Raw genomic sequence first — 144,179 nt, forward strand, 5'->3', positions numbered from 1 at the left:
ACATGTAATGTGAACAGGGGAGATGTTAGAATTGTCTTCAGCTCCATCTTGTGTTGCTAAAGCAGTACTGCAGCACAGAGAACTGACAAAGCCAGTGGCAGTTGGTTTTCAGTGACAGGTGATCAGACAACCTGTCACTGAATACCAACTCATCAATTTGATGAGTTTCACGGAAGCCAGACTGTGCAGCTGTAGTGGCCACCCATCATCTATCTTCCAAAATAGAAACCTAATCAGTCTCAGCTCGGCAGTCCATCTATAGAAATGTTTAATATTTAAAACGTCTTCATCAGCATTAGACTGGCTTGCTATTCAAGATGACTAATAACCCAAGTAAGAGTTGTGATTCTGTCATATGTATTTGATCAATTTGATTTTTTAACTCAATCTTTTATAATTTTTCTTTTTTGTATTCCAGTTCCTTTATTGTTATGACCCTTTTTTAAAAAGTTTGTTTGAATTCCATCACTTCCTTTTTCAGGGGCTCTTCAAGTGGCCTGTATGAGGGATTATTACAGCAAGCAAAAACAGTCTGCAAGACAACATAACTGAAACAAAAAACAAAGCTGTCTTTTTAAACAAATCATTTTCACTAGAGTCTCAAGAACAAATCATCATAAAAGTAAAAATGAATTAAATAGAAGCATAAGATTCAAGTCTTGGTAGTAAATTGAAGAACTGAAAAAATACAATACAAATACAACATAATAAAGTATTTTAGAATTTTATTTGAAAACATATCCATCTACTTGATTTGTATATAATAACAGCAATGGATAGCGTCTTGATAAAAAAGTTGTATTACGTAAAATACATCAAGTGTTATGGAGAAAAGGAGATATACATACAGGATATGATAAAACAATTTACTGAAAGAAAAAAAAAAGAAAAACAATTTATACCACAAAAAACAATATCAATAAGAACACTCTGATATGTAAAACCTATGATCTTGTATGTCTATATTCTGAGAATCCCAAGAGTCATGGGTAATGTAATAAACAGGGTACGCTAACTGATTACATATCTACAAAGTAATAATTACTAGTGTGACAACTAATGAATTAGGGCTCAGTTTGTGATGGGCTGACATGAAGCATTCATGTATGATAAGGTGGAAATATACAACTACAGGAATCTTTAAAATAAATTCAATAAAACTCCTAAATGGACCAATAAATGCATAATTTAACTACTGAATAACTGAACTCATTGTGCAGTTATTTTATTATTCTTATTTTCAGAATCCTATTAAAGCAAAATTGGAATATCCATTTCATATATAGCCATTATAATTTCAGACTAAGCTTCTTAAAATGTCTGTTTTTTTTTTTCAAAATAGCCTTTGTCACTGACACCTAATGGCTAAAAGGTGGTGGTGGGGGGGGGGTTACTGGGGAAGAACAAATGGAAGCAGATGTGATGAAATATAAGGAGAATGTATTCTTTATATAATCGACACTACTACAACATTAAAACACAAGATAACATTTAAAAATAAGAAATGAGAAGGTTACATTTAAAACTATGATGCAGATTTTTTTATTTTTGGTTTAAATATATGTGGGTAATGTAACGACAGCTGACTGTTTAAAAGGAAAATAGAAAAGACAACACACAGATTTCTGTTTGATCCAGATGGAAAAAAAAACTGGATGAAGGGAAAATTCTGGAGTGTGTCTTTGCTTAGTGAAAAGAAGGTGTTAAAAAAACTGGTGCTCCAAAAAAATAATGATAAAAGCCAATAAGAGGCATTAATACACTGTCTGGTCTTTGTGCCAGCCAGGTGCTTTTTATTATTTTCTTGTATTAGTCTCAGATTTTTTTTTTGTTTTACTTTTGGATGCTGACCATGCCATGCCATTTAACTTTGTTCCACGTATGCATGTATGTCTTAGCATCTATTAATGAAAGATTTTTTTCTTCTATGGGGGCCTGGTGGAGCTGTGGTAGAGCATTGGGTTGGGATGCAGAAGGCAGCGGTTTAGAATTACCAACCCACCAGGTGCTGGTCCCAAGCCTGGATAAAATGGCAGGGTTGTGGCAGGATGGGAATCTGACGTAAAAAAATTATGCCAAACCAATGTGCTGAACACATTCTGCTGTGGTGACCCCTGAAGGGACAAGCTGAAATGACTTTTGAATTAAAGATTTCTTTCTTCCTCTCTAAAGTCTTTCTGTAAATGTAACAGACTTAAACTACTAAGGGAGTTTTGCAGATCCAAATCAGCACTTCCAAGAGTTATATACACTACGGTATCACAGTGTTGGTGTTTAAACACTGATAAATCTCTGCAGGAGACCAGCAGCAACATTCTTCCTCCAGTTAAACATTAATCAAATTTTTGGTATTAAAAAGCAGAATATCAGAATATATTGCACTGAATGCGCAGAAGCTGGATGCTGCATCAACATTAAAACAAACAGCTTCTGACTTCATATTCACATGTTAACAAGCACAGTAAGTAAAGTGGTTAATAGCACAGAGAGCGGAGACACAGATTCCAGTCTAGAGTGAAACTCACAGAAATAATCCACCATTATTTCAAACTGAATTCAAGAAGAACAAGAAGTCCATTAGAGGATCACACATGCACAGTATGTGCATACACACTGCAAAGAAAGAGAAACAACCAGTTATAAACAAGATCCAAAAATGCTGGTACTGACTGAGGTGAAGTGCAAAACTGTCCTGTGGTCACTCTGCAGATATTACAACAGCATGGCTCAGTAGTAAAAGAGTCCGGGTGCTGAAGTGACCTGTCTGCAGTGCAGATCGTTCACTTTCTAAAAACATTTGGAGTGAAAGTAGCCGAAGTGAGCAGCTAAAATGAGCAGAATCCTAAATTAAAGAAGAATGGTACAATTTGAAAAACACATTGTTTTTAATGGTAAACCTGAGGCTGTCCCAACTTTATAAAATATTTTGTTGGCATTAAATTCAAAATACACATATTTAAAAAAAAAATGAATTCCCTAGTTGAACACAGTTGAGATGTTTTTTTGTATTGCTTACAATCAAAGATAAGTTTTTGATCATTTGATAATCCTTGCAGCCTCTTTTTATTCACATTTTAAGATATTTATCAGTAAGCGCTGCATATCCAATATTGTCAGAAAGTCAAATTGTCTTTATGGATCACCTCCAGATGTGTTTAAAGACATTAAATACTCTGCATTAAAAAATAATTCCTGCCTTATACGCGTTTGCCACTAATAGCACAAATAGTTCAACTAAAAGGTTTAAATAACTTTTCTTCTTTCTCAAAGTCATCTTATGTCAAGGTGAACACAGACACTTTTTGTCCTCCGGCAGATAGAAGTTACAAAAGTCTTCCACATTGGTAACTCAAGAGCAGTGACACTACGGTAATACAAACATCCCACCTCTGCTTTGGAGTATCAGACTGCTTCATCCTCTTGGGGGCGCTGCCTTACCGCTCCACTGAAGGCTTTGGAATATGCACACTTGTCTCACCAGTCAGCTGAGGAGAGGGGCAGAGACACTTTTTACTGTGATGGCAAATTAGCTAGAAGCTTGCTTCTCGGATGAATATTACAGTGGTGGTTTCAAAGATTAGACATTTCATGTTTGAAGGTTCAAATTCTGGTTTGCATATTATGGACTGATTTTTCCATATACTAAATTTTGCATTATAAAAATTCTTCCAGTAGCTTTTTATGAATTTGTCAAGTATTGCATTTTATTAAAATTAGCACTGGTGTAAAAAATTATAACAAGAACAAGGTTGCTTTTCCTATAGTGCGCGGGGGTCTTAGAGAGCAAACTACATATTTGTGTGCGAGTGTGTAACTCACCATGTTCCTCTTTCTATCAGGGTTACTGCAGCTGCTCGGTGTGTTGTGACTGTCAGCAGCTGCGCGTGGAGGTCTCCGGCACAACTCAGGTCTTTGATGGACTACTGTCTGTGTAGACTGCAGATTTCTGTAAAGCCAAACATATTAAGTTACTGCCTAATGGTTTTCATCTCTACTACATTTCGACAGCCATTTAACCATACCTGTAGAAATTTGTTTTGGCATTATTAAACTGCATTGTTTTTACAGTGACCAAGAATACTCACAGTGCTAAATATGCTGAAGGGCCAAAGTTACTTTTACTGTTTTGTGTAACAGAAACTGTGTTTAATTAAAGGAAATTCTGCAGAAATTTCAACAATCATAAAGTGAAAAACTGAATTAATTGCATTGACCATAATTAAGTTAAAATGATTATACCATGCACAAAGACAAGCCTATATTAAATATGAATTTTTTACAAATTTCAATGAAATATCAGGCAACCCTTTATAGATTCACAGTATCAAATAAACTTGTCACCGCAGACTGTTGTGAATTACTTAAAAATTCCGTGTCTGTGGCATCTATGAGTGTTTATAGTTAGAGTAATAAGGTGTGTCCAAGAATTCTGCACAGAAACACCTACAAAGTAAAAACATTTGGTCACACACAAAAGATGTGTGTAGTGATGTGTAATAAAACACACATGAAAAATATTAAAACATATTGAAATAATATCTACCAAGCTAATCTGACCCAAGCACAGAAAACAATACATGTTTGAGAATTAGTGAAAGCACCCTCCGACTGATGTCAGTGCAGGTAGTGTGCAGTCTTTCTTGAATCAATAATTCATCTATGGGGAGACACACAACTCTCTGCCCCGTATTCCTCTCCAATGGCGTGAGTGCAGCTGACCCTGGGTCCTCTCAGCCTGTCTTCTTCCCAATTCTCCATCACTGCTAATTACACTCCCTTGAGATTTGACCCGTCAGCCTGCAGCCACAGCCCCCATCTGCTAGGTGGTCCAAGCTCTTTGACAGCCTCCTCTCTCCTCTCTGACAAAGTGATAAACTAATATGCATGGCCAGGGATGCCAGGTTTGGGGCCCTCGGCATAGCCTGCCTCTCTATAGCTGGGCTGACTCAAACCCTCCTCCAGGGAGCTGGGGCCAGGGTGGATAGAAGTGGAATTACTGAGGTCTGGCTGATCAATGAGAGAAACAGGCCTGAAGTACAGTATCAGCCTCAGTGAAAGCTTAACTAACACAGGACAATCAAAACACTCCACACACTGCATAATGCTCCCAGACATTACTTTAACAGTATTTCTGAATTAAATGCTTTCAATGAGAAACACAAGGACAGTATATCCAGTATTCAAATATCTGCATACTGCAGGTACATGTATCACACACTGATACCACTGGAAATAAATGTAGAAGCAACTAAAGTGAAATCATATAAAATACATGCTGTTGTATGTACTGTATTTCCTAAAACGCAGTTTTTTAAAATCCAAATTAATCAAAAAACAAATGTTCAAAGGACATTCAAAATCATATTAAATATGAAATACTAATAGTAATTATATTGTGATCATTTACATTCTCATTTGATGGAAAATGGTAGATTAAAATACATGCCATTTAGAGCTAGTGGATTTAGAATTTAGCCTGAAATATAGACGGAATTATAAATACTACACTCTTCACAACAGTAATATAGAATAAAGTAAGTACTATATTCACAAATATAGACTTTATAAAGTATTTTACAACATACACTATGTGTGCTTCTGTGTGAAGCAGGTACATACCTGGTGGCTGAGCTCAGGCTTTGATACCATTCATTCAGATCCTCCTGGTTGCTGGACATCAGCAGGAGTTTGGCTTTGGGGAAGGTTAACTGGAAAGGCAGAGGACAGGAGTTAGGATGTTTTTTGGTGGTGTGAGTGTCTGACATGTTTTCTGATGTGTGTGATGTTTTTTTTGATGACTATTATGGGCCTACTAAATTGTTTAGTGTAGTCAGTGAGTGGTACAGTCACTTCCAACAGAAATATTTACATAGTTTTTAAAGAGAATTAGGTTTTGTAGTTCAATATTAATTCACAGAAAAGCCCTTTTACTCAGGTTCGCTCTCCTTCTACCTGTACATTATAGGAACATTAGTCAAAAGACCCCTATTTTACAGCTTGCTTAAATCTGTGGTAATATTAGAAAACAATAGAAGGGAAGCAGAATTAATGAAAAACCTACTCTCTTGTGCAGGAAATTTACTGCTGCTCCTCGCTCCAAAACCATTAACAGTTTGACGGAAATCTGAAGCTAAAGAAGATGAAGAAGGCCATATTGACTGCAAATTATATTCTGTTCTACAGGCAGTTTATGTCTACCGGGGTCTCTTGTGGGTGATCCTTTTAGGCGAACAGAGTGACTCGGCCCTCATCTTTAGAGTCAGCAGTAATTGCAACCATCTTATTCACACCACTAAAAGCAGCCTGTAATTGTACTTGCAAAATAAACCAATGGAAAACAAACAATAGAGGCCTTTAGAGAAGTATAATTACACTAGAGAAGCAATATCAGAAGATTAAATTATCCTTTACATTTACACACACACATGCACACACAAAAAAATAGCTTGTTGAGCAATGACATATCAATCATGTCTTTGTGTATCCAGATAGAACTTTAGGTGGGTATAAAAGAAGCATATAGCTCATTAAACTTGATGATGTTTTTAAAGAGAAGGGAGTATCTCTCATTACAAAGTAGATAGATTAAGATTTCAGATGTACTATCATCAAAAGTATTATCTAATTACAGAGTTCAGTGACTGGGGCCAAATTGAGTGGCACATGATATTAAGCACTTGCCACTGTGATTTATGCACAAATAGATTCCACTTCTATAGCAATGTGGTAATTAGGGATTTGTCAGAAAATCTGACCCTCTTAGGTAGAAATTACTTTGTATAATAAGAACGGCAGAGCATGAAGCCTCATCACTGCACATAATTTAGCCTGATTATTTATACATCAAAGAATATCTGTCATGGATGAGGGAAAATCTTCTAGTAGTGAGGGGATACGAGAGGAAGACTGCAGACAGCAAGATAGGAGAGAATAAAAAAAGTCAAGACAGACAGAAAGAGTAGAAAATAGAAGATAAAGATAAAAGTGGGCAGAGCCGCAAATAAAAGCCCCATTTCTACAAACATCAGTGACCATAGAAAACATAAGAAAAAAAACCCCAAAAACCCCAAGAATTTTAATAAAAGTGATTTTCCCCCCAAACTTTGCATATAGATTGCCATGGCATTTACAGCTGTCAAATTTAATTTGGCTTTAATTCTTCACGGCTCTGGATGAGAAGGGCCCTGGAGTGCTGACAGCCCTTTTCATTGAGCTCAGGTAGAGCCCGGGATCAATAATGTGTCCTTATGAGAAATTACGTTTAATGCTATTGAGTATGCATTTGGGCCTTGGTAGGATAAGAGGCTAATGAAATGCCATTTCTGCCATTAGATAATTTGGAGCAGGCTGGTGGAGAGCAGCGACAGGCTTGAGGAAGATGTATTTACTGAAGGGCCGGAAGAGATGGATCTGCAGCCTAATCTGATCCAGCAACTGAGAGATTCAGTTGCAGCAGGCAAGCATCACTACACTCCTCAGTTCCCTACACCTTCTTTACCTCACTTTCATCAGTCACTTGAAGGATGTTTTCAATTCAACCCGCCTTTAACAAATGAAGCCACACAGGCCAAGTCACTAGACCTGCTCAGACGATTATACAGCACCACATATGCTGGAGACTCTGACACAATTTTGATCTACTATTATCTAAATTTACCCTTTTAACTGTTTATATACAGTAAATGAAAAATATAAATTCTGTACTTTTTTGTCACTACTGAATGGTAATGCAGTACAATGTCTAAGAAGGCGTCTAAATTGGCTAATTTGCACTAACAAGCTACCAAAGATCAATCAATTCATTAATTTAATTGTAAAAAAAACGGACACATAAAAAGTAAAAATAATTATGTTTAGTATACTATTAGTAGAATGTGAGTCAGGATATAAAAACACCAAATGCTACCAATATAGATAAAAGTGTGTGCAGACTGTTATATCACAGGGAAGTGGTTCAGCAACACAGAATAAAGAGCTCTTGGAGGGAGTGTGACTCAGCTGAAATACATACTGATACTATGCAGCAATGGCTCTAAACACTTGCTGCATAAACGCTTTGGTTAATTGCTCAGTGACCTGCAACATGGTCTTTTGAATGTTTCATGACAGCATCTACATCATTTACATCAAAACAAAAATGTCAGCAGCTGCACTGAGATCTGGCAGACATATTAGAATGAGAGTAGAGAGACAATAAAAGTTCAACTTTTGGGCTACTTCCACAAGGTTTGAAGTGTTTAGGATGAAAAAGAGGCAAGTGAACACAGGTGTCCTATGTCAAGCAAAACTAAGTGACATTTCATTCAATGAAGCTGGAAAAACTGAAGGAAAGCTGATAAGCAGATTATGCAACACAAATAAGAAAAAAAGGCAACATACATCATGGAAATTAAATGCCTTCACTCTTGTGAATAGACAAAGCAGTGAACATATGTCTCCCCACCTGCTGCCAAGCAAATACTGAGAAGGTACTTTTTAAACATTCAACTTTTCCCATTTTTTTTCAAATTAGCTAAATAAGAAAATGTAGAAAATGTAGAATCTGTGTCAAAATCACTTTTATGTTGTGAACAAGTGAAGAGCTTTGTTCCACAATATTCCAATATTTGAATTTTAATAAAGTTATGAAAAGTTCTGATTAAAATGTTTTGTACAGAGAGTTTGATGTTTTAAAGAAAGGCTTTAATAGGAGTAAATCTCAAAATATACATTGTAGACAGTAAATGATGAAAATAAATTATTTTGGCTCATTCATAAATTAGGTTGAAATTCTAACTTCTATTAAGTTTAAAAGGTTTTTTTATTAACGTGTGAAACCTAAATTCAGACTCAGTCCTTGCTGCTCTGACACTACTTTATTTCACTCTTTAAACTCATCTCTACACTCTGCACAGCCCTTTATATAGTCATAGTTAGCACATCACAATAAGGATATTACATAACTTAAAAAAAAATCGTTGCTGTCCTATGATTGGTTAGAGTAGTGAGCCTAGCTCTAAACATTGCTAGTATTGTTTAGTAATTCTGTATTATGGGAGGCTTCCATCACACTCTTCACATTAACGTAAGTCTTGGAGCATATGTCTATTAACAAATATTAAAATATATTGTACATTATCATTTTAAGTCTTAAAAAAGTATTTTGCAATATTGTATACTGTCAATGATCTGTTGCTCTGGACTCAATTATGTACATTGTATTGCTCACTGGTCGTGCCGTTGATTACAAACTGCATGGACATTTTTGGAGCTGCATGTCAAATACAAAGTCTAAAAATTTGTCAATTTGAAAAGTTGATTTGATTAATATGGTGATGAGATGAAAAGGTGCAACTCATTTAAAAGAATGCTTAATAATACCTTGATATACAAGCACAACATTGCTGAGAATGGGATTTGTAATCACTACACATTACATTACTTTTTTACATTGGGTGGTGTTATTTTCAGTGATTGTGAATGACACTGTGATGTACTGTTTTGTTTTTTTTTGTTTTGTTTTTTTTTAGGTACGGAAGTTTAAGCTATAGCTTCTTCCTACAACGTTTTGACATTACTGTACCGTGCAAATATATGTGGATGAGGTGTAGATATGTAGGTGTGTGTATACATATGTGCAGTCCCCTCACAAATTATTGCAACAGCAAAGTGGTTTTTGCTGTACACTAAAGAGATTTGGGTTTAAAATCCAAAGACAGATTTGATAGATTTGTATTTAAAGCTATATGTGTTAAACATAGAACACAGCACCTGTGGTAGCAGATGACCCAAATATTACCTAATGGGCAGAACCTAAAATAGGGAAAATCTCTGTTCCTGAAATGTGTTTTGGGGTTATGTGAAAGAATGGACAAGGGGGGACAACAAATGAAGGATAGTGCTAATGGTTTGGTGGTAAGAAAAACTTTAGATGCCACAATCATGTGATTTTTCTTTTTTACCTTTTAGACTGTTGTTTTAAGCTACAGTGTAAAGTCCTCAGCATCACGGCTTTTAAATCTAGATGTAAATGTAGAACGACTGAATACTGTGCAGATCTCCTTAAACCTGCACTAATCTGTTAGGCTGATTAAAGCAGAAGAAACATCCACTTGTCAAAGATATCTTATATTATCTCACACTAGAGAATGTGAAGTTGACATCATAGTGGGGTAACATATTTTGTCTTTTTGTTTATGCACCATATTGCGTGAAGGGTGCACCTTACCAAAGTCACACATTATGCATTATACATTATTTTTCATGGTAATGCTGTGATATAATGTGTTACCTCATTAGTTTAGTAATATCATTACTAGTTACTTTATGTATTATCATGGTACTACTTTTCAGAAACCATAGTGTAGCTGTTTTTTTATGGTTGTTGGACAAACTGAAATTCTTTAAAGGTCTCATCCATTTTCTGCTCCACTCACACATAACATTTACTGAGACTCTGATGACAGACAACTAGCAACGTCTTTGTGTAAGAGAAACATTTAAAACATAAACAGTTGGATGTGAATCCCTGTCTTTAGTAAAAACTGTGCTACAACCAGCTACAACCTAAAAACTGAGATAAGATGGAATTGATATTCTGATAGGGCAGGACAAATCTTTACATCACTGTATACTTATATACAGTATAGTCTTGCGTTGTATAGTATAGTGTAGTATAGTATAATGTTGTGAGATAGCTTTGTTATAAATGGTGCTACATAAATAAAGTTGAGTTGGTAATAGCAATGATTAGTGAATGCTACAAATGAGAAGCTGCTACCTGAAAGCTGCAGCCTACCCTAAGCTTTCACATTTGCTAAATTGTATCATTTTCACACACTGAAATGGGTGTGGAAAGAGATTATGCAGACTACGCAGGAGCGGAGCTATGGTCAGAGAGCCCAGTGTAAGGTTTGCTCGCACTGCACTATATTAACAGAGGTGTAGCTTATGTCCTTTGCTACTGACGCTGACACACACACACTAAAAAATATGTAGGGCAGCTAATACAGGCAGAAAGAAAACATATTCCAAATTGGGCCCCTCATCCACACCCACTCCAGCACCAATCAGCATGAACCCACCCTGAACTCCATTACCACCAACATATTGACATACAGACTACAGCAGCCTAAAAGTGTTGCCTTATCCACAGGAGAACCTTGACCTAGGCTTATCTGCCAAAGTAATCATTAAGATAATTATATGTTAGGGTAAGATTTGTATCATATTGAAAACTAAACATCTCATCACTAAAAGGTTTTTCTCAGCAGCTCTAAATTTCTCATATTGCAAGGCCTAATGTCAGTGATTTGCATTGTGAACATTAACACAACATGAATCCAGGTTCACGTCTGTGTGTCTGTTTGACTGCAGGCAACACTAACAGAGCAGAGAGGCCACGATGTAGCACTGTTTATTCATGCTGTAGATATAGTGAAACCATCAGAAAATAATTTTTGATTTCTGAAATTTACTACTTTGTTCTCATTATTGTCCCTCTCTCTCTTCATTCATTCTCTAGCTTGCTTGACTACTCTCTTTTTCTTTTTTGCCAGCTGAGCCACGTTGAAGGGGACAAATGTGAATGCACCACTGGGCTGACAGTGCTGTCCTAAGTAAAGATTAGTGTCTAATAATTTTACGTGGTTTAGAATATAACTAAGTGAAATGGCCATACAACATAATTAAACTGTGAAATTTCATGGACAGTGAGGTGTTAATTAACTGCAGAGGCAGCTAACAGTGGAGTGACAGCACCAGTTTCATTATTTTGGATGTCTCTGTTAAACATGAATTTCAGGAACTACGATCTTGGGTAACACAGAGCACCTGCATTTATAACATCATGGGTTTAAACCTGCCCAGTCTCCTATCACAATGTAAATATATACTGTATGTATTTTTATTTTATTACTCTAAACAGATGTGCTCAAACTGGCTTTGAGAAATTAAGAAAAATGTGGGTAATTAATGTGATATCAAATGACACCATCACTCATCATTTACAGCAGTTGGATGTGATATAATGGGGAGTTGTTAAAGTACAAAGTGCACATCATTTGCTTTTAATAGACCACCAGTATTTGATTGTTTTCTTTTTATTCAAACAAACAAACAAACAAACAAATAAATAAAAGCTAAAAGGTGTAAGAAAATTAAGTAATGAATAGCCTAAAAAGTGTTGGTGAGTGTATTTTAATGATGGTAATGATGTTCAAATACAGCTTGTAGGAGAGCCTGGTACTATAAGAGAAACATTACTTTTTTAAAGAACCATTTGGTTTTCTCATCAGGGTTTTAATAATGCCTAAATTTTCTAAATAACCTTAGAAATTAAGTAATAGGTAGTTTGTGTTAAGCACCCAAGTTAACTTATTATTGACCAGACAGTATCAACTCAAACTCTGCTGTGTGATTGCTCGGACAGCAAAATAAAAATAGCAAAACTTTTTGTAAAGCATTATGAATAGTAATACTTCTGCAGCTCAGACTTGTAACATGTAAATGTTTTTTAGGTTAATGTTGGTTGGTGGATGTTGGTTTAATGTTAGTAGGATTGCTGATTTATATAGAAAAGGGATGAAGCCAACACGTTCAGATGCCATTTATGAAAAGCAGTGATGTCTGAAAGAGGTTTACTTTAATGCAACATGTCAAATATAAATAATTAAAATAATCAACCTTACCTTACCATAATCAGTATATTGGAATTGGTGCTGGCCTCACAACCAAATTTCACTACTCAAAACTCTTTAGAATAGCTTTTACTTTGTTCCCTGTTTTGTCTTTGTTTTTTGTGCTGCTTAAAAATAGATATTCAATGTTTACAAAAAACATCACATGTTCAGTTGTTCAATTCAAGTAAAAAAGACTTGCAGACTGGTAACAGAGTGGGGAGAGGTAGGGCCGAGCAATGAGTGGATTTATTTTAAATCTGATACTATATTTAAATTGCATAAGTAAGTTTGTGGTCCGCACATTATGTTTGTGCCAATTGGTTTGTATGTGCGTTTCTGTGTGTGTTCTCCATTATCGCAGAGTCTCTCTGATTATTAGAATGTTTAGAAAGTAACATGAACTGCACTTTAAGTAGGATGACACTTACACTGAGCAAGCCTCCCTGGCTTTTAGTGTGGCCAAACACCTTCTCCACAGTGCAGTCCTGCAGGGGGTAGGCATGTTGGCCTGTGAACTTGTATCCATTGGTGGGATGCAGTGGGCTGCAGCGTTTGGCCTGCAGCAGCATGTCAGAGAACAGGAAGAACATCTTGGGCTTAGCCTCTGCACCTTTAGGAGGAACCACCTTCAGCCAGCCTTCACGGATGTACCACCTCTCTGTGAGAGCAGGTAAAAAACACACAGAATAATAAGAAGTCATCGTCTTTCACAGGTCAGTCCTTCTTTGAGCTGTAGGAAGCTGATGGGTTTCCCTGCAGGCACTCAGATATGGGGGACACATCTCACATGTACATAAACAAAGACACTGATGCTGCTAATGCTGATTTGTGTCTTTGCTATTTAAAATTCCTTTAATAACATTTTACGGAATCTGAAAGAAGTATAGATCCCCGGTTTTAGAAATGCAGCAGCAATGAAGAAATACATATCAGCATTTGATCAACATTATGTCAGTCAAAACCAATCCTTTAAAGTTCCAAAGGTGCTGTTCAGTTGCAACTGGACTTAAGTTCTCTAAATTGCAATGTAAATATGAGTGCAAATGGTAGTCTTTCTGTGTGTGTCTCTCTGTGTTTGACTGGAGACCTGTCCAAGGTGGACCCTGCCTCTCGCCCTATGAAAGCTGGGAGAGGCTCCAGCTACCCTCATGACCCTAAACAACAGCAGTTACAGGTAATGGATGTATGGATAATACCGATCTTCAGGATCAGCTTAGAACACCTCTTATCTCAAATAGAAAGTTTGGTTGTGCTGATCTATTCTACACCTTTAAAAGTACTTTACCAAAAATTCAAGTCAGATAATGCCTGGGTTTGTTTTAGAGGCAGCTTAAATCTAGATTTAGATTACATTTAACAACAAAGCTAATTAATGAGTGTTAAGACTGTTTTTACTGCACTTAAGAGTCCCATCGATATACAGTCTGGTCAGTTACTTAAATGAAGCAAATCTTTAGAGGATGATGCAGCACATAAAAATTATGTGTGGGTGCCATTAAATTACTTGAGGTCCTGTTTTTTTGGGAAAAAGAAATTGTAAGAGTTTGGAGGCCACAATATTCCTAACTTGGCATTCCACGTTTTCTGCTGCTCAGATCACCATTTTAGCAACAGGTTGACAATGTTAGTCTGACATTCAAAACTCTTTTGGCCTTCTAAGCCCGCCGAAAGTTAAATAAAAATGTTTAAAATGTAGATATATTTTTAGGTTCTTGAAACTGTTTTAAAATATTCATGATTCAAAAAATATAAATTCAGTAAGCAGATTTAAAATTAAGATTCATTCTGAATTCATAATTCCAGCATTCCAAAATTATTTTTAAAGAATGCTACTGAATTGCAAAGCACCACCAATGTAGTTTTAACTCATGTCAGTGGAAAAACTTCTAATAACTGTCTTGTCAGTGTCAAATTGCAAAACTGCAGATATAAAAGCTAATGACACAAAGCCATGGTGAACTGAAAAAAGAAATAAAGCCAGTGTGAAGGGAACAAAGAAAACAAGAGAAATTTTAAGAAAGACTCAGTGGGAGGTAGGTATGCTGGGTGTGGCTGCTGAGGAAAACTCTCATCTCTTTGACTATGATTGGCAGCAGCATGATTATAGCTAATAAGCAAGAGCCTGACATTTAGATAGATAAAATGAAAATTCTGCCTGGACCCAGGGTGTTTTGGTAATTGGCCCAACTAGTAGCCTGTGATAGCAGTTAGCCTGAGTGGCCAGAGCTGTGCCTCTAGGGCTTAAAGAGGACATTTTCAACTTTAGACAAGCCCGCAGAGATTAAGTGCTGGGGACGGACAGGGGTCAAATTGCTTTTAATATGCCAGGGGTCTAAAACTGACAGTCAAGACACGCACCATGACACACTCAGGTGTGGAGATTGCAGCAATAGTTGCTTCTATTAAAAATAATAAATAATAAAATAAATAATAAACCCAACCCTTTGAAGACACATTAAAATTACTTCGTACTCTTTAGCAATCACCTAGTCAGGTCTCTGTACACTCAGTTAAGAACATTTTCAACTTCCTAACTGAAGGAAATTGTCTTCAACTCTTTAGCAATAGCTTCTTTGCTTTCACATGGCTATTATGGGTGTGCATAATTTCATAGGGACAGGAAGTGAAAAATAGAATAGTTGAGATAGAGGAAAGCCTGTCCTGTTCTAGTTTAAACAATATTACTAAAAATTTTTTTAACGATTACAATAATCAATGTAAATATGGATTCAGCCCAACTTTAACACTGATCCCATTGCACCACATTGATGTAAACGTCTTGTCATTTGAACCGCGACCTGGCGTCCAAATATTCACCTGAAGATCCTGCTTGTATTTTCTGTGATAAGGTAGGAATAAAAAATGGAATATGCCCATTTTAACAGTAAGAGGGTAATATTACATTTACATGCTATGATTAAACCACTGAGTGGTTTTAATGTCATGGTTGACTGGTGTACAGACTGTGGCGAAGAACTTTACTGGAGTACAGACAACAATGTCTGCATCTTCAAGCCATTTATAGCTCCATATTCTTTATTTTAGCCTTTTCTTGCTCTCCTTTTTTGAAAAATCAGAAAAGCTATTTTTACACAGCTATATTAAAAAAAAAAACTGTATGGAAATTATTGTTTCACAAATGCAACCGGAAGCTCCAGATGTTCAGTGTAAGTTCTTCATTATACATAAACATGTGACAGGAGTCGAAAACAGAACCTACAATATTTGGATTGATGGGCGACTGCTCTACTTCCTAAGCCGCAGTTGTGATAAACTGGCATGCCTTCACTCCAGAGTTTTTACATTTGCTAAATTATAAAGCACAGAATACAACACATTAGGTCCCACATTAGTTTTGAAAGGGAAAAAATCCCTTTCAAAACTAAATCCATTGGTCAAGCTCCTCAACACTTAGTGATAAAAGAAGAGGGGAAGCAAAACAATTTCTAGAAAATAATAAAATTTCTGTAGTGGATGTGTTTTAATATGTTTTAAGTGAGTTAGATTTTCAGAGACTAGTAGTTGTGATGACATGATGTGGTGCAATGACATGTAGACATAATCAGTTAGGTGCAGCTTATATAAATATTCAGACACTAATATCATTGCTGCTGTTGTGACCGCTGTATGGTATTTTTAACTTTATTTTGTCCTTTTGGCTTATCCCGTGAATTCAGGGTCACCACAAGGGATCATTGTCTGCATGTTGATTTGCCACAGTTTTTTAAGCCGGATGCCCTTCCTGACGCTCTCCCACACTCCCCAATTTCTACTGGGCTTTGACCGGCACTGCACAGCTGGGGATGGGAGTGGGCTGTTAGTGGTTCAGTGTCTTGCCCAGAGACACTTCGACATATAGCAGGGACCGGGGATCGAACCACTGACCAACTGAGCTACAGCTGCCCCGAACCTGTGTATAATAAAATACAATCCAATATTACACATAACATCTGATGAGAGCTGATGAAAATCTATGAACAGATTTATTATTATTTGATTGTGGATCAAAAAGAAAATGTTTGATTAATGTCAGATACCAACACTCAATTTTAAAAGGCAAAAGGAATCATTTAATGTTCACAGATCAGACTGACTCACATTGTATGTGAACACAGACTATTAAAATAAATAAATGCATAACCTAACCTCTAAGATAACAAAAAGATGTTGTTTATTCATGCATGGGCAGTTATGTATTACATATTTCCTCAAGCATCGGAATGCTGACAGTTTCCAGTGGTCTGAAACAAATAAATTTCACTTGACATCAAGTATATTTATTACACAGATGTGCTTGTGTCTGCTTTCGCTCCTTTCACTTTTCAAACTATATCCTGTAAATGTTTGTTATATGGATATTATAATAGGTCCCCTGCTCACATCTGACTATTTTCAGTGCTTTCAGGCAGCAGCAGGTTTAGAAATAAGTACCAACAGCTACAAACATCCCTTCTCAAAAAGCACCTCTTCACTATAGCTTAGTTATTTCATGATTATCTGATGTCGACAAGCCCAGAAGAATAAAGAGGGAGCAGCCAGTGTGACATTTTACTCTTATGAATGCACAATACTGGAGGCAAATTAATATATTTCAGAGACTTATTTGGAAATGTTAAATATTTAAGGTATCATGTGAACTCACAAATGTAGAGTAATCAGAATACAGGTTGCATCAACAGATCATTTTCTTTACCTATTATTCTGTGGATAGTGGAACCAAAAGATTTATTAGAGCACTTATCAAAATGTAATGTAAAAACTAATTTGGTCAGAGATACAGTGACATTACAGACATTACGATACTGGAATACTTTGTGGGTGACCAATTAAAGAAGTTTTTAACTTGTTTTCATGTTTTATCTAATGTATAATCTGGTTTTCGAAAAAAAAAAAAGCATAGCACAACATCCACAGCTCATAAAGTTTCCAATGATTTTATTGAATTTATGGACAATAAGCAGAGTTGTGCAGGCATTTTTATTGACCTTTCTAAAGCAATCAGCCATCTGTTATCACTTTACAGGTAACAAAGGTTGAATGTGTTTCTAACTATAAATAACTTGGAATTTTATTTAATAAAACGCCTTCCTTTTTCTGACATGTTCACTAAACGGTGCCAGTTTCTAATAATTTCATATGGTCACATAAAATGTTACTGGTAAATGGTCTGCACTTATATATTGCTTTACTAACTATTGGCATCCATTCGCTAACACACACACATACACCGATGGGGGAGCTGCTATGCGCTGGCAAACGCTCACCGGGAGCAACTAAGTTGGGGTTCAGTGTCATACTTAAGGAAACTTCGACATGTGACCGGAGGAGCCGGGTATTGAACCAACAACTGTGAGATTTGTGGACAACCACTCTATAGTTAGGAAGGAAGCATCCAACTGTTACTATGAGTAAAGTAACTGTGCAGTAGCCTTATTAAACATAACACAATCTCACAGACAGTGACAGCAGGATGTAGCCAATAGTGTTATAGTTTGAGGTTTCTGTTAAACATGAACTTCATGTGTTGTGATGGTCTGTTGGTTAATATGAAGTGCTAAGATATAGGAGATTATATGTTCAAACCTGCCTAGATCTCTAGCTCTACATTGTTTCCTTAATTCTATACACTACTTATTTGGAAGCCTGGATAATCAATTTTCATTCTACAGGTATGCTATAACACCATAAATTAGAGCTAATTTTCCAACAGATTATCTTTACTTTTCCAGACAACAATTCAAAATACAACATTGGAGCATCTGTCAATGCAATGAAAGAAATCAAATAGGTGATATCTCCAGAGTAACTAGATTTGAACCCTTTCAAGATTGTCTGGATGGGGTCAAAGCCAATTTTTAAAAAAAGAGCTTGTTTGTGCAATAAAGTTCTTTTGGGAGACAAAAGTGACCCAAGTCTTGGGCGACTGTAGCGCAGGAGGTAGAAGGTAGAAGGTAGAAAAGTGCTACTGTATATAAGTGCAGTGCAGACCATTTATCTCCTGCAGTAGACAGTAGACTTAAAATACGTATTTAGACTGGCTGTGAAGAACAATGGGAGGGTATAGTAGAAAATAAATATTGTCCAACATATGCAAGCAAGCACACATATTCTGTCCAGCCAAATGGCGAGACCAGAGACCAGATAGCAGTACAATTTCTAAAGATTTCTGCATCAATTAATGTAATCTTGCACAACCATGATGTAAAAGACTTAATTTGCTCAAGATGTCTTCAGTAAACTTAATGAATTTATTTTATTATGTCCACCTTTTTTAGTGTTTGATTTGTGCCATTGTGATTAGTGCCATTGTTCACCCATTCATCCATTTGTGTACAGCTTGCTGTTGTACAGCAGCGGGCAGCTGTACTTGTGACCAACAGCAACAGAATCCAAAATAACATCCATCCATCATCTGTAACCCCTTATCCAGTTCAGGGTCATGTGGTAATGGAGCCTATTCCAGCTGTCACAGGGCAAGATGCAGGGTCCACCCTGGACAGGTCTCCAGTCTATCTCAGGGCTAACACAGAGAGACATGCATAGACAGACAACCATTCACACTCATATTCACACCTAGGGGCAACACCAATGAACTTTCAGCAGAATAAATCCCAACAATGGTTCCAAAAACTACAACAGCTCAAAACTAGAATAATTATCTGCTGGAAAGTACCAAGATTTAAAAAGTCTTTTCAAAGGCAGACATCAGGTGTCCTCCCCTCTCTGAAATATGTGAAGAGCTGAAGAAAGAGCACTCAAAAAGGAGAAATTCTAAAAATACATGGTTATCACTTTTCATTATGTGAACAAAATTTGAAACCATAATTTCATATGCCAGCTGTTAAGATCTAGCTATTTGCTCTCAGGAAATAAAGAATGCAAGAATGCCAACTACTTTTAATGTTTTTCAGGATGCATGGGAACCATGGGTTATTTTAGCTTGCTGAATGAATTATATTGTTTATTTAACTTACAATGTCAAATTTAATAGGGGAAGACTGAAGACAACATAGACAAATACAAACACGCCTATTAAACACAGACACAACCACATGCAGACACACACATATACACAATTTTGCGCAACAGTTATAAGTAGAAATTGACTAAATGAAATTGCTATCAATGGCAATTATGATAGAAAATGTGAAATATTCATTTTAAATTAAAGGAACAGGCTGGCAGACACAAATCTGCAGTTTACTGGGGAAACAGGCTGTCTGCCGTATTGATGTCCGATTGATTCAGCCTTTGTGTCTAACAATTACCCCTCTCATCTCCAACAGAGCTACTTAATATGTTTGAGGGGCTCCAATGCTCCTGATTTGTAAAAGGCAGAGCTTTTTTTTATCCACATTAGAGGTAATGTTAGAGGGAAGGAAGGAGAATGGGTCGACGCGAGGTTGCAAGGCAGGGTGATGCTGCTGCTGCTGCTCTGAAGTCTGTCTGGTGGGACTGGAGGTTTATTGGATGGAGAGAAAGCCAACAGAGTTGCAAGGGCCTGAGAACTTAGATCAGAGGAAGCTTTTGAAACTTCCCATATCAGCACTAGAGAGGCAAGCTATTCAGAGCTCCCTCTCAGCCTTCAGCAACACATCCTTAAATATATACACAAAGCAAGGCTGCATGTCCAAGCAAACAAACATACACTAACACCTTTTGACTTTCTTTTTATCTGTTGGTCTGTAAGATGAGCCTCGGCTCTAATTGGTCCTGTGGGAGATTGGCAGGGCAAGCAGATCAACGAGGAGGCCAGATTCTCTCGAGAAAAACAACAGTGGATGGGAGTGGCAGGAAGATAAGAGCCACTTCTTCACAAGTAGAAATAGAATCACAACAGAAGATGGGGAAAATGAGCAAGATCGAAAAGAGGATGAAGGTGAAATATAGTTAGTAGTAAGACATCATTAAAACAGATTCTCTAGGTGTGAAAAAATGCAGACCTTCCCATTCATTTTAAAGAGGGGTTGTGTTCACTGTAGCTGGCACCGGCTCCACAGGATGAGCCAGCAAAGCAACAGAATCCCCTGAAATAAAAAAGTGGGTTTCTGGTTCAACTTCTTTTTGCAGAAATTAGAATTTTGTGATATAATTCGACAAGATGGCGCACTGACCAAACACATAATGAGACAGTGGGAATGAGGACAATAATAGGGAAAAAGTTTTGTGGGATGTAAATTTCTGCTGCTCATCTAAAATTTGGGAAATGTGGTAGACAAAAACATAAATCACCTTGCAGTTACCTGACATAGAATCTATGGTGATTGCTTTTTACATCAGTGTACACTGAAAGCATGGCTAAAGAGAAAGCACAAGGGACTGAAAGGTCTTGCTTTGAAGTAATTCATGCTTTATGGGTATTCAATTCCAAATCTGGCTTTGGACTGCACTTACAAATGCATAGTGACGTCTGTCTGACGGTCTGTCAGACAGACAGACTACAGGAAGTAAAACGTTTTTTTAACTATAGACTGGCACTAAGTGAGGCCTTCTATACTATCAGCACTGCTAACCAAAACACAATCAAGACTTCTGACTTTCTGGTTTAGATTTAGATTTACATGTTCCCTGGTGCAGTGCATGTCTGTAACATTGCAGCTAAAAAACAAGAAAGAGCTGAGCATAACCTATGAATAAAATGGATTGGCCCATTTTAATTAATTGCTTTCACAGGTATGGACAAGCTGGGACTACAAGCTTCTTATGCCCCACAAGACAGCAGCCTCTCTCTCCACCTCTGCCACTCCTAACCAACCCATTATTCTGTTTCGAAACTGTGAGTTTGTGAGTAGCTTAGCGAAGAAGACACCGAATGTAATTAGTGATTGACAGCAGAGATAATGAAACCTAAAATATTTCTATTGCTAATACTGAGCACCAGGTAAACCACACTAGGAGTGAGAAAGCCCTTTATTTTATGCATTTTCTTTTATAAATTTCTATCATTTGGTTTTTGAACACTTGCTGGTTTTTGTTTGGAATTGAGGAGGAAAGAGGGGGAGATCACGGTATCATGTTATGTCTGGGTTTCACTAGACCAGAGGCATAATAAGCATGGGTGTTGTGGGATTTTAAGAAATTTTGCTACTTAAATTTACTAAAATTTATCTGGGGTTGAAGTAATGTATCTATTGCTGTAACACAGATGCTCAAGGAAATATATAACTACACTGTGAAGACCCTTTTACACATGCACTGGAGTTCTGACATTCTCCTGACATTGTCCAAAGGGGGTGTATGCGAAAACGCAAATGTCAGAGTGAGACAGTCCTGACATTATCGAGATTTTATCATGTGAGCCCCCTGGTACAATGACCATATTATGTGTGTGAGCTCATATATGCAGCACGCTGCTCTATCCCAAATTGTCGGGAGGAGGGATAGAACCTTTTTTTATTTGATGCAAAGCTTCAATGTGCTGTAAACAAAAGTCTTTCTCACAGCGTTTTCTTTCATGTTGTGTCTCCTGTGCACACTGATATCGAGCAGAGTTTCACACGTGAGGACGCAAGTCCAGACAATGTCAGGAGAAATCAGCCTCTGGCACTGTCATATAGCCGTTCATATGTGAAACATGCTTGAGAGTTCCTGCCAAAGAAAACTTGTTCATTGCAGTGATTTGGGCTCATGGTTATTCACTAAACTGAAAATCAATCACTGTGTATGATAACTGTCAAATAATGCAGTGGTAAAAATATGACCAATTATACTGTGATTATACCAGTGCCCACCGGAGCTAAGCTAAAATAATAAGATAACACAACGATTTGCAAATCTCATCAACCCATATTTTATTCATAATAGAACGTAAACAATATATCAGATGTGGAAATTGAGTAAATTTGATGGCAGCAACTCAAAAAAGTTGAATAAGGTGCAACAAAAAGCTGGAAAAGTAATTGCCATAAATAAAAAACAAATTCAGGAGCATTTGACAACTAATTAGGTTAATTGGCAACGGGTGAGTAACAGGACTGGGTATAAGCAGCACTTCAGAGAGGCAGAGCCTTTTGAATGTAAAGATAAGCAGAGGTTCATCAATCTGCTACAACAAATTGTGAACAATTCCAGAAAAATTGCATTGTGAAGACTTTGAAGATCCCACCATCTACAGTATATAATATAAGCAAAAGATTCAGAGAATCAGGAGGAGGGACAAGGCAACAGGTCAAAACTGGATGCATGTCATCTTTGGGCCCTCAGGCAGCACTGCATTAAAAACAGGCACGATTCCCCACTGGACAATACTGCATGGGTTTAGGGACACTCCCAGAAATCACTGTCTGTGAATACAGTTCACCGTGCAAACCACAAATTTAAGTTTATGCAAAAAAGCCAAATGTGAACATGATCCAGAGTGTCAAAGTGGGGAATTTGGGACAATAGAGTACATTTAGTCATATAGTTGGATAAATACGCAAACAGTCAACCAAGATGGGCTTATTGAAGAGGTCACATAGAGGAGAAGAAGTTACAGGGTGGTCAGGTCATGTTTACAGGACTGCTTAATATCACAGTGGGCATTTTGTTGTTACAAGCCCCAAAGCAATATAGTAGATAGTGGGTCCTGGGGTCACAAGATCTACAAGAAATTGCAATAAAAAGGTTTTATTGCTTTACAGCTGACATTAACAAATAACCTAAAACGGAACAAGAATGATGACTGTCAACTGAATGCACCTGGTTTCTTCATTCATGTTTTGTGATGTTGGTTCCTTTCTTGGGTTCGAGTATAAATCTTGTCTAATCAATTTAACAGTCAAGAAAAAAATTAGAAACATTTTGCAGTAAACAAATAACTAGAGCACATAAATAATTTTTAGTGTTCTGAGTTCCTAGGATATCTTTTAGAGCTAAGTGAAATTAGTTTATAGAGCAGCATTTTGTCTCTCCATTAGTGGGGGCAGAGCTCAGCCAAGTGTCTGGCTGCAAGAAGTGAGGGAGCAGACAACTCACGTAAAGTCAAACTTAGTCCTCAACTCGAAAGACAAACAACTCTGTGAGCTAACAACCAATAAAATGTATTTTTCAAAACACTTGTTAAATAATCATTACATTCAGAAAAGCATTGATCTGATAGCAGTCTCCCATCCACCATAACCCCAACAAGCTGTTGTTTGACTGCAAATTGCTACAAACACATTAGCATAAATAGAGCTAAAGATGTAACTTATGTAAACCTGTATGCACTGGACTTAATGCACACTAACCATTCAATCTAATGTGCCACCAGTTCTGATTGACACTGAGACAGCAGCCCCTAGACTTACAAACCAGGTAACAGAGTCCCCGTTAGCAGCAGACAGAGGAAGCCAGGAATCAGTGGGTGACAGATTTCATGTGCTTTCTTCTTAAACTTCACCAAGTGTCCATTTCCAATGGAAATTATACTGATATTATGTGGTGATGTTGCGGATATGGAAAAATGTATTTTTTACTCAGTTTATTAGACTAAAACTAAAACAGTCTAATCCAATAGTCCTGCAGTAAATCATCTTTCATGAAAATGAGAGTATTCAGTTCATCTTCAGACTCAAACAAGATTGTTTATTTTTGAAAGCTTTAATTTGTGCTGCCATAGAGAGGAGATTGTGTTAATTAGCCAATCCTCAATGATTTACTAAATTAGGTGGACAAAAATAATAGAAAAAACTGTTTATTGCAGTCACCAGTTAACTACTTGTTCTTGCTTGTATAAATGGTACATGGTCTACACTTATATAGCGCTTTTCTACCTATTGGCACTGAAAGTGCTTTACACTGCTTCTTATTCACCTATTCACACTCACAAATACTCACACACTGATGAGGTAGCTGCTATGTGGCCTGCCTGGTCTCATTAGGAGCAGGAGCTAGGTTGGAAGCTGGGAATCAAACCAACAACCCTAGCATTTGTGAATGCTGCTCTACCTCCTACTGTTATATTTATCATGTGTTAGTAAACTAAACAGCCAAGAGAGGAGGAGGAGTCCCCACCTACCAACGTCTATGTGCCCTCTCCAAGTTAGATTGACATAAAGACAGATGAAATGGCTTTAAAAATCCAGCTCGTCTCAGTGTCTGAGATATTTATCAAACTACCAATTATAATAACCCACATATGAATGGTAACAATGAAAAGCCTGCTAGGTATTTACCATTAGCAGTTAGAAGTGGCCGATATGGAAAAATCCTACCAGTGACTGGACAAATCTGGATTTAAAGAGAGCACAGAGGCACTAGTCCTGACAGCACAGGAACAGGTCATAAGCACAGGATCAATAGAGGCTGCGGCCTACAATACCAGGCAGGACTCCAGGTGCAGGCTGTGTAAAGATGCGCCTGAGACAATCCATCACATAATAGCAGGGTACAAAATGATAGCAGGCAAGGCATACATGGAATGTCATAGCCAAGTGGCTGGCATAGTGTACAGAAACATCTGTGCAGAGTACAGCATGGAAGTCCCAAAGCCAAAATCGGACACACTTCCAAAGGTGGTGTCTATCTGACAAACTGGCAATGGCCAACCAACTGGAACAACTGGAGAAACAGAAGAACAAGGCCATAGTGATAAATGTAGCAATCCCAAGTGATAGAATGTTTACAGATGATTATAGGAACAACATCGGAAATCTCTGTTCAGACACGTGCAGTCCTAAGAAAGGCTAAGATACTGTGGAGGATCTTCAAGCTCCCAGGCATCTGGTAGAGGAACCAAGCTAGAAGGATGGTATAAAACCCCGTAAACTGGGCGATAGGGAATTTTTGTTTGTGTGTGTGTGTGTAAAAAAATACAGTGTGTGATTAGAGACTAACCTGCAGCCAGCACCTTTGTCTTTTTCCCTTTAAGTAGTTTCTGCACCCGGCAAAGCTGCAGGTGGTTCTCATGGCGCCGGGTATTGTTCTGAACACGCTGGGACACTTCATCCACCATAGTCATCGCCCCTACAGCAAGTACAAACAACAGCTCTACATGTTAAAATGTGTATTCCAGGGAGGACATGTAAGTAAAGTAATGAGACATATTGTTTATGCGTGTACATTCAGAGGCAGAAATGGGTGAAGTGAATGTAGTAGTGGGGGACAGCACAGCAGTAATACTATAATTCAGAAGCTGAAACATTTCTGTATGATAATAGCAGATTCCTTAAACCTGGTATACACTTAACTGGGCACAAATGGAAATATATATTAAAACCTGCATGTGATGGCCCCTGTTCTCTGTATGTAGATTTGTCTGTGTGTGCTCCCTTTTTACAACATTTTGATCACTTTGTTATCATGACAGAGCATGTTCTCTCCTTGCTCTGTAAACTGGGATTCAATTTACAGATTTCATTTCAGAATTATTTGGCATTCGTCATATTTGGCATAGTCCTACAATTTCACCTATAAATTTGAATTGTTGTTTTCCTAAATGAGGGTCCTAGGGACTTAAAAGGATGTTACAATGACAATAGAAGCTTAATTGACTTAATTATAATTTCTTTTAAAAGGCACTCATCCAACCACTTCCCTGAGCTTTTACTGTTTATGTCCTCAAATAATGGGAAATATAACATAAAATTTAAGGCAGTAAAAATAGCTATTTGATACACACTTGTTATTCAACAAAAGACAAGACAACAAAATGTTTAATATTTGTTCACTATATGACCGAAGAGTGGGGAAATCTGAATCTGTGGTGCAGGAGGTAGTGCAGTCTTTCACCAATCCCTCAGTTGTTGGTTCGATGCCCGGCTCCTCTGGTCACATGTCTAAGTGTCTTTAAGTAAGACACTGAACCCCAACTTAGTTGCTTCCTGTGAGTGTTGGCCAGCTGGATAGCAGCTCCCCTATTGTGTGTGTGTGATTGTGAGTGCAAATGGGTGAATGAGAAGCACTGTAAAGTGCTTCAAGTACCAATAGGTAGAAAAGGGGCTATATAAGTGGAGACAATGTACCAATAAACCTAAGAATTTCAGGACTGATTTAATTAAATGTCTATAATTTAGCGAAGTAAAATACAACCAAGTTTCGAGAATGTATTTTTAGTTGTAATGTGAATCCCAAATTATGCAGGACACTAAATAAGACAGATTTTTGTAAATATAATTGTATTGCATATATATAAATTTGAATATTAGTTTAGTATACAATGCAGGACTCACAGCTTTTGTTTCAAATCCACAGTGCTAGGGTAGAGCCAAAATGTGTCACTGTCAAAATATTTATGGACCTGACTGTATCTGTATGTTAGGGGTATCTTACATATATATATATATATATATATATATATATATATATATATATTATATATATATATATATATTAACAAAGCTTTAAATTAACTAAATAGGCAAATCATCAAAGTAGACATAAGCATCCAGTGTTTATATTATTTGTGTGTGTGTATGTGTGTGTTTGTGCGTGTGTGTGTGAACATTAATAATACCTGTAACCATTTAGAAGAAGTACATCATTAACACATCCAAAATAACAAACAGATGGATGGTAATTTCAACTTTTCTGCTTTTGTTCTGAGCACTGAAACTCACCAGATGAACTTGATCCTTAGGGTGGCTTGTCTACACAAAAATAATCATGGCCTAATTGGCTCGCTTAACTTCACAACAATTACAATGTAAACCAAACAAGGCATCCGTGTAGACCTTACTGTTTTATTGTACGTGTGTGCAATATTTTTCATTGTCAGCTTTAGAAAAACAACAACTTCTAATCACTTCTGAGTTCTGGTCGATGCATTAATAATACATCTAGCCCATTATACAGTCTAAAGACAATGTCCACTTCCTACAGCTCCTTACTCCATTTATTTACAATTGAGAAAGTTTTTGTCTACAGGATGAGGACTGTGAACTGAGTTCTAGGCTGGTCAAACTTGGTTAGAATACTACAGTGGGATCAGGCTTGTGTCAGATTAGCGCTATTTAATGAAAACGCCTACAGTAATGTAATTACAACAATTACATCCATCCACAATGTACTGCAAGGAAAGAGGGGAAGCTGGGGGGAAAAAGAAGAAAAAAAAACAAGGTGAAAGACAAACTGACAGAGCAGCACAACAAAAGAAAAACTACCAACAACAACAAGCCTCTTGTGACTTTCTGCTAGTTTGGTTAATCACATACAATGTGATCTTTTCTGGGATTTCTTTTTTTAATAATTCCCTTTACAATACAACTAGGCTGGCTATAGGAAGTTTTTTTACACATACACACCCTCAACTCCCAGTGAAAAAAAGATCATTAATGAGAAGAGGAAGAGGCGATGGTGGAGCACGTTTGGATATGTACCTTCATCTTAGAGTCAGGGGCTGTTTTAATTTGTAAGCAAAGGCAGCACACCAGCAATGAGATTTTAATTGATACACATAAATAATTCCTTGTGTACATTCACACTTGAGTCAGATTCACTGTTTATTTTATGACTAAAATTAGTCATTATCAGGATTCATGTTGATCCTGAAGATTTTATTTATTAATATAGCTCCGCACTTAATATCCTCTGATCCACTCCCAATTAATTATGTCGAAATCCACATCAAACTAGAACTTACACACATCCATAGCTTAGCCTTGCTTTCATTTCTTGACTTGCCAAGCACTGCTGTGACAATAACAACAAATGCGTAATGAGGGGGGGGGGGGGGGGGGCGGGGGGGGGGGGGGGGCACTTCCCTATGTTCCTCAAATAAAGGCCAGAGTCTGACTGTTGTGATGAAGGACTTCACAGCCTATTTTCCTGCTGCTAGAGGAGTAGCCTTACATTCTGTAATTCTACACATTAGTTTAACCCCCTCATTTCTTAAACTGCGTGTCATGCGTAGGAAGACCACTTACAATGACTTCATTAGTTGTAGCTGGCAACCCTAACTATCCTGAAAGAGTTGAAGAGGTGACATCATAAATCTTAGCTTCACACATGTGCGGTTTAGACATAATGCTCCACAGTAAAAACACACAGGGTTGAGCTCCTCAGAATTTCCTTGAAATGCAGAAAATATTTGTTAGGGTAGCAACATGATTGGAAAAGACACTTACTTGAAAGCTGCTGAAACTCTGGATGGTCTGGACTTGTGTTGGCAATCAGATTCTGTAAGAAATGCTCATATCTGTAAGCAAACAGAAGATAAATAAGGTCAATGTGTGCTCCCAGTCAAAAAATATCACTGGAAAAAGCAATAAACTGGAACAACACTTGGAAAAAATGAGAGACAGACTTTATATCTAAGCAACATTACTCATGTAATCAAACCAACCTCAGAGCCAGTTACCATTAAACAGTAAATGTTTTAGTCTGAAACTGCTGACTGGCAACAGGAAAAACAGCAGCAGTGCTTTTAGAGGAATATAAAAAGCCAGAATATATACACATACTGTACATCTTTAAGCTCTTGCCAGAAGCATATCGAGTTATTTTTGCCAGAGAGCAAATTATACACCTCTTCATAAGTTACAAAGAATGAGTGAATCAAGGCTTGGGATAAAAGGCTGAAGCTCATCTAGTTAGGCAGGCACTCTCAGTCCCTCCTGGCTACATGTCACAGTGTCCTAGGGCAAGACACTGATCCCTAGGTTGCTCCCAAGAGGTCAGGTTTGTGTGTGTGTGTATAGATGAAAGTATTATACAAGCAGACCATTTACAATTTACTATAAACAGTTAAAAAACACCTGAGGAAAACAATTACGCATTTCAAAAATACACATATTCCCAAGACCTTGTTCACCAAGAGTGTAAAGATTAAATGAATGGTTTCCTCTTCCCCTTGCATGTACACATCTTCTTTTTATACTAAAATTGGGTATGCCTGCATTAACATGTTGCATAAACATAATGACCTCTGACAGCAAAAACAGCTCTTTGTTACTTGTATTGGGCTGAACAACAAAAAAAGTGAATAGTTAAATAAATAGCAAATAACCATTACCAGAGACTCAAATTATTGGGCTGCACATGATTTCCACCCAGAGCATACAAACAACATAGAAACACTTAAATACACGTGAAAAGCAAGAATGGGCCTTAAGCCCATTTGTTTATTCCATAGAAAACATTTGATATTCAGCATCCGTTGGTGCACTACATGCCCTAATTACTGTCTTTACTGCTCAATTAGTCAAATACACTAATCCAGTAGTCTGGACTGCAAGTTTTACTCTGAAAGCAATGGGTGAGTTGCCCTATTAGCTAAAACAGGGTATTTCCGGATAGCTTCTAGATACGGACCTTATGTAGCACATGGTTAATTTAGACCTTCATCAGATCTTCTTCTTTTCCTTTCGGCTGTTCCCTTTCAGGGGTCGCCACAGCGAATCATGTGCCTCCATCTAACTCTATCCTCTGCATCCTCTTCATTCACACCAACTATCTTCATGTCCTCCCTCACTACATCATTAAATCTCCATTTTGGTCTTCCTCTAGACCTCCTGCCTGGCAGCTCCAACCTCAGCATCCTTCTACCGATATATTCACAGTTTTTCCTCTGAACATGTCCAAACCGACTCAATCTGGCATCTCTGACTTTATCTCCAAAACACCTAACATGAGCTGTCCCTCTGATCCTGTCCATCCTCGTCACTCCCAAAGAGAACCTCAACATCTTAAGCTCTGCTACCTCCAGCTCTGCCTCTTGTCTTTTCTTCAGTGCCACTGTCTCTAAGCCGAACAACATCGCTGGTCTCACCACCGTCTTGAGCACCTTTCCTTTCATTCTTGCTGATACTCTTATCACACAACACACCTGACACTTTTCTCCACCCATTCCAACCTGGTTGCACTCACCCCAAGTACCTAAAGTCCTGCACCTTCTTCACCTCTGCTCCCTGTAACTTTACCATTCCACCTGGGTCCCTCTCATTGACACACATGTATTCCCTCTTTTCATGCCTCTGATTTTCAGAGCAGACCTCCATCTCTGGATTTTCCTCCACCTGCTTCCTGTTCTCACTACAAATCACAATGTGACCTACAGCAGACCTTACCACCGTCTTACAGCTATTATACATGTCCTCTTCTCTCACGCTGACTAACTTCATGTCCTCTCAGTACATTGATAAATCTCCTCTTTGGTCTTCCTCTAGACCTCCTGCCTGGCAGGTCCAACCTCAGCATCCTTCTACCGATATATTCACACAGTCTCTCCTCTGATCATGTCCAAACCACCTCAATCTGGCCTCTCTGACTTTATTTCCAAAACATCTAACATGAGCTGTCCCTCTGATGTCCTCATTCCTGATCTTGTTCATCCTCATCACTCCCAAAGAGAACCTCAACATCTTAAGCTCTGCTACCTCAAGCTCTGCCTCCTGTCTTTTCTTCAGTTCTTCAGCCGAACAACATCGCTGGTCTCACCATCATCTTGAACACCTTTCCTTTCATTCTTGCTGATACTCTTATCACACAACACACCTGACACTTTTCTCCACCCATTCCAACCTGGTTGCACTCACCCCAAGTACCTAAAGTCCTGCACCTTCTTCACCTCTGCTCCCTGTAACCTCACCATTCCACCTGGGTCCCTCTCATTGACACACATGTATTCTGTCTTGCTGCGGCTAAGCTTCATTCCTATGTTTTCCAGAGCAGACCTCCACCTCTCTAGATTTTCATCCACCTGCTCCCTGCTCTCACTACAAATAACAATGTCATCTGCAAACATCATAGTCCAGGGAGATTCTTGTCTAACCTCATCTGTCAGTCTGTCCATCACCAGAGCAAACAAGAAGGGGCTCAAAGCCGATCCTTGATGCAGACCCACCTCCACCTTGAACTCCTCTGTCACACCTACAGCACACCTCACCACTGTCTTACAGCTCTCATACATGTCCTGCAACACTCTAACATACTTCTCTGCCACTCCAGACGTCCTCATACAATACCACAGCTCCTCTCTCGGCACCCTGTCATACGCTTTTTCTAAATCTACAAAGACACAATGCAATTCCCTATGACCCTCTCTGTACTTCTCCATCAGCATCCTCAAAGCAAATACTGCATCTGTTGTACTCTTTCTAGGCATGAAACCATATTGCTGCTCACAAATGCTCACCTCTGCCCTTAGCCGAGCTTCCACTACTCTTTCCCACAACTTCATTGTGTGGCTCATCAGCTTTATTCCTCTGTAGTTGCCACAGCTCTGCACATCTCCCTTGTTCTTAAAAATTGGTACCAGTACACTTCTCCTTCAGTCCTCTGGCATCCTCTCACTCTCCAAGATCTTGTTAAACAAACTAGTCAGAAACTCTACTGCCACCTCTCCTAGACACTTCCATACCTCCAGAGGTATGTCATCAGGACCAACTGCCTTTCCGCTCTTCATCCTCTTCAACGCCCTCCTCACTTCACTCTTACTAATCTTTACTACTTCCTGCTCCGCACCAGTCACCTCTTCTACTCTTCGTTCCCTTTCATTTTCCTCATTCATCAACTCTTCAAAGTTCTCCTTCCATCTTCCCATCACACTCCTGGCACCTGTCAATACATTTCCATCCTTATCTTTAATCACCCTAACCTGCTGCAGATCCTTCCCATCTCTATCTCTTTGTCTGGCCAACCTGTACAAATCCACCTCACCCTCTTTAGTGTCCAACCTAGCATACAAGTCCTCATATGCTCTTTGTTTGGCCTTTGCCACCTCAACCTTCACATTATGCTGTATCTCCCTGTACTCCTGTCTACTCTCTTCAGTCCTCTCAGTGTCCCACTACTTCTTAGCTAACCTCTTTCGCTGTATACACTCCTGAACTTCCTCGTTCCACCACCAAGTCTCCTTGTCCGCTTTCCTCTTTCCAGATGACACACCGAGTACTTTCCTACCTGTCTCCCTGATCAAATTAGCTGTAGTAGTACAGTCATCTGGAAGCACCTCCAAACCACCCAGAGTCTGTCTCAGCTCCTCCCTGAAAACTACACAACATTCTTCCTTTTTCAACTTCCACCACTTCATCCTCTGCTCTGCCTTAGTCCTCTTCATCTTCCTCACCACCAGCATCATTTTACACACCACCATCCTGTGTTGTCTGGCTACACTCTCCCCTACCAATGCTTTACAGTCACTGATCTCTTTCAGATTACAGCGTCTACACAAGATGTAGTCTACCTGAGTGCTTCTACCTCCACTCTTATATGTCACCCTATGTTCCTGCCTCTTCTGAAAGAAAGTGTTTACTACAGCCATTTCCATCCTCTTTGCAAAGTCAACCACCATCTGACCTTCTGCATTCCTGTCCTGAACACCAAACCTGCCCATAACAGTTTCATCACCTCTGTTCCCTTCACCTACATGCCCATTGAAATATGCACCAATGACCACTCTCTCACCTCTGCGGATACTCTGCATCACTTCATCTAACTCACTCCAGAATTTCTCCTTCTCTTCTAACTCACATCCTACCTGTGGGGCATAACCACTCACAACATTGAACATCACCCCTTCGACTTCCAGCTTCAGACTCATCAACCTTTCTGATACTCTTTTCACCTCTAGAACATTCCTCACAAAATCCTCTTTCAGTATAACTCCTACTCCATTTCTCTTCCTATCTGACCCATGGTAGAACAACTTGAACCCTGCTCCTAAGCTTCTAGCCTTGCTACCTTTTCACCTGGTCTCCTGGACACACAGTATGTCCACCTTCCTTCTCTGCATCATGTCGATCAACTCCCTAGCCTTCCCTGTCATAGTACCAACATTCAAAGTCCCCTACATTCTTAGCTTTCCTCTTCTCTCTCTGCCTACCTTCCTCCTCTTCTTCTTCGTCTTAAACCAACAGTAGTCCAATTTCCACCGGTACCCTGTAGGTCAACAGCACCGGTGGCGGTCGTTATTAACCCGGGCCCCGACCGATCCGGTATGGAAGTCTTTGTCACGATTGCATGTTTGATTTGGCATGTGTTTTACGTCGGATGCCCTTCCTACCACAACCCTCTGCATTTATCCAGACTTGGGACTCGCACAAGAAGACACTGGCTTGTGCCCCCTTGCGGTTGCATTAGACCTTCATCAGATGTTGATGCAAAATAAATGCCAGAGGTCAGTGTAACTCAGGGCTAGGTGATATGTCTAAAAAAGTCGATCCAACTGAGCTTTTACATATTGTAAAAACTGCATAGAGTCGCAGTAGTAGGAGCAGCAACAGCAGCAGCTGTGAAAAAAATAAATGAAATGAAATTTGACCATTTGCTGAACACAAGTGATCTATGCTCTGTACAGTTCCTGAATGCATCAACAGCACACCGTCACACAGGAATGGTTGGACTACCATGAGCACTCATGGTAATCTGGACATTCACTTTTGGAACACTACACTCAGACTGTATCCTGTGTTCAACATCGAGCAGCTAATGACTTGCCACCCAATCATGCCAACCTACCCATAGTTATAGTCTGCTAATGTTAGCAGCTAATGCTAGCAGTTAACAATAGCAATAGCAGATTCCAGTCTATGTCAGGAACCCCTCTCATTCATTCTTTTTGATTATGATGTATGTGTCTTCTCAAATTACTTCCTGTCATAGACTGGGGAGTAAATAAAAAAGACACATACATCGTAATCAAAAATAATAAATTGTCAATTTAAAGACCACTAAATCAGTAATTAGTTGCAGTATGAGCCCTTAGCACAGGCAGAATTCAACACCCCCGCTCTAGAATATTACAAGGAATTGAATGAAATAGTGTTATTTGGGTTATCTGGTGAAGATTTCTGTATATTTTCATTTCGCAGTATATATTGGAGGGAAAAATGCACAGTTTTTTCAGGTTCATATCTGCTATAAAATAATGTTGTAATTGCATCATTTAATCAATTCAACCAATCCCCTGTGATTTCTGTGCAACCTTGCAAATTTAAACATCATTAAAGCACTGCAACATGCATCACATTAAAAAAAAAAACTGTCAGAATATCAAGCCTTTTAGGCTGCAACAATCAGAAAAATATGTGCAAATCCTGAGGGACTGACAAATGTAGGATGCCAACAACACTGCGGAAAAAAACTACATTAGGACTACACCCAGTGTGTAACTATAAAGTTTGTTTATCCATCCATTATCTGTACTACTTATCCTGTTTAGAGTTGTGGGATTATGGAGCCTGTACCAGCTCTCATTGGGGAAGAGATGGGGTCCCCCCTGCATAGGTCTCCACTCCAACAAAGAGAGACATATATAGTAAGGGAAAAATTCACTGGCAATTTTGGGTCACCAATTAAACTAACATGCATGTCTTTGGACTGTGGGAGGAAATCTGAGTACCTGGAGGAAACCCAAACAAGCATGGGAAGAACATGGAAACTTCAAACAGAAAGGTTGCAGCTGGTCAGGATTAAAATCAGGGACCTTCTAGCTGAGCTGGTAGTACTAGCTTCACTACCATGCTGCCCAAATATGTTTATTAGTTTGAAATCACTTCAAGTCATTGAGTATTCGTGCTCAACTTAGTGCCATTGCTACATTTGTCATTTTACTATGTTGGCTTGTTTAGTACTGTATTGGTTGTATTGGTGAAATTTTAGTATTGGACAACTGTGCTAAAGGTGCTAGGTGCAGCAGACCTGGGTCAAACATTTGCTTTGTGTTGAGGCATTTTATTATTCACCATGATTTATCTATCTCATCTTGTAAAGCCCTTTTGGTGAAAATTCATTGTTTACATCAACTTATAATAAAAATATTAAAAGAAAAATAGTCTTTAGTGGCAGCCATATATTGGATGGCAACTTAGTTTCCATTGGTGTGTGAATAAATGAGCAACCTAAAAAGGAAACCCAGTACCTTAGTAATTTTCTAGAAACACAAACACTATGGATCTGCATCACCCACATTCATGTATTATAGCAGTGGACTATAATAGTACTATAAAATATGTACTAAATTAGGTACAGTCAGATACTTCTGAAATCTCTCATAAACAAGCACAATATAAACAAGCAGAGTCAGCTCAAGCAATTTTAAGAGCATCAGCTTACTCAGAAATCTTTATCTTTTTTCTAGGATGATGTGACCTTGAAATGCATTGACAACTGACATTGATTTCCACTGTGTCTGTCTCTGCCATTGCAGCGCTCTATCTGTGAAGTCTGGGCTTGTTTTAGAGACATTGCGGTGCCACTGAGAGGCCATTAGTGAAGGCTGCAGACTGTACACCATTGTCACTAGTCCATGTAGTGGTATGAATTGTAGAGAACAACAAAATGGTTGATACTCGGGCTACAACTGGAAACTACAAGATTCCAACTATGATGCTTCTTTTTGTCTCCTGTAATGTGATATCATTGTGGTATCATTTTACACAAAGAGAAATAAAAAATGTGGATCTTAGTTATGGTAGCATTATGAAATAATACAATAGAAGGTCTATCCTGTTGCTAACAGGCTGTCAGCAGAATTGAATGGAGGAGGGGATACACATCCCAAAATGGACCAGTAAAAATTCTACAGTACCCGGAACCAAAATGCATAAATACATTTTCAAATAGAGAGACCCATTATAAGGGTTGCATGAGAACAACTGATGCAGTTTTTAACCCTATTGCTTATTTAATCGGGTCTGAATGAGTGGAACAGTTCGCTCATAAAAACACATTAAAATATTGTGCAGAATTGTAACCCTACCATAAGAATATGATTATCGATGCATTAATGGGTAAATCTTAGTAATGTTACAGGTGGTAAAATTGAACTTAATTCTAAGCATTTTCTGTACTGACGGAGTTTGTATTTTTGTAAATCTGTAATGTAACTGTAGCAGTCAGATAAATGTACTGGGCCTATGTAACAAAAGTGAGAGCAGTCACGTGAATGTTGTTTTAACAATAGAAAATGTGCTTCTTTTTTTTTTCACTGAAAATGTATATTCATATGCATATGATGGACCATAGCATTGTAATTATGAACCTGCCATGCATGAAAGAGCCAAAAACAGACAAGGATTGGGAGAACTGTCAGTCCCAAAAAATTAGAGTCCCGGTTACAAAAGCTGACCGGATGCTGCACCCATATCACATTGTTTAAAGTTTGCTATCACATACCAGAATTTAATAAAACTAATGCTGGTCTTCTAATATTAGTGAGTGTACATGCCCATTAGAGAAACTAATGCACAAGGATCGACTTTTATGCCCTGATACTCGCATTATTGATTATCAGGGTCCCATAGGCTGGAGGAAGAGAGGAGAGGCACAGAATCCCCGTTGCTTGAGGTCCAGTGTTTCCAGAGTCAGTGATGGTTTGGTGCCATGTCATCTGCTGGTGTTGCTCTACTGTGTTTTCTGAGGTCCAAGGTCAACGCAGCTGTATACCAGGACATTTTAGAGCAGTTCATGCTTCCTGTTGCTGACCAACTTTATGGAGATGCAGATTTCATTTTCCAACAGGACTGGCACCTGCACACAGTGCCAAATCTACCAGTACCTGGTTTAAGGACCATGGTATCCCTGTTCTTGATTGGCCAGCAAACTTGCCTAACCTTAACCCCATAGAAAATCTATGGGGCATTGTGAAGAGGAAGATGCGATATGCCAGACCCAACAATGCAGAAGAGCTAAAGGCCACTATCAGAGCAACCTGGGCTTTCATAACACCTGAGCAGTGCCACAGACTGATTGACTCTATGCAACGCCGCATTGCTGCAGTAATTCAGGCAAAAGGATCCCAACTAAGTATTGAGTGCTGTACATGCTCATACTTTTCATGTTCCTACTTTTCAGTTGGCCAAGATTTCTAAAAATCCTTTCTTTGTAATGGTGTTAAGTAATATTCTAATTTCTGAAATACCGAATTTGGGGTTTTCATTAGTTGTCAGTTATAATCATCAAAATTAAAAGAAATAAACACTTGAAATATATCAGTTTGTGTGGAATGAATGTATACATCATACAAGTTTCACTTCTTGAATGGAATTAGACCAGCACCTGTATATGTACAACCCCAATTCAAAAAAAGTCGGGTTGATGTGTAAAACATAAATAAAAACATGCAATAATGCAATAATTAGCAAATCTCATCAACCCCATATTTTAATCACAATAGAACATAAAAAACATATCAGACGTTAAAACTGAAACATTTTACTATTTTTAATGGAAAAAATTAGCTCATTTTAAATTTAGTGGCAGCAACAGATCCCCCCAAAAATGGAACAGGGGCAATAAAAGGCTGGAAAAGTAATTACTGCAAATCAAGAACAAATGGAGGAGCATTTGACATTTAATTAGGTTACTTGGCAACAGGTCAGTAAAACGACACGGTAGAAAAGGAGCATTTCAGAGAGCCAGAGGCTATTAAATGTAAAGATGGGCAGAAGTTCACCAATCTGCAACAAACTGCATCTAAAAATTGTCGAAGAATTTCAGGAAAATGTTCCTCAAGGGACCATCCAGCTTATTATATGTAGACAGATCAAAAGCCTGCATCTCGGATGGTATGGGGGTGCATTAGTGGCTATAGTGTGTGCAGCTTACACATCTGGAAAGGTACCATTAATGCTGAAAAGTACATAGAGGTTTTAGAGCAGCATATGCTCCCATCCAGAGAACGTCTCTTTCAGGGGAGGCCTTGCATATTTTAGCAACATAAACAACATCAACACTTTGCAGGAGAAGAGACCGGGTGCTGAACTGGCCTGCCTGCAGCCCAAACCTTTCACCAATAGAAAACAATTGGCGCACCATAAAACAAAAAAATCTGGCAACAAAGGCCCAGGATTGTAGAGCAGCTAGATTCCTGTATCAGACAAGAATGGGATAATATTTCTCTCCTAAAACTCCAGCAACTGGTCTCCTTCCCAGATGTTTACAGACAGTTGTTAAAGAAGAGGGGATGCAACACAAGGGTCAACATCACCCTGTTCTAACTTTTCTAAGATGTATTGCTGATATGAACCGTCGTGTAAGAAATAAAATAATCTTTAAAAAAAAAAAAAAAAAAAAAACACAAAATGAAATGTGAATTACCATGATATTTTTGAGGATTCAAGATGGCCGCTGAGAGAACAGGTGATTTGGTAGGCTCGACACCTACTCTTCTGTTTTAGTCTTTGCACTTTTTTTTTTTTGCTAATATTGACTTGGTCAATATTATTCAGTTATTCAGTGGTTTTCTGTATTCCACTTGGACACTGCCGGATTTTGCCTGAACATGAAACAAATATTATTGTCCATGCTTCACCCGAGACCATCAAACCAAAACTAAATATTTATGGGCATGGGCCTCATGTTGTTTAGTTAACAGGCTGTCAAAGTGACCAAAAATACTGTTCTGCAAGCAAAGATAAAAAGCAGTCCGATTCCATAGTATTGACAAGGCGAGTGTTAAGAAGATGTATTTATCGCACACATAAATTCCCATTGCATGTCACACTGCAGGCTCAATTAAAGCCCTCTGGGATGGCATCCTCTTCTAGCTGGTTGTTATGCTGATGGCATATTTAACAGAATATTCCACTTAAGATTATATCAGTCATGAAAGACAGTGAATAACTGTGCTATTTTCATAAATAATACTTATCAAAAAACTGAATAAGTTGAACATATTTTTATTTATTTACTTTAGGTTAAAATAAATGGGGCCAACATATTGGGTCTTACCGTGGGTAATCTGTTATATCAGATTCACACTTAAACATCCCATCAACATAATTAATTTCTTATCCGTGGTATTGCCAGACCTAATGTCACTGCCCTCCATTGAAAACATTACACAAATAACACACACACCTGCAGAGCAATGAAGGCACAGGAGAGCAGATAGAAGAAATGTGCACTGTTGAGATGTGCACAGCTTTATTCATACCAAATCCTTACTGCAGGGTTGTGTTGAGGTGTGACAGTGTTTTAGAAAGTAACTGCTTTGTAACAACCAGAAAATAACTATTTATTTCTCCCATTTACCAATTTTATTGCTGATGCTGCTCCCTCTCTTCATTAACTCACAAGCGCCCCATTACATTAGCTATACTTTATCCTTCAAGACGCTTAGTACAATGTCCGTGCTATGTGCACAAGCTGGTGAGTGAAGCATGCTACTCTACGTCAACTGCGCTGTGGTTGAGTGATAGAATCTCTTTATTAGATTCACTGCCTATATCCATGCTGTAAACAAAACAGTATTTCACACAACCTAAGTTTTCTATCATGTTGTGCCTCCTCTGCGTGCTGATCACGCAGTAAAATCGATCAGAGTTTCACAAGTGAGGATGATTTTCATTTGGACGATCTCCTGCTGTATGTTACATATGTGTAACACAACTCCAGAAAATGTCCAAAGCCGATTTCTCTTGCCATTATCCAGAATTTGTTTTGTTACACAGACTTTTTGTGTGCTGTTCAGTCTTTCGCTATTCTTCAGGTGTGTCCACATCCTTGAGTAAATTCACAGCTTTGTTGCTTGCTGGTTCTCTCAGTAAAAAGTTGCTTTTGTGGACACCAGTTTTCACAGGCTGTATCCACGAGTTACTGGCAGAACCTTCTGTGTTCCCCTCATTAGCTCACTCTCTCACTCACTGTCAACTCAAATGATTTCAAAAAGGAAATAAGATAAAACTAATTCAAGTACACAAACATGTAGAAAAGCAAATACAGTGATTTACTGTAATTTAAATGAACTGTTTTACTGACCAATGATCTTAAAACAGCATAGAATCAAATCATCCATGTGTCCTGAAAATATACAGTCAAGTGTAAAAGTTGACATACTCTTATTCTGTAATGTCAAAAAGCTAAAAGATATGTTTCTCATAAAGATAATATTTAATACACATACAGCTAGTACAATTGTTATTTCATCAAAAACTAAAGTTAGTTTTAATTAATGTATCAAGGGGTAGGCAAACTTGCACTAATATAATTTTCTTTTAAGTATACACCTGATCCATTACGATTCAGTAACGCTGCCCTCTGTTGCCATCACTTTTTGTACTTAATATTAGAGTTACTTTCAATGTAATTGGTAGAAAACATTTACAGCCTGCTGTGTGAAAAAAAAAACATCTACACACACCATAACTAATGATGAAGTGTGTATCTGATGCACAACAATCAGTTTACAGGAGCAGATGCTTTGCACAAACGACGTTTTGTTGGTATAAGAAAAAACAAGAAAAGGAAACTCTTGTAGTAACCGATTACTCACTAAAAAATAAAAAACAAACTGGCTCCAATTAAGACACTTAAGAGAGAAAAAAGTGATTTACTTCATCCTATTCATGTTTTATCTAGTAATAACAAATACATTACAGGCATTTTGAGCAGGATGCCCTCATTCTTATTATAAGCAGGGACAAAAACCTAATTAAAGCCACTGTGTAACAAAAATGGAACCCTCTAATAAGCATTATTAAAGCACATTTTAAATAATGTATATAGAACTCTCTCATTTAGCTTTCCTGTCCTGCTTATTAGTAGAAAAGCAAAAAATGATAATGAGAAAATAACATAATGTAAATCATATTTATAATACAAATATTCTAATGAAGAATGGAGCACTAATGAAGAGATCTGCCGCCACTGCTGCAGCAGGAGGTACTAATTCCTTGCTCTCCAACTCCTGAAAGATATGCCAGATCATTTGGGCCTTTGCACGGACGTCAAAAAAAAAAAAGAGAGGATAAACCTTTTTTTAACTCTTCTGCATTTCATTTTTGCATAAAGGATTCAAATGTGAAATTAAGAGACAAGAGGCACTGGCAGGCTTCTGTATGGGTTGGTGAAAATGGCATGAGCTTGTGATTAATTACTCAGTATGATATCTTAAATGGAAAACAATGCATTTCATGGAAAAGACAGAAGAGATGCTTTACTGTCCAAACTTAAGCATTATTATACAATAGATTAATACAAGGAAACGTTTACCTGTAGCAAATCCCTGGGCTTATCCTATAGGACAGCAGAACTTTATTTACATACTATTTTCCATTCTAAACAATGAGTGTGACCATGTAGCTATCCAAAAACCAAAACTATATTAAAGACATTTGCCAGTTTTTGTCAGTTTCCTGACATGACTATAGGAACTCAAGGTGGGCACCACTTAATCAAGTAATTATTACCATTCTGATAAGTGCATGTTGTGTTTCCTATCTAAACACACAACAAGTCTTGCCAGTAAAATATGTGCTCCCTTTTTTAAAATACTGTATAGAATATATGCATAATATTTAATTAAAAGGTGCAAACTGATCATGGTGGAAAGAAGTCAAGTTTCTAACTAAAAGTAAATAACAAAGACACAAGTCCATAACCTGAATGGCCACCTTTTGTCTCACTTCAAAAATGTACTTTAGATAACAGCAAGACTAAATTGGCTGATGAAGCAAGCAAGCAAATTGTCCAAACATCATATTTCAGGGTTCATACACATCTTAAAAAGTCAAATTTAAGCACTTTTCAACCACTTTCAATTTTAGATTTGCACAAATAGATAATACTACAAATGATTATTGTGAGAGAAATTTCAAAATCTAGGTAAGACTGTTTCACTGTTGTCACACTTCTGGCAGACCCAGTATCAAATTTGCTTACACCACTTCTTTCTCACTTTTTGTTCCCCCAGCAGGACATCCTGTCTCTCGGTCGACAAAGAAGTGTGTTAGCTAGATATCAATCATAAAACTACCTACATCTGAACATTTGCTTTCTAATGCAGTTCTGTTCTGCTGCATGATTCTCCATGTTGCTAATTAAATTCACCAGAACCATTCAATTCTGAGTTGCCTTTTACCTCTTAACTTGCCTTACAGTTTTTGACGCAACAATTATCACTTTTAAAATCATATTTTAAAAAGATGACATTATGCTATAAAAAAAACAAAAACTATTTCAGAAAAAATTTAAATTAACACTCACTTAACAAATAAAAATAAATGTGTTACTGAAAATTGAAAAAGTAGGGACATTTATGTTTGTATTGGGAAAGTAAAAGCAAAACTTAATTTTAAACTTAAAAAGCCAATTAGACATAACATTATTAACACCTATGCAATTTAATACAATCCAATATAACAGTTTTGCCTTGCATTCTACTTTTACAAGGTTACAATTTTTTCTTGTGATAATTTTATTTTTGAAAATGGCATAAAGGTGATAATTCTACTATGTGTTTATTAATCAGGTAGGCAGTAGGCTTAATATAATGCACTCATTACTCCAGCTATGGAGTAATGATTGCATTATATTAAGCCTACTCAGTTAACCATAAGTTGGCTGGCTGTAATGTTCGCTGAACTTTTCAGTTGCAGAAAGGTAACATCACGGTTACTGTTAGGCAATGTTGGGTACGTTCACTGAATATTCTATAAATGAGCAGGTCATAATTGGCATGCAATACTAACATTACCATACTAGCACACACAGTGCCTCAATGATTTACCCTGTGAATTTACCAATTAGTGTTAGCATTAACACATTAACGTGCGTTGGTAAAACATTACTTGAAGATTCCACACTACAACACACCTTTCATATGACTTGAAAGGGCAGATTCTCCTATTGTGAAAAGCTGAAGGTCTCTTCTGCAGGATGCCATCCCTGGATTTGGTCCTATTTTTTTCCATGCTTTGAATATTTTTGTTTTCAAACAACCTCCCGGCATGTTGGCGGAGTCATGTGCGGAGGGGCAAGGTCACACATGAAAACAGACTGACCAATCAGTCACAAGCAAACCCAGGTGTAACAATTTTAATTTTAGACTAGTTTATTTCTCCACTTACTAAGCACTCAGTTGCACTGCTCCTTCAAGCAGTTGCACTCTCACTAATGACAGCTATTACACAAATCATCCACACATCTCTCCCAAAAGGCACTTTTCCAAGCTCATGCAAGATCAGTCTTCTGTTCTTAATCCTACTTGACCTATCTGCAGCCTTTGACACTGTGAACCATCAGATCCTCTTGCCCATACTCTCTGACTTGGGCATCTCTGGATCAGCTCTAGTCTGGCTTCAGTCTCATCTATCGGGACAAACCTTCAAAGTATCCTGGCAGGGGCATGTTTCTTATTCTTATCTTTCTACTGATGTGCCAAGGGTTCAGTTCTTGGTCCTCTTTCAGTTTTTCCATCAATAACATCCCTGGGTTCTATGATCAGCACACATGGCCTTTCCTATCGCTGCTATGTTGCTGACACACAGCTCTACCTGTCCTTTCCACCTTCTCCACTGTCTCATTGCGCATTTCTGCCTGTCTCTCCAACAGCTCTGCTTGGATGAGAGAGACATCTTCAGCTCAACCTCTCCAAGACTGAAGTTCTTGTCTTTCCAGCCAGACTTTCGACACAACACAACATTACCATCAACACTGAATCTACAGTTTCCCTACTAAGTTGGCCAGAAATATGGAGGTCATTATTGACAATCAGACACTACCTCACGGAATCTACAACCCATCTCATTGTACAGGCACTGGTCATATCTTGTCTTGATTACTGTAACGCTCTTTAAATGGCATTAACTGTATGCACAATCAAACTCTGCAGATGATCCAAAATGCGGCAGCATGCCTCATTTTTAATCAGCCAAAAAGGACTCATGTCACATCACTATTTAGATATATACACTGGCTTCCTTTAGCTGCTCGCATCATGTTCAAAGCTGTCTCTTGCATTCAGGGTGGTCAACTTAACAGCTTCTGCTTACCTCAACTCCCTCATTCAGGTCTAAAATCCCTCCACTCTGCTGTGGTCTGCCAATGAACAACGTCTGGTGGTCCCAGCACCCCAAAGAAGACATCAAGTAAAACTCTTCAGCTCAATGATGCCACGATGGTGGAACGAGATAAAAAACTCAGACACAACTCAGCAAACTCACTCCCAATATTCAAAAAACTCTTCCGCACCTTCCTTTGCGGAAAGCTATGTAAAAAAAATTATTTGTCTTTGCTCTTTCTCTCTGAGTGAAAATTAATAAAAAGGTGACATGGGGAGACTGGCGCAGGAAGGTAGAGCGGGTGTCCACCAATTTAGCAGTTGTTGGTTCGATCCCCAGCTTCTCTGGTCTGGTCTTTAGCAAGACACCCCAACTTAATTGCTCCCAGTGAGTGTTGGCCAGCTGATGAATAAGAAGCAGTGTAAAGCGCTTTGACTGCCAATAGGTAGAAAAGCGCTATATAAGTGCAGAACATTTACCTTTTACATAATCAAAACAAGGCCTGCTGTGTTTTTTAATAATGTGAACATTTATTAGTTGAAAAAATAACACAAAAGTACTTTTCAATTAATATAAATGTTGTTATTGATTAATTAAGATGTTTTCTCCAGTTCAAAAGCTTAGACATGACCCAAACACAATCTGCATAAAATCTTTTTTTTTAAACAAAAACCCAATACAGGTAATACAGTCCCTTCTTAGCAGCTTCTTTCCCTTTCAGCTGTTCCCTTTCACCACAGCAAACCATCTGCCTCAATCTAACCCTATCCTGTTCTCTCACACCAACTAACTTCATGTCCTCTCTCACTACATCCATAAATCTCCAATCTTCTTCTAGCGATATATTCACAGTCTCTCCTCTGAACATGTCCAAACCACCTCAATCTGGCCTCTCTGACTTTATCTCCAAAACATCTAACATGAGCTATCCCTCTGATGTACTTATTCCTGATTATGTCTATCCTCGTCACTCCCAAAAAGAACCTCAACATCTTAAGCTCTGCTACGTCCAGCTCTGCCTCCTGTCTCAGTGCCACTGTATATTGTATTAAGCTGTACATTGCTGGTCTCAAAACTGCGTTGAACATGTTTCCATTCATTCTCGCTAATACTCTTTTATCACACCTGAAAGAAAGTTGCCATTCAATCAGTGGCTGTCTAGGTGGTGCCCAGCAAACGATGTGGGCTACATAGACTATTGGAAACAATTTCTGGCTGATTAGGATAGATGACATCCATCCTACTTTAGATGGTGCAGCTTTCTTATCAAGAAATATGGCTGGTAATATTAGACAACCAAAAGTATGACAATCTATAGTTGAGCCTAGGATGCAGAGATCCAGTCCTACACGCCTCTCTGCAATGTCCTTACAACCGTCACCCCCCCACAACTCCCGCATACCTATAGAGACTGTGTCTGTTCCCCGACCAACTAAATTACATAAACTAAAAACGACAATAAGAGGAGTTAATCATGATAACTTAATAAAAGTTAAGACTACTCCTCTTACAGAACAAAACCCCAAAACTATTAAATGTGGATTATTAAATATCCGATCTCTCTCTTCTAAATCTCTGTTAGTAAATGACTTAATAAGCGATCATCAATTCGATTTATTTTGTCTTACTAAAACTTGGTTGCAGCAGAAAGAATATGTCAGTCTAAATGAGTCCCCCTCAAGTCATATTAAATATCATGTTCCTAGAAGCACAGGCTGAGGTGGAGGAGTAGCAGCAATTTTTCACTCAAGCTTACTAATAAATCCTAGACCTAAACATAGTTAGAACTCATTTGAGAGCCTTACTCTTAGCCTTTCAAACACACACTGGAAAACTCAAAAAACACTATTATTTGTTATCATGTACCGTCCTCCAGTCCCTTATTCAGAGTTTTTGATTGAATTTTCTGATTTTCTATCTGATTTAGTGCTTAGTACAGATAAAGCCATTGTAGTGGGTGACTTTAACATTCATGTAGATGCTGACAGTAACTGCCTGAGCACTGCGTTTAATTCATTATTAGATTTAAATGTTTTTCCCAAAATGTAAATGAACCCACTCACTGTTTTAGTCACAACCTAGACCTTTTTCTTACGTATGGAATTGAAGCAGATAATTTAACAATATTTCCGCACAACTCTCTTCTGTCTGACTATTTTTTAAATAACATTTGAATTTACAATAACGGACTATACAACAGTTAGGGAAAAATTACACCATAGCAAATTCTTAAGTGAAAAAAGCTGTCAACAAATTTAAAGAAATTATTCTTTCATCATTTGCTTCACCATTTGTCGATACAATGAAAAGTAGCCACCTTAATGTTCTCCTGCATAAGTAGATTGTCTTGTTGACAATTCTGCAGCCTTACTAATCGATAGTGTTGCCCCTCTGAAAAATAAAGCAATAAACCAGAAGAGGCGATTTTCATGGTATAGCTCCCAAAAACGCAACTTAGAAAACAAACAACACAAAAGTTAGAAAGGAAGTGGCTTTCCAGAACTTTAGAAGAATCTCATTTAGCCTGAAAAAAATAGTTTAAAAATGTACAAAAAAGCTCTCTGTGAGGCCAGAACAGCATATTATTCATCATTAATAGAAGAAACAAGAACAACCCCCGGTTTCTGTTCAGCACTGTAGACAGGATGACTAAGAGCCATACTTCTGTTGAGCCTAGTTTTCCCTTAACTCTGAGCAGCAATGACTTCATGACTTTCTTTATAAATAAAATTGTAGGTATTAGAGAAAGAACTCACCAGATCCTCCCACCAAGTACTACAGATAGATCTTCATGTACATCAGTGCTAGAATCATCACTAAGGCCATTAGAATGCCTTTTAACCATAAAGCTCACTGAGCTAACTTTAATTATTACCTCATCTAACCCAACAACCTGTCTGCTAGACCCTATTCCAACTAAACTGCTCAAGGAAGATTTATCCTTAATAGATACGTTCGTATTAGATATCATCAATCTATCTTTAGAAGCAGGCTATGTACCACAGGCCTATAAGGTAGCTGTAATTAAACCACTACTTAAAAAACCCCTTTCTTGATCCAGGTGTTTTAGCCAATTACAGAACAATATCTAATCTCCCCTTTATTTCTAAAATAATTGAAAAAGTACCTGCAAAACAATTATGTGACAACCTTTACAGGAATAATTTGTATGAAGACTTTCAGTCAGGATTTAGAGTTCATCATAATACAGAAACAGCACTGGTAAAAGTCACCAACGATTTTCTCATGGCCTCAGATAATGGACTCATCTCTATACTTGTTCTGTTAGATCTTAGTGCAGCGTTTCATACCATTGATCACAACATTTTATTACAGAGACTGGAACATAAAATTGGGATTAAAGGAACTGAACTAGCTTAGTTTAAATTGTATCTATCTGATAGACTTGAATTTGTTCATGTTAATGATGAATCTGCCATGGACACAAAGGTTAGCTATGGAGTTCCACAAGGCTCTGTGTTAGGACCAATACTTTTTACTTTACATATGTCTCCTTTAGGCAACATTATTAGAAAGCACTCCATAAATTTCCACTGCTATGCTGATGATACCCAGCTATATTTATCCATAGAGCCAGATAAAAATAATCAGTTGACAAAGCTTCGACCATGCCTACAAGACATAATGGCCTGGATACCCCACAATTCTCAGAAAAATCTCAGAAATATAATGTCCAAATCTCAGAAATATGATGTCCAACCGTATTGTTACTCTAGATGGCATAAGTGTGGCCTCCAATACTACTGAGAGGAACCTTGGAGTTATTTTTGACCAGGATTTGTCCTTTACCTCATATATAAAACAAATCTGTAGAGCAGCCTTCTTCCACCTACGGAACATTGCCAAAATTAGGAGCATCCTGTCTCAAAGTGATGCTGAAAAACTAGTCCATGCATTTGTTACCTCTAGGTTGGACTACTGTAATTCCTTACTTTCAGGACGCCCCAGTAACTCACTAAAGAGCCTGCAATTAATCCAAAATGCTGTAGCAAGAGTGCTGACTGGAATTAGCAAGAGAGAGATCATATTTCACCTTCACTAGCCTCTCTCCATTGGCTTCCTATTAAATCTAGAATATAATTTAAAACCCTGCTTCTTACATATAAAGCTCTGAATGGTCAGGCTCCATCATATATAGAAGACCTCATAGTACCATATCATCCCAGTAGACCACTTCGATCTCAGAATGCAGGCCTACTTGTGGTTCCCAGAATTTCCAAAGGTAGAATAGGAGGTAGAGCCTTTAGCTATCAAGCTCCTCTTCTGTGGAACCAGCTCCCAGTTCAGATTCGGGAAGCCGACACCCTCTGTACTTTTAAGTCTAGGGTTAAAAACTTCCTTTTTAATAAAGCATATAGTTAGTTATACTTATAATGCTACCGCAAGGGGGAACAAGCCAGTGTGTTCTTGTTGTGTTAGGAAGGGCATCCGATGTAAAACACATGCCAAATTGTAACAATGACTTCCATAACGGATCGGTCGGGGCCCGGGTTAACAACGACCGCCACCGGTGCTGTTGACCTAAAGGGTACCAGTGGAAACTGGACTACTGTTGGTCGAAGACGAAGAAGGAAAGGAGGAAGGTGTGTTCGTAGGCAGAAGGAGAAGAGAAAAGCTAAGAATGTAGGACTGACAGTAGGGACTTTGAATGTTGGGACTATGACAGGGAAGGCTGGAGAGTTAAATGACATGATGCAGAGAAGGAAAGTGGACATACTGTGTGTCCAGGAGACCAGGTGGAAAGGTAGCAAGGCTAGAAGCTTAGAAGCAGGGTTCAAGTTGTTCTACCATAGGTCAGATAGAAAGAGAAATAGAGCAGGAGTTATTCGGAAATTGGAGTTTGTGAGGAATGTTCAAGAGGTGAAAAGAGTATCAGACAGGGTGATGAGTCTGAAGCTGGAAAATGAAGGTGTGATGTTCAGTGTTGTTAGAGGTTATGCCCCACAGGTAGGATGTGAGTTAGAAGAGAAGGAGAAATTCTGGAGCGAGTTAGATGAAGTGATGCATAGCATCCCCAGATGTGAGAGAGTGGTGATTGGTGCAGATTTCAATAGGCATGTAGGTGAAGGGAACAGAGGTGATGAGAATGTGATGGGCAGGTTTGGTCTTCAGGACAGGAATCTAGAAGGACAGATGGTGGTAGACTTTGCAAAGAAGATGGAAATGGCTGTAGTGAACACTTTCTTCCAGAAGAGGCAGGAACATAGGGTTACATATAAATGGACTACATCTTGTGTAGATGTTGTAATCTGAAAGATATCAGTGACTGCAAAGTATTGGTAGGGGAGAGTGTAGCCAGACAACACAGGATGGTGGTGTGTAAAATGATGCTGGTGGTCAGGAAAATGAAGAAGACAAAGGCAGAGCAGAGGACGAAGTGGTGGAAGTTGAAAAGGGAAGAATGTTCTGTAGTTTTCAGGGAGGAGCTGAGACGGACTCTGGGTGGTCAGGAAGTGCTTTCAGATGACTTGGACCACTACAGCTAATTTGATCAGGGAGACAGGTAGGAGGGTACTCGGTGTGTCATCTGGAAAGACAAGGGGACAAGGACAAGGGGACTTGGTGGTGGAAGGAGTTTATACAGAGAAAGAGGTTAGCTAAGAAGAAGTGGGACACTGAGAGGACTGAAGAGAGTAGACAGGAGTACAGGGAGATACAGCGTAAGGTGAAGATAGAGGTGGCAAAGGCCAAACAAAGAGCATATGAGGACTTGTATGCTAGGCTGGACACTAAAGAGGGAGAGGTGGATTTGTACAGGTTGGCCAGACAAAGAGATAGAGATGGAAAGGATGTGCAGCAGGTTAGGGTGATTAAAGATAAGGATGGAAATGTATTGACAGGTGCCAGGAGTGTGATCGGAACATGGAAGGAGAACTTTGAAGAGTTCATGAATGAGGAAAATGAAAGGGATCGAAGAGTAGAAGAGGTGACTGGTGGGGAGCAGGAAGTAGCAAAGATTAGTAAGAGTGAAGTGAGGAGGACGTTGAAGAAGATGAAGAATGGAAAGGCAGTTGGTCCTGATGACATACCTGTGGAGGTATGGACGTTTCTAGGAGAGGTGGCAGTAGAGTTTCTGACAATTTTGTTTAACAAGATCTTGGAAAGTGAGAGGATGCCCGAGGAATGGAGGAGAAGTATACTGGTGCCAATTTTTAAGAACAAGGGAGATGTGCAGAGCTATGGCAACTACAGAGAAAAAAAAGCTGATGAGCCACACAATGAAGTTGTGGGAAAGAGTAGTGGAAGCTAGGCTGAGGGCAGAGGTGAGCATTTGTGAACAGCAATATGGTTTCATGCCTAGAAAGAGTACAACAGATGCAGTATTTGCTTTGAGGATGCTGATGGAGAAGTACAAAGAAGGTCATAGGGAGTTGCATTGTGTCTTCGTAGATTTAGAGAAAGCGTATGACAGGGTGCCAAGAGAGGAGCTGTGGTATTGTATGAGGACGTCTGGAGTGGCAGAGAAGTATGTTAGAGTGGTCCGGGACATGTATAAAAGCTGTAAGACTGTGGTGTGAGGTGTGCTGTACATGTGACAGAGGAGTTCAAGGTGGAGGTGGGTCTGCATCAAGGATCGGCTCTGAGCCCCTTCTTGTTTGCTCTGGTGATGGACAGGCTGACAGAGGATGTTAGACAGGAATCTCCGTGGACTATGATGTTTGCAGATGACATTGTGATTTGTAGTGAGAGCAGGGAGCAATTGGAAGAAAACCTAGAGAGGTGGAGGTCTGCTCTGGAAAACAGAGGATTGAAGGTAAGCCGGAGCAAGACAGAGTACATGTGTGTGAATGAGAGGGACCCAGGTGGATCGGTGTGGTTTCAGGGAACAGAGGTACAGGACTTTACAGTCTTTACAGTACTTAGGGTCAACAGTTCAGAGCAACGGAGAGTGTGGAAAAGAGGTGAAGAGGCGAGTGCAAGATGTTCAAGATGATGGTGAGACCAGAGATGTTGTTCGGCTTAGAGACAGTAGCACTGAAGAAAAGACAAGAGGCAGACCTGGAGGTAGCAGAGCTTAAGATGTTGAGGTTCTCTTTGGGAGTGACGCGGATGGACAGGATCAGAGGGACAGCTCATGTTAGATGTTTTGGAGATAAAGTCAGAGAGGCCAGATTGAGGTGGTTTGGACATGTCCAGAGGAGAGACTGTGAATATATCAGTAGAAGGATGCTGAGGTTGGAACTGCTAGGCAGGAGGTCTAGAGGAAGACCAAACAGGAGGTTTATGGATGTAGTGAGAGAAGAGATGAAGTTAGTTGGTGTGAGAGAAGAGGATGCAGAGGACAGGATGGAGACACATGATTCACTGTGGTGACCCCAGAAAGGGAACAGCCGAAAGGAAAAGAAGAAGACAACACCAGGATACAAATGTTTTTGAGAGGGTACCCAAGGAATTGTTGGAAATGTAATTTCTTAATTTTCCAATAAAGATAAAATTGAAGCTTATTGACTGTTTTTTTCTTTAATAATTTACCCCCAGCACTAATTCAATACTGGGTTTCAGTAATGGGTTTAGTTGTGGCTACATAGAAGTAATAACGTGTTAAAGTGTATCGGCAAGAAGCACCTGCTATCACAACTACAGATTGACAAGGTACAACACAAATGCTACAGCAAAGGGAGCCAGGAAGACAGGTCAAGGGGGAGAGATTATGTTAACCACTTATGTTGTTCAGTGTTCAGCTGCAGTTTATCCCAGCTGTCACTGGGTGATAGGCAGGGTCAACTAGGTCGCTATGCTATCTCATGGCCAACACAAAGAGAAATACACAGACAAACAACCATTTACACACACAACCACACCTACAGGGAATTTAGAGTCAACAATGAACATGCATGTCTTTGGAATGTGGCTGGAAGCAGAAGTACCCGAGGAGAACGTGCAAACTCCACACTCTTACTACTCCACCACCAAAATGTCATATTCTGTTTATTGTGAAAAATTGTTTTATTTTTGTGATATTATGTTTGGGCCATATTGCCCACCTCAGTTTGTGAACAACATTGTTCAACCCACATGAGTAATGAGTTGGTGTTTCCCACATATACTGGTGGCCCACTCAGGTATATTTGGAGACCCATTTTTTGTATTACTTTTTTTTTTATAATCTGTCTTAAGGAACGACGCAATCCATAATTCAAGTAACACCAACAGTCACCACCATTCAGTGTTTAAACCTACAACCTGTTAGCCCCCTGCAAGCAACAAAGTCTTAATAAAAATTAACCTGGAACCCAGTAGTGCTCTTTGTGTCTGACCGCAAACCCACATTGTGCATCATCTACCTGAAATTCAGTATACATGACTACAGACAGTCACACCTACAAATATTTTACAATAGTGCAGTATTTCACAGTTGATCTAACTCATAACATGCTCAACCTATGTAACCTCTATGCTAAGTTTATGCAGCCTGAGGAAACTGACAATTTAAGGTCACCCCTACTATCATCTAGTTTTTCATTAAAAACAGACAGAAGACAGGCTTACTGATGAATTCGCTGAATAGGAAGTTGAAGTAAGTCCTCAAGCATATTGTTGTTGAACTCCGAACGGGTTTCCTGAAGTTTCTTAAAGCGTCTGAAGGCCTTGTTTTTCTTCAGCTGAATCTAAGACAACACAGAAGACAATGTGAAGTAAATTTTAGAGCCATAAAAACAAATATAAATAACACACTATGGCATTAAGATCAGTGATATTTTCTATGAGGAAATAAGGGTTTTTTTGGGCTGTTCAGTATAATGGAAGTGTATTTAAATGGTAAATGGCCTGTACTGCTTCTCATTCACCCATTCACACTCACACACAGATGAGGGAGCTGCTATGCAGCTGGGCAACACTCAGCTAGAGCAACTAAGTTGGGGTTCAGTGTCTTTCTCAAGAACACTTAGACATGTGACCGGGATTGGAATTTTCCACACGATTGTGTTAATGGTTTACAAGAGTGGTTGAGTTTTAAGATTCCTAACACGTTCATCATATAGATGGCTCATGTCTAGGAGAAGTCTAGCGTTTGATACTATGATTTCTTTCGTCCTTACTTTAATATTTAAATTTTGGTAAAAGGTTCTGGGGCTACTGATAAATGAGAGGCTTGAATTGAGCTGCATACAGTCACAAACTGTTCTCTCTTAGAGCAATAAAAGCGCCATTTTGGTGAGCTCTGGCACGATGACATTGCTGACCCCGTGCCATTTTACAAGGACAAAACCTCAACCCACCCAACTACTTAGTGTGAATATACACATCTTCAACTTGCAAGCCTGCATCTTGGTTCCTGTACGAAAGGTAGAATGCTCTAGTGTCCAACCTCACATCACCCCCTACAGTTTGCCTACCATCCTCAACATAGAGTGCATGATGACATTATCCACCTGATTCAATGCAACCCTTGATACATTTTTTTATTTCTCTGCTGCCTTCAATACCATCAGACCTGCCCTTCTTAGAGAGAGATTAACAAACATGCAAGTGGATCATTCAAAACCTGTGGATGGATTTTAAGAAAACGCCAGATACCCAAGCAATCTCAAAGACTTGGAATGCTTATGCCATAAATAATGGGCTAAAATTATACCTAAAATTATACAAATGCTGTTCAGAGGGTATCCAAGAACAATGTGGCGTAGTTATTCTACTATCTTTAATAATTTTGCCCTAGGCTCATTTAATTCCAGGTTTCATCGCTAGTGATATAGTGTATGTATTTTAGTTGTAACTACATACATGCAGTAAAATGCCTGTCATAAAGTGATTGTAGCGTTGCTGCCGATTCTGCTGTAAATGAATCTGTTTCCATAAACTACAGCTGTGAAATATGACAAAAATCTCAAATCCTGATACAGTTAAATTTCATATTGCACCATCAAGATATTTCAAGATAGAGTAAATATAAAATTAAAACACGAAAAGGAATATTCTTATTGCATTTTGAATTATCCGTTTAACAAATTAAAAGTATATCTATAATTTATTTTTTTATTAATAATTAATCTTGACTTTATTCTGTAAAGTGCCCGTTAGAAGACTTTGTTGTGAATTGGCACTATATAAATAAAGTTGAACTGAATTTAATTGAATGATATACATATCTCATGATTCTCATTAATTTCTAAACTTTGTGCAAGTTTGTAATTAAGCCTGTAAAACATATTTATCTAAATCTTTGGTTTGCTTTGAGCACTCAATTGTGGGTCTCATCCAGAGATTGTCTGTATTACTTGACATAATTGCTACATAGGTTGTAAACAAGATAAGTGGAATTACAACAGAGCCTTTTCTGTTCATATTCTTTACTTACTCGGGTTCTATTGAAAAATATTTTCTAATTTCTAATTTCTCTGTTGTTAGAATTTTTTAATGCGGTCAAAATCATCAATGAAATTCTCCTGAGTAGATTTTAGTAGTAGTAGACTCCTGAGTTAGTGTATACAAAAAAATAATGATAGTTTAGTATTCGTATTGAGCAGTCTGCTTATTCATCTGACAGAACTCAGTGGGGGACCGCCCTTGTCCAAAGTAATATGGTCTGCACTGCACTTGGTAAATGCTCTGTACTTATATAGCGCTTTTCTACCTATTGGCACTCAAAGCACTTTACACTGCTTCTTATTAACCCATTCAAACTCACAGAACGCACACACACTCACAAACCAATGGGGGAGCTGTTATGCAGCTGGAAAACACTAACTGGGAACAACTAAGTTGGGGTTCAGTGTCTTGCTCAAGGACACTGCCGAATTGGTGGACGGCCGCCCTACCTCCTGCACCACAGTTGCAAAAGGAGAGTCTAACACATAGATGCACTAATCATGTAGAAATACTGTATTCTTACCCTGAGCACTTTGCTGGCATTATAGATGTTGTCCACATATGTGTTGTAGAGATGTAAATGTGGACAGAATTGATCAAAGCCTCTACCGATGTAGCCATTCTCCAAATGGACCAGCAAAGATCTAAAAAAAAGAAATAAAAGTTTGACATGATTCATTTAAGAACATACATTACATGAAATTTAAAAAAAAAAATGTGCAAAAAGTGCAATTTTAAACTCTAAAGAGCTGAAGGTTTAACTAAAAAGTTGCACAATACTAAATTGTGTGCTAAGTAGCAGTAGGATATTAAAGGTTTAAGCCAGCTATAATGCCAACTGGGTAATCGGCTATAGTTTAATGCATATTGAATGATTCATATTCAAACATATGTTCTACTTTAGACAAAGAAAGGTGGGTGTTTTTTCAGGTATGATACAAAATCACAAACACATCTTGTCCCCTTAAATAAATTAAGTAATCTAAAAAGTCAGTTTAGGGGTAGATCCTAGTTCACTTTATTTTTGACTCCATCTAATTATTTTTGAAAGAGTATTGGAAGCTAGGCTAAGGGCAGAGGTGAGCATTTGTGAGTAGCAGTATGGTTTCATGCCTAGAAACAGTACAACAGATACAGTAGTTGCTTTGAGGATGCTGATGGAGAGATGCATGAGAGCTGTAAGACTGTGGTGAGGTGTGCTGTAGGTGTGACAGAGGAGTTCAAGGTGGAGGTGGGTCTGAGAACCTGGGCTGCTACTATGATGAATGAAGCCACAGAGGAAAGTAAAGAGGGACAAGAGGAGGAAAGGAGCTCGGTGCATTGGGGGAAGGGTCCCCCAGCAGTCTAAGTCTATAGCAGCATAACTATAACTAACTATAAACTTTATCAAATAGGAAGGTTTTAAGCCTAGATTTAAAAGTAAAGAGGGTGTCTGCTTCCTGAATCTGAACAAGGAGCTGGTTCCACAAGAGAGGAGCTTGATAGCTAAAGGCTCTGCCTCCCATTCTACCCTTGGAAATTCTGGGAACCACAAGTAGGGCTGCATTCTGAGATCGAGGTGGTCTACTGGGATGATGTGGTGCTATGAGGTCTTCTATATAAGATGGAGCCTGACCGTTCAGAGCTTTATATGTAAGAAGCAGGGTTTAAAATTCTATTCTAGATTTTATGGGAAGCCAATGTAGAGAAGCTAGTGAAGGTGAAATATGATCTCTCTTGCTAGTTCCAGTCAGCACTCTTGCTGCAGCATTTTGGATTAATTGCTGGCTCTTTAGGGAGTTACTGTGGCATCCTGAAAGTAGGGAATTACAGTTGTCCAAACTAGAAGTAACAAATGCATGGACTAGTTTTTCGGCATCACTTTGAGACAGGATGTTCCTAATTTTGGCAATGATCAGGTTGTTCTAGAAATTTGTTTTATATGTGAGGTAAAGAACAAATCCTAGTCAAAAATAACTCCAAGGTTCCTGGCAGTAGTATTCGAGGCCAGACAAGGAAATTTAGGTTTTAAATAATAAAAAAAATTATTTGTGTGTTCTAATAATGTTGCCTAAAGGAGACATATATAAAGTAAAAAGTATTGGTCCTAACACAGAGCCTTGTGGCACTCTATAGTAAACGTTTGTGTGCATGGAGGATGGTAAATGGTCTGCACTTATATAGCGCTTTTCTACCAATGGCACTCAAAGCGCTTTGCACTGCTTCTTATTCACCCATTCACGCTCACAATCACATACACTCATTCACCGGTAGGGGAGCTGCTATGCACGTAGTGCAGTTCCTTTAATCCCAATTTCATGTTCCTGTAATAAAATGTTGTGATCAGTGGTATCAAATCCAGCACTATGATGTAACAGAACAAGTACAGAGACAACCCCATTATCTGAGGCCAAAAGAAGATTGTTGGGGAAGGGGAGATTAGATATTGATATGTAAAAGGCTAAAACACCTGGGTCAAGACAGGGTTTTTTTAAATAGTGGTTTAATTACAGCTACCTTATAGGCCTGTGGTACATATTAAAAAATGGTCAGACAGAAGAGAATAATGAGGAAATATTGGTAATTTATCCGCTTCAATTCCGTATGTAAGAACAAGGTCTAAGGAGTGACTAAAACAGTGAGTGGGTTTATTTACATTTTGGGAAAAAACATTTAGGCAGTTACTGTCAGCATCTATATGAATGTTAAAGTCACCCACTACAATGGCTTTATCTGTACTAAGCACTAAATCAGATAGAAAATCAGAAATTCAATCAAAAACTCTGATTAAGGGACTGGAGGATGGTACACGATAACAAATAATAGTGGTTTTTGAGTTTTTTCAGTTTGGATGTGAAAGGCTAAGAGTAAGGCTTTCAAATGAGTTATAACTATGTTTAGGTCTAGGGTTTATTAGTAAGCTTGAATGAAAAATTGCTGCTACTCCTCGACCTCGGCCTGTGCTTCTAGGAACATGATAAATAATATGACTTCGGGGGTTTGACTCATTTAAATTGACATATTCTTCCTGCTGCAACCAAGTTTCAGTGAGACAAAATAAATCGAATTGATGATCGCTTATTAAGTCATTTACTAACAGAGATTTAGAACAGAGAGATCTGATATTTAATAATGTACATTTAATAGTTTGGGGATTTGTTCTGTAAGAGGAGTAGTCTTAACTTTTATTAAGTTATCATGATTAACTCCTCTTGTGGTCATTTTTGGTTTATGTAATTTAGTTGGTCAAGGACAGTCTCTATAGGTATTTAGGATTTGTGGGGGGGGTGACGATTGTAGGGATACCACAGAGAGGCGTTTAGGACTGGATCTCTGCATCCTAGGCTTGACTCTGGATTGTCATACTTTTGGTTGTCTAATAAAACCAGACATATTTCTTGATAAGAAAACTGCACCATCTAAAGTAAGATGGATGTCATCTCTCCTAATCAGCCCAAAATCATTTCCAATAGTCTACTGTAGCCCACATTGTTTGTTTGGGCACCACCTAGACAGCCATCGGTTGAATCGCAACATGCGGCTGTAAATGTTGTCACTGGTCAGTTTTGGCAGGGGTCCAGAGAAAACTATGGAGTCCGACAATGTTTTGGCAAAGTTACACACTGATTCAACGTTCATTTTAGTGACCTCAGGTTTGCGTAATCGGACGTCATTAACTGCACTGTGAGAAATGTCCTTACTGTATTTATATTTATCTTTAGCCAGGAGTTTTAAATATGATTCAATGTCGCCCGCTCTGGCCCCAGGTAGACATTTGACTATGGCCGCTGGAGTTTCTAACTTTACGTTTTCTTACAATAGAGCTGCCAATGACCAGACTTGGTTTCTCAATGGTGTTTTGCTGAGAGGGGAAAAGTGATTAGAAACGTGAACCGACTGGTGGTGAACCTTGGGCGCCTGTTTAGCATTAGAACTCTTACGAATCGTCATCCAGCCTGACTGGCTTCAGGGGACAGCTAACAGGGGCTACGCTAGGTTGGCCCGCACCAGCTACCCGGGCCTGACTAGCTTTATTATTTTCCATGGTGCGGAGCCGCGCTTCCAATTGCGTGAGCCTCGCCTCAAAAGCTGCAAAAAACTTACACTTGTTACATATATCATTATCACTAAAGGAGACAGAGGAAAAACTGAACATGAGACAGACCGAGCAAGTGAGAGAAGGAGAGACAGAGGGAGACAGAGAAGCCATTGCTAACGGATAACTGATAAGCTAACAGAGCTAAAATAGGTAAAGTGTGGAATTAGTAAACGTTAGCTAGTTATGTTTTCAAGAGCAGGTGCTTGTGTAATATCAGGTGCATGTCACAACTCAAGTATTAATTGTTGTGAGAAGAAATCACTTAAAGTAAAATGAGAGCTGCAATTAATCAAAAAACAGTCCTTCAATAGAAACCCAAGAGTGTGCAGAAGTAGGAAGTGACGCAATACGCTTACCGCACAATAATGATCATTCATGTGCAGATTATGCTGGACATAAGCTTATATCAGAGTGAAAGACAGTGAAAACATGTTCTGCTGTCAGATAAGCCCACATTTCAGCTTGTGTTAGGAAAAATGGACATCAAGTCCTCCTTGCAGTATTTGCTTTGAGGATGCTGATGGAGAAGTACAGAGAAGGTCATAGGGAGTTGCATTGTGTCTTAATACATTTAGAGAAAGCGTATGACAGAGTGCTGAGAGAGAAGCTGTGGTATTGTATGAGGAAGTCTGGAGTGGCATCAAGAATCAGCTCTGAGCCCCTTCTTGTTTGCTCTGGTGATGGACAGACTGACAGATTAGGTTAGACAGGAATCTCTGTGGACTAGGATGTTTGCATGACATGATCTTTGATGACATTGTGATATGTAGTGAGAGCAGGGAGCAGGTGGAGGTCTGCTCTGGAAAGCAGAGTAATGAAGGTAAGCCGCAGCAAGACAGAGTACATGTGCGTGAATGACAGGGACCCAGGTGGAAAAGTTACAGAGGTTAAAGTCAGAGAGGCCAGATTGAGGTGGTTTGGATATGATCAGAGGAGACACTGAATATATCGGTAGAAGGATGCTGAGGTTGGAGCTGCCAGGCAGGAGGTCTAGAGCAAGACCAAGGGGAGATTTATGGATGCAGTGAGAGAGGACATGAAGTTAATTGTTGTGAGAGAAGAGGATGCAGAAAATGGACGAAGATAATTTGTTGTGGTGACCCTTGAAAGGGAACAGCTGAAAGGAAAAGTAGAAGTCCTCCTTGCAAAGATAAATACCATTCAGACTATGTATAAAAGGTGCAAAATCTAGCATCTGTGATGGTATGGGGGTGTATTAGTGCCCATGGCATGGATGACTTTTATATGTGTTAGGGTCCCATTAAACTCAGCATAATTTGGGGATTTAACGGAAACACATGCTGCCATCAAGTCCGCATTTTTAGTCTGGGAGTCTGTGGATATATCAGGACAATGCCATGCCTCATTCTGCAGGTTCTAAAACAGAGATGCTTCATACACGTGACCTGCCTGCTAAAACTAATTTAAAGGGTCTAACGTTTAGAGAACAATAATTTCCTATTTTCTATTGTTATTCTGTTGAGGTACCCCCTGCAACCTGACCAAAAGTGGCAGTAGTAAGGAAATCTGCACCAGAACAAGCAGAAGAAAATGCTGCAGTTGAAAACACAGTTTGACAGGTTTCACAAAAGGTGAGATTTGCATTACTGGATGTGTATTTAAACATTGTGGTCTACCCCCATACACCGGCGCTGGATAAATTTATTGGAATTTCAGGAATCCAGGGCATTTATGAAAGAAGCTTTGGATACAAAACACCAAAACCATCGCAGTTTTTAGAAACCATGAGTTAGATTAGGCTGCCAGCTCTTGTTTTAGTGTTCCTTAGTGGTTGCGCATACTGGCTGAGAATCCACTGATCCACGGGTCTGCATCAGTGCAAAGAAGGTTTTCAAATAGGGCAAAAATCACATCTGAATCACCTACCTTAGTGTAAATGTTGAGCAAATACCAGTGGGCTGCTTGATTGGTAATGAAATGTTTAAAAATCTATTGTCATTTTAAGGCTTCTTCTACTAATTTATGTGTTTTTAGGACCCAGATGGAAGGTCTACCTTCAGAGTGCCCAGGGCCACTTTGTAGTGAAAACAGGCCTGCTTCACTTAGGAACAAAGAACTGGTACAAGGCAGAGGCAAACCAGACATTCAGCCCGAGTCTACTCTCTAATGATGTTCCCAGAGACTTCTATTCTATTCCTACATGCTATGAGAAAGTGCACTTTGCCAATGAATTTGATTTAAATAGATTTTAATTAAGTTGCACACCAAGGTAGCCTCTGTTCATTACCAGGACAAGCAGCCAAGAGAGTCCTAATAAGGGTAAAGGGCAGGAAAACTGCTTCGGTTTTTTCCCCGACTGCCAGAGATTATTATGATAAATATGAAATTATGGATTAGATTTTTTTTTTACTTTTTCTCAGAAATGAAATTGGCCATCAACAGTAGAATAGAGATTAGCATTAAGATTCTGTGTGTCACGTTGATCCATATTACATCCATGCAGTTTTTAATTAATAAACATAACCACTAATCTCAAAATAAGTAAGAGTGCAGCATTTGTGCTTTCCCTGAACTGTATAATGTGACAAAGTGAATTGTGCTATGACTCTTGTCACTTCATGCCTGACCTGTCAGACTACACCTATTCATTTTATGACCCACCTCATTTCCATTGTGGACGATATGCTCCACTGACAGCTCTTTCAAGTTGTGCATTCCTGTTAATCACGTTATCAGCACTCCCTCTCTGCTATTACATTAATAGTAATAAGAATGGTCAAGAATTATAAAAAGGTTTTAGTAAAACAATGAAATGTATCAGTGCAAGTTTGCATCCCCCTTGAATTAAAAACTAACTAATTTATGATGAAGGGACATTTTTTCTAGCTGAATATCTTAAATATAATGTTGATGAAAGAAAGTTTGTTTTACTGTTTTATACTCCTGTATAGAGAACAGCACATCACCTCCCCAGAGAACTTACCACTGTGACATGTCATTGGTACAGAGCTGTGTACAGACTCATAACTACAGTTTTGGAGCCCTATATTTCAAAAGTGCTTTTGAAAATGTTTTTACTATTCACTTGTTGCACCATTGAAAATATTGTAAATGGTTACAAACTATGTAATTGTAATGTAAATTTTTTCAGACATGTTGTGAGTTACACAAATGTCCCCCATTTCATTATCTAAGCACTACAACAGCCCACATTGTTGAGATTTGGGAGGTGTGCACATCGGGGCCTCTGCGATCCTCTGAGACCCATGTTTAATTCCATTCTCTACATAGTTCCACATCAAAGTTTACATGTATGGACGGAGAATTATAATTCTGCCTTTAGCCACATGATCAACCACAATCTGTAAAATAGTCACACAAAATTATTTACAAACCTCCTCTTGCATACAAAAAGTATGTAAGTTTCTGCTGTTGCCTTGACTGCCACAAGATGAAACAAAAGTTTTTTTTTATATTACATCATAGATTGAATGATCATGCTTCCTAACTGGTGCTATTGATCCTGTGTTTTGGATGTTCTGTGAGCCTTCCCTGTTACCATGTTAACAACATAAATGTTGGTGTAGGTTGTGATGTTTTGAAAAAAGGCATTGAGAATCTAACCTCATTTGCATTTAAGCTACAAACACCCCCAAAAGTGAGGATCTGCCAGCTACCTGAAAAGATTTTCAAACATGCCAGAAAGCTCAATCCGATTTATTTTACAGCGTAAAAATATGCACACACATTCAGGAGACATATGTAAATTTGTTGAAGTTAAAGCTTCCAAGAGCCCTCCTCCTGGAAAAGGAGGGGATCCTTTCTTACTCCTCTTGACCAAAGTCAGAGGTCAATTTGCATTACCTTTGAGTAGTCTCTAGCCTGGTGGCCACATTCCTATGCATTTGTTGTGGTCTTGTGCACTACACAAATTTAATCTATTCTCACAATAGAATTTTGGCAAGAAACCGTTTTGCTCTGCCTGCTACTCCAGTGACAATGGGACATAGCAGCTGCAAAGAGATCTACCTTACCTTTAGACAATTTAGACAGAATCTGTATGAAAAAAGAATTTTAAATTATGAGCTTGGGTCATCCACTATTCTTTGTACAAAAAGCATCATTACATGTTGCTCTAACAACTGAATACCTTGCCCACAAGATCTTCAGCAGTATGTCAGGCAGCCAATAACAATGATTTTTCTACAGAAACAATAATGCTCTTTTCTTGTGATATCACAAGGAGTAATTACAACTGATATGCAGTAATGTATGCAACAGAATCTCACTGCCTTCTGCTGACTGTCAAGATAAGGACTTGCTTTAGCAAAATAAGAGCTTATCTTGACTTAAATATAAGGACAGACTGCTAATCCTCACCTTTATGTACAGTCATCCGTGATCATTTTCACAGCAGAGATATTTTCTAAATTATTCAGAGGATACTTACTGGTTTACTGAACGAATGTCTTTAATGGAACTGAAGATGCTTTCTCTAACATCTTGCCTCAGGGTTCCTTTGGCCTTTAAGATCTCCACAAAGTACTGTGAGAGCAGAAGGAGAATTACATTATTTCTCAGCATTTAAATGAAACTGGAACTTAACTGTTCTGATTGGATATGCATTTGATGAATGGCATATCAAAGTGCTCAACTCTTAATTGCGCTCCCAACATGGAAAGAAAATATAAAACTTATAAGATCGTTAACCAAACAAAGGGGATGTATAGGTTGGCACTCCTTTGTTTTATATCCAACACTGACTGTTAACATTATATAGCATTGCATAAGGTACAGAGGGATGTATTACAACACAGTGAAAAGACAGCTGTGCCAGTCTCAACTCATTTAAAGTGAAAATGGGATTAGCAAATTGAATGTGCATTAGGTCTAAAATGAATCCTAATTGGAGTGAACAAGTGGAGGGTAAGTAATTGTTTAGAAATTACGCTGCAGCAGTGGGTGGAAAAATCTGTTCTCTCTACAAAGAGAAACAGAACCTAGAATTCTACTTAAAGTCTTTTAATACATACAATACAGTAAGAGCGTGCTTTGCATGTTTTATTATAGTACTGTTACTTATATTTTACCATTTGCCTCAGGTGAGTTTGAAAAGAAAATCTTTTTTTTCCTTCATTCAGTCAATATTTTTATTTAAAACAATATTCAGTCCCTCCAGGATTTTGCAGACTTTGTGATGGTTTTGGCCTTAAATGCCTGATTTTACAGCAGCTCATCTAAAGGAATTGTTACACATGTTGTAGTGTTTTTAGGCATTGCGGAAGCAACTGAAAAATATTTGCAAGTAATTTATGTAATTATTAAAAACATCAAAGGAAACTTGTTTTAATGTGTTTTAGGTAACACACGCACACAGTTGGTAATGTAAACAGTCAAGCATACCTCTGTCATTCTCCGATTTGTACTAGACTTTTAGCAGTGCCAATAAGGTCTGAATGCAACGTTAAAAGTAAAAGTGTTTCATTGATACAATTTGTGTTTTTAACAACAACATGTAAACAGTGCTGTAGTTTACCCCCACTTACATTAAGGAATTGTCTTGATTAGTTTTTAAATGTGATTTTTGTTGGTAAATGAAAGACATTCATTTCACATCTGCATCTTCACAATCACAAAGAAGAAAATTAGTTTAGTAAAGTATGATATTTTTTGCATGGGGTACTGCTATGATTGGTAAAAGTCAGTGAAAACAATTAGTTGATTTTGCTAGTTAGACAACAGAACAGGTGCTGATTGCTTTGGTCCTTTTAATATTAAACGAGGAAGAACAAATTAAAAAAAGATATGTAGTCATAATTACATGTCTGGCAATCCGAGCTGTCCACATTGAAGTGGCAGTGTTGGTGAAATATGGTCAATACAACATACTTTGTTGGGAGTGACCGAGACCTCAAAAAGTTTCTAGAAGAATGAATAAGTCCAAAATAGAAAATACGCTTAACCACCGTGGCATCAAGTGGATGTTTAATACAGACATTACTCTGTGAAGCTAAAGCCATCATCAAAGCCAACCAACAGTTGGCCGAAAACTACACCTTCAAATTATCCAAATGACTTGGAGGCATTGACACCAAATCACCTTCTCTTAAAAACCCAACCATCTATGCGTTCAGGAATTTTCCAGAAAGAGGATCTCTGTGCCCGCCGTACATGAAGACAAGTTCACTATATAGCCGACCTCTTTTGGAAATGGGTTAGCTGTAGCTCAGTTGACCAATCCCTATTCCCAGCTACATTTCAAATTGTCCTTGGGCAAGGCACTGAACGCGGTGGGCCAGGTGAGCACCTTGCATGGCAGCAAATGCCATCGGTTTGTGAGTGTATGTTTGAATGCTGAATGGGAGTCAACATTGTAAAGTGTTATATAAGTGGCCATTTTAAATGTTGGACTAATAAATATCTGCCTGAGAAACGGACGCATGCAAATTTGCAATCTACATGAAATGAAAAATGGCCTTAACATCACTTAACAAAGTTTTTAAAAAATGAAAGAAGGAAAGAATGAACAAATTAATGAATGAATATAGAAATCAGTCACTATTACTCATTCAACCTCTGCCCTCCTCCCTCTGATGAGATTGACTGCTGACCAGGTCCTGCTTGCAGAGGGAGGGGCTGTTAAGGGGTCAAGGAGCTACTGTCTCTCACAGCAAGAGACCACCAGAACTTGCTCAGTTTTTAAATATTACCTTAGGTGGAAAGTTACTATAGATACACCTACTGGTTTTAGCATGTTCATAGCAATAAGTGAACAAGCTTTCTATATTAACACATACCACCAATTGATGGAAGACACGTTTCTACTTCTTCAATAATAAACTGCCTTTATTTGCTTGTTACTCAAAGAGCATGCATATTTTTTAGTTATCGAGCAACAAGGAATCTTTCATTACTCAACAGGATTAAAGCAGTGGGCTCTGGACCCTAAAAGTATCAAAGTTCGATCCCCAGCCCTAGTCTCAGAATGTACCTTTTTGCTGTCTACTTTTATCAGAAACAACCACTGTCCTTTCATGTGTTCTGTGCATTTCTCTACTGTGTGCACAAACTCACTGAGACAGATTCCTTGTATGTGAAAACCTATTTGGCAATAAAGCTGTTTCTGAGAAATAAGGTTTCAAATGCCTATGTTTTGAGATGTCTGAGATTTGTCTTGTTGACATAAAATGTAGATGCCCTACACTTTTCAGAAATGTTACAATACATACAGTGGTGACCAGCTCCAGCTGCTGGCAGTAGTGTTCTTCTGTTTGCACCAATTCTCTGGTTGTTATGCTGCGTTTTTTCTCCCAGCGCTCCCTCTGCTCCTGGATACTGCTGCGTGGACCAGGGAAGAAACTCATGGTAACAGTGACATGGAGGACACTGCAAAGAGACAAGCGATAAGCCTGAATACCAGATAAATTCTGCAATAAATAAAAAGCATATATCATGTGTGTATGAACTGACAGCTTGTTCAAATTTGTTTAAAAGAGAGTCACTGTTTTTTTTTTCAAGCATATTTAAAAAACAAAATACTATTTACACCTTTCAGATTTCACAGTTTCACTATTTTGCAGTTTGTTTCTGGTATACAAAAAATTTATTAAAACTCACTTTCACTCTCTATTTAGATTCAATTTGTGGGTGTTTCAAGCTTCTTTACTCGACCATAGAAATATTAGTAAAGTTTTTGTTCTGAAAAACTATGTGCTAAGACAATGTGCACTGAGCTTGTCTAAAAAGCCAGGACATGCTGTATGTGTTTTGTGTGTTTGACAGTGACTAACCCAAACTCAACCCCTGTCTTCTTTGTTTTTTACTGTATATAAAGTAGATCTGCCAACACATCCATTTTCTCACATTGTGAAAAACGACTTTAAATCTTATGTCACAGCACAAGAAGAAAACGTTGACAGTGTATAGACCGACAAGAAACCATGCATGCATACAGGCAGGAGACACAGAGTTTCTACAGTTACAAGGATCGTGCTCTGTGTTGTCTATTACTAGATGTACTTATGCATTATGCCCATGCTTAAATGTAGTAATGTAATATACTGCATCTCCAAATCTTGACCCTTCTGACCTTACAGGCCAATATCAAAGCTTCATTTTATGTGAAAAATATTGGAAAAGGTCGTAGCAGGACAGATGACTACTTTTATGGAGCAGAATAAAGTTATTAATAAATTTCAGTCAGGTTTTTGCAAAATGCATTCAACTGAGACTGCTCTACTTAAGATCTTAAGTGACATAATGATGGCTATGGACTCTGGTCTTGTGTTACTTTATTACACATTTGCTTATGATACTGTGGATTATAGAATCTTCATAAATCGGCTTCAGTCTGAACTAGGTTTTTCTGGGTCTGGGTCTACGTCTACCTCCACATAAACGCTAACAAGACTAAAACCTCTGTCCAGCGGAGCCTCGGAAACCTATTGTTTCTTTAAATTGTAAATGGTTCACAACAGTGAAAAAAATCGTCATATGATTTTGACTTTATAGTTGCATGATCAGATTTACTAATGTGCCATAAGAATGAAACTGTAGGCTCACACCAGCCTACAATTTCATTGTACTGCAATAACAATAAAAGGAATTTGAACTAAAAAAAAAAGGAATATGAATAAAACTGAAAAGTGTAATATAAGGTCAAGCTGACATTTGAAAGAGTTTGAGTATGAGTTTATTCTGAATAAACAACTTTGCATGTCTAGCTTACATAAAATCGACTGGCTAAATCTGTCACTATAAAAACGCGATATAAGCAATACCTCAAAAAGTTTTAATAACATAAGTCAGTAATTGTTAGTTTCTTTGTATGAGAAACAATATGTGTCGACGTGAAATTTCTCAATAACGCGTATACTGTATAGTGAAGTAATACAAGACTTACCTACAGGCAACGTCTCTACTTTTGACCAAGGCGCTCTTTTCGAATTGAAATCCTTCTTCCGGGCTGCGGTGTTGACGTGATCGCTAATTGGCTGCTCCAATAACAGTGGCGGACGGTCTTCTCTTAACCCGGAAAAAGTTTAATCCTCTCCTTTAAGTCCTCCTCCCTCTCAGAGCGCGCATCTCTGTACCTTTTTTTCTTGTTTTTTAACAATATGAACATTGTCATGCAACCAACAAAGCACTATTTGAAATATTTAAATGCAGAAAATGAGATTGCCACGCAGTAATGTAAAATGTATAAAACAGTAATATACATAAAATGGCGAAGATAAAAAGAAGAAAAAATATAAATTAAAAAACAAAGACTTATTATTATTAATTATTGTGGTAAACAAGATTGCCGCATATAAAAGGTGGTATATATTTTAATCACTTAAAATAATGACAGCTGCTTTATCCATCAGCATTTATAAGATATTTTTATTTTGAGTTATAAATCTGCATCTGCAAATTTAGGCAAAGTACAATATTTTGTCTGAGTTGCAGCCAGGTTAAAATAACTCCAAAAGAAAATAAGCCTGATCCAGTCTATATATAAAAGTGCTGTTATTTCAATGTGTCAAACACATATTTATTGAACATTGTGGGTGTGCGTGTGCACAATGCATGCTCAGTTGCACAGCAGGTAAACTGGATGGTTTAGAGTGCTGCAGTTTGACCTGGCTGCTGCCCATCAGTGGTCTCATTGTGTCTTTTTCTGCTCCTAACATTCCTCCTTATGCTAATTAAATCTCATAAACTGTCAGAATGCTCCCAAACCTTTTCTCCAATCAAGAACAGCATAAATATCAATGAGAAGAGATTAGATTTTACGTGGCTGGCACCATACTTTTATTGTGAGAGAACATCAACAGGAATGTTTAGTTAACTGGTAAAAGTCACCAACGATCTTCTCATGGCCTCAGATAATGGACTCATCTCTATACTTGTTCTGTTAGATCTTAGTGCTGCATTTGATACCATTGATCATAACATTTTATTACAGAGACTGAAACATGAAATTGCGATTAAAGGAACTGCACTAGGTTGGTTTAAATCTTATCTGTCTGATAGATTTCAATTTGCTCATGTTAATGATGAATCCTCCATGCACACAAAGGTTAGCTATGGAGTTCCACAAGGCTCTATGTTAGGATCAATACTTTTTACTTTATATATGTCTCCTTTAGGCAACATAATTAGAAAACACTCCATAAATTTCCACTGCTATGCTGATGATACCCAGCTATATTTATCTATGGAACCAGATGAAAATAATCAGTTAATGAAGCTTCAAGCATGCCTACAAGACATAAAGGCCTGGATGTCCCACAATTTTTTACTTCTAAACTCAGACAAAACTGAAGTCATAGTATTTGGGCCCAAAAATCTGTGCCGAAAAACTGGTACATGCATTTGTTACATCTAGCTTAGACTACTATAATTCCCTACTCTTAGGATGCCCCAGTAACTCCCTAAAGAGCCTGCAATTAATCCAAAATGCTGCAGCAAGAGTACTGACTGGAACTTGCAAGAGAGATCATATTTCACCTTCACTAGCTTCTCTCCATTGGTTTCCCATTAAATCTAGAACAGAATTTAAAACCCTGCTTCTTACATATAAAGCTCTGAATGGTCAGGCTCCATCATATATAGAAGATCTCATAGCACCATATCATCCCAGTAGACCACTTCGCTCTCAGAATGCAGGCCTACTTGTGGTTCCCATCATTTCCAAAGGTAGAATGGGAGGCAGAGCCTTTATCTATCAAGCTCCTCTCTTGTGGAACCAGCTCCCAGTTCAGATTCGAGAAGCAGAAACCCTCTCTACTTTTAAGTCTAGGCTTAAAACCTTCCTCTTTCATAAAGCATATAGTTAGTTATAGTTACCATAGGCTTAGACTGCTGGGGGACCCACCCCCCGATGCACTGAGCTCCTTTCCTCCTCTTGACCATCTCTCCTTTCCTGTTACCCCGCAATTGTCACCACTGTATGTCATTAACTCTGTGTGTTCTCTCCCATAGTTGTCTTTGTCCTTCTCTGCCCCCCTCTCTCTGTCCCTTTTTTCAGTTGTCCCTGGCTTTGAAGCTGTGTGTCTTCCAGCGTGCAGCTACTGGTCCTACCAATCTGCCCGATGTTTTGTTGTTGCTCTGTTCTTTTCTCTCTCCCCTTTCCACTCACCCCAACAGGTCGAGGCAGATGGTCGTCCACCCTGAGCCTGGTTCTGCTGGAGGTTTCTTCCGTTAAAGAGAGTTTTTCCTCTCCACTGTTGCCTATGGCTTGCTCCAGGGGGAATTGTTGGGTTCTCTTTATACATCTTTATAATCTTGTTGTGAATTGGTGCTATATAAATAAAGTTGAATTGAATTGAATTAATATAGCACTTTTACAAAGGAAATTTAAAGAATCTTAAAGACAAGATCCAGGTCTGTCTGAGGATTAATAGCCAACCATTAATTCAATAACATGGTTATGAGGGAGAGAGCGATAAGAGGAAAGCCAAGAGTGTAGGAATGGAAATAGGGACTTTGAATGTTGGGACTGTGACAGGAAAGGCTATACAGTTATTTGACATGATGCAGAGAAATAAGGTGGATATACTATGTTTCCAGGAGACAAGGTGGAAAGGTAGCAAGGCTAGAAGCTTAGGAGCAGGGTTGAAGTTATATTACCATGGGTCAGATATAAAGAAATGGAATAGGAGTCATCGTGAAAGAGGAGTTTGTGAGAAATGTTTTAGAGGTGAAAAGAGTATCAGACAGGTTGATGAGTCTGAAGCTGGAAATTGAAGGGGTGATGTTCAATGTTGTTAGTGGTTATGCCCCACAGGTTGAATGTGAGTTAGAAGAGAAGGAAAATTCCCCAAAGGTGAGAGAGTTGTCATTGGTGCAGCTTTCAATGGAAATGTAGGTGAAGGGAACAGAGGTGATAAGAATGTGATGGGCAGATTTGGTCTTCGGGACAGGAACGCAGCAGAAAAGATGGTGGTAGACTTTGCAAAGAGGATGGAAATGGCTGTAGTGAATACTTTCTTCCAGAAGAGGCCGGAATATAGGGTGGCAAATAAGAGTGGAGGTAAAAGCACTCAGGTGGACTACATTTATTCCGACATTGTAATCTGAAAGAGATCAATGACTGCAAAGTATTGGTAGGGGAGAGTGTAGCCAGACAACACAGGATGGTGGTGTGTAAAAAGATTCTGGTGGTGAGGAAAATGAAGAGGACAAAGGCAGAGAAGAAGACGAAGTCGTGAAGGGTAAATGGTTTGCACTTGTTTCACAATGGTATACGGTCTATGCAGAGAAGTGTAAGAAATTTAAGAGCCTGGGGTTGCAAAGTAACTCACAAAGGTGATGATAAAAAAAACTGGAGAGGGCCAGTATGGTATGTCAGCCCATGGTAGCACCCAAACCCCACTCAGTGACGACTTCAGTTTGTCTGGTGTGGAACAGTAGCCAGAGGTTCAAAGGAGTGAGAATAAATTATTTTCTCTTAAAGGGTCCAGATATACTTAATCCAATCAGAGCTGTGCTCATCAGGTTCAGGAGAGTACATGCAGCCCTAGGAGATATGAGAAAAATGTACAACTCTATATCGTTAGACTAACGAGAAGTGCACCTCCACAGGTTCGCAGACACCAACTACATCACTCATAAAGCCGCCAGCAGACTGAACCTGAGAAGCGAGAAGGTAACTCTGGTTGTGCATGGAGTTGGCGGTACAATAAATAGAGTACACAAAAGAAGATGTCTTTTCAAAGTCAAGACTCCCACGGATACTCTCAGAGCTCATAAACTTGTTTGCTATAGTCTGAGATAGCTAAAGTACATTGTGTAGTCAGATCTGAACAGTTAAAGAGATTCAGTTCAATTCAATTCAACTTTATTTATATAGCGCCAATTCACAACAAGTCATCTCAGGGCACTTTGCAGAATAAAGTAAAGATTATAAAGATGTAAAAAGAGAACCCAACAATTCCCCCTGGAGCAAGCCATAGGCAACAGTGGAGAGGAGAAACTCCCTTTAACGGAAGAAACCTCAAGCAGAACCAGGCTCAGGGTGGACGGCCATCTGCCTCGACCGGTTGGGGTGAGTGGAAACGGGAGAGAGAAAAGAACAGAGCAACAACAAAACATCAGGCAGATTGGTAGGACCAGTAGCTGCACGCTGGAAGACAAACAGCTTCAAATCCAGGGACACCTGCAGAAAGGGACAGAGAGAGGGGCACAGAGAAGGACAAAGACAACTACAGGAGAGAACACACAGAGTTTATGACATACAGTGGTGACAATTGCGGGGTGAGAGGAGAGGAGAGGGTCAAGAGGAGGAAAGGAGCTCAGTGCATCGGGGGGTGGGTCCCCCAGGAGTCTAAGCCTATGGCAGCATAACTATAACTAACTATATGCTTTATAAAAGAGGAAGGTTTTAAGCCTAGACTTAAAAGTAAAGAGGGTGTCTGCTTCCCGACAATTCTTCCCAGAGGTTAAACTGGAGGAATTAAGGAGACCAGAAGAGATTGATTTTTGATCAGTCATCGAGAAGAAAGGCTTGCTCCTCAAAAAGTGAAAGCTGTTGGAGACATCGTCCTATGGGAGAGCCCTCCTGGCAAGACTGAGGGTGGTGCACGTCCTGATTTGTTTGAATGGGTACATTGGAGAGTGCACAAGTCTAAAATGCACCAAGGCACTTAAGAGCCTAATCAAAATAAAGACACCAGAGATGATGAGATGATGCACCAGAATACCATAGTGGAGACCAGGTATACAGATGGTAGCAAACGGGATGGTGGAAATGGGACAGCATCAGAGCAGCGTGTGAGCCAAAATGTGGTGGCTGTCGTGATGATAACTGTCAACCGAGAGAGAAGGAGATGAATCTAGCAGAGTAGAGAGAGCTTGAGGTCATAAAGGGTGGACTTGCTTTTGTCACAGAAGATGGTCACTGTAAGTCTCCTCACTGGGATGCAAGATATCGTTGGATAGAGGACCCAACCTCCCTTCCCAACAATAGGAGAACTGAAAAACAGCCTAAGAGAGAGCCACAATGGTATGCTGTCTATGCAGAGAAGTGTAAGAAATTAAGAGCCTGGGGTTGCAAAGTAACTCACAAAGGTGATGATAAAAAAAACTGGAGAGGGCCAGTATGGTATGTCAGCCCATGGTAGCACCCAAACCCCACTCAGTCACGACTTCAGTTTGTCTGGTGTGGAACAGTAGCCAGAGGTTCAAAGGAGTGAGAATAAATTATTTTCTCTTAAAGGGTCCAGATATACTTAATCAAATCAGAGCTGTGCTCATCAGGTTCAGGAGAGTACATGCAGCCCTAGGAGATATAAGAAAAATGTACAACTCTGTATGGTTAGACTAACGAGAAGTGCACCTTCACAGGTTCCTCTGGAGAGACAGAGAGGATGAAAAGATAGAAAAGTATGCCATTACCAGAGTCCACATTAGTGACCGTCCTGCTGGGTATACACCCAGCTGGGTATACACCCAGCAGCACAATTAGTAACGCGGGAAACTGCTCGGCTACAAATGTTTTCTGACCTACTTGAGGCACGCAGAGTCTTGGAAGAGGACTCACGTCCCACAACAGCAAAGAGAGGCTGGACAATCTCACCGAAGAGGTTGAGAAGATACTTAAAGGTGGTGGGTGTTTTCTTTAACCATGGGTCCAGTCAGGGCAAAGTGGAATGTCAGAAAGCACAGCTAAGAATCTAAGAAAAAACAAAGCGTATTAAAATCAAGAATAAAACATAATAATCATGTAAAGCATAGAAACATATAAAACATAAAATAACACTTCCACATTTCCATGGATGCACTGGTGGGTAAGCAGTCAGACTTTGTAATCAATGCGATGGTGGATAGGGAGCCAGTGAAATGTCTGGAGAACATAAGGATCCTGGTGGAACATTTTGAACATATTAGAGCTTTTGAAGGCTCCTGCCGGAGATTCCAATGAGAAGTTCATTGCAGTATTCCAGCCTGGAGGAGACAAAGGCGTGGACCAGCCTTTCAGCGTCGCAGAGGGAGAGGGAGGGGCGGAGTTTGGCTATGTTTCTGAGATGAAAAAATGCAATTTTACAGAGGTGTTGGACATGTTAACAGAGGTGGAGAGGGTGTGACCAGAAAAGGAAATACAATTATTGGGTGAGGAATGAAGCTGATGGGTGGAGCCAACTAGAAGGGCTTCAGTCTGTCATCCACGCCTTAATGTCCTTACGGCAACAGGTGAGAGTTGACAGAAGTGTTGGTGGGGTCGGGCTCAGTCTCACGTAGAGCTGAATATCATTCGCATAGCAGTGGAAGGAGACTCCATGCTTGCCAATGACGTGGCCCAGTGGGAGCATATAGATGTTGAAAAGGGTTGGCCCAAGAACCAACCCCTGTGGCACCCAACAGGTGAAAGAATGTAACTGAGATTTGGCATCCCCTAGGGCCACATACTCAGCTCTACTTGACAGATAGGAACCAAACCACCCCAAAGCAGTGCCAGAAAATCCAACAGTATGTTGCAGACGATGGAGGAGAATTTTGTGGTCAACTGTATCAAAAGCGGTAGTGAGATCCATAAGAATGAGGAGAGATGGGAAGCCCTGGTCAGCAGCCATTAGGAGGTCGTTAGTGACCCTGACCAGGGCTGTCTCTGTGCTGTGGGAAGGCCGGAAGCCGGATTGAAATTTTTCGAACAGATTGTGTCTTTTGAGGTGATCCTGGAGCTGGGCTAAGGCAGCTTTTTCCAAGACCTTTGATAGGAATGGATGATTGGAGATTGAACGATAGTTTTCCATGACTTCAGGATCCAGTGAGGGTTTTTTTTAATGTGGTGTAATTATTGCGGTTTTCAGTGATATTGGGACTGTGGCACTGTGGAGTGAATAATTAATGATGCAGTTGGCTTATGTTTGAGACATTAGCTTTTACCAAGGGAGTGGGGATAGGGTCCAGGGTGTACGTTGAGGGTTTCGTCCTCTGTACGATAACTTCAACTTCTTTCCCAGTAGTAGCCGAAAACTTTGACAGACAACCTTCTGGCCTAGAAGTGGGGAGGTCTGGGGGATTGGGGGTTCACGACAGACAGTGAGGAGCGCATAGTTTCAACCTTAGTGGTAAAATGTGCAATGAAACTGTTGCACTGCTCCTCTGTGTGGTTGCTGCCAGTGTGGGTTTAAGGTTTGAGTAGATGATTTATTATGGAAAAGAGTTGTTTTGAGTTTCCGGGGCTGTTATTGATTATATTTTAGTAATATTGTGATCTGGCAGTGGCAAGTGCTTTGGAGTAGTTGTTTTGATGTTCCCGGTAGGCAATTTTATGGACAGTTAAGTTGGTTAACACAAAGCGACGCTCAATGGCCTGCCCGGCTGTTTTCATCTGTCCTGTCCTTTCCACCGGACGACTCCACTGTCTTGTCACGCATCTCCACCTGTCTCTCAGACATCTCAGCCTGGATGAGTGAGAGAAATCTTCAACTCAACCTCTCCAAGACCAAAGTCCTTGTCTTCCCAGCCAGACTTTCGACACAACACAACATCAGCATCAACGTTGAATCCACAGTGATTGTCACCACTTAATCGGCCAAAAATCTGGGGGTCATCATCGACGACCAACTGAGCTTTAAGGACCACCTCTCCTCAGTCTCTAGGGCGTGCAGATTTGCTCTCTACAACATCATGAAGATCAGACCCTACATCACGGAATATACAACCCAACTCATTTTACAGGTGCTGTTCATATCTCGTCTCGATTACTGCAACGCTTTGTTGATGTGTTTACCGATATCCACAATCAAACCCTTGCAGATGATCCAAAACGCAGCAGCTCGCCTCATTTTTAATCAGCCATGACCCATGTCATGCAACTCTTTAGATCTCTACACTGCCTTCCTGTAGCTGCTCGCATCAGGTTCAAAGCTCTGCCTATTGCTCACAGGTTGGTTACCTCGACAGCTCCCGCTTATCTCAGCTCACTCATTCAAGCCTACAATCCTTCCCGCCTGCTGCGGTCTGCCAACGAACGACGTCTGGTGGTCCCAGCACCGCACAGAAGACACCAAGCAAAACTTTTTAGCGCAATAATCCCACAATGGTGAAATGAGCTTCCAAACTCTGCACGCTCAGCAAACTCTCTCCCAATATTCAAAAAACTGCTGAAAACAGAACTCTTCTGAATCCTCAACACTTAAAAAAAAAAAAAAAATTTACTTTCTGCTCTTTCGCACTTGCGTACTTTTCTGATAGGAATTTGCTTTGATGTTTTCTCCTTGACCTCACTTGTAAGTCGCTTTGGATAGAAGCGTCTGCTAAATGACTAAATGTAAATGTAAATCTGTCGGAGCTCCCTTGTAAACCACGGTGCAGATTTGGAGAAAGTGACCACACGTGATCTAACAGGAGCATGGGCCTCAAGGATATTCTGGAGGCCGTTGTTATAGTAGTCCACTAGTTCAGAGACTGAGGGGACTTGTAGGACAATGAGATTCTTGATGTCAGCGTTTAAGTAAGAGAGATTTATGTTTCTCAGATTCCTGAACCGGATACAACGCTGTGGGTTGGAAAATGTATGTATATGAAGGGAAGTCCATTCAAATTATTTTGTGGTCTGAGACACCCAGGTTGTATACCGGCCACCAAAGCATTACTATAGAGAGTGGATGTTTACATTTAATTGCCAAACATTCAAAGGTAGGCAGTTTAGGAAGAGGGAGGGGTGACAGTTTCAGATCTTCACGGTGGATTATGACTAGGATCTCACCGCGGCCAGTGGTGCTAGCTTTTTCAAGGTAGTTATATCCGGGGGCGCAGGACTCATTCAAAACTGAGTAGGCCTCAGGTTTATGCCAGGTCTCAGTCAGGCAGATGATATCAGTCTCATTCTCCAGAATGTGATTATGGATCAAATAGGATTTATTTGATAGGGACTGGACATTAAAGAGTTCAAGCTTAGTGCCTTTTGGTCAGAGGAAGGAGAACTCTGGAGTCCTCTCCAGGATTCCAGAAGTCCACTCCAGGAAACCCATTTCGCGTGGTCTGTGGCTTCACAAGTGTTTTCAATCTCGGTGTTCGGATGATATAATCGAGCCACCACGGATCGAGATTCTGACCACAGTGAAGGAATGGAGCTAACGGTTCTGGTGTAAACAAACCCACGGCCAGATCCTCTATGGACGTAGCAGGGTTGTTGAGCTCCAGCAGCTGCGATGGTGAATACTGGAGCATGACGCCAGGTGGATTTGATATGCTCCCCACGTAAAAAGGTAATCATAGTCCAGGTGGAGGCGACTGGGCAGCCACAGCACCTGCAGAGGGAGACAGCAACAGCAGGTCCACCACCAACAGCTCCAAGACCAGAGCCGACACCCAGGAAAACCCACAGCAGAGCATGCGGGCAGCGTCGATGGAGGTAGATGTTAGCTTGTAGTGGCGGTTAGCTTGTAGCAGCTAATGCCAGCCGCAGGAGAACACTGGCAGAGTGAACAGTCCAACAACAACAGGTAGAACTGATCAAAAAAAATCATACCAAAACCAAAAACAGCAAGTTGACAGCCACTAGGCGTTAAAGCTCAAAATAATGTTCAGTTAAATGACCATTAGAGCACAACATACACAATCAAGCAACTTTCAAAACAAACTGATATAGCACAGAGAAGCAGCGCAACTTTTCGAACAGTCAAAGCCAGCATCCTCTCCCAGGTCACACCTGTGAATCAGAGAAAATGTCTCAATATGGTCAGATCTCAATCTGATCAGAACTGAAGGTGAAATATGATCTCTCTTGCTAATTCCAATCAGCCCTATTGCTGCAGGATTTTGGACTAATTGAAGGCTTTTTAGAGAGTTATTAGGGCAACCCAAAAGTAGGGAATTATAGTAGTCCAACCCAGAAGTAAAAAATGCATGGACTAGTTTTTCTGCATCACTTTGAGACAGGATGCTCCTAATTTTGGCAATGTTCCCAAGGTAGAAGAAGGCTGTTCTAGAGATTTGTTTTATATGTGAAGTAAAAAACAAAACTGGTCAAGGGTAACTCCAAGGTTCCCCACAGCAGTACTGGAGGCCAGACTTATGCCATCTAATGTAACTATTGTTAAACAGCATTTTTCTTATATTTTAGGCCCAAATAGAATTTCAGTTTTGTCTGAAAAGAGAAGTAGGAAGTTATAGGATATCCAGGCCATTGTGTCTTTTAGGCATTTTTAAATAATTGGTTAGTATCTTCTGCTTTCACAGATAAATATAGTTGGGTATCATCTGCATAGCAATGGAAGTCTATGGAATGTTTCCTAATAATTTTACCTAGAGTTGACGTATACAAATTGAAAAGAATTGGTCCTAACACAGAGTCCTGTGGAACTCCATAATTAACTTTGTGCATATTGAATATTTATCATTTACATGGAAAAACTGGAATCTGTCTGACAGATAAATGGTAAATGGTAAAGTCTGCACTTATATAGCACTTGTCTACCTATTGACACTCAAAGCGCTTTACACTGCTTCTTATTCACCCATTCACACACACACTCATACACCGATGGGGGAGCTGCTATGCAACTGACCAACACTCACCGGGAGCAACTAAGTTGGGGTTCAGTGTCTTACTCAAGGACACTTCGACATGTGACCAGAGGAGCCAGGGATTGAACCAACAATTGCAAGACTGGTGGACAATCGCTCTACCTTCCTGCACCACAGTCACCCAGATAAGATTTAAACCAATGCAGTGCGGTTCTTTTAACCCCAAATGCATGTTCCAGTCTTTGTAATAAAATGTTGTGGTCAATGGTGTCAATTGCGGCACTAAGATTAGTAGGACGAGTACAGAGATAAGACCATTATCTGAAGCCAAGAGAAGGTCATTGGTGACTTTAACTAGTGCATTTTCTTTACTCTAAATACTGACTGCAAATCTTCAGACAGGTTTTTCCTGTATTGGTGGTCACACAATTGCTTGTCACATAATCCTTGAAAACTACTTTTTCAAGGATTTTAGAGATGAAGGGGATATTCGATATCGGTCTATAATTGGCTAAATCACCTGGATCAAGACAATGTTTTTTAACCAGAGATGTGATTAAAGCAATTTTATAGGCCTTTGGTACATAGCCGGTTTCTAAAGATAGATTAATCAAAGCTAATATGAAAGTGTCTATTAAAGGTAAAACATCTTTAAGACATTTGTTTGAGACAGGGTCTAAAAGACCTGTTAAGCTCAAGAAGGTCTACGTGTAAAAAGCAGTCTAAGAGGAATTGGGGCCTTATTGATGATTCTAGAGCTATTGTACATGAGGATCCATCTCTAATATTTGGGGGGAGGATCTGGTGAATTTTTTCCCTAATGGCTACAATTTTATTTGTAAAGAAAGTCATGAAATTGTTGCGGCTCAGCGTTTGGGAAATACTAGGCTCAACAAAACTATGGCTCTTAGTCAGCCTGGCTACAGTCCTGAAGAATATGCTGTTCTGGCATTACAGAGGGCTTTTTTATACATTATTAAAATGTTTTTTCCAGGCTAAATGGGATTCTTCTAAAGGTGTGGAATGCTACTTCCTTTCTAGCTTTCGTGATTCCTGTTTTAAGCTCTGAATTTGTGAAGTGTACCATAGAGGTTAGCTCCTCTGATTCACTGCTTTCTTTTTTAGAGGTGGTGGTGAAAATAATGAAGTAATTACCTTAAATTTGTTTACAGCATTTTCAGATAGACATCTGTTGTAGTGGAATTTTTTCCTAACTGCTGTATAGTCCGTTATTGTAAATTAAAATGTTATCAGAAAATGGTCAGACAGAAGCGAATTATTAGGAAATACTGTTAAATTATCGGTTTCAATGCCATATCTAAGGTGTGACTAAAACACTGGGTTTATTTACACTCTGTAGTATTTTGTATTTAATTCTAGCCCTACTCTGCATTCACCCTGTTTTGGAGAGATTTTTTGTTTCATTAGCCCTGGCTCTCTGTTATATGTTGTGTTCAGATTTGGTATTTTAGTTTCTTATTAAATTCCCTGGTTTTGTGCTTAGTTTGTGTTTTTAATTTCACTGTTATTTGGCCTAGCCTTTGTTATTCTTCCTTTGTTTCCTTACAAATAAAAGTCACTTCTATCCCACATCCCTGTCACTTTGTTGCTTTTGGGTCCTCTTACAAAAACCCTGGTAAATTGAATCTAATAATGAATTTAAACGCAGTGTTGAGGCAGTTACTGTCAGCATCTACATGAATGTTAAAGTCACCCACTATAATGACTTAATCTTTTTTTTTTTTGTCCTTTTGGCTTATCCCGTGAGTTTAGGGTCGGCACAGCAGATTATTGTCTGCATGTTGATTTGGCTGATGCCTTTCCTGATGCAACCCTCCCAAAATTCTACTGGGTTGGACCGACCGCACAGCTGGGGATGGGAAAGGGCTCTTGGGACACAGACATATAGCCAGAGCCAAAGACATATAGCCAGGACTGGGGATTGAACCACTGACCCTGTGGTCCGTGGACAACTGCCTTTACCAAGCTACAGCCACCCCCTATAAGATAGAAAATCTGAAAATTGGAGCAGAGGATGCAGGACAATTGAGTACATCAGAGCCACGGGCTCTGCCACATTTTCCAATGTTCAGTCAGTTACTGGAGACTGAGATGCAGACAAGCTGCGGCAGGTGTCATCTGATGCCTTCTTTTGGCCGGAATTCAGGCCTCCTGTGTCAGCGGCGAGGAGCAGGCCCGTGTCGGGACAGGCCATTGGTCATCCGACAGTGTCACACTTTCTAAGTGTATATTTAATTTTAACCTATTAAAATTAAATATACACGAAAAGAGGAGAGGAGAAAAAGGGGATTTATTAACAAAAGGGTAAACAACTCAAAATCACTGTATGAAGAGGGGAGGAATGACATACAAAGTAATAACCAAATAAAGTAAAACAGAACATGAACTTAAACACACTGCGGGGAAAAGATAAACTAATTAACAGTGCTGGGGAAGCAAGGGAACTAACTTAGTAACTAAGGAGAGACACACATGAAAAAACTGAACATGAGGCGCTGATAGACTGAAGGAGACAAATGAAAACTCAAACATAGAACCAGGGTCGAACTAGCGGAGATAACTGTAGACAAAACCAAAACCCTGAAACAAACATGAAAGCAAACCTCAGACCAAAACATACCTGGGAGAGTCCAAACACAAGGATCAGGTAGGGCATGGAAGGGGAATGTCCAAAAGCATAGACTATCCATGGGAATGTTCATGGAGGAGGAAGGAGAGACGATCTGGCAGCAAACGGTGGGGAGAACTGGGTACAAGGGGGGGCAGGAGAAAACATTCAGGGTTAACAAGAAACAAGAAGCTAAAGAAACTAACTGGGCAGTGGTGCTGAGGGATAACAAAATAAATGCCAGGAGCAGGAAGTAAAACTAAAGAAGGGTAAGGGTGACTATGACAGACAGGGCCAGAGGACTGTGGGTTGTCTCCAACGGAGGTTACAGAGTCAGACCATGGCAACGTGACATCAGGGCCCTGGGTCACTAAACAAATAGCCAGGTGGATAGAGACTGTTCATTCATGTAGTTCGAGGTATTAAGAACTGGGAGGTGATTCGCCTGTGCGGTGGCAACGTTGGAGAACCCCAGGATTTTTTCATTTTCCAAAAGTTTGATGGTCTCTTGCAGCTGTGGGAAAATGTGTATGCAGTTTGCACAAACCATCATTAACCAACTAGATGGAGACATCCTGCTAACTTCATAACAATGCATCACTCTCCTCATTTTCGACTGACTGAGAATGACACATTCACCCTTCTTCTCTCAAAGTATTCTACAACCTGTTTTCTGTATTCCAGCCTCTCCAGTGTCCTTCAAGCAACTGCACCCACACTAATTCCAGCTATTACACAAATCATTAATACATCTCTCATAAAAGGCACTTTCCCTTCCCAAATTTAAGCCGACCCAGATTACCCCACTGCTTAAGAAGCCTTCTCTCGATCACTCTCTTGGGGTAAAATTACAGACATATCTGTCTTATTACATTTCTGGCCAAGAACCTTCAATCCTGAATCCTTCAATCTGGTCTGGTTAATCTGGATAAACCATCAAGGTATCTAGGTCATTTGGTATCTTAGTATCCCAGACAGCTTTTCCTATAATCGCGAAGCAGATGACGCACATCTTTTCCTGTACTTTCCTCTGTATGACTCCAGAATCTCATCACGCATTCCTGCCTGTCTCTGACATTTCTGCTTGAATGAGAGAGATCTTCAACTTAACCTCTCCAAGACAGTGGTTATAGTCTTCCCAGCTGCAATACAACCCAGCATCAGCATTAATTTAGTACCTTCAGTGATTGTTCAAAGTGGGGGTTGTCAATGTGAGCTTTGCTAATTCATTGTGCAGGCACTGGTCCTATTTTTGCTGATGGGTCACTGCCCTGCTGATGGGGCTACCAGGATGAGTTATTAAAACCCTCCAGATGATCTAAAATGCTGCAGTACATCTCATTTTTGATTAGCCAAAAAGGGTACACATCACACCTCTCTTTAGATCTCTGCACTGGCTTCTAGTTACTGCCCACATCAGGATCAAAGCTCTGACTTTCAGTGGTCAACTCAACAGGACCTGCCTAGCTGAACAACCTCATCCAGGTCTACAATCCCTCCTGCCCAGTGCGCTCTGCCTACAAATGGCATCTGGTGATCCTTTCACCACATAGCAAAAGATTCTAAGCAAAGCTTGTCAGCTCAGTGGCCCCACAATGGTGATATGAGCTACCAAACTCTGCATGCTCACTCCCAATGTTCTAAAAACAAATGAAGTAGGAACTCTTCGCAACTTCCTTCCTGTCTTGCTTTGACCCCCACAAAATAGACTTGGCCACCCCTTGGTCATCTATAGATGTCAAGAACCGCATTGCTACAAACAAGATGGCATCTGTTTACCTGGGTTGGAGGTCCATCAATTTTTTCTGATGTTTTTTCCCCTTTTCCAGAAGTTGTCCACAAATGTTCAAAAACTCCAAAAACAAAACATTGATGTTTTTGTGCCTTGTAGATGAGCCAAAGACAGCAAACTGGATGAAACTTTGAAAGTTAATTGAAAATAACATGTAAATATATTCTCCATTAAAAAAAACATCATCAATTGTTACAATTATTTAGAGCTCACTTGCAAAGATGGAGTTATAACATAAGTGCACAAAATAAGGGTTTGCAGGTGAAAGTGTAAAGTGGAGCTTGCATGAAATTTGTGACATGTCTATGAACTGGATAACAAACCATGCTGCAGGCCTAGATCATGTCAGCACCTCCTCCTGTCTGAAAGCCTATGCTGACCAACTGGCCTCAATCTTCAAATAAATCTTCAACAGACCATTGGAGCTGTGAAAAGTCTCCACTACCTTCAAACTTCAAAATTCCAGCCCTTAAAAACTGTAGGCCAATAACTATTAAATCTGTGGTGATGAAATCCTTTGAATGACTAATGTTGAACCATCTCAAAGCCACCCTGTGGCTTCTGCTTAACCCCCTGCAGTTTGCCTACAGGGTAGACAGGTAAGTAGACATGGGACTGCACTACATCCTGGGACATTGTAAATGGTAAATGGTCTGCACTTATATAGTGCTTTTCTACCTATTGGCACTCAAAAAGCACTTTACACTGCTTCTTATTCACCCATTCATATAGACATATAGACATATTCTTTGTGGATTTTAGCTCAGTGTTAAACACTATAATTCCAGAAATTCTTTCCTCCATACTCTACCAGATCTCTGTATCCCCTTCCATCTGTAAGTAAATCACAAACCTTCCTCACCAACAGGACAGCAGGTAAGGATAAGAAAAATGACGTTTATCCTGCGCATGGCAAACCAGTGCTGGTGCTCCTTAGAGATGGGTCCCTTCCCCTTTGCTCTTTTCTCTCTCTAAACAAATAATTGTACCTTAGAAGTCTGTCAAGGTCTTTAGGTTTGCAGAAGAAGCAATCAATATTTTCCTTATCCAAGTTGATGACCAGACTATGGAGTTTGTAAGACTGCAAGGTTGATCAGCTGACGCTACTGTGCAGTCAAAACAACCTGGAGCTGAATATACTAGTACTACTAATACAATAAGACTTTGATGATGACAGTGTGTATCAGGAGGAGCTCCCCCACACAGCTTCTCCTCATCATACCAAAAAAAGGGTCAAACTTGAGGTGTAAGAATAACATTGATTTTATCCTCAGAAAGGCTCAGCACAGGATGTATTTCCTGAAACAGCTGAGAAAGTTTGACTCATGCGATGAAAAATCAAGTATGATTAAATGATTGCATTTTACTCTTAGCATTTTACCTAGTTATAATGACAACTGAACTCAGTGTACTGTTAAAGGATGTTTAAAATGTTGTTCACTCTTTGGCTCATATGGCTCCTGAAGTTTAGAACTGCATAGGAATGAGGTTTGAAACTCTGTTGATGTACTTCTCTCTTGCAAGATAATAAAACCCTAAAAGACATCCTGGATTTTGAAGCTCCTTTATTGATTACACTTGAGGTCTAAGAGGAGTCTAAAACCAGATATTGTTATTTTTGCCATTACAAGTTGGCATTGTCAGCAGGACCTGTGAGTGGTCACCGGAGGAGCCAGAGTGAACAGTGGTTTGCATGCAGCCTGGAAAAGAAAACAAATTCCAGCCTCAACCTCCGCTGAAAGAATTAATGTAGAGAAGGAAAACTGAATACAGCAGCGCCTGTGGTGATTGCCACCAGATTCACGGACTTGGTTGAATAATCTGATTGAATCGGGCGACTCTTAGTCAATTGAGGAGTATAAGTGATATTGATGGTTAGATGAAATAGGTCAATGACTCCTACTTGACTGAGGAGGATAGGTGTTTATAACCGAGTTGGACGAAGGGGCCGATAGGTCTCAGTGATTAGGGACTTTAAGTGATAGTCACAAAGGTAGGTGTAATGGGAGCTTATAAAAGATACTCTCACCCTTGTAGAAACATCTGCGTTGAAGGCTGTGCACGGACTTCCATGGTAAACCAGGGAAGTAAGGGTCCGATTGTTGAGATTATGAAGACCAAGTATGGTGACTATTATTAGGATAAAAAGGCACCAAGTGAATTCTTTGTCTCTATTTGCCTTCTAAGTTTTGTTTATTCTCAAGACCCGATCACAGGTTATTACAGGGCAGAGCCGTTATAGAGAAGAGTCGCTATTCGTTTGAACAAGACAGAGTTTTGGCACAGCCTTACTTACTGCAAGGACACCATGAACAACGAGTCCAATGATAACCAGTCCAACCACAACCACCACCTGACTTCACCACATCTCCGTCCTCATTCTCGTCTTTCTTCCTTTCTGCATTCTCATCATCTGCCTCATTTGTGAGCACCTCAGGAGGGGAAAGATAGAAGGAAAAAACATGTTAGTAAGTGGCCTAGACAGTCTATAATTCAGGATGAAGATGTCTTCATATGACAGAGGTCGTGGAGGAAAAGGATAATTTGGATGATGGAGAGGCAGAGGAAGAGCAGTTGGATGTGGCTGATGTTCAGTAGCTGCAGATGGATACCACACATGTGGGCAAAGGGGACATTGTGCAAAGAACTGTCCCTCTGGGTGGAGGACAGACCCAGAGATTTTCCTGAGAAGTCATCGCTAGTGGCAAACTGACGATAGGAGGAAGAGCTGGTGTCCCGGGGACAGTTGCTGACTGATAAAAAAAGGGAGGTACTTCACACTGACACACACTGCAATGAAGACATGCTTACACACACATACACTGATTTGCAAACTGCAATGAAAACTGCTTGATAAAGCTCACACATGCTGGAATAAATGTGGATTTGATTGAGCAATGTGTTCAATATCAGAGCTAAATTTAAACCACCTGAGGTTTAAATGCTGAGGGAGAGAGAGTCAATTTCTTGAATGCACTCTGAAAGTAAATGGTCAAGAGGTGATTTTTTTTTTTTGGTAGGCAGTGGAGAAATTAGGTCAGTATTAAAAGCAACTGAAGTTGCAAAATGAGCAGAGTTCATGTTGGTGTTTCTGGAAAACCACAAAAGAGTACTTGGTTCAGCCTTGTGCTAATTCTCAAGATCAATCTTTTAAACATGGTAAATGGTCTGCATTTATATAGCGCTTTTCTACCTACTGGCGGCTGTAGCTCAGTTGGTAAGGCAGTTGACCATGGACCACAGGGTCAGTGGTTCAATCCCCGCTCCTGGCTACAAGTTAAAGTATCCTTGGGCAAGACACTGAACCCCAAGTGCTCCCGGTGGGTTAGGTGAGCACCTTGCATGGCAACCACCACATGGCAGTGTGAGTGTGTGAGTGTGTGTGTGAATGGGTGAATGGGAAGCTACATTGTAAAGTGCTTTGGATAAAAGTGCTATATAAGTGACTATTTACCATTTACCATTTACTGGCACTTACACTGCTTCTTATTCACCCATTCACACTCACAATCACACACATACACCAATGGGGGAGCTGCTATGCAGCTGGCCAACACTCACCAGGAGCAACTAAGTTGGAGTTCAGTGTCTTGCTCAAGGACCGGAGGAGCCGATGATTGAACCAACAACTGTGAGATTGGTGGACAACCACTCTACCTTCCTGCGCCACAGTCGCCCCCAAACATGCATTCATGTTGTCAAAATTATGCCCCATAAATTTAACATATCTATTGATTAATTTGTTGATCCATCTGATAACTACATCAGAAGTAATACAAGTGTTCAAAAATTAAAAAATTTACAAACCCATCATGATGAATTATACTGTAGTCTTGATTCTCTGTTATATGTGTATGAATGGAAGCTGCAGCAGTCTGTCTTGTCTTGTTCATGTCAGAAAGTGATTTACATTGTACAGCACATGTTTCACATGGCCCTGATGTACCTTATGAACAAAGAGAGGATTCAGTGAAGTTTGAGAAATTGACTGCAGTGTTTTATTGGTCTGATCACTTATGTGTGGTGTCTCTGAATGAGAAACAAATCTGTTTCTATGATTTTCCAAATGCTGTTCCCAATATTTTCATTAGCTAAATCAGAATAAGATAGGTAGGAAAATTCAGGCTATTTTGTCAGAAGTGTTCTTCTCTGCATGATTGGTAGCAGCTAGAGGTTGAATCAACTATGATATTTTCAGTGTCTGCCTGCCTACAAGAAGTCTTTTATTTCTGTTTTGCAATAGTGGAAACAAAAAGGTAAATGGTCTGCACTTATTTAGCACTTTTCTACTTATTGGCACTCAAAGTGCTTTACACTGCTTCTTATTCACCCATTCACACTCACAATCACACACACATTCAGACACCGATGGGGGAGCTGCTATGCAGCTGGCCAACACTCACCAGGAGCAACTAAGTTGGGGTTCAGTGTCTTGCTCAAGGACACTTCAACATGTGACCAGAGGAGCCAGGGATTGAACCAACAACTGTGAGATTGGTGGACAACCGCGCTACCTTCCTGCGCCACAGTCGCCCCCGATGAGTTTCTTGGCTATGACGTCATACTGAAAACAATGGATTAAAAATTATCAAGACAGAAAGGCTCCAAATTTATTGTTCCATGGAAAATAACTCTCAGTTTATGACAAAATAATTTGAGCATCATAAGCAGACCCCACATTATTGTTACCCTATCCCTATGTTAAATTTATTAACCAGGGACTTGACTGTATGATATCTGTTTTGTTACAGGAGCATGATGGCAGATTACAGCATATTGCTTACTTTTCAGCTAAGCTGGATCCTGTAGAGGATGGATTATGATACCTGCAAGCTGTGACAGTTGCAGATGAAGTCCTTGGTTAGGCTGATCTAACTCTTTTACTTCCTTATGCAGCCTCTCTCTCATAGAAGAATCTCATCACCTTTCTACAGTGAGATGTCTGAGATACGATACAGTGTTACTTCACTTACCTAATGTAACTGTTAATGGATGTAATGTTCTTAACTCAGTTACAATGTTACTTTTTGCAGATGGGTCTGCATTACACAATCCCACCACTGGAGAGAACAAAGAACATTTTGCTGTTGTTACATAATGTGATGTTTACCATATTATTTAGCTCAAGATACTGAATTTGTGGCTCATAAGAAGAACTGAAGACAAAAACAGTAGAGATGTTGGATTTTAGATTTGACTTTTGATTTGTTGACAAATCTGGAACACTCAGGACAAACAGAGTTCAAGGAATCTGATAATAATCATATTTTTTGTTTAACATAATAATGCTGCTGCATAGCTTGATATACATATTTCTGTAATAACACTGACTTAGTTTCAGCAAGAAACATAAAAGTGGATGCTGTAGCTAAGGAAGCTGCCCAACAGGAAGTATCTCAAACAAACACACACTCACATGCTGAACAGACACAGATGTTTTATCATCACTCACTGGTGTACAACAATTTTCTATCTCTGAGAAAGAAAAAATTAAAAAGAGGGGATTTTCCCCTATTTTTCCTAAACACTGATAAAGTTGACACCCCAAGGGGTGTGTATCATATGCACAGAAATATTGTCAATCTTGCTTTGTCTGTGTGACATTACTAAAGCCACAGGGAGCACATCCTCCATCTGATAAACCATTTGACCATGTGATCATTGATTTCATTGAGTTGATGCCCAATTGAGAGAAGAGATATGTGTGGTTATGACTGACATGTACTCAAAACAAAATTGGTACAAAGAAGGAGGTCTCCTTGGACTTAGGTTTCTCAGGTTGTTTTAATGAACATGGGGATAAGGGAAAAAAATTATAATAAAATTGTTTGGGAAATTTCCAAATCTGGGAAAATTACATGTAGCAATGTGGCCAGACCTTGTCTTCTGCTTTGTTTCAAATACATTAGCAGGAGAAGGACATTCTTTCTATTCAAACTTAAGGATTTCTAGGAAGTGAAATGGACCCTTACAAATGATGCACACAAACCACACAGCAGTGAAAGACATGGATACATTCCACCCACTGCAGGAATGGGCCAAAGCCAGTGGATGACCTCTCCCCAACTGTGCACGACGCTCACTGGAGGGCAGGAGCCTTAAGGGAGCCAGGGAGACAGTCGGAGGAGAACACTCACTAATTCACTAACACTTAAGGTTCTCCCGGTGATAGGAAGGATGAGTGGGATTGGACGTGCCTGCACTCTGAGTCCCCAAGCCATGAAGAAGGAAAGCAAGAGTGAGAACAACACCGTGGAAGACAAAATGAGACTCCTTGTGCCACAGTACACTAGTCGAGTAAAAAGAAAGACGTGTGGTGAATCTGAGGAGGAAAACCACAACAGACTCTATCCCAGAGCTGGACAGGAACGTGTACACAGGAGATGTTTGTGTCACCTGTGAAGGTGGGAATCGAACGTGACATCTCCCCACTCTCCAGGGAGGAAGTGCAGTGCCCATAAAAGATAATTGGATGGAAAATTAGAAACCAAATAGCTGCAGGATTTGAGTCTTTGTGCCCTTAATAAAAATGTTGATTGGATGAATTACATATATTATATTCACCACACCTCTGATGCTGTAGAACGCCTGGCGGAGCAGCTGGCAGAATACGATGGACCTAGACATGCTCCTTGCTGAGAAAGGAAGGTGTTTATGTGATGTTTGGAGACTCATGTTGTACTTTCATTCCTAATATTACTGCACCTGATGGAAGTGTCACCAGAGCCCAAGAGGCTCTTAGATCCCTCAGGGAGGGTTTTTGCATGAAACTCTGGTGTAAATACTGGTTGGATCGACTGGACTGACCAGATATTTTACAATTTTTTACATTTTACAGGTGTTGTCTTATCACATGAATAAGTAATCTAATTACGTGAGTCACAGTGCTATGACTCATCAGATGGCACTCATTGATATAACATCTGCACAGAATTTTGTTTCTCTTTTACAACTTCATGTTGACCTGCACACAGATTCTAGTAATGAAAATCACTGTGTGTAAATATGCTATATGATACTTACTAATCTCTGCTTAGCTCTGTACTCCAGTGATGTCTATGTCACATAAAAACAGTGCCTGAATTTCCAATACAACATTAAGTAATCAAAAGGAGGGAATTGTGATGGAAAATCAAGTATGATTAAATGATTGCATTTTACAAACCAATATTTCAGCATTCAAAAAACTCAACGTCTAAACGGAGGAAATATGTCATGGTAAGTTTAGCTGTTTTATTTATTGTAACTGTATGAACCAACCAGAGTTTCTTCTGTTTTTTTGTTTATGTTGTGTATTGTGTATTGTGTATCGTGCACTGGGGTTGGCTATAGCTCAGTTGGTTAAGGCAGTTGCTTACGGACCACAGGGTGAGTGGTTCGATCCCCGGCCCTGGCTATATGTCGAAGTGTCCCTGGGCAAGACACTGAACCCATTCCCCTCCCCAGCTGCCCAGTGCTGGTCCAAGCCTGGTAGAAATTGGGGAGTGTGCCAAATCAACATGTGGACAATGATCCGCTGTGGCGACCCTGAACTAACGGGATAAGCCGAAAGGAGAGTAGTAGATTGTGTATTGTGTACTGTATTGTGTTACATTTAGGTGTACTGATGATTTACACCTAATTGAATGCTTTGTTTAGAGATACTCAGAATCAGAATAACTTTACAGAAATTCAGGATAAATGCCACAGGTTTTACGCTCAACCTCCTTAAATGGTTCCTAACTTTAGTGGAGATCCTGTACACTATGGACTCTTCATCAAACATACGAACACGGGGTGGAGAGTAAAATGGGGGATGAAAGTGATCAGCTCTATCTTTTAGAGCGGTACACGAATGGACAACCTAGGGAGATGGTGCAAAGTTGCTTTCATATGGAACCAAGCCAAGGATATAAAAGGGCCAGGAACCTTTTAAAGGAGCATTTCTGCAATGAATATAAAATATCAGCAGCCTACATAGAAAGGCCGTAAGTTGGAAATCAATTGGCTGAGGATGGTGAAGCGTTCCATTCGTTCACTCTTTTCCTAACCAGTTGTGTAAACGCAATGGCAGATATAGAATGTATGGAGGGTCTTAATACTACATGTAATTCGCGGGTGATTGTTTCCAAGCTTCCATATAGGTTGAAAGAGCTGTGAGGAAAGGGGGCTTATGATATTTCTGAGAAATACGAGCATAGGGCTACGCTTAAAGACCTAGCAGAATTTGTAAAGAACGAAGCCTCTGTCATACTGCACCCTTTCTTTGGGGAGGAACGAACAAACCTAAGGAACACAAAGTGTTCTTCAAGTACCAAGCTATGGAGGGTAGGTGGTTAAAAAAAAGAGCTTTACAACTACTGCAAAGCAAGTGAATACTCAAAAGGATGTGAGTGTAGAGCCTAACTCTAACAAGAAAGGCCATTCCAGTACCAGCAAAGCCTCACCTAAGCCTTGTCTTTTTTGCCACGAGGAGCATACTTTTGAACACCATAAAAAAAATCTCCAGAAAAGAGCAAAGGCCTATGCTTCAAGTGTCCTAAACCAGGACATATGTGAGCGCTGTCAGGAGGAAGAAACCTGTAAGACCTGCTAAGGGACACTCCCCCCTTTGCTACATGTGAAGATCAAGAAGAGGAAGCTGGATGGTGATGAACAGGCAGTGTTCAGCAGATTTGTGAACAGCAGACGTAATCAAAACTTCGATGTCATGTCTGAGAGCACCAAGGGCATTCTTGCCATAGTTCCTGTCTGAGCAAAGGCCAAAAATGGCAACAAATTACTTTGTATAAATTCTTGAATTCTGACAGCACAGCTATATGTTTTGCACAGATACACTTCTTGATGAGGTGAATGTTAGCATATATAAATAGCATACAAGCTAGAAGCTAAGAAATATATGAAATTTGTTCTGCTGGATAAGCAGTTACAGTAATGTGGTGACCACAATAGTCACCAAAAATCCTACTTTAATTAAATTAACTTTAGGAAATGAACTGAATGTCATGATCTGGCCCTCACAGCCACGTCCTGTCCGGGACTTTTATTTTGTCCCCCTTTTTCTTCACTTCCTGTCCCCAGTTAATTTCTCCAGATTCTCCAGCTGCCTTTTAAAAATCCAGCTCTTCCATTGATTCCCTGTCAAGTGATTGTTTCATCTTTGTTAATTATGCCACACCCTGTCTTTGAGTTTTTCGCTGTCTCGTGGTTTTTTGGACTCCTGACTTTTGTTCGTATGGACTTCTGTTATCTGCTTTTGGTTTGAGGTTTGGTTATGTTTTTTTTTTTTATTGGTTGTCCTGTTTAAGTCATTAGCCAGACTTATTCTGTAATAATTTGTATTTTACTCTAGACCAAGTCTGCGTTTGCCCTCCATGTTTTTAGAGTGATTTTTAGTTTCATTAGCCCTGGCTCTCTGTTATGTGTTGTGTTCAGATTTTGGTATTTTTTAGTTCCTTGTTAAGTTCCCTGGTTGACGTGCTTAATTTTTGTTTTTGCTTTCACTGTTATTTGGCCTACCCTCTGTTCAGATTTGTTATTCATAACTTGTTTTTGTCACAAATAAATTTACTACATTCCTACATCCCTCTCGCAGTGTTGCCTCTTTGGTCCTCATACATAGTTCTGATACTTAATGTGTGATAATGAATGTATTTTCATGGCTCAATCCCCTTTAGCCTTATAGACTGATATTTCTTCTGTCAAAAGAGGGTTCACCTCAATAAAATTACATATACAGAAATAATAAACTCCCAGAGAAATGGAAAGTCCTCCACTTTCCTTACGTCAAGAAGCTGTTATGTCTAATGCTGTCACGATAAAGGTTTACTAAAAATGTCCTATTTCTGAGGTCTAAAATAATGAAGAATGATGTTTGAGGGTATAGTTGCATTTCTGCAGAGTCTAGACAGATGTAGTGTGGAGTAGGCCCCACCCCGTATCTGCACAGTGCAGAGCGGATGCAGACGAGAAACGAGGAGAAACGAAGAGAAAGTTTGGTTTTCATTTGTGGGAAAGTGTATTTTAGGATTTTTGTCTGTGACCAGGCTGTGGTCAAGCCTCCTATACTTTGCAGACATAAGGTTGAGGATGTACTGGAACTCTTCTTGGTGAGTAAATTAGTTCATTAGAAGAAATGGAAGCAAATCCATAGTAACAAATGGTTAATGGCTAATGCCATTAAGTTAGCACTAGTGTTTTGAAGTTGTAAGCATTCTTTGTTTTTTATTCTATTTGTTCTACAATGAAAGATGTAACTGGGAAACCGAAAAGCTGTTGATAAGGGTGTTGATTATTTGAGCATTATTTTGTGTGTGTATGCACATAGCATGAGTGGTAAAAAGGTCAGTTCACTCATAACAGTTCTTTGACTGTAGCTAGTACTTGGTGCCATGTTGCGCCATTGTGAAGAGTTCTGTATCTTGGTTCATTTGGTAAGAGAGACAACTTAGGGGATGTTGTTAATCCCTGGCTTCTCCGGTCACACATCAAAGTGTCCTTGAGCAAGACACTGAACCCCAACTTAGTTGCTCTTGGTGAGTATTGGCCAGCTGCATAGCAGCTCCCCCATCAGTGTGTGTGTGAATGGGTGGCTAAGAAGGAGTGTACAGTGCTTTGAGTGCAAATAGGTAGAAGGTGCTATATACTGTAAGTGCAGAGCAATTAGCATTTACCCTTCACCACTTTGTCCTCTGCTCTGCCTTAGTCCTCTTCATCTTCCTCAGCACCAGAGTAATTTTACACACCACCATCCTGTGTTGTCTGGCTACATTCTCCCCTACTAATACTTCACAGTCACTGATCTCGTTCAGATTACAACGTCTACACCTGAGTGCTTCTACCTCTGCTCTTATGTCACCCTATGTTACTGCTTCTTCTTGAAGAAAGTGTTCACTACAGCTATTTCCATCCTCTTTGCAAGGTCTACCATCATCTATCCTTCTGCATTACTGTCCTGAAGACCAAACCTGCTCATCACATTCTCATGATCACCTCTCTCTCATCTTTGGTGATGCACTGCATCACTCCATCTAACTCATTCCAGAAGTTCCGCTTCTCTTCTAACTCACATCCTACCTGTGTCAAGCAACTCTTTAGCCTTCCCTGTCATAGTCCCAACATTCAAAGTCCCTATTGTCAGTCTTACACTCTTGGCTTTCCTCTTCTCAATGCCTATAAACATGCCTTCCTCCTTTCCTTCTTCGACCAACAGTAGGCCAATTTCCACTGGTACCCTGTTGGTCCAGACATCAGGGGTGGTTGGTGGTGGCAATAGTCATTGTTTTATGTTGTTTGCCTCCACTACCACCATGTGATAGTGAAACAAATGCAAAATGCAGTGGAATAAGGGAAAGAAAAATCTACTTTAATCCAGAGATTAATGTATATAGAGATGTTGGTACTGTAGAATGGCAAATCATGGATGAAAGGGCAGCATGAAAATCCATCAGCATAAGTCATCACTCCCTAGGAAGATTAAGACTACTTTATACATCCACAACGAGGGCCAAACCTAATGACTCCAATTTTAGGTGTGTAGGAAGTTAGGGTTGTAATAATTACATATTGATGCCTCCACCTTGTTCCCACCTCCCACCTTAACAAGCCTATTCAGGCCAGGGTGGAGGATGTAACTGGGTTCCCTAGCCACTTTATTCAGACTGAAGAAGTTGCTTGGATAAGTAGCAAAAAGTTTCTAACCAAGAAAAAGAAGTCCAGGTGACATGATTCAAACTTTGGATGGAGTTGTTAGGTTTACTATTTTTGGTTATAATTTTATTGTTTTTCCAGTATATTTGATGTTATAATAATTAGCCCCAAAACAGTTGCAGATTTCCAATTTTGGCTTGAGGCAAATAAGGCATTTACAGCAGAGGGGATGAAAGAGAAGAGGTAAATTTTTTAACTGGGTATAGGGGAAAAAGGTAAAAGTGTCAATAACGTAGTGAAGCTACGGGAAACTCTCCCAAGGTGTTTGGAGTCCTTCAGTGTATTATTTATACCAGCTATTGCCCAAGGACTCACAATTGAAATTTGGAAAAAAAAAACTTCATGAGATGAAAGAATGTGAGGCTTTGTAATTCAACTTTTCGAGTCCCCATCTCCCCAATCCAATTGTATTGGATTGCAAATCATGAATTATTCAACACAAAGTAGACAATCTGGAAGAAATTATATAAAACAAGGTTGCAAGACTAGATATATCAAATCAGTTGACTCTAAAAGAAAAAAACTAATAAATAGGAGCACTTAAGAGACAGCAATCTCTTAAGTGACTAGTGGCTAAAGGTGAAATATTACTGTCAAATTGTTTTGCATTTTTGCACAAGATGCTGACACATAAACATATATAAACACATTTTATTAAAGTATTTATTGATTAGAATGATTTGACTTCCAAAAAAAGGAAAGACTACAGTTAAGTACAGCATTATGTACATGCTTCAACACATGACTTTTATTTATCAAATCGTTATTCTGGAGTGAAGTGGGGATGCTTGAGCCATATTTTTGCGCTGCTCACAAGTATGTCATTTTATTATTTGGATCTAAGCTTTAGAATTCAAGTTTTGTATTTGAAAATTGAATAAAGTTTCTGTTAGAATGTGATAGCTGAAGTCCAACATTGAGTACAATTATATATGTAATAAGCATTCATCTCTATTATTTTAAACTCTTTTCCAGCTTTGTTGTGATAATATTTTAATGTGCATTTTTCAACAAACAGCTTACGATTCCAGCAGACAGATGAGCTGCTCTTACTAAGGTCCATGCCACTGGCCAGTGATGACTTTGCACCTTTGCCTTTGTGGGTGACTGTGGCGCAGGAAGGTAGAGTGGTCGTCAACCAATCTTGCGGTTGTTGAGCACACTGAAGACACTGAACCCCAACTTAGTTGCTCCCGGCGAGCGTTATTCAGATGCATAGCAGCTCCCCCATCAGTGTGTGAGTGTGTGTGCGTTATTGTGAGTGCGAACACGTGAATGAGAAGCAGTGTAAAGCCCTTTGAGTGACAATAGGTAGAAAAGTGCTATATAAGTACAGACGATTTACCTTTTGCCTTCCCACATAGCTCGGTGGTTTATGATGTAGAGATCATTCTGTTTAGGCAATGTATGGCAATGAAGTCTTTGTCAATATCCTAACATTCTGAGGAGGCTGAGGAAGTTTGACATGTTGCCTAAGATCCTCAGCAACGTCTACAGCTGCGTCATTGAGAGTGTCCTGACCAACTGCATCACTGTGTGGTACGGCAGCACTACTGACATGGACCGCAAACGGCTGCAGAGAGTGGTGAAGACTGCACAGAAGATCACCAGGACTCCACTGCCCTCTCTGCAGAGCATCTACCACCGCAGAGTCCACAGAAGAGCTGTGGACTTCTACCCTCAGGACAGAGGTACAGAAGTGTGAAATGCAGGACTTCAAGACTGAAGAACTCTTTCATCACCTCTACCATCTATTTTACTTTACTGTGTGACATTTAGTGTGGACGGCAAAGTAAGAATTTCATTGTGCAGGGAAACTTGCTTTCTGTCTGTGCATATGACAATAAACACTTTGAATCTTCATCTTTCATCAAAATAATTTGGATAGTACACTGACTTGTAATTACGCACATTGCTTTTGTGTCATTGCAACACCAGGTATCATCAAACACTTTAGTAAGGAGCTCTGAGTCCCATCACTCACAGGAACTATATAAAGCTTTATGGTACTGCTTAGCTTTTATATGTCATGCAACATGCAATGCTTCCATTGTTTGTTTGTTTTTAGCATGGTTAATCAAATATTGTATAAGGAGACGTCGGAATAAAAAATTATGAGAAAAAGAGAGTGGACAGAAAGAAATATTTGACTGGATTTTTACCGATTGTAAAAGCTAAAGGAGAAAAAGTGGTATACCACAAATCCAGAGCTGGTGTTCTCGGTTTTGACCCAGTAGGTTATAACTTATTAGCTGCTGCTAATAATTCAATTCAATTCAACTTTATTTATATAGCACCAATTCACAACAAAGTCATCTCAGGGCACTTTACAGAATAAAGTCAAGATTATAAAGATGTATAAAGAGAACACAACAATTCCCCCTGGAGCAAGCCATAGGCAACAGTGGAGAGGAAAAACTCCCTTTAACGGAAGAAACCTCCAGCAGAACCAGGCTCAGGGTGGACGGCCATCTGCCTCAACCGGTTGGGGTGAGTGGAAAGGGGAGAGAGAAAAGAACAGAGCAACAAAAACCAACAACAAAACATAGGGCCAATTGGTAGGACCAGTAGCTGAACGCTGGAAGACACACAGCTTCAAAGCCAGGGGACACCTGCAGAAAGGGACAGAGAGAGGGGGACAGAGAAGGACAAAGACAACTACGGGAGAGAACACACAGAGTTAATGACATACACACAGAGTTAATAAGCAGCTATGACTTATTTTGTTTACTTGATATCTTGTGTGGTTATGTGCCAGGAAGATAGGGGGCACTGTAATTTTGCCTGTGCCTTTTGTTTGCTCTCTCTCCCTCAGAATTCCAACTAATTGGTTCATTTGTATTGATGGGAACCAATCACCATCCAGAGCAGTCTATAAAACGTTAAGACTCTGTCTTGGCTGTTTTGTGATGAGGACAGACCTGTGTCCAGGGCCATCACTTCTGAAGCTAGTTGGAGAAGAGGTAGTTCTGGCTGGGAGGCTATAATGGCCATCTTGGCCATGTGCTTTTGCCTGAGCACTAGTTTTTTTTTAGAAACTTTCAGTGGTAAGTGGCTGGATCTAGGTGAGTTGCAGGTATCCTATACATTATATATTTACAACACACAGACTTACTGTATCTCATGTTATACAAACTATGAAATACAGCTGCTGCCCACTTGTAATGTTTTGAATCTGCCATTATTAGATTAGTGAGACACCCTGTACTGTGGTTGTTCATATGTTTCTGGGGAAACAATAAACAGCATCCAGGGACAACTTTTGACTCCTTGATTCCTCTGGTTGTTTATTGTATTGCCTCCCCCTCTCTCTGGGCAGAACCTGACTGGGAAGGGCATAACAGTATTTTTAAAGTTTTAGTTTTTCATCATCCACGTCAACAGATTTAGCAAATGTAGAACACTTTCGAAATAACACACTAACAGGACATTGGGAGTAATTTGAGCTTTTGTCAATGTAATACAAGTTTAGAAGGTTATTTTAGTTGGAAAGCTTATTTCAGTTTGCAGAAAAGGCAAAAGAAAACAGTCTGAGCATAATTATCCATCGTCCAAAGTCACCGGTTATCCTATGTATTTGGGTCGCTGGGGGGCTGGAGCCTATCCCAGCTGTCATAGGGCGAGAGGTGGGGTACATCCTGGACAGGTCGCCAGTCTATCTCAGGGCCATGAAGAAATATACACAGACAACCATTCTCACTCACATTCTCAGCAATGGGAAATTTTAGATTCACCAATTAACATGCATGTCTTTCGACTGTGGGAGGAAACCCACAGAAAAGTGGATGTATGTTACAATTGTTATAGTTATATTTTGATAAACTGTGACACCACAAAGAATCATTGTACAGACTTAAAAAAAAACCTTCTGGCATTGGTAGGATTTGAACCCATGCCTCTGAAGAGACTGGAGTCTTAATCCAGCGCCTTAGACTGCAAGGGGGCATTAGCAATGCCCCCTTAACTGGTATGTCTAAATTGTCCATAGGTGTAAATAGTTGTCTGTCAGTGTATGCCTCTGTGTTGGTCCTGATATAGACTAGAGACCTGTCCAGCTTGTACAACTGCCTCTCAAACTTCGAGAGCTGGGATGGGCTCCAGCCCCTTCACAACCCCAAACAGAATAAGCAGAATCACATAATGAATGAATGGAAGATGAACATCTTTTTGCATATGGCCCAATGATCTGGTCTGTGACTGTGACATCACCCATGATATGGGTTGGAATAAAAACCATTGTATAAAAGAAGGTTGCTTCAGATCTTAGGTTAAAACATCCACTAATCCATTCAGAACAGGATCGCTGAAGCAGAGAGGAGACAAGAAACAGGTAATGGGAAGCACCCTGATTACAGGGAGGAGAAAGGTCAAATGCAAAGTTTTATTTTTTGTTTTATGTATCGATTCTATCTGTGTTATTAAAATGCAAATACATTTGTATTACATTTTTATTGTAAGTAACTGTAACAATTAAGTAGGAAAGTATAGAGGCTGTAGTTATGTAACAACATATGTAACAGATGTTTTTTGGCTTATTCCTTACCACATTTAAAAAGCCACTTGCTGTTGAAGACGGAGAAAGCAACATGATGTGTTAAGAGCCCTTTTATAGCCCCTAGACCTTGTCTGTTTGATGCCTGAGTTACAGCTTTTGAGTGGGTTGGTGTTCCTGACTGTCAATTAGGAGCAAGCCTTATTGATACATATAAAAAAAAAACTGCTTTCTAGTACTTTCAGTAATTGCAGGAATGACAGTTTGTCATTATCCATGAAAACCACTGGAATTTTCAAGCACATGGCTGTTTTTATGGCCCTCCACCACTTGAGTGTCACTCAGTTTTGTGCAGCTGTTTGTTTCTATGATTTTTATTTTTTCTCTCCCGGAGCCAAATGGTCATTTTACTTTAATGAGCTCACCATTCTACAATCCACAAGCAGCATTGGGGTGCAAAGTGCGGGGTTGCAATTGCTGATTGCGAGTTTTCAACCAAGGTTACTAAAAGTAGATAATGGGTACTTAAAGCTAACTGCTTTTGAACATTTCTAAAAAAAAAACAATCCATCTTCTTTCCCATCTGTTTTCTATACTAGGTCAATCCAACCAGGGCTAGATCTAGCCTGCCTGGTTTGGGATGAAGTAAAAAATATCAGGGGAACATACTATTACAGTCACACATGTTAGTTTATGGCTTATTTACATTTGTTGTTTTTAACCCATTGTGATCCACAGCTTAATAAAAACACTGTTTTTCATAATTGGACCTACTATACTATAATTTAGTTCAGACATGTACATCAACCTAAAGTAACAGGTGAATTTAATGGTGCTTTTAAATAATAATTTTACATTTTTAGCCACTAATTCTTAGCCACTTTTGACTTATTTAAAGCAGTAAACACATTTGCAATGCACCTTTTGGGCAGCATGGATTTTGAAACACAATTTTGTAATTAGATAGACTTTCAGTAAATTTTTTTTGAAAGCAACTGCCAAGTGCTCAAAACAAACATAGAAATGATTTAGACTGACAGAAAAGACAATTTACAATTTGTCTCCATAAGGTCCAGTATTTACTTTGAAAACTTATTTTCAGTTGCAGCAATCTGTTTCTAGATTGTCTAGAAGACCAAACACTAAATGATCAAAAGCAAATAAATCTTTATCCAAAACATCTGGATGGGTCAACACTCCTTAACTGTCCAACCTGCTTTATATTTCAATACAGTGAAGTTTCCTGGGATTTATAGATTCCACACCTTATTAAATGACGTTTTAGGTCAGTAGTAAGGGACAGAAGGATCAAGTTGCTCATAAAGCAGTTTTACACAAAAAAAAAAAATCTAACAGTTCAAAACAAAATAAAGTTACCAAATTTTTTATTACTTTTAACTTCCTTTTCACTTAGTTAATGGAAACTTAGTTTAAACACACAAGCTACATAAGTGCACCTGTCTCAGCAGCTCCACGTGGTTAACTACCACGGTATACTACTAAACACACATTTCAACAAAGGTTGTACCGCTATACCTGTAGCATTTCTTCTATAACTTGTATATATTCTATGACTTGTTCTATAACTACTTCTATAAGTTGGCTGTTGTCATCTTCTTTTGAACGATTCCTGTAAGTGGTAAATGGTCTGCACTTATATAGCGCTTTTCTACCTATTTGTACTCAAATCGCTTTACACTTTTTCTCATTCACCCATTTGCACTCGCAATCACACACACACACACCGATAAGGGAGTTGCTATGCAGCTGGCTAACGCTCACCGGGAGCAAATCATATCAGTGTCTCGCTCAAGGACACTTCGACATGTGATTGGAGGAGCTAGGGATGAAATCAACAACTCTTGTCTATTAAAAGTGGTATTATTTTTGTGTGTGGTATGTCCACGGTACCCTACTGGTGGCATTCTGTCAGCAATAAAGCGTGTTCGGTTCGAAAAAAGCTCATTAAATCAAACCTGCATTTCATCTTTTCAGCCACAAGGCGTTCCAAAGTCTCTTCTTTGTCAGTGTCAGTCTACATCAATGAATCCTACATTGGTTTATAGCCCACTACAGCATGTCTTTAACAAATGAATCAACACATTTACCCACTGACATTTGAACACTTGTCCATCACTTTATGGGAGTGACGAGCTGGTAAAGCGTGAAGAGGCAGGAACATAGTGAGTTTGAATCCAACATTATTTCATGAAAGAACCATAATTAGTGATCAATCTGCTTTAAAGTCATTTTATTATTCTAGTTGTAAGCACAAGTCTACATATCAACAGTGTTGGATAAACTAGACAGCTTGCGGTGGAAATTCTATGCACTGTAACAGACTGTATGTAAATATTGTTAAATGTTACTTGGATTAGTTTTTATCATCAAGTTCGCAGATGACACTACGGTGTGCAATAGAAAGCATCCTGACCAACTGTGTCACAGTCTGGTATGGGAGCTGCACTGTTGCAGAGCGCAAGGCACTGCAGCGGGTTGTGAAAACCGCCCAGCGCATCACAGAGACTACCCTTCCAGCCATGGAGGACATCCAGAGGACACACTACCTGTGTCGAGCTCGAAACATCTATAAGGACTCCTCTCATCCCGCCCATAGACTGATCACTCTCTTGCCCACTGGCAGGTGCTTCAGGTGCCTCAAAACCAGGACTAACAGACTGAAGAACAGCTTTTTCCCAAGAGCTGTCTCTTTACTGAACTCTGCACCCCGCTGATCCCTCTGCCCCTCATGTACTGGCCCCCCATTATAACCCCCCCTTCCCAATGTCATTTGCACTACTGGACTATTTACATATAACTTTTATGCTATGTTACCACGGAACTGCTCATTTGCACTGCAAACTGTTCATTTACAGTCACTACTGCACCTTACAAAACATGCAATAACTTACATTACACTACTATCACTTTAAAGCCTCTGTTCATAATTTACTTGCTCTATATCCATTGCACTACTGCCCACCATAGCCTTATTTATTTATTATTGTTATATTCTTACTTCTGTTTATAGCTCACTGCAGCCTTGCATATCATTGTATATATATCCATTTTCCTTAGATTTCTATTTATGTACGTATCCATTTACAAAATACTGTACAATACTAACTTATTTATTTATGCAATAACCAGATATCCTGCTTTTGCTGCTATTGCACTCCTGGTTAGACCTAAACTTCATTTCGTTGCATTGTACTTGTACATGTGTAATAACAATAACGTTGAATTTAATCTAATCTAATCTATTCATCATGGGTTGTGGTCATGTTTTACTGTGTGTGGTTTTGGTGTCAGATCATCCTTTCTTATCTTAACACGTACTATAGTGACTTTTCCAATTGCAAATCACAATGTCATCTGCAAACGTCATAGTCCACGGAGATTCCTGTGTAACCTCATCTGTTAGCCTGTCCATCACCAGAGCAAACAAGAAAGGGTCAGAGCTGATCCTTGATGCAGACCCACCTCCACCTTGAACTCCTCTGTCACACCTACAGCACACCTCACCACAGTCTTACAGCTCTCATACATGTCCTGCACCACTCTAACATATTTCTCTGCCACTCCAGACGTCCTCATACAATACCACAGCTCCTCTCTCGGCACCCTGTCATACGCTTTCTCTAAATCTACGCAGATACTGTAGCTGCCACAGCTCTGCCCATCTCCCTTGTTCTTAAAAATTTGCAACAGTACACTTCTCCTCCATTCCTCAGGCATCCTCTCACTCTCCAAGATCTTGTTAAACAAATTAGTCAGAAACTCTACTGTCACCTCTCCTACACACTTCCATACCTCCACAGGTTTGTCATCAGGACATACTGTCTTTCCACTCTTCATCCTCTTCAACATCCTCCTCACTTCACTCTTACTAGTCTTTGCTACTTCCTGCTCCACACCAGTCACCTCTTCTACTCTTCGTTCCCTTTCATTGTCCTCATTAATCAACTCTTCAAAGTTCTCCTTCCACTTTCCCATCACATTCCTAGCACCTGTCAATACATTTCCATCCTTATCTTTAATAACCCTAACCTGCTGCACAGCCTTTGCCACGTCTACATTCACCTTACGCTGCATCTCCCTGTACTCCTGTCTACTCTCTTCAGTCCTCTCAGTGTCCCACTTCTTCTTAACCTCTTTCTCTTACACTCCTAAACTTCCTCGTTCCATCACCAAGTCTCCTTGTCCACTATCCTCTTTCCAGATGACACACCGGGTACCCTCCTAGACTGTTTCCCTGATCACATTAGCTGTAGTGGTCCAGTCATCTGGAAGCACCTCCTGACCACCCAGAGCCTGTCTCATCTCCTCCCTGAAAACTACACAACATTCTTAATTTTCCAACTTTCACCACTTTGTCCTCACTCTGCCTTTGTCCTCTTCATCCTCCTCTGCACCAGAGTCATTTACACACCACCATCCTGTGTTGTCTGGCTTCACTCTCCCCTACCAATACTTTGCAGTCACTGATCTCTTTCAGATTACAACATCTACACAAGATGTTGTCCACCTGAGTGCTTCTACCTCCACTCTTATATGTTACACTATGTTCCTGCCTCTTCTGGAAGAAAGTGTTACTACAGCCATTTCCATCCTCTTTGCAAAGCCTACTACCATCTGTCCTTCTGCGTTTCTGTCCTGAAAACCAAACCAATCACATTCTCATCACCTCTGTTCCCTTCACCTACATGTCCATTGAAATCTGCACTAATCACCACTGCATCTGCATTTCATCTAACTCATTTCAGAATACCTTCCTCTTCTAACTCACATCCTACCTTCGGGGCCTAACCACTAACAAAATTGAACATCATGCCTTCAATTTCCAGCTTCAGGCTCATCAACCTGTCTGATACTCTTTTCACCTCTAGAATATTCCTCACAAACTCCTGTTTCAGAATAAGTCCTACTCCATTTATCTTCCTATCTGACCCATGGTAGAACAACTTGAACCCTGCTCCTAAGCTTCTAGGCTTGCTACCTTTCCACCTGGTTTCCTGGACACACAGTATATCTACCTTCCTTCTCTGCATCATGTCAATCAACTCCGCATCATGTCAACTATGACTTCTCAGTCATAGTCCCAACATTCAAAGTTCCTACTGTCAGTCCTACACTCCTGGCTTTCATTTTTTTCTTCTCTTCTTGTTTATTGCATGCTGGGCATTCTGTATCAATGTGGGTGTGACTGAGGGTTGGAACTTTTTATTAGCTCTATTCGGGGTTTTCTCTATTTTCTTTCCATCTGTTTTCTCTTGCATGATTAGGTAAGCCTTGTTGCTTTTTTGGGGCTATTTTTCTTCCCTCCACCAGGGAATTAGGATTGCCCTGCCGGATGGTAGAATCACAGTGGAATAGGTTCTGCCAGCCATTGGTGACCAGGTAGGACATGTAAAGCAATTTGTTGCATCAAGAATGAAGAAAGGCATGGTCGTGTTCCTGAACACGGAGCGTAATGTTAATGACCTAATAGAGAGTGGCGTGGCTATCCAGGACTTGTTTGTATAAGTATCCCCCCTGTTAGCCCCTTCTACGGGGATCACTGTATCAGGTGTACCGCTGTTCATCCCAAATTCACTGACGAAGAACGAACTCTGTAAGTTCGGCAAATTTGCAAGCGGTTTTAAAACAGTCAGCTTGGGATGTAAAGTTCCCAAGCTGAAGCATGTACAATCTCTGAGGTGACAGGTGTTGCCTGTCCTTGACTCACCTACACAGACACTGGACGTCTCCGTGTCAGTATAAACAGCAGGCGGTGAACGCTACAGAGCCGCAGTAAGCCGCTGCATTTGTAGACATCATGAGTGGCAAGGTGGTCAATGCCGCAGATGGTCCAATGGTAGAAGTAGAGGATGGCCCCGTAGCTTGTCCCAAAGATGAGTCTGGGAAAACAGCAGCAAAGCGAGGTGTGCAAATCTGCAAAGCAAGGGTGACTGTGGTGCAGGAAGGTAGAGCGGTTGTCCACTAATCGCCCAGTTGTTTGTTCAGTCCCTGGCTCCTCCGGTCACATATTGAAGTGTCCTTGAACAAGACACTGAACCCCAACTTAGTTGCTCCCAGTGAGCGTTGGCCAGCTGCATAGCAGCTCCCGCATTGGTGTATAAGTGTGTCTGGGATTGTGAGTGTGAACAGGTGAATAATTAGCAGTGTAAAGCGCTTTGAGTGGCAATAGGTAGAAAAGAGCTATATAAGTGCAGACCATTTACCAATTATAATGGTGATAACGGTACTGTAGAAAGGGATGCACAGAGCGTGTCTGTGGTACAACAGGAGACATCTATGGTAACAGATGCTCAGGGTGGCAGCCAGCCCGGAGCAACTGACTTGGCTCTTCAGCTGCAAACTGCAGAAAGTGTTGTTGCAGCCACTAGAACCAATCGTCAAATCACAGATGAAGATGACATAGATTATGACACCGACTCAGACACTTAAAAAAATGCAGACCTCTTTTTCTTGAACGAAATTAATGACTTTTTTGATAAAACTTACAAAAAGTCAGTTAAAGTGACAGACTACTTCAGTGACACAGAGAAATTCATTAGATCTGCAGGAATACTCCTGAAACTAGTTGGGTTTGGCCGTCTGGATGAGTTGAAGCGATTTCGACTTAAGAAACATATAACAACTTTAAATTAAACACCTCTCTACTGTCCAATGTTTACCTTGTTTGACTTGTCTGTCTCTTTTTTCCCGTATTTGCAATGCAAGACCTGAAAATAGGCAGCTTAAATGTTAACACTGGGAGGGACAGTCACAAACAAGCTTTAATTACTGAGTTCTTTTCACAGAAAAGACTAGATGTCCTCTAGAGACAAACACTGTTCCAGCGAATGAGGCAGAATGGGGTTTGTGGTGGGAGGGTTCATGTTTTTTTAGTACCACACTGTACCACACTGTACCACAGACTTTATTATGGACACGATGAGTGAGGAACCTCACCCTCAATCATCCCAGAGTCTCCTTTGCACCATTAACCACCTGGATCTGTTAGATGCATGGAGGGTGAAACATCCACAAACTAGACAATACAGATGGGTGAGAAGCAACAGCAACAGGGTGGGCACAGCTAGACTTGACAAGATCTACATCTCCCAAAGCCTTAACTCTAGACTATCTAGCAGCATTATAAGCCCGGTGGGTTTCACTGATCACCACCTCGTTAGCATAACTTTAGTCATTTCTTCAGGTGAAGAAGGAAAGTCATCTTGGCACTTTAATAATAAGCTACTACAAGACAACACTTTCTGACTTTCAGGAGATTCTGGGAACAATGAAAGCTTCAGAAACCAAACTTTAGCTCTCTGAGGCAGTGGTGGGAGGTTGGAAAGGCACAAATACGTGTGCATTGCCAACAGTACACGTCTCACTCCACTGCTAAGATTAAGACTCCTATCAGGGAGCTTGAGGCAGACATCTCCTTTCTGCACAAGAGAATAAAGGGGGCCCTCGTGAGGTCTGGCCTCCTTTAACGAATGGATGCCCCAAGCTTCTTTGTCTTCAACCTGGAGAAATCGGTGGCCCAAAGGAAGCAAATGACCTGTCTCAAACTTCCAGGAGGCAGGGTGACTTCCAGTTACCAAGCAAAATGCAACATCATGCAGTGGATTTTTATTCTGACCTCTTTTCTGCAGATGATTGCAACATAGAGCATCGTAAGGAGCATCTGGATGGGCTTCCTCAGCTCACCCAGGAAGAGAGTGCCACTCTAGACAGCCAACTGACTTTTGAACAGTTAACAGATGCTGTTAACCAAATGGCAATGGGGCGGGCACCTGGGATTGATGGTCTCTCCAGTGACTTTTTCAAGCAGTTTTTGAAGAAAATTGATCCAGACTTGTATGCAGTGTTTATGGAATGCCTAGATAAGGGTTCTCTTCCTGACCCTGCTTAAGAACTGGAGACCATTGGCCCTACTTTGCACTATAAGGACTACAAGGTGCTCTCCAGAGTCTTGTCTAACAGGCTCAAAGACTATGTAGGAATACTTGTCAACCCGGACCAAACATATTGTGCACCGGACAGGACCATTGTCAAATGTCAATGTGGGAATTATTTCTTTAGTTCAGGAGAAAGCTTTCAATAGGTTTGACCAATCCTATTTGCTTTCTGCACTTAAGGCCTTTGGCATTGGTGACGGGTTACTAGAATGGTAACATATGTTATATTATATATAATGGTGCTGAATGCATGGTAAAGATGGGGGTAGGACTGAGTCGACCAATCCCTGTACGGCGAGGAATCAGACAGGGCTGCCCTATTTCAGGGCAGTTATACAGCCTTGTCATTGAGCCTTTGCTGTGCAGGCTGGGTAGTTTCTCTTTGCCGGGCTTCTCTATCATGTCCCCAGCTCTCACTGTTTCCGCTTATGCAGATGACCCAAATGTCTTTGTGACCAATCAAGGGAATGCTCTCTGCTTAGAGGAGACTTTGTCTCACTATGAGGAATCCACATCTGCAAAGGTCAACTGGGCAAAGAGTGAGGCTTTGCTAGTGGGACAGTGGAGAGGTAGGCAAGTGCCTAGCTTGCCTAGAAGACTTCAGTAGGGAAGGAGTGGGCTGAAAGTCCTGGGAGTTTTTCTTGGCTCGGAAGGTTTCCAGAGGAAAAATTGGGAAGGAGTTACGAAGGTTTTTTCTTGGTTGTATAAATGGAAATGGTGGCTGCCTCAGATGTCATATAGAGCAAGAGTTCTTGTTTCCAACAACTTGGTCGCCTCGATTCTGTGGCATGAACTCCCTGCCTTGACACCACCGAGCGGCCTGATAGAGGACATCCAGAGAATCATTGTGGCCTTTTTCTGGTCTGGCAACACTGGGTCCGGGCGGCACCTCTCTACCTGCCTGTGGCTAAGGGGGGTCAAGGCCTGATTGACATTCACTCCAATATCATTGACAGGATCCGTGAGCAACACACCATGCTCAGGAGTGCTGAGAGGAAGTGGTGCAAATCCAAGACTCCATCTGCCCTTGCTGAGTTTCAGGATCTGCTTAGATCTTTTTCACACAGTGTCACCAGGGCAAAGATCGATTACAACCAGGAGAAGCTTAGCAACACCTCGGACACCAGAAAGCTGTTCCCGACTTTCAAATTACTCATCTACCCACCTTCACCTCCACCATCTACGTCTCTCACTGTTAATTACTTTGCCGACTGCTTTACCAACAAGGTATCAACTAACATTTCTCTCCTTCAGATGATGACATCCATCTAACTTCTTCCAACACTGAATTGCTCTCATCATTTGCAATTCTGACTGAGGATGATGCATCCACCCTCCTCCTCTCTAACCATCCGACCACCTGCTCTCTGGATCCAATCCCTTCCACTCTCCTTCAACACATCTCTCAAGACAGGGACTTTTCCAACGTCATTCAAGCAGGCCCAGATTATCCCACTGCTCAAGAAGCCTTCTCTTGATCCCTCTGTAGTGGAGAACTACTGACCTGTATCCCTTCTTCCATTTCTGGCCAAGACAATGGAACGATTTTTAATCAAATCTCATATCTCGTCTTGATTACTGCAACGCTTTGTTGATGGGGTTAGCGGGTATTCATAATCATGCCCTTCCAGATGATACAAAACGCAGCAGCTCAACTCATTTCTAATCAGCCAAAAAGGACCCTTGTCACACCACTCGTTAGATCCCTACACTGGCTTCCTATAGCTGATCACATCAGGTTCAAAGCTATGTCTCTTACTTACAGGGTGGTTAAGCCAACAGCTCATGCTTACCTCAACTCACTCATTCAAGTCTACAACCGCGTCTGCTGCGGTCTGCCAACAAACGACGTCTGGTGGTCCCAGCACCGCACAGAAGACACCAAGCAAAACTTTTTAGCGCAATGATCCCACAATGGTGGAACAAGCTACCAAACTCTACACGCTCAGCAGACTCTCAACCAATATTCAAAAAACTGCTGAAAACAGTTTCCTTCCGTATCTTCCTATGCAGTTAAATCTATTAAAAAAACAAAACAAAAAACTTCCTTTCTGCTCTCTTTCTCACACCTTTCTGATAGGACTTTGCTATGATGTTTTCTCCTTGACTTAGATTCTTGCTGCCTTGTATTCCTGCTGCCACTTGTAAGTCACTTTGGATAAAAGCATCTGCTAAATGACTAAATGTAAATCTCAGCCACCTGGACTTTTTTCTTGGCACCACCCATTCAGTGAAACAAGGCCCCCTTCCCACCAATCCCCCTACCTCACCTGAACACATGCAACTAGGCCGAAAGCTTCTTTCCCCCAAAGAATGGGAATGCCAGTTTTAGGAAGAACTTTGCCTGTATTGTGGAGCTTCTGGGCACAAAGTAAAATCTAGTCCAGTAAAACCCACGGCTCAGCACGGGTTAGGAGACCATATTCGATCTTCGGTGTTGCCACTCCTCCAAACTGTCTTGCCACCCTGGTATAACCTGAACCTGTTTCATCTTACAACAACACTTCTGGTGGCCCTCCTTAGGGAAAGATGTTAAGGAGTTTCTTTCTATTAGCCCTAAATGTGCCCAAGCTAAGACCCCCAGACATCCTCCTAGAGGACGTCTACATCCCGATTCCTTTTCCAAGTTTCCCTGTTCACACAATTCTTTGAACTTTGTCACTGGAGTTCTTCCCTCTGAAGGCAACACTGCCATCCTCATAGTCATAGACCGGTTCTCAAAAAAATGCCCCATTTTATCCCCATACCCAAGCTCCCATCAGCCACTGAAACAGCTAAACTAACTCACACTTTCACACCAATTTCATGGCCTCCCACGCAACATAGTCTTCAATTCAATTCAACTTTATTTATATAGCGCCAATTCACAACAAAGTCATCTCAGGGCACTTTACAGAATAAAGTCAAGATTATAAAGATATATAAAGAGAACCCAACAATTCCCCCTGGAGCAAGCCATAGGCAACAGTGGAGAGGAAAAACTCCCTTTAACGGAAGAAACCTCCAGCAGAACCAGGCTCAGGGTGGACGGCCATCTGCCTTGACCGGTTGGGGTGAGTGGAAAGGGGAGAGAGAAAAGAACAGAGCAACAAAAGCAACAACAAAACATCTGGCAGATTGGTAGGATCAGTAGCTTCACGCTGGAAGACACACAGCTTCAAAGCCGGGGGACACTTGCAGAAAGGGACAGAGAGAGGGGGACAGAGGAGGACAAAGACCACTACGGGAGAGAACACAGAGTTAATGACATACAGTGGTGACAATTGCTGGATGAGAGGAGAGGAGAGATGGTCAAGAGGAGGAAAGGAGCTCAGTGCATTGGGGGGTGGGTCCCCCAGCAGTCTAAGCCTATGGCAGCATAACTATAACTAACTATATGCTTTATTAAAAAGGAAGGTTTTAAGCCTAGACTTAAAAGTAGAGAGGGTGTCTGCTTCCCGAATCTGAACTGGGAGCTGGTTCCACAGGAGAGGAGCTTGATAGCTAAAGGCTCTACCTCCCATTCTACTTTTGGAAATTCTGGGAACCACAAGTAGGCCTGCATTCTGAGAGCGAAGTGGTCTACTGGGATGATATGGTGCTATGAGGTCTTCTAAATATGATGGAGCCTGACCATTCAGAGCTTTATATGTAAGAAGCAGGGTTTTAAATTCTATTCTACATTTAATGGGAAGCCAATGGAGAGAAGCTAGTGAAGGTGAAATATGATCTCTCTTGCTAGTTCCAGTCAGCACTCTTGCTGCAGCCTATTCCGTAGGTGGAAGAAGGCTGTTCTAGAGATTTGTTTTATATGTGAGTTAAAGGATAGATCCTGATCAAAAATAACTCCAAGGTTCCTTGCAGTAGTACTGGAGGCCAGACTTATGCCATCTAGTGTGACAATATGGTTGGACATCATATCTCTGAGATTTTTGGGCCCAAATGCTATGACTTCAGTTTTGTCTGAGTTTAAAAGTAAAAAATTGTGGGACATCCAGGCCTTGATGTCTTGTAGGCATGCTTGAAGCTTTATTAACTGATTATTTTCATCTGGTTCCATAGATAAATATAGCTGGGTATCATCAGCATAACATTGGAAATTTATGGAGTGTTTTCTAATAATGTTGCCTAAAGGAGACATATATAAAGTAAAAAGTATTGGTCCTAACACAGAGCCTTGTGGAACTCCATAGCTAACCTTTGTGTGCATGGAGGATTCATCATTAACATGAACAAATTGAAATCTATCAGATAGATAAGATTTAAACCAACCTAGTGCAGTTCCTGTAATTCCATTTTCATGTTCCAGTCTCTGTAATAAAATGTTATGATCAGTGGTATCAAATGCAGCACTAAGATCTAACAGAACAAGTATAGAGATGAGTCCAGTATCTGAGGCCATGAGAAGATCGTTGGTGACTTTTACCAGTGCTGTTTCTGTACTATGATGAACTCTAAATCCTGACTGAAAGTCTTCATACAAATTATTCCTATGAAGGTGATCACATAATTGTTTTGCGACTACTTTTTCAATTATTTTAGAAATAAAGGGGAGATTAGATATTGGTCTGTAATTGGCTAAAACACCTGGGTCAAGACAGGGTTTTTTAAGTAATGGTTTAATTACAGCTACCTTATAGGCCTGTGGTACATAGCCTGTTTCTAAAGATAGATTTACGATATCTAATATGAATGTATCTATTAAGGGTAAAGCTTCCTTGAGCAGCTTAGTTGGAATAGGGTCTAGCAGACAGGTTGTTGGTTTAGATGAGGTAATAATTGAAGTTAGCTCAGAGAGATCTATGGGTAAAAAGCAGTCTAACAGGGAGTGGGGCCTTATCGATGACTCTAGCACTGTTGAACATGAAGATCTATCTGTAATTTTTGGGGGGAGGATCTGGTGAATTTGTTCTCTAATAGCTACAATTTTATTCATAAAGAAGCTCATGAAGTCATTGCTGCTCAAAGTTAAGGGAATAGTAGGCTCAACAGAACTGTGGCTCTTAGTCAGCCTGGCTACAGTGCTGAACAGGTCCCTACCTGCTATATAGTCTGTTATTGTAAATTCAAATGCTTCAATTCCATACGTAAGGACAAGGTCTAACGTGTGACTAAAACAGTGAGTGGGTTTATTTACATTTTGGGAAAAACCAATTGAATCTAATAATGAATTAAACGCAGTGCTCAGGCAGTTACTGTCAGCATCTACATGGATGTTAAAGTCACCCACTATAATGACTTTATCTGTACTAAGCACTAAATCAGATAGAAAATCAGAAAATTCAATCAAAAACTCTGAATAAGGGACTGGAGGACGGTACACGATAACAAATAATAGTGGTTTTTGAGTTTTCCAGTTTGGGTGTGAAAGGCTAAGAGTAAGGCTCTCAAATGAGTTATAACTATGTTTAGGTCTAGGAATTATTGATAAGCTACGATGGAAGATTGCTGCAACTCCTCCACCTCGGCCTGTGCTTCTAGGAACATGATAATTAATATGACTTGGGGGGGTTGACTCATTTAAACTGACATATTCTTCCTGCTGCAACCAAGTTTCAGTGAGACAGAATAAATCGAATTGATGATCACTTATTAAGTCATTTACTAACAGAGATTTAGAAGAGAGAGATCTGATATTTAATAATCCACATTTAATAGTTTTGGGGTTTTGTTCTGTAAGAGGAGTAGTCTTAACTTTTATTAGGTTATTATGATTAACTCGTCTTGTTGTCATATTTACTTTATGTAATTTAGGTCGGGGAACAGACACAGTCTCTATAGGTATGTGGGAGTTGTGGGGGGGGGTGACGGTTGTAAGGACACTGCAGAGAGGCGTGTAGGACTGGATCTCTGCATCCTAGGCTCAACTCTGGATTGTCATACTTTTGGTTGTTTAATAAAACCAGCCATATTTCTGGATAAGAAAGCTGCACCATCTAAAGTAGGATGGATGCCATCTCTCCTAATCAGCCTAGGTTTTCCCCAAAAACGTTTCCAATTGTCTATGTAGCCCACATCGTTTGCTGGACACCACCTAGACAGCCAGCGGTTGAATGACGACATGCGGGTGTACATGTCGTCACTGGTCAGATTTGGCAGGGGGCCAGAGAAAATTATGGAGTCCGACATTGTTTTGGCAAAGTTACACACCGATTCAACGTTCATTTTAGTGACCTCCGATTTGCGTAATCGGGCGTCATTAACTCCCACGTGAATAATAATATTACTGTATTTACGTTTATCCTTAGCCAGGAGTTTCAAATATGATTCAACGTCGCCCGCTCTGGCCCCAGGAAGACAGTTGACTACGGCCGCTGGAGTCTCTAACTTCACGTTTCTGACTATGGAGCTGCCAATTACCAGAGTTGGTTTCTCAGCGGGTGTGTCGCTGAGTGGGGAAAATCGGTTAGAAACGTGAACCGACTGGTGGTGAACCTCGGGCGTCTGTTTAGCATTAGATCTCTTACGAACCGTCACCCAGCCGGACTGGCTCAGTCCGGCTGGGTGACGGCAGTCAGCTAGTGCAGTCAGCTAGTGCAGAAGCAGCCAGTCAGGTAACCAGCAAACACAGAGAGAGACGACAGAACAAATAGAAATATTGTACTGTATAATTACTGATTTCAGAACGTGTGGACTGCTTTTATGTTTTTTTGCTTTAGTGCATTTTGGATGAAAAGGATGTTTTTATCTATTCAACATTGAATCATAGTTGATACTTTGTAGACATCTCTTGTTATAACCCCAATCCCAAAAAAGTTGGGAAGAAAATCTAAATAAACAGAATTCAATGATTTGCATCTCATCAACCCATATTTTGTTCACAATAGAACTTAAACAACATATCAGATGTTGTAACTTAGACATTTTACCATTTCATGGAAAATATTAGCTCATTTTGCACGGCAGCAAATTTAAAAAACATGTTATGCTACCAAATACATTTAACAGGAGCAGTACACAAATATAGAATCACATTAAATCATAACATCAGTTTCCAGCAGAAGGATGACTGTAAAGAGTAGAAGTTTTTTTTATTACAGGTTAAACATATATCTCAGCATGTCATAAGGTATAATTTATTCAGTCTTATAGTAACCTCCTGACATATAACTGTGTTCACTCATTGTAGTATTCACTTAAATAAAGAAGTATAGTCATAGCTGTAATAAATTCTTCACTGCTTCCATCGCTACTCATTCCTGACAAATCACTGCCATTGCGTTGACTAAAATTACATATCTGCTAACGTATCTGTTCCCTATTCAGATGGTGCTTAGCTCTAAAAATTGCCTTCTGACTTGTGGCTTTATAAATGCTTCTAAAATTTAAATCAGGCATTGGTCCTATTATGCTTTAATTGTAACATAGAGAATTTATTAACTGTGATCTTCAGGCTTTTTTAGTGGCTTCCATACAATATGTATGTGCGTTCAGACACTTTGGGTTTAGAAAGGTTAATTATCCTCTGGTGGTAAACCTTTCCTTTGCACAACTTAGTATATGTCCTGATAGTGCCATTAACCCTCGCCCTAGCCTCTTAACCTCTTCTATCATTACCAGCATAAAACCCATTAAAACTTCCGATTGATTTTTTTCATACAACTTGTAACTGATTTGCAACGTTTTTCATATTCCACACATAATTTTCGGATTTTATGAGTACATAGCAACAAAAGACAAGCAGATTGACAGAAAATTAAGAGAAAATGTTACTGGTTGGGAAAGAATTATATTTGATTACTTAAACAACATACCTACTGGAATGCTTTGTATTCAAGTCAAGTCAAGTCAAGTCAAGTGGCTTTTATTGTCATTTCTACTATACACAGTGGTACACAGTACACAGTAGAAACGAGATAACGTTCCTCCAAGAACCAAGGTGCTACAAACAACACAAGCTATAATAAAGTGCATCGAGTGCAACCAAGTGCAAACAGTGCAGACGAAAAAACAGTACAGACGGACAGTGTAGACAGACAACACAAGTAACACAGGACAGGACACAAGACACAAGACCCAAGACAGTGGCGACCAGTAAACCTACTGTATACCATTTTACAGTACAGTACAGTTCAGTTAAGTGTGCTAGGGGTGTTAAAAAAAGAGCAGCATGTAAACGGTATAGTGCATTTAAAAGTCCAACATGTAAAAAAAGTGCAATTGCATTGGAATGTGCAAAAAAAAAACAGCAGGTAAACAGTGTAGTGCAGTAAATGTAGAATGATAAAAGTAAATAAATAATAAATAAGTGGTGGTGGAATGAGATGAGTAGTGAGTGATGGAATGTGCTGAGTTCGGTTTGCAGTGTGTTTAAGTTCTATTTCAGTTCTGTGTGTTGAGGAGCCTGATGGCTTGTGGGAAAAAACTGTTGCATAGTCTGGATGTGGTGGCCCGAATGCTTCGGAACCTCTTTCCTGATGGCAGGAGTGTGAAGAGTGTGTGTGATGGGTGTGTGGGGTCGTCCACAATGCTGTTGGCTTTGCGGATGCAGCGTGTGGTGTAAATGTGCATGATAGAGGGCAGAGAGACTCCGATGATCTTCTCAGCTGTCCTCACTATCCTCTGTAGGGTCTTGCGATCCGCGACGGTGCAGTTCCCAAACCAGGCAGTGATGCAGCTGCTCAGGATGCTCTCAATGGTCCCTCTGTAGAACATGGTCAGGATGGGGGGAGGGAGATGGGCTTTCCTCAGCCTTCTCAGGAAGTAGAGACGCTGCTGGGCCTTCTTGGTGATGGAGCTGGTGTTGACTGACCAGGTGAGGTTGTCCGCCAGATGAACACCAAGGAATTTGGTGCTCTTGACTATCTCCACTGAGGATCCATCGATGATCAATGGAGAATGGTCACCCTGTGCTCTCCTGAAGTCCACAACCATCTCTTTAGTTTTGTCAACGTTCAGTGACAGGTTGTTTGCTCCACACCAGGCTGTTAATCGTTGCACTTCCTCTCTGTAGGCGGACTCATCGTTCTTGCTAATTAGACCCACCACGGTCGTGTCATCAGCAAACTTGACTATGTGGTTTGAGCTGTGCATTGCTACACAGTCGTGCGTCAGCAGAGTGAACAGCAGAGGGCTGAGCACCAGTCAGGAAGTCCAGAATCCAGTTGCAGAGGGAGGTGTTCAGGCCCAGTATGCTCAATTTCTCGGTCAGGTGCTGAGGGATGATTGTGTTGAATGCTGAGCTGAAGTCAATGAACAGCATTTGTACGTATGAGTCCTTACTGTCCAGGTGGGTGAGGGCCAGATGGAGGGTCGTGGAGATGGCATCGTCCGTGGAACGATTTGGACGATACGCAAACTGCATGGGGTCCAGGGAGGTTGGGAGTTGGGTCTTAATGTGCCTCATGACGAGCCTCTCGAAGCACTTCATCACGATGGGTGTGAGCGCGACGGGACGGTAGTCATTGAGGCAGGAGACAGTAGACTTCTTAGGCACAGGCACGATGGTCGTTGCCTTGAGGCACGTAGGAACAACGTTGCTGCTCAGGGAGATGTTGAAGATGTCTGTGAAGACATCCGCTAGCTGTTCTGCGCACTCCCTGAGCACTCTGCCAGGAATGTTGTCTGGTCCAGCAGACTTCCGTGGGTTAACTCTGCATAGAGTTTTCCTCACTTCAGCTGTGGTTAGACAGAGCACCTGGTCACTGGGAGGTGGAGTGGACTTCCTCGCCTTCACGTTGTTCTGTGCCTTAAACCGGGCGTAGAAGTGGTTCAGCGCATCTGGGAGGGATGCGTCGCGGTCACAATCAGGTGAAGTTGTCTTGTAGTTCGCCTGGATGCCCTGCCACATGCGCTGGGTGTCTCCGCTGTCTTCGAAGTGGTCGTGGATTTTCTTTGAGTGTGCGCGCTTTGCCTCTCTAATGGCACGGGACAGTTTGGCCCTTGCTGTTCTCAAGGCCGTCTTGTCCCCTGTTCTGAAGGCAGCGTCTCTTTGTTTCAGCAGCGCACACACATTGGCATTTATCCACGACTTCCTGTTGGAGCGTGTAGTGATGGTTTGGAGATGGTCACATCGTCAACGCACTTGCTGATGTAGCTGGTTACTGTTGACGTGTATTCCTCCAAGTTGATGGAATCGCCGTTGGTTGCGGCCTCCCTAAACATGTCCCAGTCAGTGCACTCAAAACAGTCTTGAAGAGCAGAAGTAGCTCCTGCTGGCAAGGTTTTCACCTGTTTCAGAACCGGTTTAGAGCGTCTGACGAGCGGTCTGTATGCTGGAATTAGCATAACCGAGATGTGGTCTGAGTAGCCGAGATGGGGGCGGGGGTCCGCACGATACGCGCCGGGGATGTTTGTGTAAACAAGATCCAGCGTGTTCCCTCCTCTCGTTGCAAAGTCCACATGCTGATGGAGTTTAGGGAGCACAGTCCTGAGATTCGCATGGTTGAAATCTCCGGCAATAATAAACAGTCCGTCGGGGTGAGCGTTCTGCAGGTCGCTAATAGCACCGTAGAGTTCACACAGTGCCTCCTTAGCATTAGCGCTAGGGGGAATGTACACTCCGACAATGAAAACAGTGGTGAATTCCCGTGGTAAATAGAACGGTCTGCATCTAACAGTCACAAACTCCACTAGCGATGAGCAGAAACGTGAGACAAGCACAGAGTTCTTGCACCATTCCGTGTTGATGTAAACACACACGCCACCACCGCGAGTCTTACCGCACAGAGCAGCGTTTCTGTCGGCGCGAAACACGGTTAGCCCGTCTAGCTGGATGGCGGCTTCCGGAACTCTGTCACTGAGCCACGTCTCCGTGAAAACAAAGATGCAGCAGTCTCTGAATTCTCGCCGCGTGGTCCGCTGGAGTCGGATGTAGTCTAGTTTATTGTCCAGGGAGCAGACGTTGGAGAGGAGAATGGACGGTAGAGCCGGCCGGCTAGGGTTAGCATTTAGCCTAGCACGGACACCCGCCCGCTTGCCGCGCTTCCGCTTCCTCGAGCAGCGCTTCCGACGTCCCCTCACCTGGCCACCGGCGTCAGGTGACACCGAGGGCTGGGGGCCTGGTATTTGTCGCTGGGGTCGTAGCAAGCCGAGGTCGCGAAGGTTACCAATTACTTCCTCGTGCAGATTATTGTATGTATGAACCCTGTGCCGCAGCAATGTCTGGCGGTCGTAAACATGAACACAGCTGACTGTGGTGTCCATGTACTGTAAAGGGTCTGGCTAAATACGGCAAAACACCATTTGTTGAATCCGGAGGGGCCGCTGCGAGCTACTGCCGCGCCGCCATCTTGAAAACACAGGTCACTTCTTAATATATTGCACTCCGATACGACTCCACTCAACATTCTACATTTGGGTATGTAAAAAATGCTGTTGGCATGATTGGATCTGTTTTCTAGGATGGACAGTCAAACAGTAGGTGTCTTCTACAGAACAAAGCTATAAATCAAATTAACATTTAAGATATTTAGAATTATATTATTATAACATGAAAAACTGAAAAATATAATTTTTTCATTTAACCTAGTTTAAACAGGGAGCAAAAAGCAAAGAGCAGTTTTTATCAGTCCGAAAATGGCAAAATGTGTGATAGATGGCTTTATTCAGGATTGTTAATTTCATATAGGTGTACATTTATTTGATTAGCTTAGACATCTGTTCGTTGTTCACTGTCACTCTTAACATTAGGGAGCAGAGACACACATTTCAAAAGTGTATCCTCTTTCTCTTCCCACTTTGCTAATTTGGCAAATGCTGAATTTTTAATCAGTGCTGTTGCTGTGGCAACTAAGCAAACAGCAAAGAAAAAGCACTATAAACAGGTACTTCAAGCAGCGCTTCATCTCTCATGATGTACAGGTGTTCTTTCCTGCCACTGGTCCTCACGTGGTTAAATGTCGTCCTGTTTACACTGACATGGGGTCGAGTGACTTTACTAACTATTCTACTGAGAGAAACACAAACACAGGTGATGCAAAACAACATCTAGTATAGCGTACAGAAAGCAAAGAAGTCAATGCAAACTTTTAATTTGACACAATTTCTGAGTAAATAGGATCATGTGCTGCTTCCTTCACATGATACAGTATCATGGTTCTCCTGGTCAAACAGAGACAGCATCTTTGTCCATTCATAAACATTTCCACAGATGCTCCAGCCATGAATCTGCAATAATAATAATAATAATAATAATAATAATAATAATAATAATAATAATAATAATAATAATAATAATAATAATAATAATAATGAATTTGGATTGGAAATCTATTTTTGCTAAATGAGCCCTCTTTGGTGACAAACCAAAAGTGATTCCTCAGTTTTTCTCCTACGTTTTATTTATGTGGTTTTTCTAGCTTATTTTAAATTCTGCTCTTGTCGTCTTTGTTCCGGTAAAATAAAGCTATAAATCCTCTGAACACTACCTGCTTAGAATCAAACAGCACACAGACAAAGTTAGTAGATATATTAGTGAACATACATGAGAGCTAGTATTTAGCAGCCTAAGAGTAATATAATAATGCAAATTTAAGATTCTTGGTTTAAGATTATGGTTCTGTATTGAAAGCCAGTCAACAAGTTCATGTTAGCAATAAAAGTAGAAGAAATTTCTAAAGTATCCTACTTTGGTTAAAGTAATCCTATATCTCTGATATACAGGTAATGCTGTGGAAAACTTGATGTATAATTAGATATTTTCCAGTTGTAGTTATGGGTGCACACTGTACTGACAAGACACATCAGAATCTAAATCACAGGTTTATTATGTGGCTTTTGTGTGGATTCAGTCTTAGCGTGTGTGGTATGTAGCCTGACACAGTAGAGTGATTGCAGTTTATTGTATCAGCCACACACATTGTTAACCATCTGTACACTCTAACTACTCTGTAAGAGAGAAAATGTTTAATTTACATGTCTGATCTTGTCCTTTGTCAAGGCAACATTTGTGCATTTGAAACATTACACATGATGAATGTGATCAGTGCAGACATGCAGCTCCTTCTTAGAAACAAACAAGGAGCTCAAATAACTGAGCTCCACTGGTTTTAACTGTAATGTAATTACATGTCCCCCAAACTATTACCACCAACTGAATATTCATTATACATTAGTTATTTACCACATAATAAGGGAATGAGTGGAAAAGTACTGTAATGTTGACCTTTCAAAATGACAAATTTACACAAATCTTCACGTTTGTGATTTTCAAAAAAAATCTGGGAGCAGTTCTTATTTGCGCACCCCCTATTTCCTGTTTTCCAATCCCAGTTAAAATCCTTAAAGAGATAGGGGGGCAATATAAAAACCAAAGCTGTCCCAAAGCAGGGTGATGGCTGATGGGATGAAAGGGGTGGAGGGGCACTGTGAGGGGGGAAGGGGTATTAAGTCATCAGATTTACTTTCATCTTGATTGCATTGTGGAAGTCTTCCATAATTAATGGAGGTAGCTTATTAGGAAGAAATGATTAGGCAAATTACACAGGTGTCGAATACATTTTTCATGATGAATTTTGCAAGGACAATCTTGGATTTCCATCTGTTCTGCTCCTATCAGAATGTCACTTCAGGGGAAATTAATCCGACACAATAAAATGCAAATCGCAGGCTGGCAGATAGAAAATAAAAATATAAATAGGAATTAAGGGCTATGCTAAAATTAATAAACAGAGAATTGCAATATTGTGGTAACATAAAAGCAATCTGCTTGACAATTGAAACACAATATGTCTCTATTCGTTGGACATATTTTTTGTGTTTAAACTTTAAAAAACAAAAATCAAAAGTATAACTTTGTCCATAGTTATCGGATCTGAGCTCCTCAGTATTCCCTGCCTGACTGTGGGTATATTTAACACTCACTTTTTACTGTCTTTTTTTAGTAGAAGGTTGGAATCCCAGTAAGTACAGCCTTCTGTGCATCCTGTGTTTTAAAGGAAGCTATTCTATTAAATGTTGACACTGATGCTTAGACCTTAATTTTATTTTAAAAGAATTTTAAAAGCCTTTCTTAAATGTAGTCATAAAATAACTGCCTCTGACCGAGACACATATTACATAAATAATATCTAAACAATTAGGCAAATTAGAATTTTTGCAAATCTTTTACATGTGAATTTGTAAAATTTTAAATTATCATAGCAATAACAGAGAAGATGGAAAGGACATTATGAAACTGCACAGAAGGCTGAGGCCATTCCCACCTTTATTTCCAATGATCAAACCTTACTAGCTCCTGCATTATTGAAAAGAAGACTCTCTTTATGCCTGAGTGTGACCACCATGTCTTTTCTTGGTGTGGTCCTCTCCTGTTTGCCTTTACTGAAAATCCCCATGGAGAACTTCAAGGCCCCCTCAGATCGTTAGGCTCAGCCAGTTGGGTTTTCACCTCTCACACCTGTGAACCTTCTTCATAAATTCTGTCCTCCCACAAGCAAATCAACAATGCTGTTTGTGTTCTTTTCATCTCGGCCTTTTCTACTGCTGCTGGTTGTTGAGCTGCTCATTTGTCCGTCAACTAAATAAAAGGAAGGGTAGGTTTTTTTTTAATATTGACCTGTGAAATAAATGTAGATCTACTTTTAGTTACAAGCTTTATTAAATAAATGTATTAGTGTTCATTTATTTTTTCTTTACCGTTCACTATGTTGCTTTTAAATCTGCTTTACTGTCACAATAATATTTATAGCACAACTGAATTAAAACATAGTGGACCAGCACCAGCAAATTACATGGCATCCCAAATCATTGTGGAAACTTTGCAACTTCAAGCAACTTGGCTTCTTAGGCCCTCGATTCTTCCTCCAGACTCTCCTTGGCCACTTCTAATGTAGTCTCTGGTTCAAGAGTGGCTTGACTAGAAATAGTTGTAGCCCGTTTCATGAAGGCATTTTTGCATGGTGACTCTTGATGCTCTGACTCCAGCCTCACTCCACTCCTTGTAAATCTCTCCACATTTTGAAATGGCTTTGCTTGACAGTCTTCTTTAGCCTGTCCCCATGATCAAAGTTAAATAATAACCCAAGTAAACAGATGTGTGACCTGACCTTTAGGTGCTGGCAGAATGTGTCAGCAATCTTGGTAAACCCTTTCACACATAGTGCCTCTTTTCTCAACGCCATTACATTTTTTTTTTTCCACAAAGCATCAAATTAAGGCTTTTTATAACCTGGTTGATAATAAAATTATCCTTCTGCCATTACAATTAAGTTTCTGGTTTTTATTAGAAAATGTCACAGTTTAAATAAAATCTCCGGCAGCTTATTTGGGCAGTTGTGCTTTTTATTCACTTCTCACACGCTTGAAGAGACACGCACCAGGAGGCTCACGTGATGACATCCTTTACTACTGCCTGCTGATTGACAGCACTGCTGCCACTGCACCACCTCCAAATTACACTGTAATCAGTATAATTTGGCTTGGACATATCCTCGTTTGATTGCGAGCCTTAAGGGTGGACATGATGAAGTTTGACGTAGACAGATCACGCCACCTTTAAAATGTCTCAGTGTCAGTTAAATGGCTAATTACATTATCAAAGCAAACCTGAGACTGCTGGAAGTCCTCTGTCACCTTGGAGGAATTAATAATTAAATTATGAAGCAAACATCCCCTGGGGAAAGAAAAATTTTTAAGATCTAATGTTAGCAGTGAAAATGTATGTACTGTGCACTGAGACCTAACTTACAGGTAAGAAAGAATAATGTCATGAATTTTTTAGCAGCGATATATACTCAATAATAAATCACTGATAAATAAAATATACAAGCTTGTGTTGATTAAGGTGTGTATATTTCCGTCCCCTGATGCTGACATACCTTTGATTCATGGATCTGTGTTTGTGCAGTCCTCCTTCCTCCTCATATTCAACATTTCCACTTTATGTAACACACTTGAAAAATGGCTGGTTCTTGGCTGGAGGGATATTGTATAGAAAGGAGCCAGAGGAATGTCTTGCCTGTGGCATTGGCTCAGGGCATAGTTAGAAGCCAAGACCACCCTGGATGCTCATTTATGTTTCACTGTGGAAGGGGAGACTATGAGTGTCAATGTGTCCCACTTGAGTGAATTGTGGACATGGCTAAAGAAAATGTGGAGACCAGTAATTAATACCTTGTGGATAGTTCTCATTTTTTCCTCTGTTGATCGATTAAACCATGCAAAACACTCCTAATTATAAAACTCCCCACAGGATGATTTGTGTCTCAGAGCTGACTGCAAAATATCATGGATGAGTGTTTATGGCATCAGCATTGACTCTTAACTCTGCTGGAGACAGATGGGAATGAACTTTGTATGCAGTCACTCTTCCAAATGAGCAGCCAGCTGGGCCATCTAAACCCGAGTTGGAGTCATTTATCACTGTGCTGATATTGGCCTTTCAATAAAACTCATGTAGTGGCTGGTCAGTGCTGCCCACTGGAATTGACGTGACAGAGGATTAGATATGATTTTCCCTAACAGCTTTAGAAGTGTCAGCCTGTAAAAACTATAATGAAATATCCTAACATTCATTCAAGATCAACATTTAAAAGTCAGCTACTAGGATAATTTTAAAAACCCAATTGATCTATTGTAGTTTCAAAAAATATGCACTTCTGAGAGCAGACCCAAAAACACCCTTGTCTTGTAATGCTGTTGGGATATATTTTTAGGAACATAATAACAAACATTTTAACAGTTGTACTGACAAAGAGACAAAAAGCTCATAATGAACTAATTTACATTTTTAACCATTTGGTAATGAGAACTGAAGCAAAAACTATATTGGTCCAACTCACAGTCCTTTGGGTATACTTTTTAGATAAGGTAAAGATGGTCACCATGGTTAAATATTGAACAAGCCCGGTTGAAATTGGGTTGGGTTGTGTCAGGAAGGGCATGCAGCGTAAAAACTGTGCCAAACCAACATGCAGACAATGATCCGCTGTGGCGACACTGAACTCATGGGATAAGCCGAAAACAACAACAACAACAACAAAAAAATAATTCACTTGTATTTGCAATGTGTATATGTGCTCATTGACAATAAAATGTGTTGTTGTTAAATATAACTCCGCACAGGATCCATAATTCAAAGTAATTTAAAAAAGTAGTTGGAATGATATTTGGATTATTCTCAAATAGAAAGTTTGGAATTATGAAAAAATTAGTTGCCATATCATGTAAACTTCAAATTTTAAACAATTAGAATTATTAAAGCATTTTAAAGGAAGTGAATTATGAATTATGTTCAGGTGTTTCAATCAATTGAATAACTATTGGGTACGAGTCTAGGGGGTTCTGGATGATTTAACAAAATGAAAAAAAGAGTCTCCTTTATCAAGGATCTGATGTGAAAGACGTTATCTTTGGTGATGACCAAACACCAAATTCCAGTGTAAGAACCTTATACTATCTTTTAAATGAGACTATTTTCTTTTTTACTTCACATTACATTAGAGAAGATACTAGTAAATATTTACTTTAACTTTTATATATATTTTACATTTTTTAAATATTCTTTACATTTTCTTTTGATTTACATTTTACACCATATATAAAACACAAAATGTTTGGACATAGTCACAATACGCCACTTCATTTTGTCCTCCCCTGCACCACTCTCAGCTTAAAAGGTATCTTCTAGCTTCTGATTGACCACACTTGATCAGCAGCTGCTAGTGTGGGGACAGTTACAAAACAATCAGGACAGCTAATCTGGGGGACTGGGTTTTGCCTTCCCTACTCTGGTCTGTCTGCCAAATTCAGATCCAAATGTTTATCATGCTTCAGCTCTCAGTGTAAATTGCTTTGAGTGCACTGAGGGCAGTGTGTGGAATAGCATCCTTGGTGATGCCAGCTCTTCTGCATGTTGCAGTTACACACAGTGTATTCCTTTACAGTGGCCTCGTAGCAGTTTCCACTTATTACAAACTTTTATTTATAAAGAAATATTTGGATGAATTTGGATGTTGGTTCGTGTGTGGCGCAGGAAGGTAGAGCAGTTGTCCACCAATCTCGCAGTTGTTGGCTTGATCTGGTCCATGTCGAAGTGTCCGTGACCAACACACTGAACCCCAACTTAGTTGCTCCCGATGAGTGTTGGCCAGCTGCATAGCAGCTCCCATATCGGTGTGTAATTGTAGGTGTGAATGGGTGAATGACATGCAGTGTAAAGCATTTTGGGTACCAGTAAGGTAGAAAAGCGCCATACAAGTGCAGACAATTTAAATGTCAATAAAAGTCAAACTCAACTATACTGTGACCTAACTCAACCACAAGTAGCGGCTTGATTTCACTTACAATTAACCTTCAAATTACACAAATAGCCTCCAAGTCATCTGTTGCCAGTGACCTTGGTCCCTTACATAATAAAGGCTATTTATCAGTCAACCATTGGAAGTCAAGACCTTTATTTTTAACAACTACTTCAGAATAATCTTTATTTAGAATATTTATTGTCCTCATTATGAACATATACATATTGCACATACTAGTTACAATGACATTGGGGGGCAGCTGTAGCTCAATTGATAAGGCAGTTGTTCAATCCCCGGTGCCGGCTATATATCGAAGTGTCTCTGGCCAGAACACTGAACCCCTAACTGCCCATTCCCAGCTGTGCTGGTCCAAGCCCAGTAGAAATTGGAGAGGGTTGCGTCAGGAAGGGCATCCGGCGTAAAAGCTGTGCCAAATCAAAATGCGGACAATCATCCGCTGTAGTGACAATGAACTCATGGGATAAGCCGAAAGGACAAAAAAAAAAAAAAAAGAAGAAAAAAAAAAAAAAAGTTACAATGAAATTCTTTATTTGCTTTTCAAATACCCATCCCCCTGGTGGGAGCAGTGGGCAGCCCGGGGAGCTAGCACTGAGTGTCTCGCTCAGGGATACACCTGGTGTGTAGGCTGGGTTTTGATAATATGCATTTGTCATGTGAGGCTAAAAAAAAAGTCCTGTTTGCTGGGATTTTCCAGCTTCATTGGTGGTTAACGGCAGTTTGTCACACCAAAGAAAGGTCAAACAAGAGTGAAGAAAGTAGGTAATAAGAGAGAAAATTATCTAATTAAGACCAACATGTTTGAGTAAGACAAAACCAAGGACCTGTTCAGAGTCAATGGTAATTGGTCTGCACTTATATAGCGCTTTTCTACCTATAGTGCTTTACACTGCTCATTCACACTCACAATCACACACTGATGAGGGAGCTGTGCAGCTGTCCAACACTGACTAGGAGCAACTAAGGAGGGGTTTTGTGTCTTGATCAAGGACACTTTGACATGTGACCGGAGGAGCCGGGGATTGAATCAACAACTGTGGAATTGGTGGACAACCGCTTTACTTTCCTGTGCTACAGTCGCCCCAACTGCAGAACTTCTTGTCAATATAACCAGGTTAACAGGAAAACATTACCCTGCCCATGGAAAAACGTTAATTATGCAGGTAAGTATCACGCCTTAAAATGAGGTTATGATTTGGACCCAGAAATGAGCAGATCAGAGGACTTGGAAAGGTAACATTTTATTTAAGGTAAGCGGAGAAAGCAACTCGGGACCGGAGAGAAAGGCCAGGAGAGGGTAGGAAACTGAGGGGAAAAAGAGACAGAGGTGAATGACAAACTATAGCACGGGGAATATATTGGCAGAACCAGATATCTTACTGCGGGTGGAGGTTTGAAGTACGGCGGAGACCAGGTTGGGCAGGAGACCAGAACAGGAAAAAGGGATGAACTAAAGGCGGCTGGCAGAAAAACAACCAAAGTACAAAGTACCAACATAAACAGAAAACAAGTAGCAAAAGAAAAAGCGCAGGGGAGCAGACTCCAACTCAAACCCTGCCTAAAAGGTAAACACAAAAACGCTTGTTCCAAAAACAAAAGAACCCCAAGCAGGAGGGGAATAAACAGTTGTTCACTAACTAGTACTGAAAAAACCAAAACAGATGCTGTAATTAAGCAATGAGCAACACAAAGTAGCAACAGAATAATAATTTCGTCAACGTTGTTAGTGAGCAAACAAAGTAGCAACTTAAATGCTGGCAGTGAGCAAAGTAGCAACAGAGAGATCGGTTATTTGAAAATTAGCAAAGGAACTCAGGAGAAAAAACAAACAAAACTAGAACAAGACCTTATTCTCTTTAGGTGCAGATTCTCGGGATCAGAGACAGCTCATTCACCGAGGCAGTCTGAAAGACGACCTGGCAGGGAGTGACACGTTAGCAGAGTATATAAAGGGAGGCAACAGGTGAGCGGCATGACTAATTGCAGATTGGCAGGGAGAGAAGAGGAAAACAGAGTGAGGAAGTACCAATCACCAAGGCAACAAGAATAAGACTCACGGCCGTGACAGGGCCCCCCCTTCAAAGGACGTCTCAAGATTGACCACCAGGCTGCTCGGGATGGTCACGATGAAACCGAGAGACTAAAGCAGGATCCAAAATGGACCGGGCGGGCTCCCAGGAGCGTTCCTCAGGACCGTACCCCTCCCAGTCAACCAGGTACTGGAGACCCCCGCCCCGCCGGCGTGACCTCAGAAGGCGATTAACGGAGAAAGCGTCGACGAGCTGGGCGGGCAGTGGGGGTCTGGGGCGGGCACTAGGTCACTTGAGACAACCGGTTTAATACGAGAGACATGAAAGGTGGGATGTATTCTAAGTGACCTGGGGAGGCTCAGTCTAACTGCCACAGGGCTGATGACATTAGCTATAGGGAAGGGACAGATGAAGCGGGGAGCCAGCTTCCAGCTCTCAACGTGGACGGGAATGTCCGCCGCGGAGAGCCATACTCGCTGGCCCACCCGATAGTGTGGTGCATGGCTGCGGCGTCTGTCGGCGGATCTCTTATTAGAGTCGGAAGTCTGGACCAGAGTGGCACGAGCCTTCCTCCAGGCCAGCCGACAGGGCCGTACGGAAGCCTGTGCAGAGGGGACAGAAGAAGTTAGTTCATGAACTTCAAAAAGCGGAGGAAGGTAGCCAAAAACCACCTGAAAGGGGGTCAACCCTGTGGATGCAGATGGTAATGTATTGTGTGCATACTCAACCCAGGTCAAATTCCGAGACCAGGAGGACGGCTCCTGGGAGCAGAGGACCCGGAGTCCAGTTTCCATGTCCTAATTCAGTCTCTCGGTCTGGCTGTTTGAGTCAGGGTGGAAACCTGAAGAGACTGACAGTAACACCAAGCAGCCTAAAAAACTCCCTCCAGAACTTAGGGATACTCGTGACGGTCGGAGACGACATCACGGGGGAGCCCATGTATCCTGAAAATGTTTCTAACGAGGACTTCAGCGGTCTCCTTAGCTGTAGGAAGAGCGGGAAGGGGAATGAAATGGGCCATCTTGGAAAACCTATCTACGACTGTGAGAATAACCGTGTTGCCCTGGGACGGGGGAAGACTGGTAACAAAATCAACTGAGATGTGGGACCAAGGGTGCCTAGGAATAGGAAGGCGATGCAACAAACCGAAGGGGGGACGACAGCTGGTCTTAGTCTGCGCACAGACGGGACAGGCTGAAACAAACTCCCTAACATCCCTGGCCATGGAAGGCCACCAGAACCGTTGCCTCATAACGAACAGGGTCCGAGAAATACCAGGATGGCATAATAAGCGGGAGGAGTGACTCCACTCCAGTACCGCCGAGCGGAGCTGGTTGGGTACAAACAAGCACCCCTCGGGGCAAGCGGAGGGAGTAGGATTGTTGGTCTGGGCTTGAGATACTCTCTCCTCAATCTCCAGACGAGTAAGGGCTAGACAAGCGGATGCTGGGAGGATGAATTCTGGACGCTCCTGAACTGGGGGTGGACCAAAAGTGCTGGACAAGGCGTCAGCCTTGGTGTTTGTGACTGGGGACATACGCTAAAGTGAAACGGAAGCGGTTAAAAGTAAATAAATAAATAAAAAAAGAGCCCAGCGAGCCTGGTGGGGATTTAATCTTTTAGCTGTCTTTAAGTATTCTAGATTTTTATGATCGGTGAGAACCACAAAGGGGTGTTCAGCCCCTTCCAGCCAATGCCTCCACCCCTCCAGAGCCAGTTTAACTGCGAGTAGCTCCCCGTTTCCAACATCATAATTTTGTTCCGCCTGGGAGAGACGGCGAGAGAAAAATGCACACGGGTGAACTTTGGAGTCTCTCTCCACCCGCTGGGAGAGGACCGCCCCCACCCCTACATCCGAGGCGTCTACCTCCACGATGAATGGCTTACTGGGGTCCGGGAGAGAGAATGGGAGCGGAGACGAATGCAGCTTTGAGACGGGTGAACGCCTGGTTAGCGGAAGGAGACCAGGAAAATGAAGTCTTGCATGAGGTGAGTTTATGGAGAGGGGCAGCAATAGAACTATAGTTCCTAATGAACCGTCAATAAAAATTTGCGAAACCTAAGAAATGCTGCAGTTGCTTGCGTGACTCAGGCACGGGCCAGTCCCTCACTGCACTCACCTTCCCGGGGTCCATCTCTATCCCACCTGGAGAGATAATGAACCCCAGGAAGGAGACGGTGGACGTGTGGAAAACACTTCTCAGCCTTAACGAACAGGTTGTTTTGGTATAAGCGGGACAGAACCTTTCTGTCGTGGGTGACGTGCTCGGTCTCAGAGGTGGAGAAAATAAGAATGTCGTCTAAATAGACGAAAACAAATCGGTTTAGCATGTCTCCCAGCACATCATTGACCAGGTTCTTAACCACTGCTGGTGCGTTGGTCAGGGCGAAAGGCATGACCAAGTTCTTCGAAATGACCGGCCGGGGTGTTAAAAGCCGTCTTCCACTCATCCCCCTCCCGGATGCGAACCAGGTGGTAGGCATTCCTAAGGTCTAGTTTGGTGAACACCTTGGCCCCCTGTAACATTTCAAAGACAAAAGAGATAAGAGGGAGAGGGTAGCGGTTGCGAATGGTAATCAGATTGAGGCCGCGATAATCTATACAGGGGCGAATTAGACCAGCGGCTAGCAACTCATTAATATAAGTTTCCATAGCCTGGCTCTTTCCTTACAAAAAACAGACTTGAGTTCATGATAGACCTTGGGAATCTTAGTGAGGTCTATGGTAGGGGGGAGTGACCACTGGGCAACGAACGGGGGAACGGCCTGTCGAAGACACAAGCTGGAGCAAGACGTACCCCAACAGAGGTTCGGAATGAGGAGGAGGAGTGGCAGAGACTGAAAGGGTGGAGAATTCCTGCAGCTCACGTACGTTGGCTCTAATACCAGCCATGTCAACCTTGTGCTGCACCAGGGTGCCCTCTACCCGACTCTTCCAAATCCCCGTGTCTGCAGGCTCCATAATTTTCTGGCCAGCTCGTACTATCACACCTTAAAATGAGGTTATGAATTGGACCCAGAAATGAGCAGATCACAGAGGAGTTGGAAGGGTAACCGTTTATTCAAGGTAAGCGGAGAAAGCGACTCGGGACCGGAGAGGAAGGCGGGGATGGCCAGGAGACGGTAGGAAACTCTGAGGGGAAAAAGAGACAGGGGTGAATGACTCCAACTCAAAACCTGCTTAAAAGGCAAACACAAAAACGCTTGTTCCAAAAACAAAAGAACCCCAAGCAGGAGGGGAATAAACAGTTGTTCAATAACTAGTACTGAAAAAAATCAAAACAGATGCTGTAATTAAGCAATGAGCAACACAAAGTAGCAACAGAATAATGATTTCTTTAACGTTGTTAGTGAGCAAACAAAGTAGCAACTTAAATGCTGGCAGTGAGCAAAGTAGCAACAGAGACATAGGTTATTTGAAAATTAGCAAAGGAACTCTCAGGAGAAAAAACAAACTAGAACACGACCTTATTCTCTTTAGGCGCAGATTCTCAGGATCAGAGACAGATCATTCACCAAGGCAATCCGAAAGACAATCTGGCAGGGAGTGACAGGTGAGCGGAGTATATAAAGGGAGGCAACAGGTGAGCGGCATGAAACTAATTGCAGATTGGCAGGGAGAGGAGAGGAGAGGAAAACAGAGTGAGGAAGTACCAATCACCAAGGCAACAAGAATAAGACTCACGGCCGTGACAGTAAGTTTGTTTCAAAAGTTTGTATAAATTTGACACAACATGCATCACAGCTTGCTACTACCAATCAGCATAAAAACCTAAAGGCTTTGCAGAAAGCCTTCAGAAAGGCAGAAATAACTAAAATAAGTTCATGTCCAGTAAACCAATTATATAAGTTTATATTTGGCTGTGTGTGAGTGAGAAGAAAAATAAGCCAGACAGAAACAGCTTTCCTTAGAAACATGTCACTCAATACTTGTCTTGAAAAAGGATAGAACCTTTTTCACATCAGACACAGTGTCGTATGTCATCCACTCTGCCCTTACCAAACTAGAGAGCAGGAATGTTGCCTACATACATGCATGCCTACATGACATAAAGGCCTGTCCCACAATCTTTTACTTCTAAACTCAGACAAAACTGCAGTCTAGTATTTGGGCCCAAAAATATCAGAAACATGATTTATAGGAAGGAGATAAAGTTGATTTAAATAAAGTTTTAGTTAAATTAAATGTAAAGTTGAGATGATTGTCCCGCTGGAAAGTTTGATGAGCACTAAAATTCAGATTCATTCTGACAGAATCTCATCTATAATGGAATCATGGAATAATAATGATGGAATGTGGTAGAAACACTGATTTCCACAAGCCCACAACAGCCAAGCCACAGGAAAAATAACCCTCCACACACCAGGGATGGTGTTTTTTTCAACACCCTTCCCATTCTGGGTGACTGTGGCACAGGAAGGTAGAATGGTTGGTCACACCAAGCAGTTGTTGGTTCAATCCCCGGCTCCTCCAGTCACATGTCAAATTTTCCTTGAGCAATACAATGAACCCCAACTTACTTGCTCCCAGTGAGTGTTGGCCAGCTGCATAGCAGCTCCCCATTGGTGTATTCGTGTGTGTGTGTGTGATTGTGAGTGCGAATGGGTGAAAAAAAAAACTTTTGCTAGGTGTGGCCCTCTTGGTGGATGTGTGAAGTGGTCCTAATCTTCCTGGGGATATATGAAAGGGCAGTATGAAAAATGCTGGCTCACATAGGATAACCACGGACCTTGAGAGCTGTCCTCAGATGCCTCTGATCATTTTTTTTCTGGCTTCAGAGGAGGTGGGGTTATTTTCTGTCCTGTGGGGCAGGGTCCTGATGACTCCTGGTTTGTGTTGCAGTGGGTGGTGGGAGTCAAACCTTAAGTACTGGTCTGTGTGTTTGTGTTTCCTGTAGATTTCTATTTCTAGGTTGCCACAAGTGCAGTCCTGGAAGACCAGTCTGTCAAGACAGATCTCAAGGCCTGCAGTTATCCTAAGTGGGCCTAAAACAAGATGGCATCCAGATCCAACAGAAGGCTGACTGACAGAGCAGAGACTCAGAGTAAGTGGAAAAAGATGGTGATTCCTTACATGGCTGGAGTGTCAGAGAAGCTCAAAAGGATCTTCAGAAGACACCACATACCTTATAATTCCAAACCCACCAACACACTGAGACAAAGACTCGTGGTCAGAATGCTACAGAGCTCTACATTGGAGAAACCAAACAGCCTCTACACAAGAGGATGGCCCAGCACAGGAGAAGCAACACCTCTGGACCAGAATCAGCAGTGCACCTACACCTGAAGGACAAAGGAGAGTCATTTGAGGATAACAATGTACACATTTTTGACAGAGAAGACAGATGGTCTTGATGGACAGATGTGTAGTCTGGACTTTATTCTGTAAAGTGCCTTGAGATGACTTTGTTGTAAGTTGGCGCTATATAAATAAAGTTGAATTGAATTGAATTGAATGGTATTAGAGATGGGTATGTGAAGCTATTTAAGTTTACATGGAGAATCCTTCTCTTAACAGAGTTAAGAGGCCTCAGGCACAACCTGTCTCCAATTTTCAATGCTGCCCTTTCATCCATGCCCAGAAAGATTAAGACCACTTTACACATCCACCAAGAAGGCCACACCTAACGACCCCCATCTTAGGGGTTTAGGGAGTTAGGGTTGTAATTGTTACATCTTGATGATTTCACCCTGTTCCCAGTTTAAGGAGCCTGTTAAGGTCAGGGTGGAACAAAAACCTACTCTGCAGGATATAACTGGGTTCCCTAGGCAGTTTATTCAGACGGAACATTTGTAACCAAGAAGAAAAAAGTCTAGTTTGGATAATATAATCTTTGGATTTGTAAATCCTGTTAGTACCTATTACCTGTGCCTAGTACCTGTTAGGTTCTATTTAATCTTAAAATGTAATTTTGACAATTCATAACTTATGTACACACTTATTGTTTCAGTTAAAGACTTACTGTTTCCCAGGATACCTTTCAAACATAACTAAACATGAATAAGAGAAATGTCAACCAAAACCATTGCTCATGCTGAGAAAGTAACATGATTGTGCCTCTTTTATTGTGAAAGTGAATATTTACAGTAAGCAATTAATTAAAAGCTTTTGACTTGTACTACAGCATACTTTAATGCCTTAAGACTACATGCTCTCAGCTAATATTTGGACTGAGTGTGCTTATAAAAATGCTGGTCACACCTCTAGCTGAGAACACGACAAACTAAAGGGTAAATGTATTGTGTAAATAGTACACATGGCCTTTAAAACAATGTTAAGGTGAGAGTGGTTCTGCTCCTCAATGCCAGGACACTAAAGGTTGCACACCTCTCTGTTGGCTGAGCTCTCACAGTTTTGACAGTCCCTCAACACGCTACTCTCCCAGTGACGAAGCAAAACACTACAAAAGGTTTGAGGAAGTGCTACATCTGACCTTTTCCAATCTACCCAGATCTATGTGTTGGTGATGGTGATTGTTGGCTGTAGTTCATAAGTATACGTTTAAGCGTGAATGGCCCTCTGAGATAATCCTTTTTTATTATTTTGTCATTGTTTTCTTTTAACAACACTTGGAGTTAATTACCAACAACTGCAGCTTGACCTTCTCAGGACTCAGCTTGTTAAATGCTGGAGGTGTTTGCAAAGCACTTGGCAGGACTGCGTTTGGTAGATGTCGCACACAGCCTCACCCACAGTATAACCGGAAAGAAACCAGAAAGAAACTTTTTTCTTTTAAATTAGTAATGTATACTGGCAAGAAAAAGTTTGGAAACCCTACACTTATGTATTATTGGCTTTTGTATATTTTATTTAATCAAATGGTTATCAATGAATCCAAAAACACACTAAATATAAAAGCAAAATAATGACGAAATCCATTGTACTTTCAGCAATAACATTTTGACATTCTACTGATCAGTTATTCCAGAAATACAAGTGCAGATGCTCTTCAATTGATATGTATGTCCCTCTTAGATTTCTTAAAATAAGTGAATGTCCTGTAAACCAATAATAGCAATTTGTATTTGGCTCTTCCTCCATACGTAGGGTCATGTAGAATTTTCAGTGAAAATTAGAATTAAAAATGGCCATACAAAAACGCTTTCCTTAGAAACTATACTTGTCTTGGAAAAGAATGTTTTAAGCCAAAAATGTGTGCACTGTACTCTATAGTTGGATGTACAGATTTGTCAAGGCAAATCAACTATTAAGGTTGGCAAATCAGAATAAAATGTTGCAGTGTGTCAAGATACACAAGCAGTGAACTTTAGATGACTAGAAAAAAATCTAGACTGATGATCTAAGTGAAAAATGTGTGTCAGATGCAGACCTATTGAAAAGATGCTAAGTGCCTGTCTAACACCATCGGTGAAGAACAGATTGAAACATGAGGACCTTGGGATGTTGGGAGAGTGGGCGATCCTTGTTGTGCAATAACTCTCTGGAAAAGATACTAGCTGCTGGAAAGCAATTGTTGCATGTATCATTTTTTAATATGCAAATTTGAGTCAACCATTATTTTGTGCCCAGCTATGCCTAAAATTAATTGTTCATTTGTTTTTTTTAATCCATTTACAACCATTTGATTGAATAAAATCATCAAAAATATGTAAATACCTAAGTTTGTAAGTGTTTGCAAGAGTTTTCTTGTCAGTTTACTTTCTTAATAGTTCAATTCAATTCAACTTATAGCTAAAGGCTCTGCCTCCCATTCTACCTTTAGAAATTCTGGGAACCACAAGTAGGCCTGCATTCTGAGATCGAAGTGGTCTACTGGGATGATATGGTGCTATGAGGTCTATATATTGTGGATTCTCTGTTCTAGAGATTTGTTTTATATGTGAGGTAAAGGACAAGTCCTGGTCAAAAATAACTCCAAGGTTCCTTGCAGTAGTACTAGAGGCCAGACTTATACCATGTAGAGTAACGATATGGTTGGACATCATATCTATGAGATTTTTGCGCCCAAATACTATGAGTTCAGTTTTTTCTGTGTTTAGAAGTGGGGAAGAAGAAATTGTAGAACATGTCTGCTTTTATGGCTTTTATAGTTATGCTTGAAGTTAGATTAAATAATTTGTTTTATCTGGTTCCATAAATAGATATAGTTGTGTATCATCAGCATAGCAATGTAAATTTATGGAGTGTTTTCTAATGATGTTGCCTAAAGGGGCCATATATAAAGTAAAAACTACTGGTCCTAACACAGAGCCTTGTGCAACTCCATAACTCACCTTTGTGTGCATGGGAGATTCATCATTAATGTGCACAAATTAAACAAAATAGAACAATTAACATGGTAAATGATCTGTCTTGCACTTATGTAGCAATCCTTTGGGAACCTGGGAATTGAACCAACAACTCTGGGATTGGTGGGCAACTCCTCTACCTACTGATCCACAGTCACCCCATCAACCCACCAAAAGAATGTGGATTTGAGCAGTGGCAGGTAACACAGTCACTCTACTAGCTACTTTGGCTGGTTGGATTTTATATATTTTCTAAATGGTAATCTCAAAAGCATCTGAAATAATTGCAATGTGACACTATGGCATTACGATGTACACAAGCACTACCTGCAGACAGTGTTCGCTCATTGGTTCATAATGAAGCCTATTGTGCTTCTGCACTAGTGACCAACAGCACACAACACTTATAACGAGACATCCCTGTGGAAAACACAGTGGAGACAAAACATATAATAAAACTCAGAGATAGGCCTGTCACAACATTTGAATTATTAACTTGCTATCTCTGTTTCACAGGCAGGGTGCATTCAGGACACTACAAAGTGCAGGTCATGTGTGATTGATCAGAAAAGGCTTTGTTGTTCAGGCAGTCAAGGGACATTACAGCTGAGCAGCTGTGTTACACAGTTCAACCTAAAAAACAAAGATCAACCTCATAATTGTGATTTTATTTGTGGAAATACTTCTCCCTACCTGGCCTGAATAGGATCGTTATTGTGTGGATAATAGGGGAGGTGGGAACATGGTGGAGTCCTCAAGATCTAAAGATTACACCCCTAACACGTTAGGTGTGGCCCTCTTGGTTTATGTGTGAAATGGTCTTAAGCTTTCTGGAGATAGATAAAAGGGCAGCATGGAAAATGGGAGGCAGATTCTTTCTTCTCTTCTTTGTTGAGAGAAGGATCCTCTATGTAAACATAAATGGCTTTAAATACTCGTCTCTCATATTATATGTCTTTGAGGTCCAGTGCTAGTTATGGTCCTGAGGTGTCGCCTCGCCTGTGCTGGGCCATCATCTTATGTAGAGGCTTTTTGGTTTCTCAGCTGTAGAGCTCTGAATAGTCTTCACTGCACTAGAGTGCATACACATTTTTCTTTAGAGTTCTACACTGGAGAATACTCAGCACAGCAAAATACACGTCAATGCGCTTAACACTACTAGGCAAAGCCTCATGCACATACACTGCCACAGCCTAACCCATAGCACTAGATTCAATCACTTGGCAATCAAACAGTTGTGGCCAGAGAATTCTCCCTGCCTTACCAACTCGATTTGCAGTCAGCTCTATCTCATGGGCCTCATCCTCACATGGCTTTACTGGCCACACCTCCACTCTGTCACATAGTTGTCAGGTCCCCAACACAGTTAGCCTTGAGTGTTCTTCTTCCTGCTTTTCACTTGCTGCCTCTTATTGCTCCTTCCTTCTCCATACTGCAACACAGTCTCAACTCCTCTACAGATCTCCTATTGCCAATCTATTCTACCGAGGCGTTTTGTTTAAATTGGTCCCAGGTATTTATGTTCAGTAAACATCTCAAAGTAAAGTTAGTCATGCACAAAAGCCAATATAATAAAAACATTGGACATTTCAGAATACAAATATTAAACCTTGAAATAATTAAAAAAGATTATAAATAACTAGAACATGTTAAAAAAATGAATCACCTAAGACAAAATATGCTAAATTAAAATACACAGTTCTTAATTTATGTATGTGTGTAACTTTGTTTGGCTGCTCTGTGCTTATTTGTTTAATGTACTTTAGAGTTCATTAGTTAATTTCTGTCCTTGTCTTCATTATCCTTATTTTTTGTTTTAGAGAGACATTAACATTGACCGGTTGATACTGAGTTTTCTGCAGAATATTAGGTCTTGGTATTATTCAATATGTTCCCATGTTCAGTATGTTTTAGTTACTGTATCAGTAGCAATATCTACTGTTGTAAAGTACCAAATGTCAGGTTATTGCTCATTCCCACTTTTATGTGTGTCTGCACTACAGAAGCTATGAACACTAATTCAAATAAGGAAATTGTTGCTAGTGTCTCCCTTGTATAATCTTAAAACTTTGCAAGAAAAAACACTTGCAAAATCAAGATTAGCCATCAAGATTAGCGATGGGAATTTCAACTCATTGTAGAGAGCCAGATCATTGGCTTGGCTTAATAATAAAAATTGGTTCTTTCAGCTCTTAAACATCTCTACATTTAGGGCAACCTATGACTTTTATTAAACTATGTTTATTGAACATTTTAATTATTTAGATTGTTGTAAATTGTCTTTTATTAGATGTAATTTTTTCCTGTTTCTTTTGTTTTTTCATTTTGTGTCTGTATGTGTCCCCACAGTTCTCCTCCCCACCAGTTGAGGCGTCCCACCCCTCAGTTCTACCTCAGTCTGTCTCCAGTCCCTCTTGGTTTTCCGTTCCTCAACTGGCATCGGTCAACACACCTGGTTCACATCACCCATCTGTTTTTGTTTTGTAAGGACTTCCATCCCTATTGTTTGTTGCTAGTGTGTCTCCCCATGCATCCCTATTCTTGTTTGTATTCCCGACCACTAACTTTAGATTCAACCTAGTGCATTAGTTAGTCTTGAGGTTTGTTTTGTAAGTTAGTTCGACTAACAGTCAGTGGTTCGACTCCTGGCAGCCACTGCTATCAGTGTGTGAGTGTGAATGGTTGAATTATAAGCAAAATTGAAAAGCGCTTTGGATAAGTGCTAAATAAGCAAAGTAACCAAGCAAATTTAGCAATGCTCCACAGAGCGCCTTGTGACAGAGCAGCATGGCTAAATTAAAATAACCCAGTTATATGACCAGAGCTCCAGATAGGTTTTAAATGGTTAATTTAGAAAACTAGTGCAAGGAGTTCATCAGGTGGGAAAGACGCTCAAGACAGGAGAGGTCAGTTAGTAGTAGGTCTGTGTAATATAGATGAGGAATACAAGAAAGCAGATAGTTTACTCAGAATATACTGCAGTAGGGTCCAGGTGAAGAGTGGAACACAATTCAGTTGTGTTGCCACTAAGTTGTATGCCATCAATGACAACCAAGTAAAGCATCTTCAAAAGTATAGGCCAACATGAAAGTAGGAGATACATTACTCACAAAAAGTTTTGACTTTAGTGTTAAATTTCAGAATGCCCCAAAAATGCACTAAAAACCTTACAAAAAAACTTAATTTGAGATTCAATTCAATTCAACTTTATTTATATAGCGCCAATTCACAACAAAGTCATCTCAGGGCACTTTACAGAATAAAGTCAAGATTATAAAGATATATAAAGAGAACCCAACAATTCCCCCTGGAGCAAGCCATAGGCAACAGTGGAGAGGAAAAACTCCCTTTAACGGAAGAAACCTCCAGCAGAACCAGGCTCAGGGTGGACGGCCATCTGCCTCGACCGGTTGGGGTGAGTGGAAAGGGGAGAGAGAAAAGAACAGAGCAACAAAAGCAACAACAAAACATCGGGCAGATTGGTAGGATCAGTAGCTTCACGCTGGAAGACACACAGCTTCAAAGCCGGGGGACACCTGCAGAAAGGGACAGAGAGAGGGGGACAGAGGAGGACAAAGACAACTACGGGAGAGAACACACAGAGTTAATGACATACAGTGGTGACAATTGCTGGATGAGAGGAGAGGAGAGATGGTCAAGAGGAGGAAAGGAGCTCAGTGCATTGGGGGGTGGGTCCCCCAGCAGTCTAAGCCTATGGCAGCATAACTATAACTAACTATATGCTTTATTAAAAAGGAAGGTTTTAAGCCTAGACTTAAAAGTAGAGAGGGTGTCTGCTTCCCGAATCTGAACTGGGAGCTGGTTCCACAAGAGAGGAGCTTCATAGCTAAAGGCTCTACCTCCCATTCTACTTTTGGAAATTCTGGGAACCACAAGTAGGCCTGCATTCTGAGAGCGAAGTGGTCTACTGGGATGATATGGTGCTATGAGGTCTTCTAAAAATGATGGAGCCTGACCATTCAGAGCTTTATATGTAAGAAGCAGGGTTTTAAATTCTATTCTACATTTAATGGGAAGCCAATGGAGAGAAGCTAGTGAAGGTGAAATGTGATCTCTCTTGCTAGTTCCAGTCAGCACTCTTGCTGCAGCATTTTGGATTAATTGCAGGCTCTTTAGGGAGTTACTGGGGCATCCTGAAAGTAGGGAATTACAGTAGTCCAACCTAGAGGTAACAAATGCATGGACCAGTTTTTCGGCATCACTTTGAGACAGGATGCTCCTAATTTTGGCAATGTTCCGCAGGTGGAAGAAGGCTGTTCTAGAGATTTGTTTTATATGTGAGTTAAAGGATAGATCCTGATCAAAAATAACTCCAAGGTTCCTTGCAGTAGTACTGGAGGCCAGACTTATGCCATCTAGTGTGACAATATGGTTGGACATCATATCTCTGAGATTTTTGGGCCCAAATACTATGACTTCAGTTTTGTCTGAGTTTAAAAGTAAAAAATTGTGGGACATCCAGGCCTTGATGTCTTGTAGGCATGCTTGAAGCTTTATTAACTGATTATTTTCATCTGGTTCCATAGATAAATATAGCTGGGTATCATCAGCATAACAGTGGAAATTTATGGAGTGTTTTCTAATAATGTTGCCTAAAGGAGACATATATAAAGTAAAAAGTATTGGTCCTAACACAGAGCCTTGTGGAACTCCATAGCTAACCTTTGTGTGCATGGAGGATTCGTCATTAACATGAACAAATTGAATCTATCAGACAGATTTAAACCAACCTAGTGCAGTTCCTGTAATTCCAATTTCATGTTCCAGTCTCTGTAATAAAATGTTATGATCAATGGTATCAAATGCAGCACTAAGATCTAACAGAACAAGTATAGAGATGAGTCCAGTATCTGAGGCCATGAGAAGATCGTTGGTGACTTTTACCAGTGCTGTTTCTGTACTATGATGAACTCTAAATCCTGACTGAAAGTCTTCATACAAATTATTCCTATGAAGGTGATCACATAATTGTTTTGCGACTACTTTTTCAATTATTTTAGAAATAAAGGGGAGATTAGATATTGGTCTGTAATTGGCTAAAACACCTGGGTCAAGACAGGGTTTTTTAAGTAATGGTTTAATTACAGCTACCTTATAGGCCTGTGGTACATAGCCTGTTTCTAAAGATAGATTTATGATATCTAATATGAATGTATCTATTAAGGGTAAAGCTTCCTTTAGCAGCTTAGTTGGAACAGGGTCTAGCAGACAGGTTGTTGGTTTAGATGAGGTAATAATTGAAGTTAGCTCAGAGAGATCTATGGGTAAAAAGCAGTCTAACAGGGAGTGGGGCCTTATCGATGACTCTAGCACTGCTGTACATGAAGATCTATCTGTAATTTTTGGGGGGAGGATCTGGTGAATTCGTTCTCTAATAGCTACAATTCTATTCATAAAGAAGGTCATGAAGTCATTGCTGCTCAAAGTTAAGGGAATAGTAGGCTCAACAGAACTATGGCTCTTAGTCAGCCTGGCTACAGTGCTGAACAGAAACCGGGGGTTGTTCTTGTTTTCTTCTATTAATGATGAATAATATGCTGTTCTGGCATCACTGAGAGCTTTTTTGTACATTTTTAAACTATTTTTCCAGGCTAAATGAGATTCTTCTAACTTTCTGGAACGCCACTTCCTTTCTAACTTTCGTGTTTCCTGTTTTAAGTTGCGTGTTTGTGAACTATACCATGGAGATCGCCTCTGCTGGTTTACTGCCTTCTTTTTTAGAGGGGCAACACTATCGAGTATTGTACGTAGTGAGGCTGCAGAATTGTCAACAAGATAATCTACTTGTGCAGGAGTAACATTAAGGAGACTACTTTCCATTGTATAAACATATGGTGAAGCAAATGATGAAGAAATAATTTCTTTAAATTTGTTGACAGCTTTTTCACTTAAGCATCTGCTATAGTGGAATTTTTCCCTAACTGCTATATAGTCCGTTATTGTAAATTCAAATGTTATTAAAAAATGGTCAGACAGAAGAGAGTTGTGAGGAAATATGGTTAAATTATCTGCTTCAATTCCATACGTAAGGACAAGGTCTAACGTGTGACTAAAACAGTGAGTAGGTTTATTTACATTTTGGGAAAAACCAATTGAATCTAATAATGAATTAAACGCAGTGCTCAGGCAGTTACTGTCAGCATCTACATGAATGTTAAAGTCACCCACTATAATGACTTTATCTGTACTGAGCACTAAATCAGATAGAAAATCAGAAAATTCAATCAAAAACTGAATAAGGGACTGGAGGACGGTACACGATAACAAATAATAGTTGTTTTTGAGTTTTCCAGTTTGGGTGTGAAAGGCTAAGAGTAAGGCTCTCAAATGAGTTATAACTATGTTTAGGTCTAGGGTTTATTGATAAGCTACAATGGAAGATTGCTGCATCTCCTCCACCTCGGCCTGTGCTTCTAGGAACATGATAATTAATATAACTTGGGGGGGTTGACTCATTTAAACTGACATATTCTTCCTGATGCAACCAAGTTTCAGTGAGACAGAATAAATCGAATTGATGATCACTTATTAAGTCATTTACTAACAGAGATTTAGAAGAGAGAGATCTGATATTTAATAATCCACATTTAATAGTTTTGGGGTTTTGTTCTGTAAGAGGAGTAGTCTTAACTTTTATTAGGTTATTATGATTAACTCCTCTTGTCATATTTACTTTATGTAATTTAGGTCGGGGAACAGACACAGTCTCTATAGGTATGTGGGAGTTGTGGGGGGGTGACGGTTGTAAGGACACTGCAGAGAGGCGTGTAGGACTGGATCTCTGCATCCTAGGCTCAACTCTGGATTGTCATACTTTTGGTTGTTTAATAAAACCAGCCATATTTCTGGATAAGAAAGCTGCACCATCTAAAGTAGGATGGATGCCATCTCTCCTAATCAGCCTAGGTTTTCCCCAAAAAACGTTTCCAATTGTCTATGTAGCCCACATTGTTTGCTGGACACCACCTAGACAGCCAGCGGTTGTTTTGGCAAAGTTACACACCGATTCAACGTTCATTTTAGTGACCTCTGATTTGCGTAATCGGGCGTCATTAACTCCCACGTGAATAATAATATTACTGTATTTACGTTTATCCTTAGCCAGGAGTTTCAAATATGATTCAACGTCGCCCGCTCTGGCCCCAGGAAGACATTTGACTACGGCCGCTGGAGTCTCTAACTTCACGTTTCTGACTATGGAGCTGCCAATTACCAGAGTTGGTTTCTCAGCGGGTGTGTCACTGAGTGGGGAAAATCGGTTAGAAACGTGAACCGACTGGTGGTGAACCTCGGGCGTCTGTTTAGCATTAGATCTCTTACGAACCGTCACCCAGCCGGACTGGCTTCCCGGCTGCTCGGGAACTGCCGGGGGACAGCTAGCAGGGGCTACGCTAGGTCGGCCCGCACCAGCTACCGGGGCCTGACTAGCTGAGTTGTTTTCCATGGTGCGGAGCCGTGCTTCCAATTCCGTGAGCCTCACCTCCAAAGCTGCAAAAACCTTACACTTATTACATATACCATTATCACTAAAGGAGGCAGAGGAAAAACTGAACATAAGACACACCAAGCAAGAGAGAGAAGGAGAAAGAGAGGGAGACAGAGAAGCCATTGCTAATGGATAACTGCTAAGCTAACGAAGCTAATATAAGTGAAATGTGGAATTTGTAAACCACTTATTTAAGTAAAAATAACAGCTACAATTAATCAGTAAACAATCCTTCGGTAGAAACCCAAGAGTGTGCAGAAACAGGAAGTGACGCGATACGCTTCGAATAAACCTTCGAATGCATGTGTCAAACTGTTCAATGTTTCAGTACTTGCTGCATAACATGCTGTACTTGCTTCACAGCCGCTTCACACTCAAGCCCAAATCATCCAAGTCAAGTTTCAAGTCAAGTCAAGTGGCTTTTTATTGTCATTTCTACTATACACAGTGGTACACAGTACACAGTAGAAACGAGATAACATTTCTCCAAGAACCAAGGTGCTACAGTGTCCATGTGTATGCTAACGTTTACGCCTGATGAAGCCGTAAATGATACAAAAGTTTGCTTTACAAAAATAAAACAAACATTTAAAAAAAAATTCTCATCTTTCTTTTTCATTTTTCAGTGATCTATAATACCATCTGCTATAAATGCCAACTGATAGATTTGTATTCTGTATGTTGTATTTGATGAAGCCAGTAGAGAAGAGATTATGAGGTCCCTAAACCAGACACTTTCCTCCTCCCAGCTGTGCCTTGAAATCCTGTCCATGAAAATCACAAACCGGATTAGTGACAAGAGCCAACCCTGATGGAGGCCAGCACCACCTAAGAATGTGTTTTTTCTTACCAAAAATGCTGAGACCTCTCTTACTCGGGTTATACAAGAACCAGACAGCTCATAAAAACTTCCCTGACACAGCATATTCCCACAATCCCCCATCCAACACACTGCTGTAGATGGTAAAAACAGAAATGTCTTTTTCATCTTTTAGTCATCTACAATACCATCTACTCTAAATTCCAACTGATAGATGTTATGTTTGTTTTCCTATCTGTGAAGTAACCTTTAATGATTAGGTTGTCATATTTCCATAAATCTGTAAGCACAGCTGAAACACATTAAGTTCAATTCAATTTAATTCAACTTTATTTATATAGCGCCAATTCATAACAAAGTCATCTCAGCCCACTGTACAGAATAAAGTCAAGACTATAGAGAGAACCCAACAATTCCCCCTTGAGCAAGACCTAGGCAACAGTTGAGAGGAAAAAACTCCCTTTGTGCATGGAACAGATTTTTGGCATCACTTGTTGCCTAAAGGAGACTTATATAAAGTAAAAAGTATTAGTCCTAACACAGAACCTTGTGGAAATCCATAGCTAACCTTTGTGTGCATGGAAGATTCATCATTACACAAGAATTACTACTTGAGATGTGACATATGCTTGTCTTACACAAGCACCTGCTCTTCTAAAACATAACTAGCTAACATTAACCAATTCCAAATTGTACCTACCTTAACTCTACTAGTTTAGCACTT

At 40.2% G+C, this 144,179-nt stretch overlaps 1 protein-coding gene across 2 annotated transcripts; it reads right to left on the bottom strand.

Annotated features, from left to right (window-relative positions):
• Window positions 1–708: 708 nt before the first annotated feature.
• Window positions 709–67,652, bottom strand: arhgef39 (Rho guanine nucleotide exchange factor (GEF) 39). Of its 2 annotated transcripts, none has more exons than XM_067491024.1 (12): window positions 67,555–67,652; window positions 65,882–66,038; window positions 63,103–63,197; window positions 55,137–55,257; window positions 52,793–52,911; window positions 28,685–28,755; window positions 25,458–25,586; window positions 13,088–13,317; window positions 5,620–5,708; window positions 3,820–3,946; window positions 3,388–3,485; window positions 709–2,613 (listed from the first exon to the last, which is right to left on the bottom strand). In XM_067491024.1, exons 2-11 carry the CDS (start codon window positions 66,014–66,016, stop codon window positions 3,435–3,437), a joined length of 1,167 nt encoding a protein of 388 aa, XP_067347125.1. In that variant the 5' UTR covers window positions 66,017–66,038; window positions 67,555–67,652; the 3' UTR covers window positions 709–2,613; window positions 3,388–3,434. The 2 variants fall into 2 exon arrangements, with proteins under 2 accessions (XP_067347125.1, XP_067347126.1); XM_067491025.1 differs by lacking the exon at window positions 709–2,613 and adding an exon at window positions 2,639–2,787.
• Between the last annotated feature and the right edge of the window lie 76,527 nt (window positions 67,653–144,179).

Source organism: Channa argus, chromosome 21, assembly GCF_033026475.1.
Source record: "Channa argus isolate prfri chromosome 21, Channa argus male v1.0, whole genome shotgun sequence".
Classification (NCBI taxonomy): domain Eukaryota; kingdom Metazoa; phylum Chordata; class Actinopteri; order Anabantiformes; family Channidae; genus Channa; species Channa argus.

Excerpts from the sequence above, each read along its gene's own strand:
- arhgef39 (XM_067491024.1), bottom strand. The coding sequence starts at position 66,016 with ATGAGTTTCTTCCCTGGTCCACGCAGCAGTATCCAGGAGCAGAGGGAG. Across the intron at positions 52,912-55,136 it reads ATGCCAGCAAAGTGCTCAGG|ATTCAGCTGAAGAAAAACAA; the intron begins GTAAGAATACAG and ends GTGTTGTCTTAG. Across the intron at positions 13,318-25,457 it reads GACAAAGGTGCTGGCTGCAG|AGAGGTGGTACATCCGTGAA; the intron begins GTTAGTCTCTAA and ends CTGCTCTCACAG.